Consider the following 138,649-nt stretch of genomic DNA (forward strand, 5'->3'; position numbering starts at 1 on the left):
TTCGCCTCACTTCTGCAACACTTAGTTTTAAAACTCCATGTGAGCAGCACCTCTCTTTCAATGAAATAATGAACAGAAATTCAAACTGTACGACATAACAGACGATTTTTCATTCCCTATCATTGATTTTACTTTTTTAGATGGCGATGTTCCTTTGGCTCCATCCCACGGTGTTTATATATCCCAACTCGTTCGGTGTGCCCTTCTGTGTAGTGATGTCATAGATTTTAACAAACATTATCAATGCATCGCTGGTAAATTATTAAGTCAGGGATTTCGTTACCATAAATTACTTTACACTTTTACTAAATTCTTTCATAGGCCGTACATTGACTTATAATGGTTTACTTTTTTAAAATTGTTATTTGGATCGAGAATTGTCTCATTGGCACTCACACCACATCTTCCTATATTTATAGAAAGATTTGATTTTAAATTTGTTGGTTGTACCTGTAGAATGCTGATTGAAAACAGTATTTCACATTCTACATTTTACGGTTATGTTGTACTAAAATCGCGGAAATCACTATTTGTTCCGTATAAAGTCATCGAACCTTTAAACAAACTTATTAGTAAGGGTTATCTTACTAATGTTGTAATTAGATCTTTGAATATATTTTACATTGGCACTAATATCGATTTTGTCATTAGGATATTTAATGATAACTGAATTTGTATCATTTATTAAAGGTATGTATAGACACACACACACACACACACACAAACACATGTTAATTTTTATCTAGAAAGAAGTAAACTAGTATACTCCTTCAGCTTGTCAATACGTATTTTCGAAGCATTGCACATGTTATGTCTTCTTTGACTGTCCATGACGTTAAAATGCTAAATCCCTGGGATGTGTTTTAGTTGATTTTAGCCTCTGATGATTATTTTTTTACAACTAATTGTTTTGGATTTTAACTAGTTGTCAGCGAGTACTCTCAAATCGTACTTGCTTGTTAATTTGATGTCATTTAATGTTAACAGGTCTTTATTCCAGTTTTGATTGTTCGGAATTAATACAAATTGTCTCTTCTCCGTACTATGAACATCAAAATTATATTATTTCTCCTTAAATACTTTTTCGGAACCTTTATATAAAGAACACGAAGTTTAATCGAGCACTCATTGTATAGTTTTATTCTTGATATTCATCCCACATGTACTAAGTTTTTAACTAGTTTTTTTGACATCCCAGAAATTACTAGGTATTCCTAAACGGAAGATTATGTAGACAGAAGAAGAAGTATACTTGACAACGAAACTCTTTTCATTTATCTGTGTATAATATAACGGGATTTTTTTCATAATTGATGTTTTTCTAAAATTGTTTAACATTTGACAGCGGTTTATACTCTACCTTAATCATCCCTTATTTTTATTAGCTATGTATTTATATTGTATCACAGATTATATTTATGTTTTCATTGTGTTTGAATTGATTAAATGATTGGGTTAAGTTATTCTAATTGATATTTTATAGTGTGTCTTTCTATGTTGTGATGATATTGTTGAAAAAGAAGGATTGCTTGGTTCCATTAAAACGTTTAATCCCGCTGCAATTGTTTGCATTTTTCTTAAGTCAGGCATCTGATGTTCAGTTGTTGTCGTCTGTTTGTGTGGTTCGTAAGAGTTTATCGTTTTCGTTTTTATAAATAAGACCGATGGGTTTCCCGTTTAAATGGTTTTAAACTAGTAATTTTTGGGGCCCTTTATAGCTTGCTGTTCGGTGTGAGCCAAAGCTCTGTGTCGAAAAAAAAGTAAAAACACAAAAATACTGAACCCAAAATCAAAAGGCAAAATCAAAAGTCCAAACACATCAAACGAATGGATAACAACTGTCATATTCCTGACTTGGTACAGGCATTTTCTAATGTAGAAAATGGTGGATTGAAGGCCGTACATTGACTTTTATAAATTGTTACTTGGATGGATAGTTGTATTAATGACACTTATACCACATCTTCCTATATCTATGTCGAATATCATACGAACTGAGGAAAAGATCCTCCATATACTGGCGCTGTGTGAATGTTGTTTTGTTTCATAAAATGTAAAGTTCATTGAGATGATTAAAGCTGTAAATGTTTTCTTTGATGATATTAATGTACGTTTCGGCAACAAGGTTCATCGACAGGTTGTATGAATTCCAAAGAACACAAATGCGCCATTTTTATAGTAGACTATATCTTCTATTGTTATGAATAACAGTATACAGTATACAGTAACGGACTCGTTTGATATTCTTGCTGAAAAAGTCAGTTTAATAAAACAAAAAAGTCATTATGCTATATATTATTAGGATCGTACTTGAAACTGTATATGTGTGTAATCCTGCTTGATTGTTATCTTTCTTTATGTCCAAAATAAACAAATTACAAACACAACTTAATTAGATTAAGATCATAGGGACACAAAGGAAAATAACTTGGGGAATCTATTTTATGCGTCATATTTAAGCATCGTTATTTTTTCTGGAAAAGAAACCATTGTAAATAAATGGGGTGGCGTTACGTATACTGCAATTGAGTAAGGGTAAAATAAATGCGATAATAGTTCTCATATGTATAAAGCTCGTCGTCAACATAATATGAAATTAGACCATTCATAAAATAGAAATAGCTTTAATCTAAAATCAATGCTGAAACGTTTTCTTTTTTCACGTGTATACGTAAGTTTGGTGTGATAATACAAATAATGTGATAATTGCGTTGTGGACAAATGATTTTATTATAATTTCACCAGATATCAACCAGTATAGACGTGCTTTTAAGGTACAGTTCTCTTTTTATTATTTATTATTTTGCTTTTATTGTAAACAATTTATATAGATATGTGGGGTAAACAATCAATTGATCGATTTGATTTTAAAAAAAAAGTGTTTAAAACACAGAAAGTCTCGAAATATGCGTAAAGAATATAAAAACAATTGAACAGATGACCCTAAATAAAAATTATAAACAAAATATCATATACATGGTTATAAACGTTTAAACTTTTTGTAATCGGAAGTGATATCAGATTCTCTACATGGTGAACATATCATGCTGAACATGTAACACTTATTGTTTTAGTCGTAAAATGCATATTTTATCTGCGAATGCAAAATGGGACAAAAGAACGGTCGCATTTAGAAATGTATAATGTCATTTCAAAAATTGTACCGAAACAAAATTTGAACAAAAATAAGAAGAAAAAGAAAAAGAAAGAAAAACAATGTGAGCTTTTAATTTTAATTTCAAATTATCAATAAAATATGATACCCATTTAAAAAATTAAGAAAATAACATTTGAAAAGGTAAATCATCACATGTTATCAAGATCGGGGTGTGAACGAACTTTGCTATCTTTTTTGAGATGTGAATGTGAGTATTCGCTTAGCTATAGAACCAGATTTAATCCACAATCATCTACATATGCACATGCGTAGACCAGGTAGGAATATGAAAGTTGTTTTCAATACGTTTGATATGTTTGGGTATTAGATGTTGGTATTTGTTTAAGGACTTTTTGTCTAGAATTTTTCTTGCAGTTTTGTAATTTCGTTATTTTTCTGTTTGACACTTTAACATATTGATACTAACCACTCGTTACATTTTTAGGTCATATCAACATATACAAATATGGATTTAGTAGTCCAACCGTATGAACGTTGCTACGGAATGTTTCATCAGTCAGCTGAGTCCAGCATCAAAACAAGCGAAGTTTATTGGCAACACAGAGCTAATCGTGAATTTGTACCAGCAGAGAAAAAAGATGACAAATACTGGTTCAAAAGGGTCAGAAATAATGCATCCGCCAGAAAGTCAAGAATGAAAAGGAAAGCTATGGACAATGTGATAGAGAGAAAACTACTAGCACTTCAGAATGAAAACATACAGCTCCGAAATGAATTGGCGACCATCAATATCATGTACCGTGGTTCAATTGCTAAACAGAGCATAAGACACCAAACCCATCAAGAGGCTGTCAATACGGATGGTGATGACAATGATGACGCCTCAGATAATGAAATAAAATATGAACAGAAAAATATTGATCATGAAGAAGAAAACAGTAATTTCTCTGGAAAATCTGAAATGAATGATGGCAGAAATGACACTGTTTCCTCTGATGATAATTTAAGTCCGTCCTTCCCAAGTTTTCACGGAATATTTCCACCTACTAACGCTGCTAATGAGTTGTCCGAAAGTTTTCGTTCGTCCTCCAGGTACCTGTCTTTGCCTCTAAGCTACCAAGCCATGATGACATTTCAGTCAGCCTTTGCCCCTCAAATCATGATGCAGCAAATGAACAATGCTACAGAAAAAACACAACCCGAATATTCAGAGAAAAATGTCTATGAACATGATCACAGTGTGCCACTCAAAATAAGAATGAAGGAAAGGCTTCATTCAGCTTTTCAAAATCAAAAACTTATGTAAATCGTCTACTATCTTCTGTTTAAAATAAATGGCATACATATCAAATCTTAAACAAAGTAAATTTCTTCATACATGTATCTTTTTTTACTATACACATAATTTGCAGCAAATTAGTAATGTATCCTGTACCACGTTCGTCTTTCCAGTCTTCCGAGTAATCATTTTTTACAACATATATCATTTCATTCTCGTTATTTGAAAGTAATATACTCGATTAATCATACTTTTCAAGAATTGACAGATATATTAGCAAGAAACATTGATTTTCATTTGTGAAAACAATCTACGATTTTCATTTCAAGATGCTTGATACTAAATTGTATGCTTGCAGTGATATCACATTATATCTATGAATGTAAAGGGGGACGAAAGATACCAAAGGGACAGTCAAACTCGTAAATCGAAAACAAACTGACAACGCCATGGCTAAAAATGAAAAAGACCAACAGAAAAACAATAGTACACATGACACAACATAGAAAACTAAAGAATAAACAACACGAACCCCACCAAAAACTAGGGGTGATCTCAGGTGCTCCGGAAGGGTAAGCAGATCCTGCTCCACATGCGGCACCCGTATGCCAGTTTATTATCTCCGATCATACAGTGATATCACATTATATCTATGAATTTAACTATATGCCATTTAATTATCTCTGATCATACTTTTTATCACATTCTCTCTATGAATGTTACCATTTCAGTTTATTATCCTCGATCACACTTTTTATAATATTCTTATTTAAATCTTCGTTCTATATCCTCTTTTTTTGGACAAGATATTGGCGGCTGAAACTTTTTCTAAAGGCAACAGTAGTATATCGCTGCTTTTAACATTTTGAATCAAACGCCAGATATACTTTTAAATGAATCATATAAAATGAGAATATAGTTGGTAATTTCTGTGTCAGTTGGTAAAGTGTGAAAATTTGAGTCATTGACAATCATACCACATCTTTTTTTATTTACTTTCCACTACAATGCAAATTCAAACTTTTTTTTTATCAGACATTTAGACATTGCTTTAATCCGCCATTTTCGACTTAAAGAATGCCTGTACCAAGTCAGGAATATGACAGCTGTTATCCATCCGTTTCATGTGTTTGAGCTTTTAATTTTGCAATTTAATTAGAAGACATTACTGTTTACTTATTTTCCTCGGAGTACAATACTTTCGTGATTTTACTTTTAAATAATTTCCATAATTTAGTTTTTTTATTTGAAAATATCCCTCACAAACGTATATAATCTTTTGTATATGCATCACAGTTAGTTAAGTATTCAAACATAAAGATATATAGTTTGATGACATTCTTCAGACGACTTGTTGGTATCCCTCTGGTTATTTTTGATCCAATAATCGTTGGTTTCATATCCATAAAGTAACAATGGTGACAAATGATAACAAAATCGTATGATTTCTTTATTGTGTTGTCTGATTGTGTACTATTGTTTTCTGTTTATTTCCGACACCTGAGTTAAAATATTCCTATGGTAAGTTTCGTCTCTCTGTTATGCGTTGAAAATTAAAAAAGTGTCATGCAAATGAGCTCGCATTAAAAAAAATCAAAAATCAGAAACAAATTGTTTCTAATTCATAAGCAAATCACAAACCAATTGTCGTGAAATCGTTAAAATTTATGTCAATAGTTGTCAACCGATGTTCAAAAGTCATAAATAGATTGAGAGAAAACAAATCCGGGTTACAAACAAAAAACCGAGGGAAATACATTAACTATAAGTGAAAAACAAAGAAAAAATAGGAACATCTTAAATTGTCCAACAAAAAACAAAACAGAAACATCAACAATAAATCCTTCAATGTTTAGTGTACAACACACCGAGACGCGCCGCACAGCAACTCAAATTCACATTTAGTATAACAGTCATATTTGAAAATATGGCAATAATGGTATTAAAAGGTAACAAACAATACGACATCAAGTCATTTACATTCACAGGTAAATCAAAAACAAATTGTTTTCAATTCTTAAGTAAATCACCGGAAAAAAAAGTCAAAAAATCGTTTTTTAGATATGAACAAAATTGGATAAGGCAAATATATATGTTAAAAAAGCAATACCAATTGATTTAAAAGCAATTCCTTGCACTGAAGATTATTCAAAACTGAAGTTAAAGTTATAAATGACTTGCAAATTATGCACAGGACAATTACTCCCTTATAGAGCACAAAAGAAGTCTATAAAATATTCACACTGAGAGATAGTTGTGATAAACCAAATGGCCCTCTTATGTGGGAAAAAATATTTGAAAAATATTTGAATTCTAAATTGAAAAATGCTTTTGTTTTTATTTTTCAATATCTAACTGATAATAAATTGAAAATATTTAGACGTAAACTTATTCACTACATCTTGCCAAGAAATGAAATTTTAAAATTACTGAAGACAACTTATGTAAGCATTGTAAAAAGAAAGGAAGGCTATGAACATGTTTTTGTCAATTGCTAATATAATAATGATTTTCTAAAAAAAAGTAATGAAATTAATGAAATCCCATGGTATTGGAAAGTACATTATATGCCTTGAAAATTTAGTAACAGTGTACAAAACTGAAGATTCAGCATACTTATTATTAACAATAACATTCTCCTCAATATACAAATCATATTGTTTTTCTCAGAAAAGAAGACCAAAAAAAATTAACATCTTTAACATTTTTCAGAAATAATTGAAATAAACAATTTTTACATACAATCAGATAATTCTAAAACCAAATAGATTCATTGCAAAGATTCAATAGAATCAGGACTAATCTTTGTACGAAGCACAACACATTGTGTACAAAGTCGTTTCTTGTGTTTCTTGTACACAAGTCAAATACAGTGATATTTATGATCAAGTTCAATTATGCATAATCAATTTTTGTAAGCATGTTCAGCCATGCATGAGTCACCACATATAAATTATACTGCTTTTTTTTAAATTTAAAAATGTGTATTTGCAAACGATAAACAGCATTGTTACGGTATAAATGTATCCTTACGTTTATTAATTAATGTTGAAAAATAATGAATCATTTCGGATGAGTGTTTCAACTTAAACATGTTAAACTTTAATTACTTGTGCATTACATATATATTTACATTTCGACAAAAATAATTCTAGTAGATACCTAAAGAAAACGTGAATACTTGCCATATTTAATCGTTAAATCTAGTGGATAATAATTATATTAGGACGACACACATCAAAACTATACCCGATAACTCACATGTGAAAAACAACACTGTGCCCAATATTAATGGAAACACAGACCATACCGATAACGGAGTTGATTCCGTAAAAAATAAGTACTATGAACAAGAGAAAAAGAAACAAAATATTATTTATGTGTAATCACAACAATTTATCAAATATATATTTTGTGAAATGATTTATTTCATGAATACCAATATTATAAAGATATACGATCTTGCCAAATAGTGCTTCCCTTAACTATTAGGTAAGCTCAAATGAGAGATTCTAAGTTTAAGCTGTAAACTTAGTAAGTTGTTACAGTAAATATGCAATATAAAGATATTGGAACGTAGAAAAAAAAGAGTTAAGGAATCGTTTTGTACCCAGTCAGGAATATGACAGTTGTAGTCCATTCGTTTGATGTATTTGAACTTTTGATTTTGCCATTTGATTTGGGACTTTCCTTTTTGATTTTCCTCGGAGTTCAGTATGTTTGTGTTTTTACTTTTTGAAATCTGAGGAAATCAGCGGTAATGTTTCCTTCAAACAAGTTTTAAACAAATTGCTTTCAAATTGTAAAGAAATTCTAAACAAACTGATATCAAATCTTTAGCAAATTAGAAGTAAATCATATTTTAACCTCAAGCGAAGAACAAACAAATCGTGAACAAATTCACATCAATTATTGATTCACAGATTAATTCATCTGATTAGTTACTTGGTTAGTCATCAAAGTTCGGTGAATTTGATATAAATTGTGAAACCTATTGAAATACTTTATAGAGAATTATTCCAAAAGACTTCCAAAATTTGATGCAATAATGATGGTGGGCATGAATCACATAAAAATGCTCCGTTGGTAGTTGGTCATGATACTATTTGGCCTTAATTTTCAAAACAGACTAATAAAGTATTAACACCACATATAACTGCTTTATCCAGGTTTTTATAATAAAAAGTGGTAAATTCAGAAAATGTTAATATTGTGGCCTTTGGCAGTACCGTTTTCCCTATTAGTTGATGTGTTTCCCTCTGTTTAAACTTGTTACCTGTATTTGTTTTCTCTTAATCAATTGATGACTTTTGAACAACGGCACACTACTGTTGCCTTTATGTATGCATAATTTATTTTGGGGATTAGTAGAAATTATCATTAGTATACATGTACTTATGCCCGTTAGCATTGTCTTTAGGTAATGTCATATCTGAAAATTTTTGCGAGGAAAGGCTCGTGAGGTTGAAAAAAGGAATACCCAAAATGGCATAAACCGGAACAGTGAGGAATTGAGGAATATTCACCGGCAGTGTTGAAAACAGACAAATTCGTTTGCAATCAAGAAAAAGGCTTGAATATGCGAAAAACTCCAGTTCATATTATACTAAGGTCGTATATTGTTCTGATGTTAAAATTATAATTAGGTCATGCATTCTTCTGTTGATTGTATTCTAATAAGGGTGTTAAGTGAGAAATAAAAGAATATGATTAAATGTTTAAATTGTGTTATAACCTTTAAGTATGTCCTTTTATCTAATTGAATATGTAAGGTAGCTGATAGATTATAAATGTTAGGAAAAAATATGGCAACGTTTTTCATTTTCACGTGCAGATATAAGTTGAAATGTGATTATTCTGGTAAAGTGATAATTGCCTTGTAGACAATCATTTTCCTATACTTTCAGCGAACATCAACCGTAATAGACGTCAATTTAAGGTACAGTGTTTTATTATATAGTTTACATTTTATTCACAAAATAATCATTTATAATAATAATAATAATAATAATAATAATAATAATAATAATAATAATAATAATAATAATAATGCTTTCTGATTATGGACTTTCCAATTAGATTTTCATCTAAGTTCAGTATTTTTGTTATTTTACTTTTTAAAACAAAAAGTTCACATAGGTATAATTTTTTTTTATCAAAATAAAAAGAAAGAATGTATATTTATAAATGACAAAACTCATTACATTTAAAATGTTCCTCAATCACTGAGTAATGCTACTTTGAATGTTTTTCTTTGTCTCGAATCACGACTCCTTGGCACAGAATTATCAGAAAAAAAGCACTTTTCTTTTGTGATTTAAATTTTACTAAATTCGTATACTAATCTTGAATTATAATTTTAGGTGCGACTTATATATATATATATATATATACAAATGGATTTAATTGTCCCTTCATATGAACAAGGTCATTCTTACTTGAAGTTTAATCCCTCATCTGAGTCCAATATGATAGAAAGCGATGTCAATTTACAGCACAGAGCATGCCGAGAATTTGTACCAGTGGAGAAAAAAGATGACAAATACTGGTTCAAAAGGGTAAGGAATAATGCATCGGCAAGAAAGTCTAGAATAAAAAGAAAAACCATGGACCAGGTCATAGAAAAACAGCTATTAGCCCTGCAGAAAGAAAATATTCAGCTTCGAAATGAATTGGCGGCAATCAATATCATGTACCGTCATGCAATTAACAGCGAAAGACTGCAAACAAACCGAAATGGTATCATCACAAACGATTATAAAAAAGAAGATGGCAACAAATCAGATAATGAAGGTAAAGTTGAGACGACAAGATTCCAGAATGTAAAATGTGGGGTAGCGGAATCTGCCGATAATTGCCGATTGATCACGGACGATGGTCAACACTTGGAAGTCGACGACAAATCAGACAATGATGGCCAATATGAACAGAGAGATGTTCATCGTGAGGAAGAAAGCAGCAATTTCTCTGGAAAGTCAGAAATGGATGATGGAAGAAATTATACTGTTTCCTCAGATGATAATGTTAGTCCGACATTCCCAAGTTTTCAAGGAATATTTCCCCCAATATACGACTCACAAACAATTTCAGAGAGTTTTCGTCCGTCGGCGGCCAGATATCAGTCTGCATATCTTCGAACTCCGGCCATGGTGACGTTGAAGTCAGAGGTGTCCTATTTGCCTTATATGATAGTGCCCAACACTGATGATGCTTCAGAAAATACATCGGGTGAACATTCTGAAAAAGATAACTATGATAAGGTACAACGCGTGCCACACAAAATAAGGATAAAGGAAAGGCTCCATTCAGCTTTCAAAATTAAAAAGTAAATTGAAGACACTCAAATGTACAAGACAAAACAATTTCAAACAGAATGACTTAGTACAAATAAAGTTTTTTCTCTTCATATTGCGTTTTGTTTAAGATTAAATAAGAAAAAAGATACATAGGTTTTAAACACTTTCAATATAAGTTGTTATGTTTACTAATGTTATTGATTTGATACATGTGTAGCTATAAGTGGGGTCCTCTTGTGCCACATTTAACATTTGATATGGATATAAATGAGTCAGTATAGCTTTGAGTGGGATCCTCTTGTGTCACATTTAACTTTTGATATGGACATAAATGAGTCAGTATAGCTTTGAGTGGGATCCTCTTGTGCCACAATTAACATTTGATATGGACATAAACGACTCAGTATAGCTTTGAGTGGGATCCTCTTGTGCCACATTTAACATTTGATATGGACCTAACCGAGTCAGAATAGCTATGAGTGGGGTCCTCTTGTGCCACATTTAACATTTGATATGGACATAAATGAGTCAGTATAGCTATGAGTGGGGTCATCTTGTACCACATTTAACATTTGATATGGACATAAATGAGTCAGTATAGGTTTGAGTGGGATCCTCTTGTGCCACATTTAACATTTGATATGGACATAAATGAGTCAGTATAGCTATGAGTGGGGTCCTCTTGTGCCACATTTAACATTTGATATTGACATAAATGAGTCAGTATAGCTATGAGTTGGGTCATCTTGTGCCACATTTAACATTTGATATGGACATAAATAAGTCAGTATAGCTTTGAGTGGGATCCTCTTGTGCTACATTTAACATTTGATATGGACATAAATGAACCAGTATAGCTTTGAGTGGGATCCTCTTGTGCCACATTTAACATTTGATATGGACATAAACGAATCAGAATAGCTATGAGACGGGTCCTCTTGTGCCACATTTAACATTTGATATGGACATAAATGAGGCAGTACAGCTTTGAGTGGGATCCTCTTGTGCCACATTTAACATTTGATATGGACATAAATGAGTCAGTATAGCTATGAGTGGGGTCCTCTTGTGCCACATTTAACATTTTATATGGACATAAATGAGTCAGTATAGCTATGAGTGGGGTCATCTTGTGCCACATTTAACATTTGATATGGACATAAATGAGTCAGTATAGCTATGAGTGGGGCCATCTTGTGCCACATTTAACATTTGATATGGACATAAATGAGTCAGTATAGCTATGAGTGGGGTCCTCTTGTGCCACATTTAACATTTGATATGGACATAAATGAGTCAGTATAGCTATGAGTAGGGTCCTCTTGTGCCACATTTAACATTTGATATGGACATAAATGAGTCAGTATAGCTATGAGTGGGGTCATTTTGTCCACATTTAACATTTGATATGGACATAAATGAGGCAGTACAGCTTTGACTGGGATCCTCTTGTGCCACATTTAACATTTGATATGGACATAAATGAGTCAGTATAGCTATGAGTATGGTCCTCTTGTGCCACATTTAACATTTGATATGGACATAAATGAGTCAGCATAGCTATGAGTGGGGTCATCTTGTCCACATTTAACATTTGATATGGACATAAATGAGTCAGTATAGCTATGAGTGGGGTCATCTTGTGCCACATTTAACATTTGATATGGACATAAATGAGTCAGTATAGCTATAAGTGGGGTCCTCTTGTGCCACATTTAACATTTGATATGGACATAAATGAGTCAGTATAGCTTTGAGTTGGATTCCTTTCAAACACTTTGATAATGGTCCTCAGTTAAATTTCTAAAGTTTAGTTTTCTAGGTAATATCCTGTGTAACATTCGTCATTGCATTTACTTATATTTTATTCATTAAAAATGTCGAAAACAAACTCATCAGTTTCGAGAGACAGTCATCCTCTGATGTTGATTACAAACTTATCAAATATCGAGTAAAACAGTTTGTATTATCAAATATCGAGTTAAACAGTTTGTTTTTGCCAAAGGCTATCTTTTGACCTATATACATATTCAACAACTCCTCTCTACATCAACCCAATTCACAATTAGCACGTTAAAGTGCTGTTAATGTTAAACTATTGATAAATTTTATATTTATATTAATATTGTTGTTATTTGTCTTGGTGCTAATTGATATTGTTTCCTTGGGTAAATATTTTGTGATTCCTAACAGTTCCTTAAACACATTGTTCTTTTATAAGTAGTAAAAGGTGAGGTAACAGATATATGTATATTATACAAGCGTGTATTATAGAGTTGTTATTTTGAAAGAATTTCATTTAAGGATGTTTAAGATATAGAGAGACGGATATTAGATTTTACGTAATATCTAGTAATACATTCTTTTCACATATATACATTATTTTTAACAAATATATTGTTTTTCAAACATAAGTGTTTACTTTATGATAAAAATATCTTACACGGTAGTTCTATATTTTGGGCAAAGAAATATATTTGACATGAAAATTTTTGCCACCAATCAATTTTATAATATAGCTTTAACATTTGTAAGAAGTCGAAAAAGTTAAATAAGTTTCACTTCAAATTTCACCTAATCATGTTCTTCAAAATATTAAACAAGACGTGATTTTGATTTAGTGATACAAAACTAGGTATATCGTTTCCGTATTTGTCAGGCGTCACGCATAGTATCAACTTGAATGACTTGAATAGAGTTAGCCGTCACAGCAAACCCAACAGTAAATGACAATTAAATTATATTGGTCTGTAACTAAACTGTATACCAAAAGAATATATATTTCACAACAATACTGAACTTCGAGGAAAATTAAAAAAAGAAAGTCACCAATCAAATGGCAATATCTAAAGCTCAAACACACCAAAAAAATGGATAACAATTTTCATATCCCTTACTTGGTACAGGCATTTTCTTTTCAGAAAATTGAAGATAAAACCTGGTTCTAATGCTAGCTAAACCTCTAACCTGTTTGAGTGTTGCATCAAATTCCATTATATTGACATCGATGTGTGAACAAAACCAACAGACACAATAGGTAAAAATGTCAAAAAAGGGGTATAACAGTCAACTTTAGGTTATAATCTTAATCACTATAGAAAACAAAACAATTATGAAACAAAGAAACATAAAATTTCATATAGACCAATCATACTAGTATTAGCAGAAATTGACGACATAACGTGACGGTACCCAGATTCTATCTATTTTGACAGTTTTTTTCACCTACGTTTTTTATGATAAAGACAAAAATGTCCATTTTGTTTTCATTTTGTAGCTGTTTCCTTCTTTATTATATTGGTTCACCAATTTGACTTTTAATTCATATGGAATCATACAAAAATTGGTCTACACTGACATCCAAACCATCAATGATTTTGAAATGAGGAGTACCCAAATTGCATTCATGCTTAAATTCGCATAGTCAAAAGTCCAATAAAAGAGCCTTTTTTTAATTTATTCAGATATTTTGAAAATTGGATATATGTCCATACTTACTCTTCATTTCGTTTTAAATGGATACTTGTAACATATTGTATTTGCTCATTTTAAAAAGATGACGTTTTGATGACGTCGCACAGCGCCGTTTCAGCACATTTTGCTATTTCAGTAAACACTTCATCTGTTGATAATACTCAAAACATTTTGTTCATATCTATGTTGAAAGATGTGCATAGTATCAAATCATAAAAATAGAAATTGTTTAGCTGCTATTTTTGCTAAGTATGTGCAAATTTGGTACCCAGTGTAATTTGGGTACCGTAACGTTAGACAAGATTACACAAATTTAACATAGTACAATAACACAATTACGGGATGTGTAGGTACATATATGTAAAAAAAAATCTAAATTGAGTGTATAATACCAAAGATTACCTCAAAGTCCGATAAAATTATTAACTCATTTATTGCTTCATCCTTTGATGAATTCAGCTCTTTCGCTCGGCCTTATATATTTAATATTGCAATAAAGCGCGATGTTTGGCTAGCCACAACACCAGGTTCATAACACCTTTGTTCTTTAAATGTCCTGTACCAAGTCAGAAATATGGCACATGTTTTTAATGGTTTGTTTCTACGTTTGTTGCATTGTCGTTTGTAACCCGGATTTGTTTTCTCCCATTCGCATGATGACTTTTGAACAGCGGTAAATCACTGTTGACCTTATTTGATAAGAAATCAAAAGGTGATATGTTTTAAAATATTCTAGCTATTGTAGAATTAATACAAATGTTCTTATCGATTTTTTAGTAACCCATTAAAAGTCAGTATGTTAAATGATATTGCTATTATGATATTCCAATGAAGATTCAGACAATATGCTAAAATACAAAAATGTTTTTGACAGGTTAGATGTTACATATAGAGTCAGTCAATATTTAATGATTTTGACAGGTTAGATGTTACATATAAAGAGTCAGTCAATATATTGAATGGTTTTGACTATTTAGATGTTAAATATAAAGAGTCAGTCAATATATTGAATGGTTTTGACTATTTAGATGTTAAATATAAAGAGTCAGTCAATATATTGAATGATTTTGACTATGTATATGTTACATAAAGAGTCAGTCAATATATTGAATGATTTTGACTATTTATATGTTACATATAAATGTATAAAGAGTCAGTCAACATATTAAATGGTTTTGACTATTTATATGTTACATATAAATGTATACAGAATCAGTCAATATATTGAATGATTTTGACTATTTATATTGTACATATAAAGAGTTAGTCAATAAATTAAATGGTTTGGACTATTTATATTGTACATATTTAAAATAGTCAGTCAATATATTAAATGGTTTTGACTATTTAGATAGTATTTAAAAAGAGTCAGTCGATATGTTAAACGTTCTACTTATTTTAGTATTGCAAATAATGAGTCAAAAGGTTTAATGTTCTTGCTATTGTAGTTTTTTCTAATGCAGAGTCATTATATTACATTTCTGTTGTAGTGTGACCAATGGAGAGTCGATATAAAATATCTTCCTGACCATTGTGGTTGTATTAATGTAGTGTGACCAATGGAGAGTCGATATAAAATATCTTCCTGCCCATTGTGGTTGTATTTATGTAGTGTGACCAATGGAGAGTCGATATATCTTCCTGACCATTGTGGTTGTATTTATGTAGTGTGACCAATAGAGAGTCGATATAAAATATCTTCCTGACCATTGTGGTTTTATTTATGTAGTGTGACCAATGGAGAGTCGATATATCTTCCTGACAATTGTGGGTTTATTTATGTAGTGTGACCAATGGAGAGTCGATATATCTTCCTGACCATTGTGGTTTTATTTATGTAGTGTGACCAATGGAGAGTCGATATATCTTCCTGACCATTGTGGTTTTATTTATGTAGTGTGACCAATGGAGAGTCGATATATCTTCCTGACCATTGTGGGTTTATTTATGTAGTGTGACCAATGGAGAGTCGATATATCTTCCTGGCCATTGTGGTTTTATTTATGTAGTGTGACCAATGGAGAGTCGATATATTTTCCTGACCATTGTGGTTTTATTTATGTAGTGTGACCAATGGAGAGTCGATATATCTTCCTGACCATTGTGGTTTTATTTATGTAGTGTGACCAATGAAGAGTCGATATATCTTCCTGACCATTGTGGTTGTATTAATGTAGTGTGACCAATGGAGAGTCGATATAAAATATCTTCCTGCCCATTGTGGTTGTATTTATGTAGTGTGACCAATGGAGAGTCGATATATCTTCCTGACCATTGTGGTTGTATTTATGTAGTGTGACCAATAGAGAGTCGATATAAAATATCTTCCTGACCATTGTGGTTTTATTTATGTAGTGTGACCAATGGAGAGTCGATATATCTTCCTGACAATTGTGGGTTTATTTATGTAGTGTGACCAATGGAGAGTCGATATATCTTCCTGACCATTGTGGTTTTATTTATGTAGTGTGACCAATGGAGAGTCGATATATCTTCCTGACCATTGTGGTTTTATTTATGTAGTGTGACCAATGGAGAGTCGATATATCTTCCTGACCATTGTGGGTTTATTTATGTAGTGTGACCAATGGAGAGTCGATATATCTTCCTGGCCATTGTGGTTTTATTTATGTAGTGTGACCAATGGAGAGTCGATATATCTTCCTGACCAGTGTGGTTTTATTTATGTAGTGTGACCAATGGAGAGTCGATATATCTTCCTGACCATTGTGGTTTTATTGATGTAGTGTGACCAATGGAGAGTCGATATAAAATATCTTCCTGACCATTGTGGTTTTATTTAGGTAGTGTGCCCAATGGAGAGTCGATATATCTTCCTGACCATTGTGGTTTTATTTATGTAGTGTGACCAATGGAGAGTCGATATAAAATATCTACCTGACCATTGTGGTTTTATTTATGTAGTGTGACCAATGGAGAGTCGATATATCTTCCTGACCATTGTGGTTTTATTTATGTAGTGTGACCAATGGAGAGTCGATATATCTTCCTGACCATTGTGGTTTTATTTATGTAGTGTGACCAATGGAGAGTCGATATATCTTCCTGACCATTGTGGTTTTATTTATGTAGTGTGACCAATGGAGAGTCGATATATCTTCCTGACCATTGTGGTTTTATTTATGGAGTGTGACCAATGGAGAGTCGATATATCTACCTGACCATTGTGGTTTTATTTATGTAGTGTGACCAATGGAGAGTCGATATATCTTCCTGACCATTGTGGTTTTATTTATGTAGTGTGACCAATGGAGAGTCGATATATCTTCCTGACCATTGTGGTTTTATTTATGTAGTGTGACCAATGGAGAGTCGATATATCTTCCTGACCATTGTGGTTTTATTTATGTAGTGTGACCAATGGAGAGTCGATATAAAATATCTACCTGACCATTGTGGTTTTATTTATGTAGTGTGACCAATGGAGAGTCGATATATCTTCCTGACCATTGTGGTTTTATTTATGTAGTGTGACCAATGGAGAGTCGATATATCTTCCTGACCATTGTGGTTTTATTTATGTAGTGTGACCAATGGAGAGTCGATATAAAATATCTTCCTGACCATTGTGGTTTTATTTATGTAGTGTGACCAATGGAGAGTCGATATAAAATATCTACCTGACCATTGTGGTTTTATTTATGTAGTGTGACCAATGGAGAGTCGATATATCTTCCTGACCATTGTGGTTTTATTTATGTAGTGTGACCAATGGAGAGTCGATATATCTTCCTGACCATTGTGGTTTTATTTATGTAGTGTGACCAATGGAGAGTCGATATATCTTCCTGACCATTGTGGTTTTATTTCTCGACATTTAGGGCGTACATTCGCTATTTTAATGTTAACAAAGAGCAATTAAATCCAAACACATCGTAGTCCTTTTGATACCTAGTAACTACTTCTTTTTCTAAACTGTGTGTATAATACTTTAAGATTTTCTTCTTTGCGTTAGTAGCATGCATTCTTGTGACGACTAAGTCATTACGTTTCCGATTTTGAAGCCAATGACTGACCGTGTTATTCCATGCCCCTAGTTTTCGTAACAATTTTTCGGTAAAATCGGGTAAGTTTTCCATGACACCAACAATCATATGTTTGTAATAATGTTGTGGTAGTCGAACTTGTGACTCCCAGTGTGGATCTTTACATGTTCTTGTTAACTCTATAAAATCTGAAAAAGACTTTACACTTCTGTTACATTTTTCCAATACAAATGAGTTATCGATTGCTTTATCTAAATAAGCTGACAATAACCGTTCTCGTGGCTCTCTGACGAAGGTGGCTTTAATCCAGGTCGGATCATTCATCATCTGTGATATAGTTATGTTACTATAATTATCTAAATACTTTAATCCGCTCCTTTCTGGTGTATGTATAAACTGGAATTGTTTCCGGGGAATTCCTTGTATATACTGGAAAACTCGCTTCCAGTAGGAGCAAGCTGACTTTTGATTCCAGAAAAATATTAGTTTATACCTTGGCACGACAATGGGAGGACCACGGTTTACCCTTTTTAAACGCTCCAAATCATTAGCAGATAAAAGCTGAAAATAAATGTCACCGGATGATTTAATTGTCTCTTTAATTTGCATAGTGTTTTTACTGTCGTTATCTTGAGTCAGACATTTGAGAATAATGACAAAAACAATTTTCAATGTTACAGCCTTGAATAATGTCCTGTATCTTCGACAACGGTCAAATCTAAATATAGTCATAGTCCGTAATAGTAAAAATCTGAAAATAATATAAAGATTTAAACAACCAGAACATAATATAAACGGCGTTGGTGGTATTGATGACAGACTCATTTTTTAATATTATTTCTTTAAAATGTAGTTCTAACTATTCAAAATTCGGGCGTTTTTGCCACTTATCTTTCATCATAGATATTATAAAACGGCATAAGAGCAGTTTGGGTTGTTGTTTTATTAACATACCCCCAAGATATACTTAAGTCAGAGGAGCCTATCTAAAAAAAAGACGAATTTATATATATATATATTTATTTTTTGGAGTATCTGTAGTCTGTTGATATAACCCATCTTCAATGTACAGATACACGCAGTGTAATCCGCATCCAACAAAAATTACACTCAATCAAAACGATCGCCTTTAACTAACAAATTGTGACTTGGATTGAGATTTGTCTCATTGGCACTCATGCCACATCTTCGTATATTTAATAATTATATACTTTACAACATAATTAACAAAGGATAATGAACAGTACCTGAGAGACAATATATATCCTTTACTGTAAAACCTGTGATGACATGAGAGACACGAGATATCATACACTGTAAAATCAGTAATGACATTATAGACAAGATATATGATCATATATCTTTCACTGTAAAACCTGTAATGACATGTGTTGTTTTAAACAACATGTGTCAAAATACAAGTTATGTTGTACAGGAGTTTGTGGATTTTATTGGTAATTAATTCACTTGGATAATGTGTTAATTAAGTAAAAAACGAAATGCACAAAAATAGTTATAAAAAAATGATAACGAATCTTACGAAATAGTGTGTAAGTCCAGAAATATACAATTGAAAGATATTTCTCCAAAAAATTGATTTGTCGGTAAACCAGTAATCGATGATATTGTCGGTAAAGTATAATTATCCCTAAATTTGTCAGTAAACCAGGATTCCCTGATATTGTTGGTAAATCAGCAATCCCAGATGGTATTGTCAGTAAACCAGCAATTCCAGATATTGTCCGTAAACCAGCAATCAAAGATATTGTCCGTAAACCAGCAACCCCAGATGATATTGTCAGTAAAACAGCAATCCCTGATATTGTCGGTAAACCAGCAATCCTTGAAATTTTCAGTAAAGCGGCAATCCCAGATATTACCCGTAAACCAGCAATTTCTGATATTGTCGGTAAACAAGGAAATTCAGATATTGTCGATTAACCAGCAATCACAGATCTTACCCGTAAACCAGCAATCCTAGATATTGTCGGTAAACCAGCAATCCCAGATCTTACCCGTAAACTGGCAATCCCAGAAATTGTCCGTAAACCACCAATCCCAGATCTTACCCGTAAACCAGCATTCCCAGATATTGTTGGTAAACCAGCAATCCAAGATTTTACCCATAAACCAGCAATTCCAGATATTTTCTGTAAACCATCAATTCCATTTATTGTTGGTAAACCATCAATCCCAGATATTGTCGGTAAACCATTAATTCCAGATATTGTCGATAAACATGGTAAACCAGCAATCTCAAAAACTGTCGATAAAACAGCATTCTTTGAAACTGTCAGTAAACCAGCAATCTCTGAAACTGTCGATACACCAGCTATCTCTGGAACTGTCGATAAAAAGCAATCTCTGAAACTGTCGATAAAACAGCAATCTCTGAAACTGCCGGGAAACCAGCAATCTCTGAAACTGTCGATAAACCAGCTATCTCTGAAACTGTCGATAAAATGCAATCTCTGAAACTGTCGATAAAACAGCAATCTCTGAAACTGTCGAGAAACCAGCAATCTCAAAAACTGTCGATATAACAGCAACCTCTGAAACTGTCGATAAAACAGCAATCTCTGAAACTGTCGATAAAATGCAATATCTGAAACTGTCGATAAAATGCAACCTCTGAAACTGTCGATAAAATAGCTATCTCTGAAACTGTCGAGAAACCAACAATCTCTGAAAATGCGTGATACATAGATTTATCTCGCTTTAATCTAATGCGTTATTACATACACAAGCGAATCGTACAATTTGAGATATAAAAACACCACAAGATGGTGACAAGGGAACGTCACCATCTAAAAATGGATAATTAACGATTGGAAATAAAAATTCATCTCTTTTATCATAAATCTTTGTATTAAGCTTCCCGTTAATGATATAGGTATCAAGATCGAGGAAGGGCAGTGGTCATTGTTACATGTAGTATTAGCTTTTTTAAAGTAAGATCAACAGGATACATTTCTTTAGTATATATGTCGGAGACCGGGAAGACCGCGTCTGATGCAATGGTCAGATAAACTATCATGGTGTTATCTACAAAGAGCCCAACTCTTGAGCGAATACCTTCTGGCATGTCATGTATGTACATCATAATGTAATGATTCATAACACAATTATCAAACTACATAATAATTATAAAACTAATAATACAATAAACGTGTATTAGAAAAATAATTGTATTGATTTAATCAAAAAACTTTTAACTTTAAATAGAAATGTCAGCATTAAAATAATGGATACTTGGCTAGATATAGACAAAGAGAGACAACTCAACTACATATTTCAGAATTAATGAATCAGTTCACAAATAAGTATTAGACCGTTGGTTTTCCCGTTTGAATGGTTTTACACTAGTAATTTTGGGGCCCTTCATAGCTTGTTGTTCGGTGTGATCCAAGGCTCCGTGTTGAAGGCCGTACTTTAACCTATAATGGTTTACTTTTTAAATTGTTATTTGGATGGAGAGTTGTCTCATTGGCACTCACACCACATCTTCCTATATCTATGTCATATAAGTTTAATAACGTAAATACATACATAAGTCATTAACATAAAAATGTATTCTCTCAAGAAATTGCTTAATGTAGTTCCAATTTCATATGTCCACTTGAATAATCAAACTCACATAGGTAAACGTGGATAAATATGTTTTAGATTACATCAAAAGTTCAATGATAAAAAACTTAATTCACATAGTTTTTTTACTGACCGGGCCCCCCCCCCCCCCCTTCTTAACTAAATTTGAGGAAAATTGGTTAACCCATAAGGACATATGTAAAAATCAATGTCAGATAACCAAATCTTGCAGCAGTTCAACACCCCACTCCAAAACTATTTGAATTAAGTTTTTATTTTTATTTTATCTTACATTGATTTTTTGATGTCGTCCGTTACATATATCATGCATATAATTATAATCATAAGAAATAGCACCACATAAAAGATGCTATTCTTATAATTATTAATTTTTTTTCAAATCAGTTCAGAGTTCTTTTAACCCCAAGTCGTTCATAGATTTCTGTAGCGTTTCCCTGTGTATAGGGTAAAATTGTTGTTGTCTATGATATAATAGAGGCAAATATACCATATGGACATTATAACTCATAAGTAAAAAAAAACTGACAACGTCATCGCCGAAAAGGTAAACAAAAATACAGACAGACAGACAGACAGACAGACAGACAGACAGACAGACAGACAGACAGACAGACAGACAGACAGACAGACAGACAGACAGACAGACAGACAGACAGACAGACAGACAGACAGACAGACAGACAACAGTACAAAGAAAAAAATAAAGACTGACCAACATGAACCCCGCCAAAAACTATCTAGGTAATTTCAGGTGCATCATAGTGAGAGGCAGTTTTTGCTCCACACGTGAAACCCATCGTGGTTTAAAAGTTTACGTGATTAGAAATTCTCTACCAAGGAAATCAAGATAGGAAATATAAGTTCTGGAATATCATATCAGTTGAGAGATTTATATTGTTGTATAATTTATAACAAGTTATATAAGAGTAGTTTGTATATTTCCATAGAGTTTTTGAAGTTTTCCTTATCTTGTTTTAAGTACTTGAGAGTCCTGCAAGTTGATGTTATAACATGTTTGTTACATCACATATATAATAACTAATTAGAAAAATACTCTCAAGATTTTTTTTCATAGTAGAAAATGTTTTAAAAACCTAAGCAAACGGTAACAGTAATATAACATTTCAATACAAAAAATCAGGTCCGCAATAAGTGGTGCACAGTTAGAACCCATTTGAATTCCGATAACTTGACGATATACGAAATCTCCAAAGCGAACCCAAATGTTATCTAATGAAAATTCAAAGGCAGTTATAGTACAAAAACATGTCATATTGACATAGTTCTTTTGTTTGTTGTTAAACAAAAATGACCTAACCAGTTTGAATAAATATTTTCGCATTCTGACTTTAGGCCACTTTTAAATGTCCATTCAATAAGATGTATGCTTTTTTCACTTAGTACGAATATGAGGAAAAGTGGTTTATAGGGTAGAAAAAAACCCACTTAGAACAGATTCAAAATCACCAATATAAGCATGCGATTTATCAAGTACTTCCAACAAATTTTTGACACTCCAAAAGTAATTAATTCCACTATTTTCAAGGGCCTTATTTGAACAATGTATTACCAGGTGTTGTATTGTACGACCTCCACTTATGATCACTTATGAAAAAGGAATATATACCGTTGAATATATGTCTTCCAACTCACTACACTTATGAACAAAAGTACCAACTTGCCCCACTTGTGAAAACGTTAGATATGCATCAGTTTTTTTTTGTTCTTTTCTTTTGGTTGAAATAAAAGATCATAAAGCAGACAGAAAGAAGTAAGCAAAAGCATTTCTGTTTTCCCCCTGGTAGAATACCTTTGCACATTTACAACTATATATATATATTGTTTTATTAAAGTGCAGCCTGATATAACATTATAATACAATTATGAAACAATATTTTATGTCAGCCAGCCTTCATAGGCTTATGATGCACTGTACCTATAAAATTCCCATAGTTATCTGTTTTCTTTTGGTTGAAATAAAAGATCATAAAGCAGACAGAAAGAAGTAAGCAAAAGCATTTCTGTTTTCCCCCTGGTAGAATACCTTTGCACATTTACAACTATATTTAAAGAAAGTGAAACATCATTTGATTACAATATAAAAAAGAAGCTGTGGTATGATTGCTACAATAATCTTTTAATTAATTTTCGTTTTTTTTTTGTATTCTGTGTAGATGAGTTTTCGTGAGATTTAACCCTTTTCACCAGTGGGGCGAGTTGATAAACCAGTTTGGGGCGATTTTGTTAAAAGGGGTGTGAGTTGATGAATAACTGAGGCGATTTGGTGTGGGGCGATTTGTCCTTCTTTCCGTATTTCATCGTAGTTGTTTCCGTCACATTTCGAGTGTTACTTTCCGTTTGGGAAGGGAGAAAACTGTGGAAAAATTACAAAGTGACAGACGATCGCAATTTCTTCAGTGAAATTGAAGTTGTCTTTATATACATGCATTTTTTGGAAAGCTAGCTTTATACCTCACGCTTTGAAGAACTGCCAATATGTCAGGTAAAAAAACAATTAGAATCTACAGTACCTAAAAAACCCTAGGCTATACGACTTGTGACAGTTGTGTCTAATTCCTATCTTTTTCCGGTAGAGTGTTTCATTCCCAGGTTGAATCTTGGGAAGAAGGAGTACCTATATTGGTCTTTCAGAGGGCGCTGTTTGTGTATGCAGTGGCTCCTCTGGTCCTTGAATATCCGGGTTTGTAATAGTTTGAGGGGGTCAATATCTACCATTGTGTCTACCAATCTATAATTTGTGCATTTTTGGATCTTGTAGGCCATGGTGAGTCTGTCTTTGCAGTAGTGATCTTTAAGAGGCTCCCATCTTAGTCCCTCCATTAAAGAGCTGTGGATCTCCTGAAGTTGGTGATAGCAATACTATAAAATTTGTACCAGTATTGTATTCCAGTATTGTACCAGTATTCATGGTATTATTAAAGAATCCGGGTCCGTTCGCGTCCATTCACGTTCACACCCACTCATGTTCCCCCCCTTTCACTTTCGCACCCTACATGTTTGCACCCAAAGTCCGTTCGCACCCTAGGTGTTCGCGCCCAACTTTAATTGGTTTTGTGTTTAATAACCATGATAACTTTGTAATCAAGTTTTGGCAAGTAGTATTCTTATAAGTATAATTGTTTTCATTGTCTCAATATAACTGAGGGAGACAGCATTTTTTTTGTGTTAAATAAATCTTAATCATGTTAATAGTATTGTTTAAAAAAATAAAATTTCTTTAAAGGCTTTCTAAATAAAGAGGGATTCTGACAACGTTTTTATTTTGTGTTGAATAACTCCTAATCATGTTATGGTTAGTGTATTGCTATAAACTTTGTTTAATTGACTTGTTTCAAAATTGTGTGAGATTCTGACTACGTTTTTTTTAGTGTGTTGAATAAATTTTATCATGTTTGACGTTTTGGTTATAATAGTGTATTGCTATATTTGAATTTTTCATTGTTTCAGATCAAAGGGACCAAGCTGTTAAATACAGTTATCTTTTGTGTTTTTCATTTAAAATCTTCAATCTTTTACTCATACCAAGCTATAAATACATTCATTATGTACACGTAACTAATTAAAAACAGCAATCATGATTTTCCAATTATTCAACTGGAATTTGAATTTAAATTGAGCGCATACGTGTAGAGTGCGAACGGACCTTGGGTGCGAGGTGCGAACGTGTAAGGTGCGGAGGGATATTGGGCGCGAATGGACCTGATACCATTATTAAACACCTGTATTGTCGATAGCCCATTTAAAGGCATTTTAGCGAAAATTTACCTGGTTGAATTATGCTGACCTTATTTTATCACCCAGCAATTTATGATTTCCTCAATACTAGGCCTAAATTAATATATTGTTTGTTTCCCCAATCCCGACCCTGCCAAGCAAGGTGTGGGTAGGTAGGTAGGGAAATAATTTTATTTTTTCCAAAAAGCCTGAATAGTATCATAGTATTGGATGATGCTGCAAGCCAAAAAATCTGAAATGAATAAATTATTTTCGACTTAGTTTTGACAATAAAATTTTATGAGTAGCACCGTTTTTGCAGGGTGGGTCGGGATTGGGGAAACAAACAATATTTTATTTTAGGCCCTATTGTAAAATTACAAACAACAAAATATATAAAGATACGAAGTATAGAGGAATGTGCACAACAATCAAGAAAAGATAAAGAGAAAGAGCAGTTCTTAATGCAATATTCTATGAACAGTATTGTCATGATTGTACAGAGGGTTATCTAGAACCAATTATGTACATTCTCTAGGTTACAAATTTCAGACTACAACATTTGATTTAACCTTTGAGAATTTTAATCGAAAAGTTTTATATTGTTTTATGTTGTGCTGTCTTGAGTCTATTAGTGCTGTATTTTAATGGACATGTTTTATATTGTTTTATGTCATGTATGTTGTGCTGTCTCGAGTCTATTAAACAATTTTTAATTTATTATATATTATTTATTTACTACAAAGGGTGAAAAAATATTTTGCTAAAACATTTGTAAAATGGGCTTTGACAATTTTAATTTTCGCTAAAATATGCTTAAATTCTGGCGCTCAAATGGGTTCTTCTTTGGCGCTCAAACCTCCTTTTTCTTTCGCTCAAATGTCTCCGCCAATTACAATATTCTTTTGTTTATTTGTACAAGTATAATACATTGTTTTTTTTTTTTAATTGGTTGGTAAATATGATTGATTTCACAATTATCCTCTATAATCATTTCGAGTTCATTTAATTTCCCTTTGATCTTCATTATCTAATTTTGCTTAAAATCATTTTTGCATTATACACCTAACTTTAAAGTATAGTCAGCAATACAACTACAACATGTACAATACTGGTATATCAGTAATGTACCAGTATTGTTGTTTTTTTTTTTTTTTAAAGTTACAATACTGCCACTGGTACAAAATTTTATACCAGTATTGTGTACAATACTTACAAGTATTGTGTACAATACTTACCAGTATTGTGTACAATACTGGTTACAGTGGTGGATTTACCGGGGGGGGCACAGGGGGCACGTGCCCCCCCAGTTCAAGTCACCAAATTTTTTTTCTAACATAATTTTATTGCTACTTAAACTTAAATCTAGTGCGGAAATTGTCACAGCTTAATTAGACTTCTTAAACTGGCCGTTAATTAATACCAGCGTCCCCATGCGTGATTTATGACAACTTATCGGTGGGTGTGTAAATATTGACACCTGTGTGTAATGTCTCTATGCAAAAGCTTTTATCTAAAATACATTTACATGTTGATTGGAATTGTACAAATTTGTATTGGTTTATAATACAATACCGGTAAAGATCGATTACCAGGTGAAACTTCTGATCTGTGTATTTGAAGAATAGGTTCAAACATTTCCTGTACTAAATGTATGTTTTTTCCAAAACTTTCTTTTTGTGAATTAATTCAACAACAAATTAAACTATTTTTTTTTGATAACTTAGAAAATATATGTTTTTTAAACGGAATGTCATATTTCATTCCCCTCTCATTTTCAAGGGAAATCAACAATTTGTTTTACTTCCCCTCCCCTTTCCTCTAATGCTTTCCCCCTGTCCAGGAAAAAATAAATTGACATTTCCTATTAAATAATCATTAATAAAATGCTATTTGATTTTCGTTAAAATTTAGTTTGTAACAGAATCTAGGACTTATACATTTCTCTAAAAGACGAGGCATGCGGTTATATTTGTTTTCTTGTTTCAATTACCACGTACACGTTTGGGGCTATAAGGTCACCATTTATGAAGATATGAAGGTGTTTTGCAGATATTAGAATAATGTGTAAAAAAGTAAGTCTGGAAGCGAGGCCAAAAAATATAGTTGAAAGCATATAGAGGTGATGAAATATAAAGAAAATATTGTTTGATTGTTGCATGTTTGTTAAACGTCCAGTAGCAAATATTTGATGCATGTTTAGGTCGAATATAATAAAGATCAATTGGCAGTAAAGTGAAAAAGTAAAAAACGTAAAACATATTGAAATATAGAAACAATGATATATATATTTGCGAAAGCAAATTTACAGATCTAACATTGTTGGGTTGACATGGTTGATGTTTAGACGAGTTATATATATATATATATATACATCAAAAAAAAAAATTGGTTCATGGTGCGCCCCCAGACATCGAGCTCCTGGATCCGCCCCTTGGTTAACCAGTATTGCGATCACCAACTACAGGAGATCCGAAAAAGATAACATGCACATGTTATTACAGACACTTTCATGAGTTGTCTACTCTTTTTTCCTTAATCTGTACATATAGTAAAACACAGTACACAAGGAGAGGATGTAATCTCATACTCCCAACACTGATTCTGGTGGTTAGGGTTAGGGTTCACACTGTGAAACACAGATTTCCCTCCCAAAACACCAAGTAATTACTCCCATCTGGGAGGGTTTTATGACTTGCTGATTGCAGGTAAAAGTAATAAAAATCAACAAAGTATGACTACATGGTCTGACAGTGACAGATAATTACATGTCAACTATTCTCTTTCTTCTTCCTATTTCAATCATTTCCTATTTAGTTTTATTTCTGAATGCTATAAAAAAAAAGGTTAATGAAATGATTTAAAAAAATTATATACAAAAAGTATTTTTTGATTGGAAAATGATTAAAATTCTTTCATTATCTCATAATTAAGAATGACAACTTGATATTTACAATAAGTTGTATTTATAGTCTGTTTAAACATATAGATATTAATATATATACAACTGTACATGGTTTAAAATATAATAGTAATGATACCAAAAAAATGAATATAATAGAATAATGTAAATAAATTTCATTCATATTGTATAAATTATATAATCTTCATAGTTATTAAAATTTATAAAAAAAATTCAATAAATTCAATTAAAATATATGTCTTTAATTTCTATTAATTACACTCCACTTACAGGTGATATTTTGTTTGTTTTAATTTTGTTTCTTAGGTATGAAAAACCAACACTGTCAGAACAAATGTTGAATATATTTTTGAAAATTAAAGTTGTGCAGGATATTTTAATAAAATCAGATTATAATTTATATCTTGATTAAATTTAACAAATCTTACACTTTTCTCACATCCTCTCTGTGTGTACTGTATGTTTGTTATCAGTTAAATATATTATAAATATTTTATCTTTTGTGGGCACTTGGGAATACTTGAAACTTCACTGTCATCTTTCTCAGTTTTGATGTTCCTTTTGAGCTCAAATACAAACTTAGAAAATTGAAATCAGACAAAACTTTTTTTTGTAGGCGTGAGCTTCCCTTCAAGGTCTGACACAAGAAGTCCTGAGGTCTAAAACTTTAATAAATTGTGTTAATCTGAAGACATATAGCTACCGGTCATGTTTATTATTGAAATACCCATTGGCAATGACAATTTCAGGTTGAAGGTCTTGTTAAAGTAAAAATTCTTAAGACTGGTGTATCCAGATTATTTTCACTCGTACCTAATAACTGTTGTGATAAATTTGTTCACTGGGGTCCAATTTACATGCAGACTACAGTTTGATGCACTTTTCCAGGGCTAGTAAAAGAATGAAAACGTTGAATTTGACGCTTTTTGCACATGAGGACTATCAGTATCTGTTGTACAATTAAATAAAAAAATCACCAAATAGCCAACTTATGGACTCATGATCATCTGACAGATAATTGATTGAAGTTTACAAAAAAATAATTTAAAAAAACAATTCTGTTGGTCATGTGGTATCCCTCACAAAGTTGTGAAAAAAAAGTACAATTCAAGTGGAAAAGAGGTAGTCATACATGTACATGATGTAGTAGTACAGACATTTAATGACCAAAATAGAATATATACTTATATATAGCAATGCATGTGCAAAGTCTTTTGGATACATACTATGTGCACACTTTATACGATTAAATTTTAAACCTGCCAGACACAGTGAAATATAGATGTTCAAACAGTCCAAAATTAATGGATTTGTTAAGAATTCTTGTCAAACATGTCAAAGTCAAATAAATTACACAAATGTGAGTAAAAGATGCATTAACATGATTAATTAAAACTGTGAACAGAATGAGTTTTTTTACAAAAGACTATTCTATTAATAATCAATAATAATATGGTATGGTTGGTACCCAGGCTAAGAATGTAACAAAAACAGAGTGAGGAGGAAGTGGGGGTGGTCAGGAATTTAGATTAAACTTGACTTTTAAAACATGCCTTTTAGCTGTCTAAATTGAAAGTAACGTAAAGTTACGTTATAGGAAATTATGTGTTTCACCCCTGGCAGTGAGGTTTCTGTTGCTGTTGTATAAAGATTTGTAATAAATTGTAATTTCAAGTTTGTTTGCATGCATCTGTTTAAGAAAAATGTTGATGAATTTCTTGTATATGATTTCAGTATGTTTTGGATGTGCATGTTTAAAGCCACGCTACAAACGACTTGTTGATAATATATTCCCACTGAACCCAGAGGTAAGGTATATTAGAGAGGTTTACTTTAGATATAGGTATAACATGTTTAAGATAAATCAGAGAGGTTTACTTTAGATATACATGATATGGGTATAAGAGAAAACAGAGAGGTTTACTTTAGAAAAAATGTTTAGATCTAGGTAATATCAAGTAAAAAAGAAATGTTTTGACTGATTGAAGAAATAACAATAACATGAACCTGATGAACACGATCGCTTTTAATTGTAAAAACCAACAACACAAACAAACATGTACTATTCTGTCAGCATGGTCAGTTTTGTTTGCATTAACTGAAATCAACATTGTGGTCTCTTTTACATTTAACTTCAGCTGCACTGAATCAGTATTGTATTAAAAAAGTTTATTCATGTTCACGATGCAAAATTATTAAACATGTATAAGCAGGATTAGGAGATCAAGTATGACACAACCCTACTGCATACATATATAAAAAAGAAGATGTGGTATGATTGCCAATGAGACAACTATCCACAAAAGACCAAAATGACACAAACATTAACAATAAGTAAGTAAGTAAGTAAATTTTATTTAGAGTCGGCATATATATACATTATAAGTTATAACAGAGAAAACATGAGCTCTGGTGAGCTCCTTAACCGACTAAATAGGTCACCGTACGGCCTTCAACAATGAGCAAAGACCATACTGCATATAGTCAGCTATAAAAGGCCCCAATAAGACAATGTAAAACAATTTAAGCGAGAAAACTAATGGCCTTATTTATGTAAAAAATGAACAAAAAACAAATATGTAACACATAAACAAACGACAAGCACTGAATTACGGGATATGCATGTATTGATGACCACATATATTTGTGATCCTTGATCATAGAAATTAACATTCACTTAATAAAAAACATAATGTTTTAGAACAAAAACAAACAAAAAATAATTGATATTTGTAAGAAATATGTCTAAATACTACAGAATATCCAGGTCATACAAATGTATCAGGGAATTTGTAATATTCTCTACTGAAGAATCAAAAGTCTGAAAAATAAAATTGAGAAAGGATATGGGGAATGTTTCAAAGGGACAACAACTTGACCATAGAGCAGACAACAGCTGAAGGCCACCAATGGGTCTTCAATGTAGAGAGAAACTCCCGCACCCGTAGGTGTCCTTCAGCTGGCCCCTTAAAACATATGTATACTAGTACAGTGATAATGGACGTCATACTTAACTTCCAATTATACACAAGAAACAAAAATTAAAAAATTAAAAAGTATATATTGCTTGATTTTCCTAAAGCATTAATTACTTAATTACTACTTCAGGATGGACTTGTTAAAAACAACATGGACAAACTGACATATTATGCCATGTCAAACTCAGAAAAACTTGATAGAATTGGAGCTTATCTGGAACAAAAACTAGGAAGAGATTTACAGCGCAGGAGGATAGGGTAAGGTTATACCTAAAATTCCTTATTTTAGTCATTAACTCAGCTAGGGGGAGGGGGTGGGTGTTAACTAAGAAGAGACTTACAGGGCAGGAGGATAGGGTAAGGTTATCTCTATAATTCCTTATTTTAGACATTAACACAGCTAGGGGGGAGGGGTGGTGGTTAACTAGACAGAGGCTTACAGCTCAAGAGGATATATAGGGTAAGGGTAAGGTTATCCTTATAACTCCTTTTTTTATTCATTAACACAGCTAGGGAGTATTTCATGAAGCAATATCGTGTTAACATTTTATTTTGTTTCAGAAATGTATTTATAAGTATGGATGCTTTAGACCAGCTATTAGTAGCCTGTCACTCTCATTCACTTAACTTGTTTGTGGAAAGTTTCCTGAAGATGGTACAGAAACTGCTAGAATCTGATGACCCTGACCTACAAGTATTAGCTACACAATCAGTAAGTAAAGATAGAGGCTAGGCTTTTTTCCTGATGTAATTTTTTTTTTTTTTTAAATTTATCATATTTTAATGAAATCTGTACATTTGTTAGTTTAAAACATCAAGTACCGGTACCTTATCCCGGCCTCGTTAACATTAGTAAATATCATATTTATACAGTTGTTAGTATTTGTTAGTAATATACATTCAATTTTCAATATTTGAAAGAAAAAAAAAAAAGAAAAATAAACAGAACAAAGTTTACTAATGAGATTTTCAAATACAATTATTTGTATAACAAATGCACAGGTTTTGAAAAATATATATACTGTTTTCTATATTAAATTTCTCTTTTCCTTATTTGCACATGAACATAATAGGTTACACACATTTGTATGCATAATAGTTATATACACTAAAAAATAGTTTGATACATTGCAGATAATGATTTTAAGACAGAGGCTGTTTGGATATGAAATATATACACTATATGTGAAGTCTATTTGGTTTTTGTTTTTTTTGTTTTTATGATAGTAAAGGAGTCCAGGGGTTCCAGCAGTTTTCTGCCCTACTGAGTAATTTATTTTTATAGAATATATTTTTTTCTATCAATAAGTTTTCCTTCAAATAATTTTTAAGTGCTATTATATTGGTTTGTTCCATAGCTAATTTGCTTCTATAGATGTAGAATTTTGTTAGCAGAAGTATTATGTTTCTTATATCATTTTTATCTGTTTTTGTTAAAATACCAAATAAAACCAAATCAATATTTAAAGTTAGTTCTATTTCTGTCTTCTCAAATATCCAGAAATTAAGGTCTTCCCATAATTTTGATATATATGGGCACGTCCAGAATATATGTTCTATTGTTTCGACCCCTCCGCACCCAAAACTGCAAATATTTGTATCTTTAATTTTAATTTTAAGGAGGAGTTCATTTGTGCCTAAGATTCGATGTATTATTCTGTATTGAAACCACTGTAATTTTGAATTTTTTGTTATATGAAAGGGCAGTACATGAATATTTTTCCAATTGAAGTTTGCATTGAGAATTAATGACCATTTTTGTTCACATTTTTGTTTAGGATTTGATTTGTTACCATTCAAAATGTTATACATATCTTTTGAACCTTTCTGGGATTTAAAAAAAACCTTTAACACTGAGGGCAAAACAGGACCGTTTTCTCTCTTTAAGTCATTTGGACATATTTGATATTCTTTTAAATACTTTTTGATTGACGAAATTAGGCCTTGATATGTGAGAAAATTAGTTTTAATATTGTATACCTTATTAAAGTGATCAAAAGTCATAAAATTTCCATCTTCCTGTAACAAGTCATTGATCAGCCAAACCCCTTTTTTTGTCCAATCTTTATATAGTACTGGATTGTTACCAATCTTTATTCTATCATTCTTCCATAAAGGGCATGTTTTAATTTGACAGTTATTTTGTACATTTTGTAGATCTTGCCAAGCGTCAAATACTTCTTTCCAAAATGGATTATTCAACTTTTTATAAGGACCAAGAAATTGCATTTCCAAAAAATTCAAATTTTCTGAAAAGAGGAATAGTTTTACTAGTTTTGAATTATTTCTATTAATTCTTCTTATCCAGGTTAATTTAAGACCTTTTATATAGTTTTCAATATTTATCATTTTTAGTCCTCCTAAACAGTGCGGTTTGGATAAGGTGTCTCTATTGACTTTATCTGGTTTGTTATCCCAAATAAAGGAAAATATTTTTTCAGTAAAATGTTTCAGCTTTGTGCTATTTGGACTAGGTATGGATAGGAATAGATGGTTTAATTTTGATATTATAAGTGTTTTTATCACTGTAATTTTTCCAATTGGTGAGAGTATTTGATTAGTCCAAGTTTTTATAATGTTTTCAATTTCTTTTAACCTTGGGTTATAGTTTAAATTTTCAATTTCACTAATATCCACTGAGAAATTTATCCCAAGAAGTGTAAATCTGCTGGAACCCCATTCCAATCCCCACTTGACACACATAGTTTCTTGGCTAAACCTTTTCTTCCCAATCCAAACAACCTTGGTCTTGTCTAAGTTTATATTGAGACCTGATAAATCTGCATATTTATCTAGAGTACGGAGAGATGCATCCAAAGATTCAGGTGATCCATCAAGTATAAGAGAGGTATCATCTGCATATTGTGATATGAGATATTCTGAGTCATCTATAGTGATTCCTTTAACCTTGTCATTATTTCGTATAAGTATACCCAGTATTTCTGCACATAGTAAAAATATATAAGGTGATAGGGGATCCCCTTGTCGGCAGCCCCTCTGAATCTCAAAAAAATCTGAGAGATGGCAATTTTGAGTTACTGCAGATTGAATCTTAGTATAAAAAGTAGTGATCCAATGTTTAATAGAAGGCCCAAAATTAAAAAAGTCTAATACACTTTCAATAAAACTCCAAGAAATTGAATCAAACGCCTTTTCAAAATCAATAAGGAGGAGAATACCAGGTATATCATGTTCTTCTGTATACAATAAAATATCATAAATTAGTCTAGTATTTTCACCAATATATCTACCAGGAATGAACCCTGTTTGATCATTATTTATGAGAAGTGATAAAATAGACTTCAAACGCTCTGCGATACAGCTAGACCCTAGTTTATATATTGTGTTTAAAAGACTTATTGGTCGCCAGTTTTTCATATATTGTCTTGGTTTATCTCCCTTTGGTATACAAGTAATTATCCCTCTTTTTTGGGATACTGACATTTCACCCATATTATACCCATAGTTGATTGATCTAAGAACAAATTTACCTAAATCTATCCAAAAGAATTTAAAAAACTCACTGGTGTATCCATCAGATCCTGGGCTTTTGTTACTTTTCATTCTTTTAATAGCAGATGTTAATTCTGAATAGGAGATTTTTCCCTCAAGGGTATCCCTTATTTCATTTGTTAACTTGGGAACGTCTAAAAATGGAATTTCCTTATTGAGATCAACACTATTTATTGTATCTTTCTTTGAATATAAATTTTTATAGAAGTTTTTAGCTTCCAATAAAATATGTTCTTGTTTGTTTATTAAACAGCCTTCATTATTGACTAGTTTTGGAATTGTTTTATTAACAAAGTTCTTAGTTTCTAAGTTGAGAAAATATTTTGAGGATCTTTCTCCTTCTTCTACCCATTGCATTTTTGAGCGAACATAGTGACCACGCATTTTTTCTTGTCTTAAAATTTGTAATTCAGATTTCTTTTGGTTGAGATCTCCAAGAGCTTCTGTGGTTTGTATATTTTCTTCTAATTTTTGAATTTCATGTATTAAAGCATTTTCCAATTTATTTTTTTCTTTCTTTTTATATGATGCAAAGGAAATTGTTTTACCCCTAATTTCTGTCATTAATGTTTCTAAGAACAGCTGATCATTTATTGTAAATTGAATATCTAAGCAATCAATCTGGTCCAGAGAGTCTCTATACTAAAGTTGCATATTGATCGTTTACTTGTTTTATTTTTTCTTTAACAGATTTAACATATTCCATATCGTACAATAAACTATTATTAAACTTCCACAAACCCTTCCCAATATTGAAATCACTTATTTTAAAGTGTAGAACTATAGGTGAATGGTCAGATCTATAGCTGTGTTGAATTTCTACTTCTTTTACATTTTGATAGAAACTTCGAGATATAAGAAAAAAGTCAAGCCTAGCTTGCTTCAGAGGATGAAATTTTTTCGATTAGCGGTAACTATTAGACTTCAAATTATTATTTCTCAAAATAAAATCTGTCAAAGTTATGTTTTATAAGAATAAAATTATAGGGAGTCACTGCATTTGTTAAATACATATTTTCAGTTTGTAAATTAAAGTTTGCCTCCCCATGCCCCCACCCTACTAACATGATTCATTGTAAAACCAGTTAGCTTGTAAGGTTAACCCCAAGCAATAGGATTTATTTGTATAACTAATTAGCTTGTAAGGTTAACCCCAAGCAATAGGATTTATTTGTATAAGTAATGATGTAAAGTTTAAATGGTTAAACCATGTTGAATCTATTTTTAATGAAACAGGATTATCTTTTGTGTGGTTATCTCAAACATGTATTAGTGACATTTGGCTAAAGAATACAATCAGAACATCACTCCAAGATCAGTTTCAACAAACATGGTTTTCAAATGTGCAAGCATGTTCGAAGACATTAAATTATCGAATTTTTAAGGATACTTTTGGGTTTGAGAACTATTTTGATATTTTAGAATTTCGTGATATTTATACTTTATGCAAATTTAGAACCATCAACCATAAATTACCCATTGAGATAGGGAGATGGACAAATATTCAGAGAGATAGACGAAATTGTAACTTATGTAACTCTAAAGATCTTGGAGATGAGTATCATTATATTATGATGTGCACAGAGATGTCAATAAAAAGAAAAGAATGTATTGATAAAAAATATTTAAATCGTCCAAATATAATTATGTTTAAAAAAATTATGAATTTAAATATAAAATCTAAATTGAGAAAGCTGTGTTCTTTCATTAGATTTATAAATTCACATGTGTGCCCTCCTGGCTAAATACTATCAGTATAATTGTAAATAGTGTACATATTTTGCTTTGTGTATTCATGTATTTATGTCTGTATTATTGATGTCATTTGGTGCCTGTATACCATTGTAACTGCAAAGGTTTGACAGAATAAAGATATATATATAACTAATTAGCTTGTAAGGTTAACCCCAAGCAATAGGATTTATTTGTATAACTAATTAGCTTGTAAGGTTAACCCCAAGCAATAGGATTTATTTGTATAACTAATTAGCTTGTAAGGTTAACCCCAAGCAATAGGATTTATTTGTATAACTAATTATATATAGATATAGGAAGATGTGGTGTGAGTGCCAATGAGACAACTCTCCATCCAAGTAAAAATTTAAAAAGTAAACCATTATAGGTTAAAGTAAGGCCTTCAACACGGAGCTTTGGCTCGGCATGTCTATTTTTAGTTTATAAAGTTTGTCCAGAACTCCCCCTCAATATAACTAATCATACATGTCTATTTTCAGTTTGTAAAGTTTGTCCAGAACCCCCCTCAATATAACTAATCATACATGTATATTTTCAGTTTGTAAAGTTTGTCCAGAACCCCCCTCAATATAACTAATCATACATGTCTATTTTCAGTTTATAAAGTTTGTCCAGAACTCCCCCTCAATATAACTAATCATACATGTATATTTTCAGTTTGTAAAGTTTGCCAATATAGAGGAAGATAACCCTTCATACCATAGACGATATGATTTCTTTGTATCAAAATTTAGTGCAATGTGCCATTGTGGCAAAGATAATGAAAACATTAAAACAAAGTAAGTACTTACTAGAATCTATGAAAACATTAAAACAAAGTAAGTACTTACTAGAATCTATGAAAACATTAAAACAAAGTAAGTACTTATTAGAATCTATAGATAACAATGGATAATACTGATTCTAACATGACGGCCTTCAAACGCTTTGAATACTCACCCGTGGTAAAATATGAATATATATTGCAAGTGCTGTTCCGATCGTACTCCCATGTCATATGCTTTTTAATGAATGAGATACCCGACGTCATAGAATGATGACGTTAGAACATATAAGCATTTCACAGGAAAATACACACCTGTAAATCGGAAAATCATCACAACATGGAAACGTAAACAAAGGATGCTAAAATGTGGTAAAAGCCCTTTTATATACATCATATAAGACATAAAAGTTAATTACCATCATCCAAAACTGTCTAAATACGTTATTGTATTTAGTTTAGGCAGGTCACTAATTCAGTTTGCTTCTTTCTTTTACGCCAGTTTATAAGTGCTTTTATTGTTTACCTAAAGCACTTCAATCCATAAGAATTGCGGAAATGTCCTATCATAATCGAAATAATTCATCGGGGCTTGAATATATCTAGATTTTACCATGGGTTGTCCTTTTATGCCCATATTTTACCCCTCGCTATCGCTCAGGGTAAAATATTTGTCACGATATATTCAAGCCCCCATGAATTATTTCTTAACTTGTGTAGAAAATAATGCATTAAATACAAAGTAAGTAGTTAGTCCAATCTATATACTTTATATTGAAAATCTTACTTACTTAAATAATTACGAATATGGAATAATATACAATAACTGTCTTTTGATGAGGCAAATATGAGGTTTTATTACTGACATTCACTATGGTCAAAGTGAATATCAGTTTTTTTAAAGTCGATTAAACCACATATTTACCCAAACAAAGACAATTATTATTTTATTCCATTTTCTGAAAGAAAACAATGTATTTGATCTCAAATATTTTGACCAAATGTGTATCAAACATTTTACCATAATGTTACATGTAAAAGCGAGTGACATTTAGGGTGGTCTATATATGTTCCTGACCATATGAGTATATGGACCATACCTGTATTTTTAATGAACGGTCATGCCATGTGAAGCATTTAAAAGTATTAAAAGTAAACTGTAACAGAGTGTTAATGAGTATATACCCATATGGTCGTGACCATACAGGCATGGTCCAAATACTCATATGGTCTGGAACATATATATAACTTTTCTCCAGGTGAATATGCTTTTTTATTCCAAATCCAATTCATAAAAAGAAAAATATTAAAATAATAACAATTTGGAATAATATACAGTCACGAGCTTTTGAAAAACTTATTTTTGCTGAGGCTGACATTTAAAGTGAATATCATGAATTGTAAAGTCAATTAAACATCATATTTACCAAAACAAAATACAGTAATTGTTTTCCATATTCCCAGAGAGTACAGAAAGAAATTTATGAATTGTCATTTATTTACCAAAACCCAATTACTTATTTTCACATAAATATACATGTTAAAGCATTCAAAGTTTTAAGATCAAGGAAAGGAAAACAGTCTTTTCAATCTCATTTGTGTATGTAATATGTTAGATGTATAAATAGTATTTGAAACTTAGAAATTTATTTTGAATTACATTTTGATCTTTTGATCAAATTGTCCTGTGTGTCATTTTAGATCTGGACAATTGACAATGAGTCTAAGGTAACATTAAAACTGATGTTGTTAGCATGTCTATATTGTTTCAGTGAGGATTGAGTGGGTGGGTGGGTTGGGGGTAATTAAGGATAGGAAGTTGTTAGCATGTTTCTATTGTCTCAGTGAGGGTGGGGTAGGATAAGTTAGGATAGGAGGTTTTTAGCATGTCTCTATTGTCTCAGTGAGGGTGGGTAGGGGGGAGACTAATTATAGGAAGTTGATAACATGTTTCTATTGTCTATGTGAGATTGGGGGGGGGGGGGGAATTAAGCTTAGGAAGTTAGTAGCATGTCTTTATTATCTCCATGAAGGTGGTGTGGGGGAAAGACAGAATAGTAAGTTTATTTCATCTCTATTATTTCTGTGTAGACAGGTAGAATTATAAAAATAAATAACATATTTCTATTGTCTCAGTATACATGTGATGAAATGTAAAAGGACATGATATTGATAGCATGTATCTGTTGTCTCATTAGCCAGAGGAAGGAAAAGTTGACAGAAAATATTTTAAGATGCAGGAGATACCAAGTGTGCATGTTTCTGTGAACTTTGTTATTTGGTTTAAAGTGCCACTTTATATTTTGGGTCACTGTATCTAAATTTCATTTTCATTTAGATATTGTTAATATTATATCTACATTGTGTACTCTTTAAACAATCTGAAAATTCAATGATACCCAACCACAAGGCCTCTTTATTCTAAAACTCACAAGAACGACTGTAAAATACCATAACCTCTAGTCTCATTACTCTGAACAAGAATTGGTGAGTTTAGATTGGACCCTTAACTCTAACCTCTTTACTCTGAAACTAACAAGAATTGGTGGACCCTAAACTCTAACCTCTTTACTCTTAAATTTTGAAGAATTAATGAGTGTAAATAATACTATTACTCAACCTCATGACTCTAACATTTATAAGAAATGGTGAGTTTATATAATACCATAACTTTTAACCTCTTTATAATTACTTTTAAGGAAAGGTGAGTGTAAACAAAATCCTTCTGTCTACCTTTGGACTCTTTGCACTTACACTGATTAGAAAAGAGAAACATAACACATGGCTTTATATCTTTGTTAACTCTTATTCTAACCCTAATTTATGACAAAACAATCAACAAAAATCAGATACATGATAAACTAACAGCAACAATTATATAACAGTGCTCTAACCTGGGGTGGTGGTGTAACAGCACAACAATTATATAACCCTGCTCTAACCTGGGGTGGTGGTGTAACAGCACAACAATTATACAGTAATGCTGGGTTAAGAGGTCTACAGGGTGTAATTAGGACAATGACAATTAGTTCCCTTTTCTTACAGAATACGTAATGCTGGGTTAAGAGGTCTACAGGGTGTAGTTAGGACAATGATAATTAGTTCCCTTTTCTTACAGAATACGTAATGCTGGGTTAAGAGGTCTACAGGTGTAATTAGGACAATGATAATTAGTTCCCTTTTCTTACAGAATATGTAATGCTGGGTTAAGAGGTCTACAGGGTGAAGTTAGGACAATGATAATTAGTTCCCTTTTCTTACAGAATACGTAATGCTGGGTTAAGAGGTCTACAGGTGTAATTAGGACAATGACAATTAGTTCCCTTTTCTTACAGAATACGTAATGCTGGGTTAACAGGTCTACAGGGTGTAATTAGGACAATGATAATTAGTTCCCTTTTCTTACAGAATACGTAATGCTGGGTTAAGAGGTCTAAAGGGTGTAATTAGGACAATGATAATTAGTTCCCTTTTCTTACAGAATACGTAATGCTGGGTAAAGAGGTCTACAGGGTGTAGTTAGGACAATGATAATTAGTTCCCTTTTCTTACAGAATACGTAATGCTGGGTTAAGAGGTCTACAGGGTGTAGTTAGGACAATAATAGTTAGTTCCCTTTTCTTACAGAATACATAATGCTGGGTTAAGAGGTCTACAGGTGTAATTAGGACAATGACAATTAGTTCCCTTTTCTTACAGAATACGTAATGCTGGGTTAAGAGGTCTACAGGGTGTAATTAGGACAATGATAATTAGTTCCCTTTTCTTTCAGAATACGTAATGCTGGGTTAAGAGGTCTAAAGGGTGTTATTAGGACAATGATAATTAGTTCCCTTTTCTTACAGAATACGTAATGCTGGGTTAAGAGGTCTACAGGGTGTAGTTAGGACAATGACAATTAGTTCCCTTTTCTTACAGAATACGTAATGCTGGGTTAAGAGGTCTACAGGGTGTAGTTAGGACAATAATAATTAGTTCCCTTTTCTTACAGAATATGTAATGCTGGGTTAAGAGGTCTACAGGTGTAGTTAGGACAATGAGAATTAGTTCCCTTTTCTTACAGAATACGTAATGCTAGGTTAAGAGGTCTACAGGGTGTAGTTAGGACAATGACAATTAGTTCCCTTTTCTTACAGAATACGTAATGCTGGGTTAAGAGGTCTACAGGGTGTAGTTAGGACAATAATAATTAGTTCCCTTTTCTTACAGAATATGTAATGCTGGGTTAAGAGGTCTACAGGTGTAGTTAGGACAATGAGAATTAGTTCCCTTTTCTTACAGAATACGTAATGCTGGGTTAAGAGGTCTACAGGGTGTAGTTAGGACAATGATAATGAGTTCCCTTTTCTTACAGAATACGTAATGCTGGGTTAAGAGATACAGGGTGTAGTTAGGACAATGATAATTAGTTCCCTTTTCTTACAGAATACGTGATGCTGGGTTAAGAGGTCTACAGGGTGTAGTTAGGACAATGATAATTAGTTCCCTTTTCTTACAGAATATGTAATGCTGGGTTAAGAGATACAGGGTGTAGTTAGGACAATGATAATTAGTTCCCTTTTCTTACAGAATACGTAATGCTGGGTTAAGAGGTCTACAGGGTGTAGTTAGGACAATGATAATTAGTTCCCTTTTCTTACAGAATACGTTATGCTGGGTTAAGAGGTCTACAGGGTGTAGTTAGGACAATGATAATTAGTTCCCTTTTCTTACAGAATACGTAATGCTGGGTTAAGAGGTCTACAGGGTGTAATTAGGACAATGGTAATTAGTTCCCTTTTCTTACAGAATACGTAATGCTGGGTTAAGAGGTCTACAGGGTGTAGTTAGGACAATGATAATTAGTTCCCTTTTCTTACAGAATACGTAATGCTAGGTTAAGAGGTCTACAGGGTGTAATTAGGACAATGATAATGAGTTCCCTTTTCTTACAGAATACGTAATGCTAGGTTAAGAGGTCTACAGGGTGTAATTAGGACAATGATAATGAGTTCCCTTTTCTTACAGAATACGTAATGCTGGGTTAAGAGATACAGGGTGTAGTTAGGACAATGATAATTAGTTCCCTTTTCTTACAGAATACGTAATGCTGGGTTAAGAGGTCTACAGGGTGTAGTTAGGACAATGATAATTAGTTCCCTTTTCTTACAGAATACGTTATGCTGGGTTAAGAAGTCTACAGGGTGTAGTTAGGACAATGATAATTAGTTCCCTTTTCTTACAGAATACGTAATGCTGGGTTAAGAGGTCTACAGGGTGTAATTAGGACAATGGTAATTAGTTCCCTTTTCTTACAGAATACGTAATGCTGGGTTAAGAGGTCTACAGGGTGTAGTTAGGACAATGATAATTAGTTCCCTTTTCTTACAGAATACGTAATGCTAGGTTAAGAGGTCTACAGGGTGTAATTAGGACAATGATAATGAGTTCCCTTTTCTTACAGAATACGTAATGCTAGGTTAAGAGGTCTACAGGGTGTAATTAGGACAATGATAATGAGTTCCCTTTTCTTACAGAATACGTAATGCTGGGTTAAGAGGTATACAGGGTGTAGTTAGGACAATGATAATTAATTCCCTTTTCTTACAGAATACGTAATGCTGGGTTAAGAGGTCTACAGGGTGTAGTAAGAAAGACTGTATCAGATGATTTACAAGTAAATATTTGGGAATCTATACACATGGATAAAATGGTTCCATCGCTGTTGTTTAACATGCATAACCCTAAGTAAGTATTTCTTAAAAGATTTTATTGGTTATTATTTTGATTATTATTGGAGATAAAGATGAACTGTAAACAGGAAAAATGTTCAGCAAAGTAAGATCTACAAAAAAATTATACATATAACCAAAATTGTCAATCAAGTATACATTTTGTATTTCTTTGTTAGTCAAGAAATATAGACACTTTGGCTAAAATGAAACATACATGGGTAAAAAGTAAAAATAATTATTGATGAAAGATTTAAGTAAAAAAAATAGCAGTTGAGTGATTCAGGCTTTTGAAAGCCTCTTGTTAACTAATACAACCATGACAACATGTTTAATATAACCATGACAACATGTTTAATATAACCATGACAACATGTTTAATATAACCATGACAACATGTTTAATATAACCATGACAACATGTTTAATATAACCATGACAACATGTTTAATATAACCATGACAACATGTTTAATATAACCATGACAACATGTTTAATATAACCATGATAACATGTTTAATATAACCATGACAACATGTTTAATATAACCATGACAACATGTTTAATATAACCATGACAACATGTTTAATATAACCATGACAACATGTTTAATATAACCATGACAACATGTTTAATATAACCATGCCAGCAGCACACATTCTTACACATTTTGTTAAATCTGAACTCCTACAAGTATCTGACTTAATATAACCATCAGAAAATTGACCAGTGTAAGCCATATAAGGACTTATAATATATTGTAATACATGTAGTTGACAATGTCATTTGGTCTCTTGCAGACAGTTGTCTAATTGGCAATCATAAATCTTTATATAAGGTCTTATACCTTTTAAATGTTTTACCAATTCAAACCATGACACCCATACACATTTAAGTATTTTATTATAGTTTTTATTTTATCACATGTGACAGCTGTGTTCATTCTGGAACTCTTCTTCGTGTATAATCATAATAATCCTGTTTTAGTTTTATGTCTGTGGATTTAGAAAGTCCTAAAGATGAAGAACATCCAGTATACTTATCAGAAGTTGTCTTCAGAGATCTGGTGTGCAGAGCTTCTTATGGAAATATCAAAAGTGTGTTAAAACCAGCATTAATGTAAGTACAGAAATAACATTTAGTTCAAGTATGAGTACATAAATTAAAAAACCAGCTCTAAATTGAGTACATAAATAGAAACCAGCATTAATGTAAGTACAGAAATAACATTCAGTTCAAATATGAGTACATAAATTAAAAAACCAGCTCCAAATTGAGTACATAAATAGAAACCAGGAGTAATGTAAGTACATAAATAACATTCAGTTCAAGTATGAGTACATAAATTAAAAAACCAGCTCTAAATTGAGTACATAAATAGAAACCAGGAGTAATGTAAGTACATAAATAACATTCAGTTCAAGTATGAGTACATAAATTAAAAAAAAAACAGCTCTAAATTGAGTACATAAATAGAAACCAGGAGTAATGTAAGTACATAAATAACATTCAGTTCAAGTATGAGTACATAAATTAAAAAAAACAGCTCTAAATTGAGTACATAAATAGAAACCAGGAGTAATGTAAGTACATAAATAACATTCAGTTCAAATATGAGTACATATAGACAATAAAAAAACCAGCTCTAAGTTGAGTACGTAAATAAAAACTAGCATTACAAACACATTGAATATACATGAATAAAACCGGGCACTTATGCAAGTACATTGTTAAAAATCCAGTGCTAATGTTAGTACATGAATAAAAACAAGTTCTTTTGTTAGTACTTGAATAAAAACCAGTAATTATGTTAGTACATGAATAAAATCCAGTAATTATGTTAGTACATGAATACAAACCAGTAATTATGTGAGTTCATGAATAAAAACCAGTAATTATGTTAGTACATGAATAAAATCCAGTAATTATGTTAGTACATGAATACAAACCAGTAATTATGTTAGTACATGAATAAAAACCAGTAATTATGTTAGTACATGAATAAAATCCAGTAATTATGTTAGTACATGAATAAAAACCAGTAATTATGTTAGTACATAAATAAAAAACTAACTTATGTGAACATGTACATGAATAGAACCAGTACTCATGTAAATACATGATTAAAAACCAGTACTCATGTGAGTACACGATAAAAAACAAGGACTTATGTGAGTAAAAAGATTATAAAGCATAAGGATTTGAATACATAGATATCAACATGATATCACCCTGCACACACTTCAGTCTTGTACAGGCTTCAATCACACCAACAGCTCTCACCATCCATCCATTAATTTATTTGTATATAAGATTGAAATGTACCTAGATACACAAATTAATACCAGATTAGAAACTAGTAATATAACCACTACTTCAATTGTCAATTGTTTTAAGATTATGTGTATAAGTTCAGACTATCAGAAGTTATTTAGACTTGTACTTCTGATGTTCTGAGAACTGTAAATTCAGAAATTATTTTGAGTTTTTTTTATTGCGGAAAATGCAATAATTAAACTCGTATTTTGAAATATTTTATATGAATTCAACAGAATTTTTCTTAAAATTGTATAATTTAAAATGGCATTTAATTCTAAAATGACAAATTTGCAATAATAAATGCTTTAATAATTTGTAATTTGTTTGTAATTATATAATTGATATTTTGCAGACATTATGACAACCACAAGTTATGGGTTCCAAGTGATTTTGTTGTGAAATGTTTTAAGATTATCATGTATTCTGTACAGGTAAGTCATATTTCTTGATTCACATATCATGTATATTGCAAACAAATGTTTGTAGGGTAGACAGATAGATACTAAAAACGTGAAACCTTCTTAGCTCACCTGGCCCACAGGAACAAGCATCCCTCATCTGTTAGATTTTACTCATGTTATGATTCCATGATTCCTCAAGGGCATATCATATAGAAAAGATCTTTATAAGAAACGAAGGGAATTTTCACATGCACTATTAAAATAGTAAAAAATATATACCTTCAGCACATACTTAATAAGGATTCAATTTTGGCATGTCTGAGATTAAAATATAGACTTTATATCTCATTTCTTTGCCCCAAAATAGCAAAACTGTAAAACAAAAATACTTTATCACCCATGTTTTTGTAAAGTTTTCCTTTAATTTATAGTCTTTTCAGGTAGTTTTCAAGTTGAATAAGATTAATTGTTGTAAAAATTGTGCTATTAAAAGTCATTTCTGTTGTTGTCTGTTCTATGGTTGGGTTGTTGTCTCTTTGACACATTCCCCATTTCCATTCTCAATTTTATTTAGTTCAGTATGTCTGTTATACTGATGATGAAGGTTTAAAAAAGAAATGGACTGCTCATGAGATCTCAATAAACTACCTGCCAGATGAATTATAATTCTATTTCAGCAACAGTATGGTTATATTGTTATACAGACTTTAATGGAACATTTAGATAAACACACCCGAAGTGAGCCCCAGATAAAGAACAGTATTATAGATGTATTATATGAGTCTGTATTAATAGCTGCTGGTGGATCTATTGGACCTTCTGTGTTAGATGTTATCAACACTTTACTCAGACATCTCAGACTTTCTATAGAAACTAATGATGAAACAAAAGAACAGTTTGAGGATAATATCATTAATACTATAGGTACTATTACAATATATACTTAGTGTTGATAGAAAAGCAACACTTTACATACTATAGTATAGGTACTATTACAATATATACTTAGTGTTGATAGAAAAGCAACACTTTACATACAATAGTATAGGTAATATTACAATATATACTTAGTGTTGATAGAAAAGCAACACTTTACATACTATAGTATAGGTACTGTTACAATATATAATTAGTTCTTATAGAAAAGCAACACTTTACATACTATAGTATAGGTACTATGACAATATATACTTAGTGTTGATAGAAAAGCAACACTTTACATACTATAGAATAGGTAATATGACAATATATACTTAGTGTTGATAGAAAAGCAACACTTTACATATTATAGGTAATATTACAATATATACTTAGTGTTGATAGAAAAGCAACACTTTACATACTATAGTATAGGTACTATGACAATATATACTTAGTGTTGATAGAAAAGCAACACTTTACATACTATAGTATAGGTACTATTACAATATATACTTAGTGTTGATAGAAAAGCAACACTTTACATACTATAGTATAGGTACTATGACAATATATACTTAGTGTTGATAGAAAAGCAACACTTTACATACTATAGTATAGGTAATATGACAATATATACTTAGTGTTGATAGAAAAGCAACACTTTACATATTATAGGTAATATTACAATATATACTTAGTGTTGATAGAAAAGCAACACTTTACATACTATAGTATAGGTAATATTACAATATATACTTAGTGTTGATAGAAAAGCAACACTTTACATACTATAGGTAATATTACAATATATACTTAGTGTTGATAGAAAAGCAACACTTTACATACTATAGTATAGGTACTATTACAATATATACTTAGTGTTGATAGAAAAGCAACACTTTACATACTATAGTATAGGTAATATGACAATATATACTTAGTGTTGATAGAAAAGCAACACTTTACATACTATAGTATAGGTACTATTACAATATATACTTAGTGTTGATAGAAAAGCAACACTTTACATACTATAGTATAGGTAATATTACAATATATACTTAGTGTTGATAGAAAAGCAACACTTTACATACTATAGTATAGGTAATATGACAATATATACTTAGTGTTGATAGAAAAGCAACACTTTACATACTATAGTATAGGTACTATTACAATATATACTTAGTTTAGAAAAGCAACACTTTACATACTATAGTATAGGTACTATTACAATATATACTTAGTGTTGATAGAAAAGCAACACTTTACATACTATAGTATAGGTAATATTACAATATATACTTAGTGTTGATAGAAAAGCAACACTTTACATACTATAGGTACTATTACAATATATACTTAGTGTTGATAGAAAAGCAACACTTTACATACTATAGTATAGGTAGTATTACAATATATACTTAGTGTTGATAGAAAAGCAACACTTTACATAATATAGGTACTATATATGTTTAGACTATTTTTTCAAATTGCAAGGGTTAAACTATTGGACTGGTCAATAGTTTCCAACTATTACACTTGGATGAGAAACTATTTGACCACAAGTGCCATTACATTTCACTGAATTTCCAATGCTACTTCAAGATTGGAGGATTTTAAATATACTGCAGGAGTAATAATGTTGTGTTTAATCTATTGTATCTAGGGTTTAAGTCAGTGCAAGTCATAGCCTTAGCATTTCAGAATATTTATAAAGTAAATGTTATGATTGGGTTTCTGCTCTTTATATTACGATATATAAAAAAGAAGATATGGTATGATTGCCAATGAGACATTTATCCACAAAAGACTGAAATGACACAGACATTTACAATTATAGGTCACCGTACGGCCTTCAACAATAAGCAATGATCTGTTGTCTTTTTTTGATATAATAAAACACTTACTGACTTGATATTCATTGAATAGTAAGATTATTGTCCCATCAGATAGAACTATTTCCCTTGGCTACGTCTTAGGGCAATAGTTGCACCTCCGGAGTTAATAAATTTACCATTCCACTCATACCCAGTCAATAAATATACAATATACTCAGTGCTGATAGAAAGCAACACCTACCAAACTATAGGTACTATGACAATATATACTGAGAGCTGATAAAAAAGCATATCTATATGGAGTTACTGCTCCTGAAATATATATTTCATTCATTTGTTTGCTGCTAACGTGACAACTATTGGACTTGGGTTAAAAAACGCCATATGTAATATGATTAATTAAGATAACATATTCTCTTTTTTACAGGGGAATTTGCCAAGAATCTGCCTGACTACCAGAAGATAGAAATTATGATGTTTATAATGGGAAAGTTTCCACAGTTTTCCTCAGAAGAATTAGGGTAAATATAAAAAAGAAGATACCTGTCAACCTGTGACGATGAAAATGCAGGTCATGACCTGCATTGAAGAATCAAATCTCAGGTCATAATGCGTAAGAACCTTTTCGAGCTGAATTTCAGTACATTTTTCTTATAATTTAAATCAAAGTTACCAAAACATCAATGCATGTTTACTTGGTTAACTAATCTTGTTAATTATTATATCATCGTATGTACTTATTGTGATGATGAAATTGAAACTCAAACATAAAATACCAGGATATATTTTTTGAAAGTAATTTAGAATTGTTAAAATTCAAACATAAAATACCAGGATATATTTTCTGAAAGTAATTTAAAATTGTTAAAATTGCACTCATGCTGGTCAGACAGTTTTCATTTGGCCTTGACCTCATTTCATGGATCAGTGAAAAAGGTAAAGTTTTGGTGGTCAATTCCATATCTTAGATACTATTATGCAATAGGTCTTGTATATTCAGTGTATGGAAGGACTGTAAGGTGTACATGTCCAACTGGCAGGTGTCATCTGACCTTGACCTCATTTTCATGGTTCAGTGGTTATAGTTCAGTTTTTGTGTTTTGGTCTGTTTTTCTTATACCATATGCAATAGGTCTACTACATTTGGTGTATGGAATGATTGTATGGTGTTCATGTCTAACTGACAGGTGTCATCTGACCTTGACTTAATTTTCATGGTTTAGTGGTCAAAGTTAAGTTTTTGAGTTTTGGTCTATTTTTAGGCAGTTAAGCTGCCTTATGTGAACACCCTGGATTTGTGTGCTACCCAATAAATGCTGAAATACGTGCCATTGTTATCATCTAGCTGACTACTATATTATTTATAACTTATTGGACAGTTTTTTCATACTTTTCATTCTAGATTACAAAAAATATGACCAGAAAAAACTTAAATGATCGTCGATTTTCCCAAAAGTTTTGAAGTTGCACATAGGAAGTAGAGAACATTAGGAATCCTTAGGTAGTTTATTATCTCCTAAGCTTTTGGCTAAGATGTCAAAGAACAAATGTATGAAATATTTCATCGCCAAAAATCTTTAAAGACAAGTAGTTAAGATTTTCCAAATTACAAATCTCGTAGGAATATTGTTTGTTGTCAACACTTAGTCAACCACGTATATATACGTCAGTAGTCTATCAATATAAGTCCAACTGATCAAGCTGTTGGCTGCAATTTTGAATTAGAAGACGAAGTTTTCGTATCTTTTTAATTTGGACGCAGGGGTTCAAATTAGCGGTGGTCCGAGGTCTGTAACCTTCCACTTTTGCAGGCGGACTTTCTACTTAATTACTAGCTACGCCAGACGGACCTTGAAAGAAAATAAAAAAATTAACTTTGCAAACATTTTTACCAAAGTTTTCTAAAAAAGATCTCAAACTTATTTTCATTTACTATTCATGACAGCGATGTTCAATTTGTTCAACCGCTAGCTTTACACAGAAAATCGTCGATAAATAATGTGTAAATCCTTGTAAAATCGTATCTCACTCTCTGTCAAAAACAACATTGTAAACAAAATGGCTGCCGCAAGATTACAATATCGGATCTGATTCCAGAAGTGGATAAGGGTAATCCTGGGTTTTGGGGTTATCAACTAAAAAAATCCGACAGGTGAAAAATTACAGCTATGCATGGTAAGTAAATATAAACACTAGAATTGAAAACCAAAATTATGTAAAAGAAAGAAAAAGCAGAAAATATTTTGTACACCAATTTTTATGTCAAAATCCAATACAAGTGACAGCTGGGAACAGTTTAGCTAACAATATATATGTTCCTGGTAACAGTATAATTTTTTTTTAATCAGTGATAAATGTTGGTAATGCATGTTAAATGCTTTTCAAGTCAACATATTACTGCAATTTCAAGGGGTATTTTTTTCTTCTCAATTTTGATAGGTCAGTTAAAATAGCTGGAAGTTTCTTATAAAAAAAAAAGATGTATGATTGCCAATGAGATAACTATCCACAAGAAACCAAAGTAACCAAAACTTCGTAACAGTCAAGATCCCCGCCCCTAAACAATATATATTCCTGTATGGGACAATATAACAAATCATATGAAATATAGGTGGAGTTCTTGGGGCCACTCTACCCCTTTCTGTTTGAGAATTTATAACGGTTGAGATCCACAATCTTAAACAATATATATTTATGTATGGGACAATATTACAAATCAAATAAATTATAAGGGGTTCTGTATGGTCACTGTACACCATCATGTTTTAGAACTTGGAAAAATTTGAGATCATTACCCCTTAACCATATATACTCATGTATAAGACTATATAACAAATCGAATGAAATATAGGGGAAGTCCCTGTGGTCACCCTACCCCTCATGTTAAAGAACTTTGAAACAGTTGGGATCCCAACCTTTAAATTAAACCATATATATTCATGTATGAGAACTAATCAAATGAAATATAGGGAGAGTCCTTAGGGTCACCCTACTCACTCCTGTTTGATACTTAGAAAGAGATGAGATCCTCAGCCCTCAACCATATATATTCATGTTTTGGACAATATAACAAATCAAATGAAATATAGGGGAAGTCACTGGGGCCCCCATCCCTTCTGTTTGAAAACTTGATAACGGTCGAGATCCCCACTCATAAACCATATATATATTCATGTATGGGACAATATAAAAAATCAAATGAAAAATAGGGGTAGTCCCTAGGGTCATCCCACACCCTCTTGTGTGTGCTTTGAGAACTTGTAAAAGATTTAGATACCAACTCCTAAACCATATTCATTCCTGTTTTTCATTTCAAAAAGATTGAATGACATACAAGGTCAATCTCATAGGCGACACATATGCATATCACTTGCTAGACCCTAACACCTGTCATTTTATTTCAAACTTAGACATCATGGACTTGGGGTGAAGGTGGGAGTCATTTACATGTTTACTATGGACAGGTCAGTAAGACCTCACCATTGATCCCTGTAGTAAAACACAAGCTCAGTTTTCTTTCCAGGGAAGGAAGTCCATTCATACTTTTACAAGATCGTACTAAAGTCAACTTGAAAAGTCAACTTGAACTACTAACAGTCAACTAATACGAACAATTACGCCCAACTAGAAGAACTGCAATCATTGCAAATTTGTACCACTGCTGCCTCATGAAAGACAAATGACCATTCGTGGTCATGTGCGTTGCTATTGAAAACCTTGATAAAATATGAATTATTTGCCTTAATGTGTAATTCATTAAATGAACATAAATGCACAATTATATATGAATGTTTATTGTTTGTTCTTTTAAATCTTTAAAAAAAAGTTGAAGTAACATTGACACAGTTTTCATAATTATGTTTGCCTTGGTTTTTGTTTAACTGCCTACAGTGCTTACAGCGCTTTGATTCTAATACTTTATTCATTAGGTTAACTATATTTGGTGTATAGAAATATTTTTTGATCTATATGTCTGTTACGCAGGTTTTATATGACCTTGACCTCATTTTCACGGTCCATTGCTAAGTGCTTTAAAGTGTTTGTGTTTTGGTCTCTTTTTCTTAATTTATAAGCAATAAGTCAACTATAGTTGTTGTATTGAAGAATTGTTAGCTCTACATGTCTGCCTGGCATGGTTCATCTGACCTTGACCTCATTTTCATGGTCCATTGATCAATGTTTTGTTTTCTTGTTTAATGTTGAGTTTATGTGAAAGTTGTAATAAATCTTTATATTTCAGTCTATCAACATAATATCAATGATTTGTAAATAAGGTGAGACATTTCAGTGTGTGCACTCTTGTTAAGATATAGGACTGTAGGATGTATATTTAATATTAATGTTTACTTCCAGAGAAGCAGTTGATACTAGAATGCAAACCATGCTCCTGAAAACATTACTTAAAGTAAGTTAACCATGCTTCTGAAAACATTACTTAAAGTAAGTTAACCATGCTCCTGAAAACATAACTTAAAGTAAGTTAACCATGCTCCTGAAAACATAACTTAAAGTAAGTTAACCATGCTCCTGAAAACATTACTTAAGGTAAGTTAACCATGCTCCTGAAAACATTACTTAAGGTAAGTTAACCATGCTCCTGAAAACATTACTTAAGGTAAGTTAACCATGCTCCTGAAAACACTACTTAAAGTAAGTTAACCATGCTCCTGAAAACACTACTTAAAGTAAGTTAACCATGCTCCTGAAAACATTACTCAAAGTAAGTTAACCATGCTCCTGAAAACATTACTCAAGGTAAGTTAACCATGCTCCTGAAAACATTACTCAAGGTAAGTTAACCATGCTCCTGAAAACATTACTCAAAGTAAGTTAACCATGCTCCTGAAAACATTACTTAAGGTAAGTTAACCATGCTCCTGAAAACATTACTCAAAGTAAGTTAACCATGCTCCTGAAAACATTACTTAAGGTAAGTTAACCATGCTCCTGAAAACATTACTTAAAGTAAGTTAACCATGCTCCTGAAAACACTACTTAAAGTAAGTTAACCATGCCCCTGAAAACATTACTTAAAGTAGGTTAACCATGCTCCTGAAAACATTACTTAAAGTAGGTTAACCATGCTCCTGAAAACATTACTTAAAGTAAGTTAACCATGCTCCTGAAAACATTACTTAAAGTAAGTTAACCATGCTCCTGAAAACATTACTTAAAGTAAGTTAACCATGCTCCTGAAAACATTACTTAAAGTAGGTTAACCATGCTCCTGAAAACATTACTTAAAGTAAGTTAACCATGCTCCTGAAAACACTACTTAAAGTAAGTTAACCATGCTCCTGAAAACACTACTTAAGGTAAGTTAACCATGCTCCTGAAAACACTACTTAAAGTAAGTTAACCATGCTCCTGAAAACATTACTCAAAGTAAGTTAACCATGCTCCTGAAAACACTACTTAAAGTAAGTTAACCATGCTCCTGAAAACACTACTTAAAGTAAGTTAACCATGCTCCTGAAAACATTACTTAACGTAAGTTAACCATGCTCCTGAAAACATTACTTAAAGTAAGTTAATCATGCTTCTGAAAACATTACTTAACGTAAGTTAACCATGCTCCTGAAAACATTACTTAACGTAAGTTAACCATGCTCCTGAAACTCTACTTAAAGTAAGTTAACCATGCTCCTGAAAACATTACTTAAAGTAAGTTAACCATGCTCCTGAAAACATTACTTAAAGTAAGTTAACCATGCTCCTTAAACTCTACTTAAAGTAAGTTAACCATGCTCCTGAAAACTCTACTTAAAGTAAGTTAACCATGCTCCTGTAAACATTACTTAAAGTAAGTTAGCCATGCTCCTGAAAACATTACTTAAAGTAATTCAACCATGCTCCTGAAAACATTACTTAAAGTAAGTTAACCATGCTCCTGAAAACATTACTTAAAGTAAGTTAACCATGCTCCTGAAAAGTAAGTTAACCATGCTCCTGAAAACATTACTTAACGTAAGTTAACCATGCTCCTAAAAACATTACTTAAAGTAAGTTTTTATGCCCCATTTATTATGCCCAATTTATGGGCATTATGTTTTCTGGGTTGTGCTTCAATTTGTTTGTCCGTCCGTCTGTTAGTCCATTTGTCTGTCCCACTTCAGGTTAAAGTTTTTAGTCAAGGTAGTTTTTTTAATGAAGTTGAAGTCCAATCAACTTGAAACTTAGTACACATGTTTCCTATGAAATGATCTTTCTGATTTTAATGCCAAATTAGAGATTTCCCCCATTTCACGGTCCATTGAACATAGAAAAGGATAATGTGAATGGGGCATCCGTGTACTAGGGACACATTCTTGTTATCAATGTCTTACATAGTTTAATTGTTTAAATATCGCTTTTTAGATTTAAAATTTGCATTGTACCTTCAAATTACAACAACAAAAAGACTAGATACACTTACCAGAAATGTTAAGATATGATTGAAGATTAAATTTTCTCCTGGGCAACATGTATTTACCTTTCTGTGATAAAGTGTATTGACTGGTAGTAGATATTCCTATGTGCACCAACTGTGCCCCTTTAATAGCAGATTTATTCCTGTATTGCTATGAATCTTAGTTTATGACCAGACTCACTTAAGACAGGTCATTGTTGCATTTGGTTGACATATTCAACAAAACCACATGTTATCTTGGCAATATTTCTGCTTCAAATAATCCAGAGTTCTCTAAAAATACTACTGAAATCATCCACAGGAACTTACTTTAGATAAATCTAACATAAACAGCATCAGTTATCTTCTTTTCTAGATTTAGACATTTCAGTTTCTAACGGGAAACTCAATACTAAAATTTAAGACAAAAGAGAAGATTTTTCATTCCATTAGTTATTGTACATTTTCCTTTTTAAGACGATGATGTTCCTTTGTCTCAATCATATGGTGTTTTATATATCCGAACCTTTTTTTTTTATGTCTGTGTGAAATGATGTCATAAATTTTAACAATGCATCACTGTAATCTATTAAGTCAGGGATTTAGTTACCATAAATTACTTTAAACCTTTACCAAATTCTTTCATAGATACAAAGATTTGATTAGTTAAGTTGGCTGTAACATTTATTAAAAATGGGATTTCACATCTTAAATTTTATGGTAATATTGTACTTTAAACAAGCTCATTAGTATTTTAGGTTATCTTATCAATGTTGTAATAGGATGCATAGATTTTAAATATTGTTTTCCTTTCACAATTTGATTTGTATTGACAAAAATTATCAATTTTATATTTTTATGCCCCACCTATGATAGTAGAGGGGCATTATGTTTTCTGGTCTGTGTGTCCATTTTTCGGTTTATTTATCCTTCTGTTTGTTTGTCTGTCCCCCTTCACATTTAAGCTTTTGGTCAAAGTAGTTTTTGATGAAGTTGAAGTCCGAACAACTTGAAATTTTGTACACATGTTACATGTTCTCTATGATATATTATTTCTAATTTCATGCCAAATATTTTTTTTTCTCAATTTCACAGTCCTTTGAACATGCGAGTGGGAAATCAGTGTACTATGGACACATTCTTGTTGGGATCTATTATTACAAATCCAGGTTTACATTATTCTCATTGAAATATACCACAGATTATTAAGGATTATTTACTATCAAAACACATACTAAATCAGGTGTTGCCATACATTCTCATAGGAAAGACTGCAGATATTGAATGTTAATTTCACAACATATATCTTGACATTGCAGGTTGCCACTAAATATAAAACAGTTGAAATGCAGAAAACTTTCCCTGTTGAATTCCTAATACCATTGCTGAGAATATCACTATTACCAGATTCTACAATGAGAGCTACCGTTCAGGATATATTACACAAGCTTATAGATCGTCATGACAATACGGAAAAACTTAAACATATAACGTAAGTCAACTGTCATAGTACAGGATATACTACACAAGCTTATAGATCGTCATGACAATACAGAAAAACTTAGACATATAACGTAAGTTAATTGTCATAGTACAGGATATACTACACAAGCTTATAGATCGTCATGACAATACGGAAAAACTTAGACATATAACGTAAGTCAATTGTCATAGTACAGGATATACTACACAAGCTTATAGATCGTCATGACAATACGGAAAAACTTAGACATATAACGTAAGTCAATTGTCATAGTACAGGATATACTACACAAGCTTATAGATCGTCATGACAATACAGAAAAACTTAAACATATAACGTAAGTCAATTGTCATAGTACAGGATATACTACACAAGCTTATAGATCGTCATGACAATACGGAAAAACTTAGACATATAACGTAAGTCAATTGTCATAGTACAGGATATACTACACAAGCTTATAGATCGTCATGACAATACAGAAAAACTTAAACATATAACGTAAGTTAATCATCATAGTACAGGATATACTACACAAGCTTATAGATCGTCATGACAATACAGAAAAACTTAAACATATAACGTAAGTTAATTGTCATAGTACAGGATATACTACACAAGCTTATAGATCGTCATGACAATACAGAAAAACTTAAACATATAACGTAAGTCAATTGTCATAGTACAGGATATACTACACAAGCTTATAGATCGTCATGACAATACAGAAAAACTTAAACATATAACGTAAGTTAATTGTCATAGTTCAGGATATACTACACAAGCTTATAGATCGTCATGACAATACAGAAAAACTTAAACATATAACGTAAGTCAATTGTCATAGTACAGGATATACTACACAAGCTTATAGATCGTCATGACAATACAGAAAAACTTAAACATATAACGTAAGTCAATTGTCATAGTACAGGATATACTACACAAGCTTATAGATCGTCATGACAATACAGAAAAACTTAAACATATAACATAAGTTAATTGTCATAGTACAGGATATACTACACAAGCTTATAGATCGTCATGACAATACAGAAAAACTTAAACATATAACGTAAGTCAATTGTCATAGTACAGGATATACTACACAAGCTTATAGATCGTCATGACAATACAGAAAAACTAAAACATATAACGTAAGTCAATTGTCATAGTTCAGGATATACTACACAAGCTTATAGATCGTCATGACAATACAGAAAAACTTAGACATATAACGTAAGTCAATTGTCATAGTACAGGATATACTACACAAGCTTATAGAGCGTCATGACAATACAGAAAAACTTAAACATATAACGTAAGTTAATTGTCATAGTTCAGTCATTAAAACATAATTAAGATGATTTATACTGCAACTAATTGTGTTTTTTTTTCTTCGTAATATAGTAACACAGCTATATTTTGGTTATGTCAATTCATCATGGAGCACTTTCTCCACAGTCAGGGGTTCATTAAGAGGGATGGAAATGAATTTAACATTGGGTTAAAATTAAAAAAAAACTTTCACTGTATTAATTTAAGTTGCAGTATAAAAACAATATTAGGTCAATGTCAGAAAAAATATAAACTTTTTTGTACTCTGCACAAAACTGGGGAAGGGGGAGGTTCTACTTGGCCCTTTCCCAGTTTCTCAGCCTCATACAAAAAAGTTTATATTTTCCTGAAAATGCCATTGACCTAATATTGTAAATATATATTAAAAGATTATACCAAAACAATCAAATATATTGATATATATTCAGCATGTTAATTAAAAGTTTAATTTCAGAATACCTAAAGATGTTGGTGATTTAGATCTAGTTGTAGAAAAGAATTCTCGACATGACAGCCTGTTTATGAAGAAGGTTTGTTTACATAAGGATAACAATTATTATATAGAGATTGCATTTAAATGTTATTGCTCCAAAGACTAGTTTGGAATTTTACTGAATTTTTATGTTTTATGCATTAAGTTTTATCTTTGTTTGTCTGTAAGTTCCAAAATTGGTTTCCATTCTCTTTATTTAGTTAGCCTCAACCAATTGTTATGAATCTCATAAACAATACTTATTTCCACAAAAACATAGATTAAATTAGATTTTTTTCCTTTCTAGATTTATGCCACTTTACAAATGGAAAAATTGCTGAACTTTTTGTTTTCTTTCTCTAACTTAAGGTTGTCTCAACCAAGTATTATGAAAAAATTTGACCACTTTTCAGGACTTTAAGTGTCTACTTTAAAAGATTCAATTAATTTATGTAAATTAAAGACTCTCATATTCAAGCTCAAATGTTACATGTGTTATGAATCAATTAAATATACCATAATATGTTGGGTTTTTTTTGCTGTTTTTTTTTTATCAAAAATGAAAGTGTGGCATCTGTGTCCATCCTCCATCTATATATATGTTATGTTATGTATTATCATTGAATACAACTTACATTTAAATATTCAGAATGAACATAAATGCAGCCACATGCATTTAAGACAAAACCATGTCTAAAAATTAACTCAAATGCTAAAATTATGAAAATTTCATTAATTTAGCACGACTAAATGATGCTAGTCCCCAATACATATGCCTTGTATTGTCATAAACAGCCCAGATGTCTATAATAAAATATTCTTCTATCCTTAGAATAGCTAAAAGTTTACATTTTTCAATTTGTTAAACTGATATTTTTTGGGGGCCAAAAAGGAGTCTTACTGAATCTTCTCCTTTTGGTAGTGTCATTTTAAGCAGTTTAGCTGCATTATGCAAGACCCTAGATTTGTGTTCTACCCAATAAATGCTGAAATACTTGCCATTGTTATTATCTAGCTGGCTACTATGTTATATATAACTAATTGAACACTTTTTTAATACTTTTTATTCTGGATTACAAAAAATATGACCAGAAAAACCTTAAATGATCATCAAATCATGTGTAGATTATTATGACCTGTGTTTTTGTCTAAGATGTCCAAGAACAATTGTATGAAATATTTAATCACAGATAATCTCTTAAGAAAAGTAGTTTAAATTTCCCAAATGGCAAAATTCATAGGTATATTGTTTGTACGTCAGTAGTCTATTTTATAATAAGTTGGCAGCAATTTCAAATTAGAAGAAGAAATTTTTGTATCTTTTCAATTAGGTGGCTAGGGTGCAAATAAGAGGTGGTCCGAGGTCCGTGACCTTCAACTTTTGCAAGCGGAATTTCGACTTGGTTTCTAGCTACGCCCGACGTAGTCATCTGCCACTTGAAATGGGCGTGAACAGACCCTGATTTGAAAGAAAATAAGAAACAACTTTGCAAACCTTTTCACCAAAGTCTCATAAAAACAATCTAAAAAATTATTTTTATCATTAATATTCATGACAGTCATCTTCATTTTGTTCAACCTCTAGCTGTATACTGAAAATGGCAAAGATTGACAAAAACAACATTGTAAAAACAATAACAATGGCTGCTGTGAAGAAAAAATTTTACAATATCAGATCTGATTCCAGAAGCAGATAAGGGTAAATCTGGGTTTTGGGGATCAACTACAAAAAAATCCAAGCAGTTGAAAAGTACATCTATGCATGGTAAATCCATTTTGAAGGGTCAATTACAGTAATTGAAGTTTCTTACTTTATTTACATCTATGCATGGTAAATCCATTTTGAAGGGTCAATTACAGTAATTGAAGTTTCTTACTTTATTTACATCTATGAATGGTAAATCCATTTTGAAGGGTCAGTTACAGTAATTGAAGTTTCTTACTTTATTTACATCTATGCATGGTAAATCCATTTTGAAGGGTCAATTACAGTAGTTGAAGGTTCTTACTTTATTTACATCTATGCATGGTAAATCCATTTTGATGGGTCAATTACAGTAATTGAAGTTTCTTACTTTATTTACATCTATGCATGGTAAATCCATTTTGAAGGGTCAATTACAGTAATTGAAGTTTCTTACTTTATTTACATCTATGCATGGTAAATCCATTTTGAAGGGTCAATTACAGTAATTGAAGTTTCTTACTTTATTTACATCTATGCATGGTAAATCCATTTTGAAGGGTCAATTACAGTAATTGAAGTTTCTTACTTTATTTACATCTATGCATGGTAAATCCATTTTGAAGGGTCAATTACAGTAATTGAAGGTTCTTACTTTATTTACATCTATGCATGGTAAATCCATTTTGAAGGGTCAATTACAGTAATTGAAGGTTCTTACTTTATTTACATCTATGCATGGTAAATCCATTTTGAAGGGTCAATTACAGTAATTGAAGTTTCTTACTTTATTTACATCTATGCATGGTAAATCCATTTTGAAGGGTCAGTTACAATAATTGAAGTTTCTTACTTTATTTACATCTATGCATGGTAAATCCATTTTGAAGGGTCAGTTACAGTAATTGAAGTTTCTTACTTTATTTACATCTATGCATGGTAAATCCATTTTGAAGGGTCAATTCCAGTAATTGAAGTTTCTTACTTTATTTACATCTATGAATGGTAAATCCATTTTGAAGGGTCAATTACAGTAATTGAAGTTTCTTACTTTATTTACATCTATGCATGGTAAATCCATTTTGAAGGGTCAATTACAGTAATTGAAGGTTCTTACTTTATTTACATCTATGCATGGTAAATCCATTTTGAAGGGTCAATTACAGTAATTGAAGGTTCTTACTTTATTTACATCTATGCATGGTAAATCCATTTTGAAGGGTCAATTACAGTAATTGAAGGTTCTTACTTTATTTACATCTATGCATGGTAAATCCATTTTGAAGGGTCAATTACAGTAATTGAAGTTTCTTACTTTATTTACATCTATGAATGGTAAATCCATTTTGAAGGGTCAATTACAGTAATTGAAGTTTCTTACTTTATTTACATCTATGCATGGTAAATCCATTTTGAAGGGTCAATTACAGTAATTGAAGTTTCTTACTTTATTTACATCTATGCATGGTAAATCCATTTTGAAGGGTCAATTACAGTAATTGAAGTTTCTTACTTTATTTACATCTATGCATGGTAAATCCATTTTGAAGGGTCAATTACAGTAATTGAAGTTTCTTACTTTATTTACATCTATGCATGGTAAATCCATTTTGAAGGGTCAATTACAGTAATTGAAGGTTCTTACTTTATTTACATCTATGAATGGTAAATCCATTTTGAAGGGTCAATTACAGTAATTGAAGGTTCTTACTTTATTTACATCTATGCATGGTAAATCCATTTTGAAGGGTCAATTACAGTAATTGAAGTTTCTTACTTTATTTACATCTATGCATGGTAAATCCATTTTGAAGGGTCAATTACAGTAATTGAAGTTTCTTACTTTATTTACATCTATGCATGGTAAATCCATTTTGAAGGGTCATTTACAGTAATTGAAGTTTCTTACTTTATTTACATCTATGCATGGTAAATCCATTTTGAAGGGTCAATTACAGTAATTGAAGTTTCTTACTTTATTTACATCTATGCATGGTAAATCCATTTAAGGGTCAATTACAGTAATTGAAGTTTCTTACTTTATTTACATCTATGCATGGTAAATCCATTTTGAAGGGTCAATTACAGTAATTGAAGTTTCTTACTTTATTTACATCTATGCATGGTAAATCCATTTTAAAGGGTCAATTACAGTAATTGAAGTTTCTTACTTTATTTACATCTATGCATGGTAAATCCATTTTGAAGGGTCAATTACAGTAATTGAAGTTTCTTACTTAATTTACATCTATGCATGGTAAATCCATTTTGAAGGGTCAATTACAGTAATTGAAGGTTCTTACTTTATTTACATCTATGCATGGTAAATCCATTTTGAAGGGTCAATTACAGTAATTGAAGTTTCTTACTTTATTTACATCTATGAATGGTAAATCCATTTTGAAGGGTCAATTACAGTAATTGAAGGTTCTTACTTTATTTACATCTATGCATGATAAATCCATTTTGAAGGGTCAATTACAGTAATTGAAGTTTCTTACTTTATTTACATCTATGCATGGTAAATCCATTTTGAAGGGTCAATTACAGTAATTGAAGTTTCTTTCTTTCTTTACATCTATGCATGGTTAATCCATTTTGAAGGGTCAATTACAGTAATTGAAGTTTCTAACTTTATTTACATCTATGCATGGTAAATCCATTTTGAAGGGTCAATTACAGTAATTGAAGTTTCTTACTTTATTTACATCTATGCATGGTAAATCCATTTTGAAGGGTCAATTACAGTAATTGAAGTTTCTTACTTTATTTACATCTATGCATGGTAAATCCATTTTGAAGGGTCAATTACAGTAATTGAAGTTTCTTACTTTATTTACATCTATGCATGGTAAATCCATTTTGAAGGGTCAATTACAGTAATTGAAGTTTCTTACTTTATTTACATCTATGAATGGTAAATCCATTTTGAAGGGTCAATTACAGTAATTGAAGTTTCTTACTTTATTTACATCTATGCATGGTAAATCCATTTTGAAGGGTCAATTACAGTAATTAAAATTTCTTACTTTATTTACATCTATGAATAGTAAATCCATTTTGAAGGGTCAATTACAGTAATTGAAGTTTCTTACTTTATTTACATCTATGAATGGTAAATCCATTTTGAAGGGTCAATTACAGTAATTGAAGTTTCTTACTTTATTTACATCTATGCATGGTAAATCCATTTTGAAGGGTCAATTACAGTAATTTAAGTTTCTTACTTTATTTACATCTATGCATGGTAAATCCATTTTGAAGGGTCAATTACAGTAATTGAAGTTTCTTACTTTATTTACATCTATGCATGGTAAATCCATTTTGAAGGGTCAATTACAGTAATTGAAGTTTCTTACTTTATTTACATCTATGCATGGTAAATCCATTTTGAAGGGTCAATTACAGTAGTTGAAGGTTCTTACTTTATTTACATCTATGAATGGTAAATCCATTTTGAAGGGTCAATTACAGTAATTGAAGTTTCTTACTTTATTTACATCTATGCATGGTAAATCCATTTTGAAGGGTCAATTACAGTAATTTAAGTTTCTTACTTTATTTACATCTATGCATGGTAAATCCATTTTGAAGGGTCAATTACAGTAATTGAAGTTTCTTACTTTATTTACATCTATGCATGGTAAATCCATTTTGAAGGGTCAGTTACAGTAATTGAAGTTTCTTACTTTATTTACATCTATGCATGGTAAATCCATTTTGAAGGGTCAATTACAGTAGTTGAAGGTTCTTACTTTATTTACATCTATGCATGGTAAATCCATTTTGAAGGGTCAATTACAGTAATTGAAGTTTCTTACTTTATTTACATCTATGCATGGTAAATCCATTTTGAAGGGTCAATTACAGTAATTGAAGGTTCTTACTTTATTTACAACTATGAATGGTAAATCCATTTTGAAGGGTCAATTACAGTAATTGAAGTTTCTTACTTTATTTACATCTATGCATGGTAAATCCATTTTGAAGGGTCAGTTACAGTAATTGAAGTTTCTTACTTTATTTACATCTATGAATGGTAAATCCATTTTGAAGGGTCAATTACAGTAATTGAAGTTTCTTACTTTATTTACATCTATGAATGGTAAATCCATTTTGAAGGGTCAATTACAGTAATTGAAGTTTCTTACTTTATTTACATCTATGCATAGTAAATCCATTTTGAACGGTCAATTACAGTAATTGAAGTTTCTTACTTTATTTACATCTATGCATGGTAAATCCATTTTGAAGGGTCAATTACAGTAATTGAAGTTTCTTACTTTATTTACATCTATGCATGGTAAATCCATTTTGAAGGGTCAATTACAGTAATTGAAGTTTCTTACTTTATTTACATCTATGCATGGTAAATCCATTTTGAAGGGTCAATTACAGTAATTGAAGGTTCTTACTTTATTTACATCTATGCATGGTAAATCCATTTTGAAGGGTCAATTACAGTAATTGAAGGTTCTTACTTTATTTACATCTATGCATGGTAAATCCATTTTGAAGGGTCATTTACAGTAATTGAAGTTTCTTACTTTATTTACATCTATGCATGGTAAATCCATTTTGAAGGGTCAATTACAGTAATTGAAGTTTCTTACTTTATTTACATCTATGCATGGTAAATCCATTTTGAAGGGTCAATTACAGTAATTGAAGTTTCTTACTTTATTTACATCTATGAATGGTAAATCCATTTTGAAGGGTCAATTACAGTAATTGAAGTTTCTTACTTTATTTACATCTATGAATGGTAAATCCATTTTGAAGGGTCATTTACAGTAATTGAAGTTTCTAACTTTATTTACATCTATGAATGGTAAATCCATTTTGAAGGGTCAATTACAGTAGTTGAAGGTTCTTACTTTATTTACATCTATGCATGGTAAATCCATTTTGAAGGGTCAATTACAGTAATTGAAGTTTCTTACTTTATTTACATCTATGCATGGTAAATCCATTTTGAAGGGTCAATTACAGTAATTGAAGGTTCTTACTTTATTTACATCTATGCATGGTAAATCCATTTTGAAGGGTCAATTACAGTAATTGAAGTTTCTTACTTTATTTACATCTATGCATGGTAAATCCATTTTGAAGGGTCAATTACAGTAATTGAAGTTTCTTACTTTATTTTCTCAAATAATGCAACTGTATTATATAATACTTGAATGTAAGCAAATCATATGATATATAGGTGGCGTCCTTTTGACCACTCTACCCCTTCCTTTTTAAAAACTTGGAAACCATGGAGATCCCCACCCCTAAACCATATTTTCAAGTATAGGACAATATAACAAATCAAATAAAATATAGGAGAAGTTCCTGGAGTCACCCCACCCCCTCCTGTTTGACAACTTGGAAACGGTAGAGAACACCACCCCTTAACCATATATATTCATGTTTGTGACAATATGAAAAATCAAATGAAATATGGGGAGAGTCCCTTGGGTCACCCTTTCCTATTTGACAACTTGGAAACCAATGAGATCCCCACCCTTTAACCATTTATATTCATGTATGGGACAAAATAACAAATCATTTACATTTACTATGGGCAGGTCAGTAAATAAGAATTTGGGATGGAACATTTTTTACTAATTTCAGCTTTCAGGAAATATAAAGAAAATTTCTTTAAATAATTGTTTTTGAGGGAGGTGAAAGTTCAACAGCATAGTGTATTACTCAAAAGAAAATAAATGGGGTATTTTTTGGTTTTTGTGTGTGTGTTTAAAAGGGGGGGGGGGGTGTAATACACCTTAATGCTATTTGTCCGCCATTGCTGGAGATCACACAGGTTCCTGTAAAATTCTTACGTCATAAAGCAAAATGTCTGACGCCACAATCGAAAAGTGATTGTTGTATGCATCAAAAGGTCAAGCGGCCGGGTCGACTGGCCAAGTAGGCTAATAGCGATAAGGTGTATTATTAACAGCATAGTGTATTGCACAAAAGCAAAACATTGTAAATTAATTCAAATCATATAACCAATTATAATTTTTTGTAGTACAATTATTCTGTGTTAGAAACCTATTATGCGTCAAATATTTAATTACAATCCAAATTCAGACCTGTATCAAGCGAGAATATTGTGTCCATTTTGGCTCCAACTTTTCAGTGTTGGACATCTGCATTCATATCCAGCAGAAATCAGTGAAGCAATTTATTTGCTAAAATTGGGGTGTGTAGTAACCATGGTAACCAGAAGATTAATTTTACATGGCTTAATCTTGGATCTGTATTTATTTTTCAGAATGGCCTGCAGTTTTATTGGCATATATTGGAAAATGTTCAGATGACTACCAACAAAGTGAACAACTTTGAATCCCTCTATTGTACAATGTGTTTATTATGTGTGGAGATAGGATGTGATGAAATGGTTATAGAATTACTAAGACTTGGTTTAGATTTACAGGTGGGTACCTCCTACAAAATTAAAATAGACAACGGTTCTATGCTGTATCAAATACCAGGTATTCAATCACAATTCAAATTCAGAGCTGTTTTGAGCTAATATGTGTCCACACTTGCTCAACTGTTCAGGGTACAGAAATGTACCATTGTTGGTTGTTGTAATTTGATAGCAAATTCAAATGGCTGCATGAGAAAAATGTTTCATATACCACATGACTCATAAATAAAGTATAACATCATATTTTTTACAACTTGTTTTATGTTTAACAATTAATATTGATCTTTATTTTCTAGCAATTGGCCATGACTAATTCATCTTTACCCCTAACACATAAATGTGCTGTCCATGGTATGGTAGCTGCTTACCTCAACCTAGCCAGTCAACTGTTATGTGAGCAACCAGTCTGTCAGTATATCTCTGAAGTAAGTATTGTTAACAGCTAACCCTACCCTAGCCAGTCAACTGTTATGTGAGCAACCAGTCTGTCAGTATATCTCAGAAGTAAGTATTGTTAACAGCTAACCCTACCCTAGCCAGTCAACTGTTATGTGAGCAACCAGACTGTCAGTATATCTCTGAAGTAAGTATTGTTTACAGCTAACCCTAGCCTAGCCAGTCAACTGTTATGTGAGCAACCAGTCTGTCAGTATATCTCTGAAGTAAGTATTGTTAACAGCTAACCCTAGCCTAGCCAGTCAACTGTTATGTGAGCAACCAGACTGTCAGTATATCTCTGAAGTAAGTATTGTTAACAGCTAACCCTAGCCTAGCCAGTCAACTGTTATGTGAGCAACCAGTCTGTCAGTATATCTCTGAAGTAAGTATTGTTAACAGCTAACCCTAGCCTAGCCAGTCAACTGTTATGTGAGCAACCAGTCTGTCAGTATATCTCTGAAGTAAGTATTGTTTACAGCTAACCCTAGCCTAGCCAGTCAACTGTTATGTGAGCAACCAGACTGTCAGTATATATCAGAAGTAAGTATTGTTAACAGCTAACCCTACCCTAGCCAGTCAACTGTTATGGGAACAACCAGACTGTCAGTATATATCAAAAGTAAGTATTGTTAACAGCTAACCCTACCCTAGCCAGTCAACTGTTATGTGAGCAACCAGTCTGTCAGTATATCTCAGAAGTAAGTATTGTTAACAGCTAACCCTACCCTAGCCAGTCAACTGTTATGTGAGCAACCAGTCTGTCAGTATATCTCAGAAGTAAGTATTGTTAACAGCTAACCCTACCCTAGCCAGTCAACTGTTATGGGAACAACCAGTCTGTCAGTATATATCAGAAGTAAGTATTATTAACAGCTAACCCTACCCTAGCCAGTCAACTGTTATGTTAGCAACCAGTCTGTCAGTGTATCTCAGAAGTAAGTATTGTTAACAGCTAACCCTACCCTAGCCAGTCAACTGTTATGGGAACAACCAGTCTGTCAGTATATCTCAGAAGTAAGTATTGTTAACAGCTAACCCTACCCTAGCCAGTCAACTGTTATGTGAGCAACCAGTCTGTCAGTATATCTCAGAAGTAAGTATTGTTAACAGCTAACCCTAGCCTAGCCAGTCAACTGTTATGTGAGCAACCAGTCTGTCAGTATATCTCAGAAGTAAGTATGGTTAACAGCTAACCCTAGCCTAGCCAGTCAACTGTTATGTGAGCAACCAGTCCGTCAGTATATCTCAGAAGTAAGTATTGTTTACAGCTATCCCTAGCCTAGCCAGTCAACTGTTATGTGAGCAACCAGTCTGTCAGTATATCTCAGAAGTAAGTATTGTTAACAGCTAACCCTAGCCTAGCCAGTCAACTGTTATGTGAGCAACCAGTCTGTCAGTATATCTCAGAAGTAAGTATTGTTAACAGCTAACCCTAGCCTAGCTAGTCAACTGTTATGTGAGCAACCAGTCTGTCAGTATATCTCAGAAGTAAGTATTGTTAACAGCTAGCCATAGCCAACTAGTCAACTGTTATGTGAGCAACCAGTCTGTCAGTATATCTCAGAAGTAAGTATTGTTAACAGCTCACCCTAGCCTAGCCAGTCAACTGTTATGTGAGCAACCAGTCTGTCAGTATATCTCAGAAGTAAGTATTGTTAACAGCTAACCCTAGTCTAGCCAGTCAACTGTTATGTGAGCAACCAGTCTGTCAGTATATCTCAGAAGTAAGTATTGTTAACAGCTAACCCTAGTCTAGCCAGTCATTTTTTATGTAAACAACCAGTCTGTCAGTATATCTCAGAAGTAAGTATTGTTAACAGCTAACCCTACCCTAGACAGTCAACTGTTATGTGAGCAACCAGTCCCTCAGTATATCTCAGAAGTAAGTATTGTTTACAGCTAACCCTAGCCTAGCCAGTCATTTGTTATGTAAACAACCAGTCTGTCAGTATATCTCAGAAGTAAGTATTGTTAACAGCTTACCTCAACCTAGCCAGTCAACTGTTATGTGAGCAACCAGTCTGTCAGTATATCTCAGAAGTAAGTATTGTTAACAGCTAACCCTAGTCTAGCCAGTCATTTTTTATGTAAACAACCAGTCTGTCAGTATATCTCAGAAGTAAGTATTGTTAACAGCTAACCCTACCCTAGCCAGTCAACTGTTATGTGAGCAACCAGTCTGCCAGTATATCTCAGAAGTAAGTATTGTTAACAGCTAACCCTACCCTAGCCAGTCAACTGTTATGTGAGCAACCAGTCTGTCAGTATATATCAGAAGTAAGTATTGTTAACAGCTAACCTTAACTTAGCCAGTCAACTGTTATGTGAGCAACCAGTCTGTCAGTATATCTCAGAAGTAAGTATTGTTAACAGCTAACCGTACCCTAGCCAGTCAACTGTTATGGGAACAACCAGTCTGTCAGTATATATCAGAAGTAAGTATTATTAACAGCTAACCCTACCCTAGCCAGTCAACTGTTATGTGAGCAACCAGTCTGTCAGTGTATCTCAGAAGTAAGTATTGTTAACAGCTAATCCTACCCTAGCCAGTCAACTGTTATGGGAACAACCAGTCTGTCAGTATATCTCAGAAGTAAGTATTGTTAACAGCTAACCCTACCCTAGCCAGTCAACTGTTATGTGAGCAACCAGTCTGTCAGTATATCTCAGAAGTAAGTATTGTTAACAGCTAACCATAGCCTAGCCAGTCAACTGTAATGTGAGCAACCAGTCTGTCAGTATATCTCAGAAGTAAGTATGGTTAATAGCTAACCCTAGCCTAGCCAGTCAACTGTTATGTGAGCAACCAGTCTGTCAGTATATCTCAGAAGTAAGTATTGTTTACAGCTAATCCTACCCTAGCCAGTCAACTGTTATGGGAACAACCAGTCTGTCAGTATATCTCAGAAGTAAGTATTGTTAACAGCTAACCCTACCTTAGCCAGTCAACTGTTATGTGAGCAACCAGTCTGTCAGTATATCTCAGAAGAAAGTATTGTTAACAGCTAACCATAGTCTAGCCAGTCAACTGTAATGTGAGCAACCAGTCTGTCAGTATATCTCAGAAGTAAGTATGGTTAATAGCTAACCCTAGCCTAGGCAGTCAACTGTTATGTGAGCAACCAGTCTGTCAGTATATCTCAGAAGTAAGTATTGTTTACAGCTAACCCTAGCCTAGCCAGTCAACTGTTATGTGAGCAACCAGTCTGTCAGTATATCTCAGAAGTAAGTATTGTTAACAGCTAACCCTAGCCTAGCTAGTCAACTGTTATGTGAGGAACCAGTCCCTCAGTATATCTCAGAAGTATGTATTGTTAACAGCTAGCCATAGCCAACTAGTCAACTGTTATGTGAGCAACCAGTCTGTCAGTATATCTCAGAAGTAAGTATTGTGAACAGCTCACCCTAGCCTAGCCAGTCAACTGTTATGTGCGCAACCAGTCTGTCAGTATATCTCAGAAGTAAGTATTGTTAACAGCTAACCCTAGCCTAGCCAGTCAACTGTTATCTGAGCAACCAGTCTGTCAGTATATCTCAGAAGTAAGTATTGTTAACAGCTAACCCTAGTCTAGCCAGTCATTTTTTATTTAAACAACCAGTCTGTCAGTATATCTCAGAAGTAAGTTTTGTTAACAGCTAACCCTACCCTAGACAGTCAACTGTTATGTGAGCAACCAGTCCGTCAGTATATCTCAGAAGTAAGTATTGTTTACAGCTAACCCTAGCCTAGCCAGTCATTTGTTATGTAAACAACCAGTCTGTCAGTATATCACAGAAGTAAGTATTGTTAACAGCTTACCTCAACCTAGCCAGTCAACTGTTATGTGAGCAACCAGTCTGTCAGTATATCTCAGAAGTAAGTTTTGTTAACAGCTAACCCTAGCCTAGCCAGTCATTTGTTATGTAAACAACCAGTCTGTCAGTATATATCAGAAGTAAGTATTGTTAACAGCTTACCTTAACCTAGCCAGTCATTTTTTATGTAAACAACCAGTCTGTCAGTACGTCTCTGAAGTAAGTATTGTTAACAGCTAACCCTAGTCTAGCCAGTCATTTTTTATGTAAACAACCAGTCTGTCAGTATATCTCTGAAGTAAGTATTGTTAACAGCTAACCCTAGTCTAGCCAGTCATTTTTTATGTAAACAACCAGTCTGTCAGTATATCTCAGAAGTAAGTATTGTTAACAGCTAACCCTAGCCTAGCAAGTCAGTAGTTATGTAAACAATCAGTCTGTCAGAATATCTCAGAAGTAAGTATTGTTAACAGCTTATCTTAACCTAGCCAGTCAGTTTTTAGGTGAACAACCAGTCTGTCAGTATGTCTCTGAAGTAAGTATTGTTAACAGCTAACCCTAGCCTAGCCAGTCAGTTTTTATGTAAACAACCAGTCTGTCAGTATATCTCTGAAGTAAGTATTGTGAACAGCTAACCCTAGCCTAGCCAGTCATTTGTTATGTAAACAACCAGTCTGTCAGTATATCTGAAGTAAGTATTGTTAACAGCTAATCCTAGCCTAGCAAGTCAGTAGTTATGTAAACAATCATTCTGTCAGTATATCTCAGAAGTAAGTATTGTTAACAGCTAACCTGAACTTAGCCAGTCAACTGTTATATAAGCAACCAGTCTGTCAGTATATATCAGAAGTAAGTATTGTTAACAGCTTACCTTAACTTAGCCAGTCAGTTTTTATGTAAACAACCAGTCTGTCAGTATATCTCAGAAGTAAGTATTGATAATAGCTAACCTTAACCTAGCCAGTCAGTTTTTATGTAAACAACCAATCTGTCAGTATATCTCAGAAGTAAGTATTGATAATAGCTAACCTTAACTTAGCCAGTCAACTGTTATGTGAGCAACCAGTCTGTCAGTATATCTCAGAAGTAAGTATTGTTAACAGCTAACCCTACCCTAGCCAGTCAACTGTTATGTAAACAACCAGTCTGTCAGTATATCTCAGAAGTAAGTATTGTTAACAGCTTACCTCAACCTAGCCAGTCAACTGTTATGTGAGCAACCAGTCTGTCAGTATATCTCAGAAGTAAGTATTGTTAACAGCTTACCTCAACTTAGCCAGTCAACTGTTATGTAAACAATCAGTCTGTCAGTATATCTCAGAAGTAAGTATTGTTAACAGCTTACCTCAACCTAGCCAGTCAACTGTTATGTGAGCAACCAGTCTGTCAGTATATCTCAGAAGTAAGTATTGTTAACAGCTAACCCTAGCCTAGCCAGTCAGTAGTTATGTAAACAATCAGTCTGTCAGTATATCTCAGAAGTAAGTATTGTTAACAGCTTACCTCAACCTAGCCAGTCAACTGTTATGTGAGCAACCAGTCTGTCAGTATATCTCAGAAGTAAGTATTGTTAACAGCTAACCCTAGCCTAGCCAGTCAGTAGTTATGTAAACAATCAGTCTGTCAGTATATATCTGAAGTAAGTATTGTTAACAGCTAACCCTAGCCTAGCCAGTCAGTAGTTATGTAAACAACCAGTCTGTCAGTATATCTCAGAAGTAAGTATTGTTAACAGCTAACCCTAGCCTAGCAAGTCAGTAGTTATGTAAACAACCAGTCTGTCAGTATATCTCAGAAGTAAGTATTGTTAATAGCTAACCCTAGCCTAGCCAGTCAGTAGTTATGTAAACAACCAGTCTGTCAGTATATCTCAGAAATAAGTATTGTTAACAGCTAACCCTAGCCTAGCCAGTCAGTAGTTATGTAAACAATCAGTCTGTCAGTATATCTCAGAAGTAAGTATTGTTAACAGCTAACCCTAGCCTAGCCAGTCAGTAGTTATGTAAACAACCAGTCTGTCAGTATATCTCAGAAGTAAGTATTGTTAACAGCTTACCTCAACCTAGCCAGTCAACTGTTATGTGAGCAACCAGTCTGTCAGTATATCTCAGAAGTAAGTATTGTTAACAGCTAACCCTAGCCTAGCCAGTCAGTAGTTATGTAAACAACCAGTCTGTCAGTATATCTCAGAAGTAAGTATTGTTAACAGCTTACCTCAACCTAGCCAGTCAACTGTTATGTGAGCAACCAGTCTGTCAGTATATCTCAGAAGTAAGTATTGTTAACAGCTAACCCTAGCCTAGCCAGTCAGTAGTTATGTAAACAATCAGTCTGTCAGTATATATCTGAAGTAAGTATTGTTAACAGCTAACCCTAGCCTAGCCAGTCAGTAGTTATGTAAACAACCAGTCTGTCGGTATATCTCAGAAGTAAGTATTGTTAACAGCTAACCCTAGCCTAGCAAGTCAGTAGTTATGTAAACAACCAGTCTGTCAGTATATCTCAGAAGTAAGTATTGTTAATAGCTAACCCTAGCCTAGCCAGTCAGTAGTTATGTAAACAACCATTCTGTCAGTATATCTCAGAAATAAGTATTGTTAACAGCTAACCCTAGCCTAGCCAGTCAGTAGTTATGTAAACAATCAGTCTGTCAGTATATCTCAGAAGTAAGTATTGTTAACAGCTAACCCTAGCCTAGCAAGTCAGTAGTTATGTAAACAACCAGTCTGTCAGTATATCTCAGAAGTAAGTATTGTTAATAGCTAACCCTAGCCTAGCCAGTCAGTAGTTATGTAAACAACCAGTCTGTCAGTATATCTCAGAAGTAAGTATTGTTAACAGCTAACCCTAGCCTAGCCAGTCAGTAGTTATGTAAACAATCAGTCTGTCAGTATATATCTGAAGTAAAGGATAGTAAATACACTGTTATTATCTGGCTGTTTCTGTTATGGTCTAGGGTAAGATGTATGGAACCTGAGACTTGAAGAGTTGAGGGCCAATACAGAAACAGCCAGCTAAGAATAGTTTTACTGATTGACAGTTTCATTTACAAAACAGTTACAATAGTTGTTTATCTATCAATATCCTGAATATCTACTTGCTTGAGATTTATTTCTTACATGTGACTATCATGAGTTCAAGTAACAATGACTTTCATTTACAATTACATCTACATTTACACTTGCATATGCTATTGATTGAAGGTCATAAATTGTCTTCATCTTTTATTCATGATAATTTTATTTTCTCATTTTAATTCTTACTTTAAAAAGAGTGAAAAATAAAACTGCTGTGAAATTTTCACTGTTTACATTATCAAATTATTTTTGCACCCCAACACTTTAGTCAAGGTACTCTCCCTGTTATCGTTTTTATGTATTTTTAGATTATAGAGATGAGAAGAAAAGAAGCCCCACACTACCTTCCAGAGTTTGCTTTCAACAGAGCCAACAGACCAAACAGGTAAGCAGTCCAGATAATTATCATACCAATCTCGTATGACAAATCTTAGAAATAATTAAGATGAAGTGCCAGCTATATTTAGTAAGCAGTTATTGAAAAAACGGAAAAACACTTATTTTAAAGTCAGCTATTAAAGAATCCAACATGAAAAAATACAAATATGACAGACTTGAACCAACAAAAACCACTGTACTACTGGCTCCTGACTTGGGACAAGTACATAAAGAATGTGTTTCCTGACTTGGGACAGGTACATATAGAATGTGTCTCCCACAGACTTGGGACAGGTACATACAGAATGTGTCTCCTGACTTGGGACAGGTACATACAGAATGTGTCTCCTGACTTGGGACAAGTACATAAAGAATGTATCTCCTGACTTGGGACAGGTACATAAAGAATGTGTCTCCTGACTTGGGACAGGTACATAAAGAATGTGTCTCCTGACTTGGGACAAGTACATGAAGAATGTATCTCCTGACTTGGGACAGGTACATAAAGAATGTGTCTCCTGACTTGGGACAGGTACATAAAGAATGTATCTCCTGACTTGGGACAGGTACATAAAGAATGTATCTCCTGACTTGGGACAAGTACATAAAGAATGTATCTCCTGACTTGGGACAGGTACATAAAGAATGTGTCTCCTGACTTGGGACAAGTACATAAAGAATGTGTCTCCTGACTTGGGACAGGTACATAAAGAATGTGTCTCCTGACTTGGGACAAGTACATAAAGAATGTATCTCCTGACTTGGGACAGGTACATAAAGAATGTGTCTCCGACAGACTTGGGACAGGTACATAAAGAATGTGTGTCCTGACTTGGGACAGGTACATAAAGAATGTGTCTCCTGACTTGGGACAGGTGCATATAGAATGTGTCTCCTGACTTGGGACAGGTACATATAGAATGTGTCTCCTGACTTGGGACAAGTACATGAAGAATGTGTCTCCTGACTTGGGACAGGTACATAAAGAATGTGTCTCTGACAGACTTGGGACAAGTACATACAGAATGTGTCTCCGACAGACTTGGGACAGGTACATAAAGAATGTGTGTCCTGACTTGGGACAGGTACATAAAGAATGTATCTCCTGACTTGGGACAGGTACATAAAGAATGTGTCTCCTGACTTGGGACAGGTACATACAGAATGTGTCTCCTGACTTGGGACAGGTACATATAGAATGTGTCTCCTGACTTGGGACAAGTACATGAAGAATGTGTCTCCTGACTTGGGACAGGTACATAAAGAATGTGTCTCCGACAGACTTGGGACAATAACATATAGAATGTGTCTCCTGACTTGGGACAGGTACATAAAGAATGTGTCTCTGACAGACTTGGGACAATTACATATAGAATGTGTCTCCTGACTTGGGACAGGTACATAAAGAATGTGTCTCCTGACTTGGGACAGGTACATACAGAATGTGTCTCCTGACTTGGGACAGGTACATATAGAATGTGTCTCCTGACTTGGGACAAGTACATGAAGAATGTGTCTCCTGACTTGGGACAGGTACATAAAGAATGTGTCTCCGACAGACTTGGGACAAGTACATATAGAATGTGTGTCCTGACTTGGGACAGGTACATAAAGAATGTGTGTCCTGACTTGGGACAGGTACATAAAGAATGTGTGTCCTGACTTGGGACAGGTACATAAAGAATGTGTCTCCAACAGACTTGGGACAGGTACATATAGAATGTGTCTCCTGACTTGGGACAAGTACATACAGAATGTGTCTCCGACAGACTTGGGACAGGTACATACAGAATGTGTCTCCGACAGACTTGGGACAGGTACATACAGAATGTGTCTCCTGACTTTGGACAGGTACATAAAGAATGTGTCTCCTGACTTGGGACAGGTACATAAAGAATGTGTTTCCGACAGACTTGGGTTGGTACATATAGAATGTGTCTCCTGACTTGGGACAAGTACATACAGAATGTGTCTCCGACAGACTTGGGACAGGTACATAAAGAATGTGTCTCCTGACTTGGGACAGGTACATATAGAATGTGTCTCCTGACTTGGGACAAGTACATGAAGAATGTGTCTCCTGACTTGGGACAGGTACATAAAGAATGTGTCTCCGACAGACTTGGGACAAGTACATACAGAATGTGTCTCCGACAGACTTGGGACAGGTACATAAAGAATGTGTGTCCTGACTTGGGACAGGTACATAAAGAATGTGTCTCCTGACTTGGAACAGGTACATAAAGAATGTATCTCCTGACTTGGGACAGGTACATAAAGAATGTGTCTCCTGACTTGGGACAGGTACATAAAGAATGTGTCTCCTGACTTGGGACAGGTACATACAGAATGTGTCTCCTGACTTGGGACAGGTACATATAGAATGTGTCTCCTGACTTGGGACAGGTACATACAGAATGTGTCTCCTGACTTGGGACAGGTACATAAAGAATGTGTCTCCGACAGACTTGGGACAAGTACATACAGAATATGTGTCCTGACTTGGGACAGGTACATAAAGAATGTGTCTCCTGACTTGGGACAGGTACATAAAGAATGTGTCTCCGACAGACTTGGGACAAGTACATATAGAATGTGTCTCCTGACTTGGGACAGGTACATATAGAATGTGTCTCCTGACTTGGGACAAGTACATACAGAATGTGTGTCCTGACTTGGGACAGGTACATAAAGAATGTGTCTCCGACAGACTTGGGACAAGTACATACAGAATGTGTGTCCTGACTTGGGACAGGTACATAAAGAATGTGTCCTGACTTGGGACAGGTACATAAAGAATGTGTCTCCTGACTTGGGACAGGTACATACAGAATGTGTCTCCTGACTTGGGACAGGTACATATAGAATGTGTCTCCTGACTTGGGACAAGTACATACAGAATGTGTGTCCTGACTTGGGACAGGAACATAAAGAATGTGTCTCCGACAGACTTGGGACAAGTACATACAGAATGTGTGTCCTGACTTGGGACAGGTACATAAGGAATGTGTCCTGACTTGGGACAGGTACATAAAGAATGTGTCTCCTGACTTGGGACAGGTACATAAAGAATTTGTCTCCTGACTTGGGACAGGTACATATAGAATGTGTCTCCGACAGACTTGGGACAGGTACATAAAGAATGTGTCTCCTGACTTGGGACAAGTACATAAAGAATGTGTCTCCTGACTTGGGACAGGTACATAAAGAATGTATCTCCTGACTTGGGACAGGTACATAAAGAATGTGTCTCCTGACTTGGGACAGGTACATATAGAATGTGTCTCCGACAGACTTGGGACAGGTACATAAAGAATGTGTGTCCTGACTTGGGACAGGTACATACAGAATGTGTGTCCTGACTTGGGACAGGTACATAAAGAATGTATCTCCTGACTTGGGACAGGTACATAAAGAATGTGTCTCCTGACTTGGGACAGGTACATAAAGAATGTGTGTCCTGACTTGGGACAGGTACATACAGAATATGTCTCCTGACTTGGGACAGGTACATAAAGAATGTATCTCCTGACTTGGGACAAGTTCATAAAGAATGTGTCTCCTGACTTTGGACAGGTACATAAAGAATGTGTCTCCTGACTTGGGACAGGTACATACAGAATGTGTCTCCTGACTTGGGACAGGTACATACAGAATATGTCTCCGACAGACTAGGGACAGGTACATACAGAATGTGTCTCCGACAGACTTGGGACAGGTACATACAGAATGTGTCTCCGACAGACTTGGGACAGGTACATACAGAATGTGTGTCCTGACTTGGGACAGGTACATATAGAATGTGTCTCCTGACTTGGGACAGGTACATACAGAATGTGTGTCCTGACTTGGGACAAGTACATACAGAATATGTCTCCTGTCTTGGGACAGGTACATAAAGAATGTGTGTCCTGACTTGGGACAAGTACATAAAAAATGTGTCTCCTGACTTGGGACAGGTACATAAAGAATGTATCAGGGTTCTTCTTGTTGTTTTGTTCCTTCTCTACTGATAATTATTAAGTACATTGTTTTATCTAATTTTGTTGCTAAAATTCAGTTCTGAGATGTAAGTATAGATTTAATACATTGACTATAATTGATATTTATTACATATATTATCTTGACATCCCAGTGTACACTTATATATATGTATATTCTGTTGACAATTCTCAGTATGTGTATATATTTAAATGTAAACACAACTCGTCTAAACATCAACCCAACAATGTAAGATCTGTAAATTTGCTTTCGCAAATTTTTGGTTTTTCCCTCGCCGGGATTCGAACCCATGCTACTGTGATATCGTGACACCAAATCGCCTGCACTGCAGCCGTCCCGCAAGACCACACCACCACCTGGGCTTCACAAAAGTAAAGTTTTCGGTGGGCATGTGTTCCCTTTCCACGTCAGTTTTAATCTAGCGGTGTACTACAGTACATGATATATAAGGCATGTAGATGTTATTGTTACAGATCAGCTAAATAATCTATAGTAAAGGATCCTACAAATTCATGTAAGATACAGTCACAGAAAATAATTATATTCATAAGTAGGTCTGAGTCAGTGACAACTCTACAACAGATGTAAATGTAAACATACATCCTATTTATATTATGAGATATTATTTGTTATACTAATTAATATATAGATGCCTTATTGTCTAAAGTATCCCATGTTGCAAATGTCAGTTTTCCTTAAGGATGTACTTAGGTGAGGTTTTGGAATTTGTGTCAAATGTTCAGACTCCTTGGTGTTTTTCCATACAATACAATGTAAAATTTTTTGCCCCATAACACCCATTTATTTTTTCATACAAGACTTAATAGCTCATGAAAGGTCATTTACCAAAATTTTAGAAGATTCTTAATTTTGTTTCTTTTGTTTTGAGGTCTAATAATACCAATAAAAATACAAGGTAAAAGTCTGAGTCAGCCTTTTCCCGCCATATTTTAAATCTAAAAAATCTCTAAAAGGAGGTCCATGACCTATCAATATTTTTAGCTTATTGTTATCCTTAATTGATGCTCTACCAGCTTATAGTATCAATTTTAACTTCTTAATTTATTAATTTACACCTAACCTCACCTAAGTACACCCTTAACCTCATTTTCTCAGCTCAGTTAACAACATATACAATTGTACTTTTATAACACTCTTAATGTTCCCCTGAGTAACACGTTGCAGGGGACATAGAAATACTTGGAATCTGTCCATCCTCTGTGCATCTGTCGGTCCAGTCTGGTTTGCACTCTCATGTGTACAGTTAGTGTCAGATTATTATGAAACTTTTATCATAGGTTTTTATACGCCCGTCGTCTTTTAGACGGGACGTATTATGGTATACCATTGTCTGTCCCTCCGTCCGTCTGTCTGTCTGTCGTCCACACTTCGGACAACAACTCAAAAACACTTTCACCAATTTCCATGAAACTTGAGTGAATTGTTTGTATCTATTGACATAAGCTCCCTTTGGTTTTTTTTTAATTTCAGATTTTAAGTTTTGGATTTATGGGGCTTTATTCATAAAAAAGGGGAGATTTTCAACACTTCGGACAATAACTCAAAAAGGCTTTCACCAATGTCCATGAAACTTTGGTGAATTGTAAATATCTTTTGATGTAAGCTCCCTTTCAATTTTTATAAATTTCAGATTTTAAGTTTTGGATTTATGGGGCTTTATTCATAAAAAAGGGGGATTTTTAGCACTTCGGACAATAACTTAAAGAGGCTTTCACCAATGTCCATGAAACTTTGGTGAATTGTAAATATCTTTTGATGTAAGCTCCCTTTCAATTTTTATAAATTTCAGATTTTAAGTTTTGGATTTATGGGGCTTTATTCATAAAAAAGGGGGATTTTTAGCACTTCGGACAATAACTTAAAAAGGCTTTCACCAATGTCCATGAAACTTTGGTGAATTGTTTATATCTATTGATGTAAGGTCCCTTTCAATTTTTATAAATTTCAGATTTTACATTTTCGTGTTATGAATTTTTATGCTTAAAAAAGGGGGTATTTTTCAATTTTGGGACAATAACTATCACTTTCACAAAATTTTATGCAACTTTGATAAATTGTTTATCTATTGACATATAGGCTATCTTTATTATCAGCATAAAATGGTTTGTGATTCTGTAATATTTAGAATAACTTACTAAGTCTATTTTATCTCATCTATAACTTTTATATAATGTATATCCTTAATAAATATAAAAGGTACTTGGTACTCAGAAAGTGTGTTGTGAACAAGATAGAATGTATGGATGAAAAATTAAGACAACAAACTCAGTTAAATTTGAGGTAGCCTTAAAAGTGCCAATATTTTTGTGCATTTTTATTTATTATTGGGGGGGGGGGGGGGGTATTTGACAGGGCTCACACTATTTCTAGTTGATCATATAAATTCATTTAAAGCATAAAAGACAAGTTAAAAGATCAACTGGCGTATCATGCGCTAAAGCGCAGCCCTTTATTAATAGAGAACACACAAGTTTGATTTTAAGATATGCACATGAGCATTTGTAAGATTATTCACATGTGCTATATTAAGTTAAAATGAACATTCTTCAGAGTAATGTATTGGAATAAATTTAATGGACAGATAAGCATTGAATATATTCTTGCCAAATGTAACTTTCTAAGATTCTCATGTTTTGATGTCTTCTTACCAGTAACACAATGCGTTGTTTTTGTAAAAGCTACCCACCCAGTAACACAATTTTTTGTTATTTGTTACAGCTACCCATCCAGCGACACAATGAGGGATGAATGGTTGTTTGATCAGGTCATGTTACAGGAGTTATTGGTTGAATGTGGACAAGATGCTTCACGTCTTAATGTCTCCTTGGCACAGAAACCATACAGTGCAATGGGTAGGTATTATGATGTAGTTTTCTGATCATGGATAGTAAATGTCTCCTTGGCACAGAAGCCATACAGTGCGATGGGTAGGTATTATGATGTAGTTTTCTGATCATGGATAGTAAATGTCTCCTTGGCACAGAAGCCATACAGTGCGATGGGTAGGTATTATGATGTAGTTTTCTGATCATGGATAGTAATAGGCACAGAAACCATACAGTGCGATGGGTAGGTATTATGATGTAGTTTTCTGATCATGGATAGTAATAGGCACAGAAACCATACAGTGCGATGGGTAGGTATTATGATGTAGTTTTCTGATCATGGATAGTAAATGTCTCCTTGGCACAGAAACCATACAGTGCGATGGGTAGGTATTATGATGTAGTTTTCTGATCATGGATAGTAAATGTCTCCTTGGCACAGAAACCATACAGTGTGATGGGTATGTATTATGATGTAGTTTTCTGATCATGGATAGTAATAGGCACAGAAACCATACAGTGCAATGGGTAGGTATTATGATGTAGTTTTCTGATCATGGATAGTAAATGTCTCCTTGGCACAGAAACCATACAGTGCGATGGGTAGGTATTATGATGTAGTTTTCTGATCATGGATAGTAAATGTCTCCTTGGCACAGAAACCATACAGTGCGATGGGTAGGTATTATGATGTAGTTTTCTGATCATGGATAGTAAATGTCTCCTTGGCACAGAAACCATTCAGTGTGATGGGTAGGTATTATGATGTAGTTTTCTGATCATGGATAGTAAATGTCTCCTTGGCACAGAAACCATACAGTGCGATGGGTAGGTATTATGATGTAGTTTTCTGATCATGGATAGTAAATGTCTCCTTGGCACAGAAACCATACAGTGCGATGGGTAAGTATTTTGATGTAGTTTTCTGATCATGGATAGTAATAGGCACAGAAACCATACAGTGCAATGGGTAGGTATTATGATGTAGTTTTCTGATCATGGATAGTAATAGGCACAGAAACCATACAGTGCAATGGGTAGGTATTTTGATGTAGTTTTCTGATCATGGATAGTAATAGGCACAGAAACCATACAGTGCAATGGGTAGGTATTTTGATGTAGTTTTCTGATCATGGATAGTAATAGGCACAGAAACCATACAGTGCGATGGGTAGGTATTTTGATGTAGTTTTCTGATCATGGATAGTAAATGTCTCCTTGGCACAGAAACCATACAGTGTGATGGGTAGGTATTATGATGTAGTTTTCTGATCATGGATAGTAAATGTCTCCTTGGCACAGAAACCATACAGTGTGATGGGTAGGTATTATGATGTAGTTTTCTGATCATGGATAGTAAATGTCTCCTTGGCACAGAAACCATTCAGTGTGATGGGTAGGTATTATGATGTAGTTTTCTGATCATGGATAGTAAATGTCTCCTTGGCACAGAAACCATACAGTGCGATGGGTAGGTATTATGATGTAGTTTTCTGATCATGGATAGTAAATGTCTCCTTGGCACAGAAACCATACAGTGTGATGGGTAGGTATTATGATGTAGTTTTCTGATCATGGATAGTAAATGTCTCCTTGGCACAGAAACCATTCAGTGCAATGAGTAGGTATTATGATGTAATTTTCTGATCATGGATAGTAAATGTCTCCTTGGCACAGAAACCATACAGTGCAATGGGTAGGTATTTTGATGTAATTTTCTGATCATGGATAGTAATACTTTGGTACTTTAGGTAGATGCTTAGAAATTTTATTGATTTTGAAGATGATGATGCTTTAATATACTAAAAGAAATAATTGTTTATCTGGTAAATTTGGTTTTACATTCAAATAGATAAAGCTACAAATTTAACAATTTCAAGTTATTTAAGGGACTTTCATTTATCTTGTTCAACACATTGCTGGGAAAAAAATAGGCATAACATACTAGGAAGGATTCATTGAAAAAAGGAAAACTCTTGTATTTTTATGTATATAGAAACAAATATATAATATACAATATCCATGGTCAATAGCAAGTAAACTATAAATAATATTGTGTATGTCGGTGCATGCTCATTGGAGGTGGAGGTCTCACTGATTTTACTGTTTTATAACAGCATGATTGTTGTGTTTTATTAGAAGTTGTAATTGAACTACATTTAACTGCTATGACAACCATGTAGTGTTAATAAGTTAGATTGATACTTTGTTTTAGGCGAGGAAGGTAAATCATTCTATTTGTTTTGCTTTTCTATCTTAACAAACTTAACAAACTTCACTTACATGACTGAGTTTTTGTAGTTAGAAATGGTTTGAATTCCCTTATCCACAAACAAATCCACTAGCCAAAAAACAAAGAATAAAGCACTATAACTTTTATATAATAGATAAAGGTCCATGTGTGAACTTTTAGATGGTATAGATAAAGATCCATGTGTGAACTTTTGGATGATAGATAAAGATCCATGTGTGAACTTTTAAATGGTAGATAAAGATCCATGTGTGAACTTTTGGATGATAGATAAAGATCCATGTGTCAACTTTTAGATGGTAGATAAAAATCCATGTGTGAACTTTAAGATGATAGATAAAGATCCATGTGTGAACTTTTAGATGATAGATAAAGATCTATGTTGGGACTTTTATATGATAGATAAAGATCCATGTGTGAACTTTTAGATGGTAGATAAAGATCCATGTGGGAACTTTTAGATGGTAGATAAAGATCCATGTGGGAACTTTTAAATGGTAGATAAAGATCTATGTGTGAACTTTTAGATGGTAGATAAAGATTCAAGTGGGAACTTTTAGATGGTAGATAAAAATCCATGTGTGAACTTTAAGATGGTAGATAAAGATCCATGTGGGGACTTTTAGAAGGTAGATAAAGATCTATGTTGGGACTTTTAGATGGTAGATAAAGATCTATGTGGGAACTTTTAGATGATAGATAAAAATCCATGTGTGAACTTTTAAATGATAGATAAAGATCTATGTGTGAACTTTTAGATGGTAGATAAAGATCCATGTGTGAACTTTTAGAGGATGGATAAAGAACCATGTGTTAACTTTTAGAGGATGGATAAATAGCCATGTGTGAACTTTTAGAGGATGGATAAATAGCCATGTGTGAACTTTTAGAGGATGGATAAAGATCCATGTGTGAACTTTTATATGATAGCTAAAGATCTCTGTGTGAAGTTTTAGAGGATGGATAAATATCCATGTGTGAACTTTTAGATGGTAGATAAAGATCTATGTGTGAACTTTTACATGATAGATAAAGAGCCATGTGTGAACTTTTAGATGATGAATAAAGATCCTTGTGTGAACTTTTAGAGGATGGATAATATCCATGTGTGAACTCTCAGTCGATAGATAAAGATCCCTGTGGGAACTTTTAGATGGTAGAAAATAAAGATCCATGTATGAACTTTTAGATGATTAATAAATATCCATGTGTGAACTTTTAGATGGTAGATAAAGATCTATGTGTCAACTTTTAGAGTATGGATAAATATCCATGTGTGAACTTTTGGAGGATGGATAAAGATCCATGTGTGAACTTTTAGATGATAGATAAAGATTCATGTGTGAACTTTTAGATGATAGATAAAGATCCATGTGTGAACTTTTAGAGGATGAAAAAAGATCTTAAACTTTCAGATGATGAATAAAGATCCATGCGTAAACTTTTAGAGGATTGATAAATATCCATGTGTGAACTTTCAGATTATAGATAAAGATCCATGTGTGAACTTTCAGATGGTAGATAAAGATCCATGTGTTAACTTTTAGATGGTAGATAAAGATCCATGTGTGAACTTTTAGCGGATGAAAAAAGATCCACATGTAAACTTTCAGATGATGGATAAAGATCCATGCACAAACTTTTAGAGGATGGATAAATATCCGTGTGTGAACTTTTAGAGAATAGATAAAGATCCATGTGTGAACTTTTAAATGATTGACAAAGATCCATGTGTGAAATTTTAGATGATAGATAAAGATTTATGTGTGAACTTTTAGAGGATGGATAAATAGCCATGTGTGAACTTTTAGAGGATGGATAAATAGCCATGTGTGAACTTTTAGAGGATGGATAAAGAACCATGTGTTAACTTTTAGAGGATGGATAAATAGCCATGTGTGAACTTTTAGAGGATGGATAAATAGCCATGTGTGAACTTTTAGAGGATGGATAAAGATCCATGTGTGAACTTTTATATGATAGCTAAAGATCTCTGTGTGAAGTTTTAGAGGATGGATAAATATCCATGTGTGAACTTTTAGATGGTAGATAAAGATCTATGTGTGAACTTTTACATGATAGATAAAGAGCCATGTGTGAACTTTTAGATGATGAATAAAGATCCTTGTGTGAACTTTTAGAGGATGGATAATATCCATGTGTGAACTCTCAGTCGATAGATAAAGATCCCTGTGGGAACTTTTAGATGGTAGAAAATAAAGATCCATGTATGAACTTTTAGATGATTAATAAATATCCATGTGTGAACTTTTAGATGGTAGATAAAGATCTATGTGTCAACTTTTAGAGTATGGATAAATATCCATGTGTGAACTTTTGGAGGATGGATAAAGATCCATGTGTGAACTTTTAGATGATAGATAAAGATTCATGTGTGAACTTTTAGATGATAGATAAAGATCCATGTGTGAACTTTTAGAGGATGAAAAAAGATCTTAAACTTTCAGATGATGAATAAAGATCCATGCGTAAACTTTTAGAGGATTGATAAATATCCATGTGTGAACTTTCAGATTATAGATAAAGATCCATGTGTGAACTTTCAGATGGTAGATAAAGATCCATGTGTTAACTTTTAGATGGTAGATAAAGATCCATGTGTGAACTTTTAGCGGATGAAAAAAGATCCACATGTAAACTTTCAGATGATGGATAAAGATCCATGCACAAACTTTTAGAGGATGGATAAATATCCGTGTGTGAACTTTTAGAGAATAGATAAAGATCCATGTGTGAACTTTTAAATGATTGACAAAGATCCATGTGTGAAATTTTAGATGATAGATAAAGATTTATGTGTGAACTTTTAGAACATGGATAAATATCCATGTGTGAACTTTTAGAGGATGGATCCATGTGTGAACTTTTAGAGGATGAATTAAGATCCATGTGCGAACTTTTAGATGATAGATAAAGATCCATGTGTGAACTTTTAGATGATGGATAAAGATCCATGTGTGAACTTCCAGATGAATGATAAAGATCCATGTGTGACCTTTTTGAGGATGAATAAAGATCCATGTGTTAACTTTTAGATGATTGATAAATATCCATGTGTGAATTTTTTGATGGTAGATAAACATCTATGTGAGAACTTTTAGAGTATGGATAAATATCCATGTGTGAACCTTTTTGATGGTAGATAAATATCCATGTGTGAACTTATTAGAGGATCGGATGGATAAAGATTCATGTATGAACTTTTAGATGATAGATAAAGATCCATGTGTCAAATTTTAGAGGATGAAAAAACATCCATGTGTGAACTTTTTGATGGTAGATAAATATCGATGTGTGAACTTTAAGAGGATGGATAAAGATCCATGTTTGAACTTTTAGATGATAGATAAAGAGCCGTTTTAATTTTAAAGCCAAATTAGACTTTTGACCCAATTTCATGGTCCACTGAACATAGAAAATTAAAGAGCGAGTTTCAGGTTAAAGTTTTTGGTCAAGTATAATTGTCAATTTTAATATAATTTAAACAGACCATTACAGAATTTGGAGACATAAAATATGGTTAGCTTTACAATGTCATTGTCGAGCCTGCAACTTTTGTTGCAGAAAGCTCGACATAGGGATAGTGATCCGGCGGCTACGGCAGTGTTAGCTCACTTCTTAAAAGCTATATATTTTAGAAGGTAGAAGACATAGATGCTTCATACTTTGTATATAGATGCCTCATTTTTTGAACTTTCCGTCAGTCACATGTCCAATGTCCTTGACCTCATTTTCATGGTTCAGTGACTACTTGAAAAAAAAGTTAAGATTTTTTGTAATGATAAATTTTCTCTTATTATTAGTAATTGGATAACTATATTTAGTGTGTGCGTACCTTGCAAGGTCCTCATGCCTGTCAGACAGTTTTCACTTGACCTTGACCTCATTTCATGGATCAGTGAACAAGGTTAAGTTTTGGTGGTCAAGTCAATATCTCAGATACTATAAGCAATAGGTCTAGTATTTTCGGTGTATGGAAGGACTGTAAGGTGTACATGACCAACTGACAGGTGTCATCTTACCTTGACCTCATTTTCATGGTTCAGTGGTTATAGTTAAGTTTTTGTGTTTTGATCCGTTTTTCTTATACTATATGCAAAAGGTCTACTATATTTGGTGTATGGAATGACTGTAAGGTGTACATGTCTAGCTGACCTCATTTTCACGGTTCAGTGGTCAAAGTTAAGTTTTTGAGTTTTGGTCTATTTTTCTAATATTTTATGCATTAGGTCAACTATATTTGGTGTATGGAAATATTTTTTGATCTGTATGTCTGTTACGCAGGTTTTATTTGACCTTGACCTCATTTTCATGGTCCATTGCTAAGTGTTAAGTGTTTTTGTTTTGGTCTGTTTTTCTTAATTTATAAGTAATAAGTCAACTATATTGGTTGTATTGAAGAATTGTTACCGGTACATGTCTGTCTAGCACGGTTCATCTGACTTTGACCTCATTTTCATGGTTCATTGTTTAATTCTTCGTTTTCTTTGTTCATAATGAGTTAATGTGACAGTTGAAATAAAGCTTTATATTTAGGTCTATCAACATAATATCAATGATTAGTAAAGAAGGCGAGACATTTCAGTGTGTGCACTCTTGTTTTGATTTAGCTATTACTTTTATGCCCCACTTACACAAAATGACTTAGGGGCATTGTGTTTTTTGGTCTGTGCCTCCAATCATTTAGATATAGGAAGATGTGGTGTGAGTGTGAATGAGACAACTCTCCATCCAAATAACAATTTGAAAAAAAAAGGTAAACCATTCATTTGTCTATATGTCCGTCATTTTTGAGCAGGTGTTCATCCATCTGTCTTACTCAGGTTAAAGTGTTTGGTCACAGAAGTCTGTGATGAGGTTGAAGTCCAATCAACTTGAAACTCTGTACACATGTTCCCTATATGATCTTTTTAATTATACTCCCGCTTTAAAAAAGGGGGGGTACACTGTTCTACCTCTGTCTGTCCTTCCGTAAGTCTGTCAGTCAGTCCGTCCGTCCCATGAATATTTTTCGTTGTATTTTTCTCAGGAACTACAATACAAGGATTTCTGAAATTTTGTTTCAGGTTTATCTAAGTCAGCTATACCCTGTGATGTGTTTTCAGATTGATCACATGACAACTTCCTGTTTACCGAACACTTGTATGATTTTACACATGATAGCCAAGTTGAAAATTTTCGCCACATTTTTCTCAGGAACAACAATACAAGGATTTCTGAAATTTGGTTTCAGGGTTTATCTAAGTCATCTATACCGTGTGATGCATTTTCAGATTGATCACTTGACAACTTCCTGTTTACCGAACACTTGCATATTTTTACACTATTTATATTATCCACTTGCTGCAGGGGTATCATCAGTGAGCAGTAGCTCGCAGTTTCACTTGTTTTAGTGCTAAATTTAAGTTGTTTCCGCCATCCACTTATCATAGAAAATGATAGTGCTAGTGGGGCATCCATGTGCCATGAACGCGTTCTTGTTTTTATTGAAAACTCAATATTATCCAAATGAATGCAGAACATTTGAAATAAAAGATTACTCTGTCCTTTCTAAACATTTACCTAATATTCCTTTAATTACTTTATTTTCCTGGGTATCAATTTTTCCTGCATGGATATTTTATTTCGTGGTTTTGTAAATCTCTGCATACAAAGCCTATAAAAAATTTATAGTTTGTTGAACGCTTAAATTTGTTGTTCACCTGTACCTGGTATCCAACAAATAATAATGAAACCACAGTAACTTGCATTAATCACTGTTATATCAGCATGCCTATACCCTGTACAATTGGTGGACACAAATATATAGCATGTATCATCTCATGTATATACACTGTTATATGTAAAAAAAATTTAACCAGGTGGTAGTTAAAATAGTTATTCACATTTACTTAGCTATTAAAGTACATTTTGTAGGCATTATTGATCAAAGAATTCAAAACTTCCCACTTTTTCAATCACGTAAACTGTCTCAGATTATTATTTCAGAAAATATGGAATAAACAAAGGACTTTTTATAGTTTTCTTATTGTTGTTTTTTTATCTTGTCTGAAAAGCTGATTATTTTACAGTTCTTGCATGAGCTAGATCAACAGGCCAAAACATATTATTCCAGGGCTTCTGCTAATAGATGAGAAAGGATATAAAGGGAAATTATTCCAATAATCTTAAACAATCACTTTTTATGAACTTTAAAAGGAGTTTTAGATGTTTTAAAATAATATGATAGTGTGTGCTAGTTTCTATTTTGCTTTATTATAGATGTTGGAACTAGTGGCAGTGCAAGTGACATAGGATCTATACAGCTTGAGGTAGAGAGTACTGAAACTTCACCAATGATGTCTAGGGTAAGTGTAACATAGGATCTATACAGCTTGAGGTAGAGAGAACTGAAACTTCACCAATGATGTCTAGGGTAAGTGTAACATGGGATCTATACAGTTTGAGGTAGAGAGTACTGAAACTTCACCAATGATGTCTAGGGTAAGTGTAACATGGGATCTATACAGCTTGAGGTAGAGAGTGATGAAACTTCACCAATGATGTCTAGGGTAAGTGTAACAGGATCTATACAGCTTGAGGTAGAGAGTACTGACACTTCACTGATGATGTCTAGGGTAAGTGTAACATAGGATCTATACAGCTTGAGGTAGAGAGTACTGAAACTTCACCAATGATGTCTAGGGTAAGTGTAACATAGGATGTATACAGCTTGAGGTAGAGAGTGATGACACTTCACCAATGATGTCTAGGGTAAGTGTAACATAGGATCTATACAGCTTGAGGTAGAGAGTACTGAAACTTCACCAATGATGTCTAGGGTAAGTGTAACATAGGATGTATACAGCTTGAGGTAGAGAGTGCTGAAACTTCACCAATGATGTCTAGGGTAAGTGTAACATAGGATGTACAGCTTGAGGTAGAGAGTGCTGACACTTCACCAATGATGTCTGGGGTAAGTGTAACATAGGATATATACAGCTTGAGGTAGAGAGAGCTGAAACTTCACCAATGATCGATGTCTAGGGTAAGTGTAACATAAGATCTATACAGCTTGAGGTAGAGAGTTCTGACACTTCACCAATGATGTCTAGGGTAAGTGTAACATAGGATCTATACAGCTTGAGGTAGAGAGTGCTGACACTTCACCAATGATGTCTAGGGTAAGTGTAACATAGGATGTACAGCATGAGGTAGAGAGTGATGACACTTCACCAATGATGTCTAGGGTAAGTGTAACATAGGATCTATACAGCTTGAGGTAGAGAGTACTGACACTTCACCAATGATGTCTAGGGTAAGTGTAACATAGGATCTATACAGCTTGAGGTAGAGAGTACTGACACTTCACCAATGATGTCTAGGGTAAGTGTAACATAGGATCTATACAGCTTGAGGTAGAGAGTACTGAAACTTCACCAATGATGTCTAGGGTAAGTGTAACATAGGATCTATACAGCTTGAGGTGGAGAGTGATGAAACTTCACCAATGATGTCTAGGGTAAGTGTAACATAGGATGTATACAGCTTGAGGTAGAGAGTGATGAAACTTTACCAATGATGTCTAGGGTAAGTGCAACATAGGATCTAGACAGCTTGAGGTAGAGAGTGCTGACAATTCACCAATGATGTCTAGGGTAAGTGTAACATAGGATCTATACAGCTTGAGGTAGAGAGTGCTGACACTTCACCAATGATGTCTAGGGTAAGTGTTACATAGGATCTATACAGCTTGAGGTAGAGAGTGCTGACACTTCACCAATGATGTCTAGGGTAAGTGTAACATAGAAATCTATACAGCTTGAGGTAGAGAGTGCTGACACTTCACCAATGATGTCTAGGGTAAGTGTAACATAGGATCTATACAGCTTGAGGTAGAGAGTACTGAAACTTCACCAATGATGTCTAGGGTAAGTGTAACATAGGATCTATACAGCTTGAGGTAGAGAGTGATGACACTTCACCAATGATGTCTAGGGTAAGTGTTACATAGGATCTATACAGCTTGGGGTAGAGAGTACTGAAACTTCACCAATGATGTCTAGGGTAAGTGTAACATAGGATCTATACAGCTTGAGGTAGAGAGAGCTGAAACTTCACCAATGATGTCTAGGGTAAGTGTAACATAGGATGTACAGCTTAATTAAAAGAGTGCTGAAACTTCACCAATGATGTCTACGGTAAGTGTAACATAGGATCTATACAGCTTGAGGTAGAGAGTGCTGACACTTCACCAATGATGTCTAGGGTAAGTGTAACATGGGATCTATACAGCTTGAGGTAGAGAGTGCTGACACTTCACCAATGATGTCTAGTGTAAGTGTAACATAGGATCTATACAGCTTGAGGTAGAGAGTGCTGACACTTCACCAATGATGTCTAGGGTAAGTGTAACATAGGATCTATACAGCTTGAGGTAGAGAGTACTGAAACTTCACCAATGATGTCTAGGGTAAGTGTAACATGGGATCTATACAGCTTGAGGTAGAGAGTGCTGACACTTCACCAATGATGTCTAGGGTAAGTGTAGCATAGGATCTATACAGATTGAGGTAGAGAGTACTGACACTTCACCAATGATGTCTAGAGAAAGTGTAACATAGGATCTAGACAGCTTGAGGTAGAGAGTGATGAAACTTCACCAATGATGTCTAGGGTAAGTGTTACATAGGATCTATATAGCTTGGGGTAGAGAGTACTGAAACTTCACCAATGATGTCTAGGGTAAGTGTAACATAGGATCTATACAGCTTGAGGTAGAGAGTACTGACACTTCACCAATGATGTCTAGGGTAAGTGTAACATAGGATGTATACAGCTTGAGGTAGAGAGTGCTGAAACTTCACCAATGATGTCTAGGGTAAGTGTAACATAGGATGTACAGCTTGAGGTAGAGAGTGCTGACACTTCACCAATGATGTCTGGGGTAAGTGTAACATAGGATATATACAGCTTGAGGTAGAGAGAGCTGAAACTTCACCAATGATGTCTAGGGTAAGTGTAACATAGGATCTATACAGCTTGAGGTAGAGAGTGCTGACACTTCACCAATGATGTCTAGGGTAAGTGTAACATAGGATCTATACAGCTTGAGGTAGAGAGTGCTGACACTTCACCAATGATGTCTAGGGTAAGTGTAACATAGGATCTAGACAGCTTGAGGTATGGAGTACTGACACTTCACCAATGATGTCTAGGGTAAGTAACATAGGATCTATACAGCTTGGGGTAGAGAGTACTGAAACTTCACCAATGATGTCTAGGGTAAGTGTTACATAGGATCTATACAGCTTGAGGTAGAGAGTGCTGAAACTTTACCAATGATGTCTAGGGTAAGTGTAACATAGAATCTATACAGCTTGAGGTAGAGAGAACTGAAACTTCACCAATGATGTCTAGGGTAAGTGTAACATAGGATCTATACAGCTTGAGGTAGAGAGTGCTGAAACTTCACCAATGATGTCTAGGGTAAGTGTAACATAGGATCTATACAGTTTGAGGTAGAGAGTACTGACACTTCACCAATGATGTCTAGGGTAAGTGTAACATAGGATCTATACAGCTTGGGGTAGAGAGTACTGAAACTTCACCAATGATGTCTAGGGTAAGTGTAACATAGGATCTATACAGCTTGAGGTAGAGAGTGCTTAAACTTCACCAATGATGTCTAGGGTAAGTGTAACATAGGATCTATACAGCTTGAGATAGAGAGTGATGACACTTCACCAATGATGTCTAGGGTAAGTGTTACATAGGATCTATACAGCTTGAGGTAGAGAGTGCTGAAACTTCACCAATGATGTCTAGGGTAAGTGTAACATAGGATCTAGACAGTTTGAGGTAGAGAGTGCTGAAACTTCACCAATGATGTCTAGGGTAAGTGTAACATAGGATCTATACAGCTTGAGGTAGAGAGTGCTGACACTTCACCAATGATGTCTATGGTAAGTGTAACATAGGATTTATACAGCTTGAGGTAGAGAGTGCTGACACTTCACCAATGATGTCTAGGGTAAGTGTAACATAGGATCTTTACAGCTTGAGATAGAGATAGCTGAAACTTCACCAATGATGTCTAGGGTAAGTGTAACATAGGATCTATACAGCTTGAGGTAGAGAGTACTGACACTTCACCAATGATGTCTAGGGTAAGTGTAACATATGATCTATACAGCTTGAAGTAGAGAGAGCTGACACTTCACCAATGATGTCTAGGATAAGTGTAACATAGGATCTATACAGCTTGAGGTAGTGAGTGCTGACACTTCACCAATGATGTCTAGGGTAAGTGTAACATAGGATCTATACAGCTTGAGGTAGAGAGAGCTGAAACTTCACCAATGATGTCTAGGGTAAGTGTAACATAGGATCTATACAGCTTGAGGTAGGGAGTACTAACACTTCACCAATGATGTCTAGGGTACGTGTAACATAGGATCTATAAAGCTTGAGGTAGAGAGTGCTGAAACTTCACCAATGATGTCTAGGGTAAGTGTAACATAGGATCTATACAGCTTGAGGTAGAGAGTACTGAAACTTCACCAATGATGTCTAGGGTAAGTGTAACATAGGATGTACAGCTTAATTAAAAGAGTGCTGAAACTTCACCAATGATGTCTAGGGTAAGTTTAGCATAGGATCTATACAGCTTGAGGTAGAGAGTGCTGAAACTTCACCAATGATGTCTAGGGTAAGTGTAACATAGGATGTACAGCTTGAGGTAGAGAGTGCTGACACTTCACCAATGATGTCTAGGGTAAGTGTAACATAGGATCTATACAGCTTGAGGTAGAGAGAACTGAAACTTCACCAATGATGTCTAGGGTAAGTGTAACATAGGATCTATACAGCTTGAGGTAGAGAGTGCTGACACTTCACCAATGATGTCTATGGTAAGTGTAACATAGGATTTATACAGCTTGAGGTAGAGAGTGCTGACACTTCACCAATGATGTCTAGGGTAAGTGTAACATAGGATCTTTACAGCTTAAGGTAGAGAGAGCTGAAACTTCACCAATGATGTCTAGGGTAAGTGTAACATAGGATCTATACAGCTTGAGGTAGAGAGTACTGACACTTCACCAATGATGTCTAGGGTAAGTGTAACATATGATCTATACAGCTTGAGGTAGAGAGAGCTGAAACGTCACCAATGATGTCTAGGTTAAGTGTAACATAGGATCTATACAGCTTGAGGTAGAGAGTACTGACACTTCACCAATGATGTCTAGGGTAAGTAACATAGGATCTATACAGCTTGGGGTAGAGAGTACTGAAACTTTACCAATGATGTCTAGAGTAAGTGTAACATAGGATCTATACAGCTTGAGGTAGAGAGAGCTGAAACTTCACCAATAATGTCTAGGGTAAGTGTAACATAGGATCTATACAGCTTGAGGTAGAGAGTAGTGAAACTTCACCAATGATGTCTAGGGTAAGTGTAACATAGGATCTATACAGCTTGAGGTAGAGAGTGATGAAACTTCACCAATGATGTCTAGGGTAAGTGTAACATAGGATCTATACAGCTTGAGGTAGAGAGAACTGAAACTTCACCAATGATGTCTAGGGTAAGTGTAACATAGGATCTATACAGCTTGAGGTAGAGAGTGCTGACACTTCACCAATGATGTCTAGGATAAGTTTAACATAGGATCTATACAGCTTGAGGTAGTGAGTGCTGACACTTCACCAATGATGTCTAGGGTAAGTGTAACATAGGATCTATACAGCTTGAGGTAGAGAGAGCTGAAACTTCACCAATGATGTCTAGGGTAAGTGTAACATAGGATCTATACAGCTTGAGGTAGGGAGTACTAACACTTCACCAATGATGTCTAGGGTACGTGTAACATAGGATCTATAAAGCTTGAGGTAGAGAGTGCTGAAACTTCACCAATGATGTCTAGGGTAAGTGTAACATAGGATCTATACAGCTTGAGGTAGAGAGTACTGAAACTTCACCAATGATGTCTAGGGTAAGTGTAACATAGGATGTACAGCTTAATTAAAAGAGTGCTGAAACTTCACCAATGATGTCTAGGGTAAGTGTAACATAGGATCTATACAGCTTGGGGTAGAGAGTACTGAAACTTCACCAATGATGTCTAGGGTAAGTGTAACATAGGATCTATACAGCTTGAGGTAGAGAGTGCTTAAACTTCACCAATGATGTCTAGGGTAAGTGTAACATAGGATCTATACAGCTTGAAGTAGAGAGTGATGACACTTCACCAATGATGTCTAGGGTAAGTGTTACATAGGATCTATACAGCTTGAGGTAGAGAGTGCTGAAACTTCACCAATGATGTCTAGGGTAAGTGTAACATAGGATCTAGACAGCTTGAGGTATAGAGTACTGACACTTCACCAATGATGTCTAGGGTAAGTAACATAGGATCTATACAGCTTGGGGTAGAGAGTGCTGACACTTCACCAATGATGTCTAGGGTAAGTGTAACATATGATCTATACAGCTTGAGGTAGAGAGAGCTGAAACTTTACCAATGATGTCTAGGGTAAGTGTAACATAGGATCTATACAGCTTGAGGTAGAGAGAGCTGACACTTCACCAATGATGTCTAGGGTAAGTGTAACATAGGATGTACAGCTTGAGGTAGAGAGTGATGACACTTCACCAATGATGTCTAGGGTAAGTGTAACATAGGATCTATACAGCTTGAGGTAGAGAGTGCTGACATTTCACCAATGATGTCTAGGGTAAGTGTAACATAGGATCTATACAGCTTGAGGTAGAGAGAGCTGACACTTCACCAATGATGTCTAGGGTAAGTGTAACATAGGATGTACAGCTTGAGGTAGAGAGTGATGACACTTCACCAATGATGTCTAGGGTAAGTGTAACATAGGATCTATACAGCTTGAGGTAGAGAGTGCTGACACTTCACCAATGATGTCTAGGGTAAGTGTAACATAGGATCTATACAGCTTGAGGTAGAGAGAGCTGACACTTCACCAATGATGTCTAGGGTAAGTGTAACATAGGATGTACAGCTTGAGGTAGAGAGAGCTGACACTTCACCAATGATGTCTAGGGTAAGTGTAACATAGGATGTACAGCTTGAGGTAGAGAGTGATGACACTTCACCAATGATGTCCAGGGTAAGTGTAACATAGGATCTATACAGCTTGAGGTAGAGAGTGCTGAAACTTCACCAATGATGTCTAGGGTAAGTGTAACATAGGATCTATACAGCTTGAGGTAGAGAGAGCTGAAACCTCACCAATGATGTCTAGGGTAAGTGTAACATAGGATCTATACAGCTTGAGGTAGAGAGTGCTGAAACTTCACCAATGATGTCTAGGGTAAGTGTAACATAGGATCTATACAGCTTGAGGTAGAGAGTGCTGAAACTTCACCAATGATGTCTAGGGTAAGTGTAACATAGGATCTATACAGCTTGAGGTAGAGAGTGCTGAAACTTCACCAATGATGTCTAGGGTAAGTGTAACATAGGATCTATACAGCTTGAGGTAGAGAGTGCTGAAACTTCACCAATGATGTCTAGGGTAAGTGTTACATAGGATCTATACAGCTTGAGGTAGAGAGTGCTGAAACTTCACCAATGATGTCTAGGGTAAGTGTAACATAGGATCTATACAGCTTGAGGTAGAGAGTGCTGACACTTCACCAATGATGTCTAGGGTAAGTGTAACATAGGATCTATACAGCTTGAGGTAGAGAGAGCTGAAACTTCACCAATGATTTCTAGGGTAAGTGTAATATAGGATCTATACAGTTTGAGGTAGAGAGTGCTGAAACTTTACCAATGATGTTTCGGGTAAGTGTAACATAGAATCTATACAGCTTGAGGTAGAGAGTGCTGAAACTTTACCAATGATGTTTCGGGTAAGTGTAACATAGAATCTATACAGCTTGAGGTAGAGAGAACTGAAACTTCACCAATGATGTCTAGGGTAAGTGTAACATAGGATCTATACAGCTTGAGGTAGAGAGTGCTGAAACTTCACCAATGATGTCTAGGGTAAGTGTTACATAGGATCTATACAGCTTGAGTTAGAGAGTGCTGAAACTTCACCAATGATGTCTAGGGTAAGTGTAACATAGGATCTAGACAGCTTGAGGTATAGAGTACTGACACTTCACCAATGATGTCTAGGGTAAGTGTAACATAGGATCTATACAGCTTGAGGTAGAGAGTGCTTAAACTTCACCAATGATGTCTAGGGTAAGTGTTACATAGGATCTATACAGCTTGAGGTAGAGAGTGCTGATACTTCACCAATGATGTCTAGGGTAAGTGTAACATAGGATCTATACAGCTTGAGGTAGAGAGTGCTTAAACTTCACCAATGATGTCTAGGGTAAGTGTAACATAGGATCTATACAGCTTGAGGTAGAGAGTGATGACACTTCACCAATGATGTCTAGGGTAAGTGTAACATAGGATCTATACAGCTTGAGGTAGAGAGTGATGACACTTCACCAATGATGTCTAGGGTAAGTGTTACATAGGATCTATACAGCTTGAGGTAGAGAGTGCTGAAACTTAATCAATGATGTCTAGGGTAAGTGTAACATAGGATCTATACAGCTTGAGGTAGAGAGTGCTTAAACTTCACCAATGATGTCTAGGGTAAGTGTAACATAGGATCTATACAGCTTGAGGTAGCTAGAGAGTGATGACACTTCACCAATGATGTCTAGGGTAAGTGTTACATAGGATCTATACAGCTTGAGGTAGAGAGTGCTGAAACTTCACCAATGATGTCTAGGGTAAGTGTAACATAGGATCTAGACAGCTTGAGGTATAGAGTACTGACACTTCACCAATGATGTCTAGGGAAAGTGTAACATAGGATCTATACAGCTTGAGGTAGAGAGTGCTTAAACTTCACCAATGATGTCTAGGGTAAGTGTAACATAGGATCTATACAGCTTGAGGTAGAGAGTGCTGAAACTTCACCAATGATGTCTAGGGTAAGTGTAACATAGGATCTATACAGCTTGAGGTAGAGAGTGATGACACTTCACCAATGATGTCTAGGGTAAGTGTTACATAGGATCTATACAGCTTGAGGTAGAGAGTGCTGAAACTTAATCAATGATGTCTAGGGTAAGTGTAACATAGGATCTATACAGCTTGAGGTAGAGAGTGCTTAAACTTCACCAATGATGTCTAGGGTAAGTGTAACATAGGATCTATACAGCTTGAGGTAGCTAGAGAGTGATGACACTTCACCAATGATGTCTAGGGTAAGTGTTACATAGGATCTATACAGCTTGAGGTAGAGAGTGCTGAAACTTCACCAATGATGTCTAGGGTAAGTGTAACATAGGATCTAGACAGCTTGAGGTATAGAGTACTGACACTTCACCAATGATGTCTAGGGAAAGTGTAACATAGGATCTATACAGCTTGAGGTAGAGAGTGCTTAAACTTCACCAATGATGTCTAGGGTAAGTGTTACATAGGATCTATACAGCTTGAGGTAGAGAGTGCTGAAACTTCACCAATGATGTCTAGGGTAAGTGTAACATAGGATCTAGACAGCTTGAGGTATAGAGTACTGACACTTCACCAATGATGTCTAGGGTAAGTAACATAGGATCTATACAGCTTGGGGTAGAGAGTACTGAAACTTCACCAATGATGTCTAGGGTAAGTGTAACATATGATCTATACAGCTTGAGGTAGAGAGAGTACTGAAACTTCAACAATGATGTCTAGGGTAAGTGTTACATAGAATATATACAGCTTGAGGTAGAGAGTGCTGAAAATTTACCAATGATGTCTAGGGTAAGTGTAACATAGAATCTATACAGCTTGAGGTAGAGAGAACTGAAACTTCACCAATGATGTCTAGGGTAAGTGTAACATAGGATCTATACAGCTTGAGGTAGAGAGTGCTGAAACTTCACCAATGATGTCTAGGGTAAGTGTAACATAGGATCTATACAGGTTGAGGTAGAGAGTACTGACACTTCCCCAATGATGTCTAGGGTAAGTGTAACATAGGATCTATACAGCTTGGGGTAGAGAGTACTGAAGCTTCACCAATGATGTCTAGGGTAAGTGTAACATAGGATCTATACAGCTTGAGGTAGAGAGTTCTTAAACTTCACCAATGATGTCTAGGGTAAGTGTAACATAGGATCTATACAGCTTGAGGTAGAGAGTGATGAAACTTCACCAATGATGTCTAGGGTAAGTGTTACATAGGATCTATACAGCTTGGGGTAGAGAGTACTGAAACTTCAACAATGATGTCTAGGGTAAGTGTTACATAGAATCTATACAGCTTGAGGTAGAGAGTGCTGAAACTTTACCAATGATGTTTCGGGTAAGTGTAACATAGAATCTATACAGCTTGAGGTAGAGAGAACTGAAACTTCACCAATGATGTCTAGGGTAAGTGTAACATAGGATCTATACAGCTTGAGGTAGAGAGTGCTGAAACTTCACCAATGATGTCTAGGGTAAGTGTAACATAGGATCTATACAGTTTGAGGTAGAGAGTACTGACACTTCACCAATGATGTCTAGGGTAAGTGTAACATATAGGATATATACAGCTTGAGGTAGAGAGTGATGAAACTTCACCAATGATGTCTAGGGTAAGTGTTACATAGGATCTATACAGCTTGGGGTAGAGAGTACTGAAACTTCAACAATGATGTCTAGGGTAAGTGTTACATAGAATATATACAGCTTGATGTAGAGAGTGCTGAAACTTTACCAATGATGTTTCGGGTAAGTGTAACATAGAATCTATACAGCTTGAGGTAGAGAGAACTGAATCTTCACCAATGATGTCTAGGGTAAGTGTAACATAGAATCTATACAGCTTGAGGTAGAGAGAACTGAAACTTCACCAATGATGTCTAGGGTAAGTGTAACATAGGATCTATACAGCTTGAGGTAGAGAGTGCTGAAACGTCACCAATGATGTCTAGGGTAAGTGTAACATAGGATCTATACAGTTTGAGGTAGAGAGTACTGACACTTCACCAATGATGTCTAGGGTAAGTGTAACATATAGGATATATACAGCTTGAGGTAGAAAGTGATGAAACTTCACCAATGATGTCTAGGGTAAGTGTTACATAGGATCTATACAGCTTGGGGTAGAGAGTACTGAAACTTCAACAATGATGTCTAGGGTAAGTGTTACATAGAATCTATACAGCTTGAGGTAGAGAGTGCTGAAACTTTACCAATGATGTTTCGGGTAAGTGTAACATAGAATCTATACAGCTTGAGGTAGAGAGAACTGAAACTTCACCAATGATGTTTAGGGTAAGTGTAACATAGGATCTATACAGCTTGAGGTAGAGAGAGCTGAAACTTTACCAATGATGTCTAGGGTAAGTGTAACATATGATCTAAACAGCTTGAGGTAGAGAGAGCTGACACTTCACCAATGATGTCTAGGGTAAGTGTAACATAGGATCTATACAGCTTGAGGTAGAGATTGCTGACACTTCACCAATGATGTCTAGGGTAAGTGTAACATAGGATCTATACAGCTTGAGGAAGAGAGTGCTTAAACTTCACCAATGATGTCTAGGGTAAGTGTAACATAGAATCTATACAGCTTGAGGTAGAGAGTGATGACACTTCACCAATGATGTCTAGGGTAAGTGTTACATAGGATCTATACAGCTTGAGGTAGAGAGTGCTGAAACTTCACCAATGATGTCTAGGGTAAGTGTAACATAGGATCTAGACAGCTTGAGGTATAGAGTACTGACACTTCACCAATGATGTCTAAGGTAAGTAACATAGGATCTATACAGCTTGGGGTAGAGAGTACTGAAACTTCACCAATGATGTCTAGGGTAAGTGTAACATATGATCTATACAGCTTGAGGTAGAGAGAGTACTGAAACTTCAACAATGATGTCTAGGGTAAGTGTTACATAGAATCTATACAGCTTGAGGTAGAGAGTGCTGAAACTTTACCAATGATGTCTAGGGTAAGTGTAACATAGAATCTATACAGCTTGAGGTAGAGAGAACTGAAACTTCACCAATGATGTCTAGGGTAAGTGTAACATAGGATCTATACAGTTTGAGGTAGAGAGTGCTGAAAATTTACCAATGATGTCTAGGGTAAGTGTAACATAGGATCTATACAGTTTGAGGTAGAGAGTACTGACACTTCACCAATGATGTCTAGGGTAAGTGTAACATAGGATCTATACAGCTTGGGGTAGAGAGTACTGAAACTTCACCAATGATGTCTAGGGTAAGTGTAACATAGGATCTATACAGCTTGAGGTAGAGAGTGCTTAAACTTCACCAATGATGTCTAGGGTAAGTGTAACATAGGATCTATACAGCTTGAGGTAGAGAGTGATGAAACTTCACCAATGATGTCTAGGGTAAGTGTTACATAGGATCTATACAGCTTGGGGTAGAGAGTACTGAAACTTCAACAATGATGTCTAGGGTAAGTGTTACATAGAAGCTATACAGCTTGAGGTAGAGAGTGCTGAAACTTTACCAATGATGTTTCGGGTAAGTGTAACATAGAATCTATACAGCTTGAGGTAGAGAGAACTGAAACTTCACCAATGATGTCTAGGGTAAGTGTAACATAGGATCTATACAGCTTGAGGTAGAGAGTGCTGAAACTTCACCAATGATGTCTAGGGTAAGTGTAACATAGGATCTATACAGTTTGAGGTAGAGAGTACTGACACTTCACCAATGATGTCTAGGGTAAGTGTAACATATAGGATATATACAGCTTGAGGTAGAAAGTGATGAAACTTCACCAATGATGTCTAGGGTAAGTGTTACATAGGATCTATACAGCTTGGGGTAGAGAGTACTGAAACTTCAACAATGATGTCTAGGGTATGTGTTACATAGAATCTATACAGCTTGAGGTAGAGAGTGCTGAAACTTTACCAATGATGTTTCGGGTAAGTGTAACATAGAATCTATACAGCTTGAGGTAGAGAGAACTGAAACTTCACCAATGATGTTTAGGGTAAGTGTAACATAGGATCTATACAGCTTGAGGTAGAGAGAGCTGAAACTTTACCAATGATGTCTAGGGTAAGTGTAACATATGATCTAAACAGCTTGAGGTAGAGAGAGCTGACACTTCACCAATGATGTCTAGGGTAAGTGTAACATAGGATCTATACAGCTTGAGGTAGAGATTGCTGACACTTCACCAATGATGTCTAGGGTAAGTGTAACATAGGATCTATACAGCTTGAGGAAGAGAGTGCTTAAACTTCACCAATGATGTCTAGGGTAAGTGTAACATAGGATCTATACAGCTTGAGGTAGAGAGTGATGACACTTCACCAATGATGTCTAGGGTAAGTGTTACATAGGATCTATACAGCTTGAGGTAGAGAGTGCTGAAACTTCACCAATGATGTCTAGGGTAAGTGTAACATAGGATCTAGACAGCTTGAGGTATAGAGTACTGACACTTCACCAATGATGTCTAGGGTAAGTAACATAGGATCTATACAGCTTGGGGTAGAGAGTACTGAAACTTCACCAATGATGTCTAGGGTAAGTGTAACATATGATCTATACAGCTTGAGGTAGAGAGAGTACTGAAACTTCAACAATGATGTCTAGGGTAAGTGTTACATAGAATCTATACAGCTTGAGGTAGAGAGTGCTGAAACTTTACCAATGATGTCTAGGGTAAGTGTAACATAGAATCTATACAGCTTGAGGTAGAGAGAACTGAAACTTCACCAATGATGTCTAGGGTAAGTGTAACATAGGATCTATACAGTTTGAGGTAGAGAGTGCTGAAACTTCACCAATGATGTCTAGGGTAAGTGTAACATAGGATCTATACAGTTTGAGGTAGAGAGTACTGACACTTCACCAATGATGTCTAGGGTAAGTGTAACATAGGATCTATACAGCTTGGGGTAGAGAGTACTGAAACTTCACCAATGATGTCTAGGGTAAGTGTAACATAGGATCTATACAGCTTGAGGTAGAGAGTGCTTAAACTTCACCAATGATGTCTAGGGTAAGTGTAACATAGGATCTATACAGCTTGAGGTAGAGAGTGATGAAACTTCACCAATGATGTCTAGGGTAAGTGTTACATAGGATCTATACAGCTTGGGGTAGAGAGTACTGAAACTTCAACAATGATGTCTAGGGTAAGTGTTACATAGAAGCTATACAGCTTGAGGTAGAGAGTGCTGAAACTTTACCAATGATGTTTCGGGTAAGTGTAACATAGAATCTATACAGCCTGAGGTAGAGAGAACTGAAACTTCACCAATGATGTCTAGGGTAAGTGTAACATAGGATCTATACAGCTTGAGGTAGAGAGTGCTGAAACTTCACCAATGATGTCTAGGGTAAGTGTAACATAGGATCTATACAGTTTGAGGTAGAGAGTACTGACACTTCACCAATGATGTCTAGGGTAAGTGTAACATATAGGATATATACAGCTTGAGGTAGAGAGAGCTGACACTTCACCAATGACGTCTAGGGTAAGTAACATAGGATCTATACAGCTTGGGGTAGAGAGTACTGAAACTTCACCAATGATGTCTAGGGTAAGTGTTACATAGGATCTATACAGCTTGAGGTAGAGAGTGCTTAAACTTCACCAATGATGTCTAGGGTAAGTGTAACAAAGGATCTATACAGCTTGAGGTAGAGAGTACTGACACTTCACCAATGATGTCTAGGGTAAGTGTAACATACGATATATACAGCTTGGGGTGGAGAGTACTGAAACTTCACCAATGATGTCTAGGGTAAGTGTAACATAGGATCTATACAGCTTGAGGTAGAGAGAGCTGACACTTCACCAATGATGTCTAGGGTAAGTGTAACATAGGATCTATACAGCTTGAGGTAGAGAGTGCTGATACTTTATCAATGGTGTCTAGGGTAAGTGTTACATACGATATATACAGCTTGAGGTAGAGAGAGCTGAAACTTCACCAATGATGTCTAGGGTAAGTGTAACATAGGATCAAAACAGCTTGAGGTAGAGAGAACTGAAACTTCACCAATGATGTCTAGGGTAAGTGTAACATAGGATCTATACAGCTTGAGGTAGAGAGAGCTGAAACTTCACCAATGATGTCTAAGGTAAGTCACACTGGGTTGATGCCACTGGTGGTGGACGTTTTGTTCAGAGGGTATCATTAGCCAAGTACCTTGGTGTTGACATGAATATCAATTATATGGTAATTTTAATAAATTTTCTGTTGACAAAATTATCCCAGGAAGAGATTACCTTAGCCGTATTTGGCACAATTTGTTGGAATGTTGGGTCCTCAATGCTCTTCAACTTTATTCTTGTTTGGCTTTATAACTATTTTGATCTGAGTGCCACTGATGAGTCTTATGTAGACGAAACTCACGTCAGGCATATTAAATTATGATCCTGCTACCTTTTATAATATTTTTTGCAGTTTTTTGTTTATTATGCCCCACCTACGATAGTAGTTTTTTTTTTTATTTTCTGGTCTGCGCATTCCTCCATCTGTCTGTCTGTCTGTTTGTTCATTTGTTAGTCTGTTGGTCCTTCTGTCTGTCCCGCTTCAGGTTAAAGTTTTTGGTCAAGGTAGTTTTTGATTAAACTGAAGTCCAATCCACTTGAAACTTAGTACACTGTTCCTTATGATATGATCATTTTAATTTTAATGCCAAATAACATTTTTTACTCAATTTCACAGTTTATTGAACATGGCAAATGATAGTGCGAGTGGGGCATCGGTGTACTTTGGACACATTCTTGTTATTTATATTTTGAAAATTTAAATAAATTAGTAAACAGGAAAATGGTAACAATAAAAGATCTATTTTTGACAGTTTTGTGCTATTCAGTTCTTGGAAGCCTTTTATTTTTGATAGAAAATAGGATAATCTTATAACTATGTATAATCTATGTACTTTATTGTTATTTTTGCAGAAATCTGTGAAAGAGGAAATTACAGTTGAGTCATTAAAGAAAATGTTGGGTAAGTTAACTTGTAGGTAGCTTCTAACTGTCTCTCTCTGTATAACATATACATGCTGTAACCTTTAGTAATTTAATTTCCTTAATGCTCCTCATCTTTGCACTTTTTTTGACTCTTGAGTATTTTTATTCCATCTATACACTGATCAATCATCTGTAAACGAAATTTGCATCTGGCATTAACATTTTTAAGCCTGGTTGAAAATGACTGCAGTTTTTGATGATATACTGTGAAAGTACTTTTTATTCGTGGGGTACCAATTTTAACGGTTTTCCTGGATTACTTAATCCACGAATTTAAGTGTCCAACGAAATAAAACAACCATTGTCCAAATTAAAACATGGAAAGATATCCATGAAGGTTTGACTACTGATATGAAAGTCTAGAGAATATATTGTATAACCTCGAATCTAAGAATACTTTAATAGCAGGAACAAAACTACAACTGCATGCAGGATTATACCAATTTAATCTTTGATAACCTAAGCTGTACAACTTTTGCTAATAAAAAAAATGTTTTTTTCGATGAAAGTCAAGATTTCCGGTATTGATTTGAAAGTATGATAAAGTGTTCATTTCATATCCTCATAGTTCTCGTACATATAGGAAATAATAATTTCATGTTGGGCTTGATTTTGATAAGAATTATTTGACAATTATAGATACGCTTACAGCACTTGTTTATTATACTGATTTCTTTAGGTGACATGTTTATTGCCTAATTAACACCTTTGATGGTCTTTAATCTGTTGATCACTTTATCATGGGTTAATTAGTGTTGTCACTTCGATCTACAGGATCAATGTTTACTTTGCCATTTCCTTCAATTCAGACTATTTGTAACCTTCATTTCTAAAGGCTTTAATTTTTCTATTTTAAAAAAAAAAATCCACAAATTTAAAAACCCACAGACATGTAAAAATTGGTCAAACCACGAAAATTGATACCCATGAATTAAAGTACTTTCACAGTAGGAGGATTTAACCTGCAGCATATTAAGAGGAGACACTAAGGTTTGTCTGGTATACAGCATATTAAGAGGAGACAACTAAGGTTTGTCTGGTATACAGCATATTAAGAGGAGACAACTAAGGTTTGTCTGGTATACAGCATATTAAAAGGAGACAACTAAGGTTTGTCTGGTATACAGCATATTAAGAGGAGACAACTAAGGTTTGTCTGGTGTACAGCATATTAAGCGGAGACAACTAAGGTTTGTCTGGTATACAGCATATTAAGAGGAGACAACTAAGGTTTGTCTGGTGTACAGCATATTGAGAGGAGACAACTAAGGTGTGTCTGGTATACAGCATATTAAGAGGAGACAACTAAGGTTTGTCTGGTATACAGCATATTAAGAGGAGACAACTAAGGTTTGTCTGGTATACAGCATATTAAGAGGAGACAACTAAGGTTTGTCTGGTGTACAGCATATTAACAGGAGACAACTAAGGTTTGTCTGGTGTACAGCATATTAAGAGGAGACAACTAAGGTTTGTCTGGTATACAGCATATTAAGAGGAGACAACTAAGGTTTGTCTGGTGTACAGCATATTGAGAGGAGACAACTAAGGTTTGTCTGGTATACAGCAAATTAAGAGGAGACAACTAAGGTTTGTCTGGTATACAGCAAATTAAGAGAAGACAACTAAGGTTTGTCTGGTATACAGCATATTAAGAGGAGACAACTAAGGTTTGTCTGGTGTACAGCATATTAAGAGAAGACAACTAAGGTGTTTGTCTTGTATACAGCATATTAAGAGGAGACAACTAAGGTTTGTCTGGTGTACAGCATATTAAGAGGAGACAACTAAGGTTTGTCTGGTGTACAGCATATTAAGAGGAGACAACTAAGGTTTGTCTGGTATACAGCATATTAAGAGGAGACAACTAAGGTTTGTCTGGTATACAGCATATTAAGAGGAGACAACTAAGGTTTGTCTGGTGTACAGCATATCAAGAGAAGACAACTAAGGTGTTTGTCTTGTATACAGCATATTAAGAGGAGACAACTAAGGTTTGTCTGGTATACAGCATATTAAGAGGAGACAACTAAGGTTTGTCTGGTGTACAGCATATTAAGAGGAGACAACTAAGGTTTGTCTGGTATACAGCAAATTAAAAGGAGACAACTAAGGTTTGTCTGGTGTACAGCATATTAACAGGAGACAACTAAGGTTTGTCTGGTATACAGCATATTAAGAGGAGACAACTAAGGTTTGTCTGGTATACAGCAAATTAAGAGAAGACAACTAAGGTGTTTGTCTTGTATACAGCATATTAAGAGGAGACAACTAAGGTTTGTCTGGTATACAGCATATTAAGAGGAGACAACTAAGGTTTGTCTGGTGTACAGCATATTAAGAGGAGACAACTAAGGTTTGTCTGGTGTACAGCATATTAAGAGGAGACAACTAAGGTTTGTCTGGTATACAGCATATTAAGAGGAGACAACTAAGGTTTGTCTGGTGTACAGCATATTAAGAGGAGACAACTAAGGTTTGTCTGGTATACAGCATATTAAGAGGAGACAACTAAGGTTTGTCTGGTATACAGCATATTAAGAGGAGACAACTAAGGTTTGTCTGGTGTACAGCATATTAAGAGGAGACAACTAAGGTTTGTCTGGTGTACAGCATATTAAGAGGAGACAACTAAGGTTTGTCTGGTGTACAACATATTAAGAGGAGACAACTAAGGTTTGTCTGGTATACAGCATATTAAGAGGAGACAACTAAGGTTTGTCTGGTATACAGCATATTAACAGGAGACAACTAAGGTTTGTCTGGTGTACAGCATATTAAGAGGAGACAACTAAGGTTTGTCTGGTATACAGCATATTAAGAGGAGACAACTAAGGTTTGTCTGGTGTACAGCATATTGAGAGGAGACAACTAAGGTGTGTCTGGTATACAGCATATTAAGAGGAGACAACTAAGGTTTGTCTGGTATACAGCATATTAAGAGGAGACAACTAAGGTTTGTCTGGTATACAGCATATTAAGAGGAGACAACTAAGGTTTGTCTGGTGGACAGCATATTAACAGGAGACAACTAAGGTTTGTCTGGTGTACAGCATATTAACAGGAGACAACTAAGGTTTGTCTGGTATACAGCATATTAAGAGGAGACAACTAAGGTTTGTCTGGTATACAGCATATTAAGAGGAGACAACTAAGGTTTGTCTGGTATACAGCATATTAAGAGGAGACAACTAAGGTTTGTCTGGTGCACAGCATATTAAGAGGTGACAACTAAGGTGTTTGTCTGGTATACAGCATATTAAGAGGAGACAACTAAGGTTTGTCTGGTGTACAGCATATTAAGAGGAGACAACTAAGGTTTGTCTGGTGTACAGCATATTAAGAGGAGACAACTAAGGTTTGTCTGGTATACAGCATATTAAGAGGAGACAACTAAGGTTTTTCTGGTGTACAGCATATTAAGAGGAGACAACTAAGGTTTGTCTGGTATACAGCATATTAAGAGGAGACAACTAAGGTTTGTCTGGTATACAGCATATTAAGAGGAGACAACTAAGGTTTGTCTGGTGTACAGCATATTAAGAGGAGACAACTAAGGTTTGTCTGGTGTACAGCTTTTAAGAGGAGACAACTAAGGTTTGTCTGGTGTACAGCATATTAAGAGGAGACAACTAAGGTTTGTCTGGTATACAGCATATTAAGAGGAGACAACTAAGGTTTGTCTGGTGTACAGCATATTAAGAGGAGACAACTAAGGTTTGTCTGGTGTACAGCATATTAAGAGGAGACAACTAAGGTTTGTCTGGTGTACAGCATATTAAGAGGAGACAACTAAGGTTTGTCTGGTATACAGCATATTAAGAGGAGACAACTAAGGTTTGTCTGGTGTACAGCATATTAAGAGGAGACAACTAAGGTTTGTCTGTTATACAGCATATTAAGAGGAGACAACTAAGGTTTGTCTGGTGTACAGCATATTAAGAGGAGACAACTAAGGTTTGTCTGGTGTACAGAAATTAAGAGGAGACAACTAAGGTTTGTCTGGTATACAGCATATTAAGAGGAGACAACTAAGGTTTGTCTGGTATACAGCATATTAAGGTTTGTCTGGTATACAGCATATTAAGAGGAGACAACTAAGGTTTTTCTGGTATACAGCATATTAAGAGGAGACAACTAAGGTTTGTCTGGTATACAGCATATTAAGAGGAGACAACTAAGGTTTGTCTGGTGTACAGCATATTAAGAGGAGACAACTAAGGTTTTTCTGGTGTACATCATATTAAGAGGAGACAACTAAGGTTTGTCTGGTATACAGCATATTAAGAAGAGACAACTAAGGTTTGTCTGGTATACAGCATATTAAGAGGAGACAACTAAGGTTTGTCTGGTATACAGCATATTAAGAGGAGACAACTAAGGTTTGTCTGGTTTACAGCATATTAACAGGAGACAACTAAGGTTTGTCTGGTATACAGCATATTAAGAGGAGACAACTAAGGTTTGTCTGGTGTACAGCATATTAAGAGGAGACAACTAAGGTTTGTCTGGTATACAGCATATTAAGAGGAGACAGCTAAGGTTTGTCTGGTGTACAGCATATTGATAGGAGACAACTAAGGTTTGTCTGGTATACAGCATATTAAGAGGAGACAACTTAGGTTTGTCTGGTATACAGCATATTAAGAGGAGACAACTAAGGTTTGTCTGGTATACAGCATATTAAGAAGAGACAACTGAGGTTTGTCTGGTATACAAAATTTGAAGACTGGTATCTATGATGAGTTTGTAATGCTATTGTTTGAGGATGCTAATCTAGCCAATGTTAATTATGTGTATAAGAATTTATTCCCAACAATGATTTTTTCTGACTGAAATATAGTCTGTATTGCTAAATTTTCTGACTGATGTATTGTCTGTAATGCTAGGTTATTCTAACTGATATATTGTTTATGATCATGATAACCCAACTGAAAGGTAACAATGCACATTTTAGACAAGGACATGTATGCAAATATTTTGGTCCAGGAATCATTAAAATTTTTGCAATGTTAAACTGTTAGTGTGTTGTGTTTATATTAAAGAAATAAGGAATATTGTGAACATTAACTTGGACTGTGGAAAAGTATTTATATCAAAAGTGCTAATGCTATACATTTATGGATCACATTTTTATGTAGTATATATTTGTTTGGTGATGGCATGTTTATTATTTTGACATTGTAAGGTCTGTCTAGGCCGTGTGTAAAATGTTTTTTTTCTAATTTATAAAGCTGAAGACAGTAGAGAGAAGAAGGAAGAAGAAGAGAAGAGACGACTTGAGATTGTACATACATTTAGGACAGCACCATTTGAAGAAATAGTAGCTCGTTCTGAGGCCAAGGTAAACAAATCTTACAATAGTAGCTCATTCTGAGGCCAAGGTAATCAAATCTTACAATAGTAGCTCGTTCTGAGGCCAAGGTAATCAAATCTTACAATAGTAGCTCGTTCTGAGGCCAAGGTAAACAAATCTTACAATAGTAGGTCATTCTGAGGCCAAGGTAAACAAATCTTACAACAGTAGCTCATTCTGAGGCCAAGGTAAACAAATCTTACAATAGTAGGTCATTCTGAGGCCAAGGTTAACAAATCTTACAATAGTAGCTCCTTCTGAGGCCAAGGTAAACAAATCTTACAATAGTAGCTCATTCTGAGGCCAAGGTTAACAAATCTTACAATAGTAGCTCGTTCTGAGGACAAGGTAATCAAATCTTACAATAGTAGCAGGTTCTGAGGCCAAGGTAATCAAATCTTACAATAGTAGCTCGTTCTGAGGCCAAGGTAAACAAATCTTACAATAGTAGGTCATTCTGAGGCCAAGGTAAACAAATCTTACAACAGTAGCTCATTCTGAGGCCAAGGTAAACAAATCTTACAATAGTAGGTCATTCTGAGGCCAAGGTTAACAAATCTTACAATAGTAGCTCGTTCTGAGGCCAAGGTAAACAAATCTTACAACAGTAGCTCATTCTGAGGCCAAGGTAAACAAATCTTACAATAGTAGGTCATTCTGAGGCCAAGGTTAACAAATCTTACAATAGTAGCTCGTTCTGAGGCCAAGGTAAACAAATCTTACAATAGTAGCTCATTCTGAGGCCAAGGTTAACAAATCTTACAATAGTAGGTCGTTCGGAGGCCAAGGTAAACAAATCTTATAATAGTATCTCATTTTGAGGCCAAGGTTACAAATCTTACAATAGTAGCTCGTTCTGAGGCCAAGGTAAACAAATCTTACAATAGTAGCTCGTTCTGAGGCCAAGGTAAACAAATCTTACAATAGTAGGTCGTTCTGAGGCCAAGATAAACAAATTTTACAATAGAAGCTCATTCTGAGGCCAAGGTAAACAAATCTTACAATAGTAGGTCATTCTGAGGCCAAGGTAAACAAATCTTTCAATAGAAGGTCGTTCTGAGGCCAAGGTTATCAAATCTTACAATAGTAGCTTATTCTTAGGCCAAGGTAAACAAATCTTACAATAGTAGCTCGTTCTGAGGCCAAGGTAAACAAATCTTATAATAGTATCTCTTTCTGAGGCCAAGGTAAACAAATCTTTCGATAGTAGGTCATTCTGAGGCCAAGGTAAACAAATCTTTCAATTTTAGGTCATTCTGAGGCCAAGGTAAACAAATCTTACAATAGTAGCTCGTTCTGAGGCCAAGGTAAACAAATCTTATAATAGTATCTCTTTCTGAGGCCAAGGTAAACAAATCTTACAATAGTAGGTCATTCTGAGGCCAAGGTAAACAAATCTTACAATAGTAGCTCGTTCTGAGGCCATGGTAAACAAATCTTATAATAGTAGCTCATTCTGAGGCCAAGGTAAACAAATCTTACAATAGTAGCTCGTTCTGAGGCCAAGGTAAACAAATCTTTCAATAGAAGGTCGTTCTGAGGCCAAAGTTAACAAATCTTACAATAGTCGCTCATTCTGAGGCCAAGGTAAACAAATCTTACAAAAGAAGGTCATTCTGAGGCCAAGGTAAACAAATCTTACAATAGTAGGTCGTTCTGAGGCCAAGGTAAACACATCTTACAAAAGTAGGTCGTTCTGAGGCCAAGGTAAACAAATCTTACAATAGTAGGTCATTCTGAGGCCAAGGTAAACAAATTATAATAGAAGCTTGTTCTGAGGCCAAGGTAAACAAATCTTACAACAGTAGCTTCTTCTGAGACCAAGGTAAACAAATCTTACAATAGTAGGTCGTTCTGAGGCCAAGGTTATCAAATCTAACATTGTAGCTCATTCTGAGGCCAAGGTAAACACATTTAACAGAGATATTAAGATTATTATTCATTAGGAACTAAGTACTGGTTTACATTTGTCTGTCTGTATGATGGTTCTCTGGCTTTTTTACAGCCATTTCTACACAGGCACTTGTCTCAGAAAAAACAATCCTATATACATTTATATAACACAAGGTACTTAACTTGCAATTTAGAAAAATGTCAGGCAACCTCTTCTGGTTATATAATGAATAAAATTCATGAGCAACGCTTGATAGTACACAATTTTTTGGGAAAGACGGCTTCAAGCCGTCAATCCCCTATGTGGTTGACCAGAGTGACACTCCCTCACATCATTCATTTTGTTTTTATACTTGTTATAGTGTGGAAAACCCCCCACCAAATCTTACTTAGATTGAAGAGAAGGAGACCCAGGAATGAATAGTTTGACTTACACATTTCCCTTCTGTTTCTCATGAAATTATCGTATCTTGAACTCTCCTTTACACTATATACGTTTATTTTACAATCCGGAAAAATTAGTATGACGAGATATTCTAAATATATCCAACCTACATTGTATTTTATAGTGACGTCATTCTTGGAAGAAGCAGGGATATCCTTCACCAGTTCACTGGTTATTTAAATCATTCTTAGAGATCGTGCACTAATTACAAATTTGTATTAGTTAAATCTAAACATAATATTGTTTACTGTAGATGATTTAAACATCAACATACGATACTATAATTTGTAGGTCAACAACTTTCAAAATAAACAAAGATCGTGGGGTTACATGAGACAGGGGAAAGAAACGATTTTATAACTTTTTTCGGGTCTCACTAATTAGAGACAAAAAGCGTCAAAAAGCGACAAGAAGCGTCGAGAAGACTATTTAGCGACAAGAAAAAAATATTCTTCTTATCGCTTCTTGTCGCTAAAATTCTTCTTGTCGCTAATTAGTGAGACCACTTTTTTCTGTAAAAATTCTGAGAATCTTCCTCCAATTCAGGAGCACCTCAATTGATGACTAATTATCCACTAAAATAAAAGTTAATGTATTTAAACACTTCAAATGTGACATTTCATTTTATTAGTAGTCTTCTATTAAAACTAAATTTTTGTGTACCTACATAATCATTGTAAAGGTTGAAAAAAAATGCATTTTGTAGTTTAAACATATTTATTGTTTACAAATATTTCAAAATTAAGATTTGGAAACAAGCTTCACACAGTTTACATCACTCATATTGTTTTTTTTTTTATTTGTACCTGTTTCCCTGTGATGAGTGTTGTAACTCGGAACTTTAACAATGGAAATTAAAAACTGAAAAGATTTTTCAGTCCACACTTTCTAAAGAAAGAAAATCCAAGAGTACTGTCACAAAAAATAGAAAATGGCCCTAGCCTGCAGTTCAGTGGTACACAATCAAGATATAAAAAAAATTGTAGTTGTTGTGAAATGACAGAATTCATTTGAGTTTTAGATAATTAGCTATCAACTTTAATCAAATGTTTAGATTTAGAAGATGCAGATCTCTTCCATTGGTCCAAATTGAATCCTAAACTAAGGAAATGAAATTACATAAACAACAATTGATTTCAATATTGTCAACCTTTCTACATGTTCTAGCTGTTCTCTTTTTCATTCTTCATATGAAAACTATCAAAAGATACCCCCCTTTCCAAAAACATAATTAAATAGAAACAAGGGCCGTCTTTCCCCTCAGAGCTATTCAGCTCTTTGATTAAGACTGGAGCTAAGTAAAAAATATTTGATTTAATTTCTGTGTTTTATTTAAAGATAGTCTATTTACTGCAGTCTCCAGTTAAAAAAAATAGACAGAAATTCTTCTTTGAATGCTACTGAACTTAGACAAACACATTCATTGCATCTGAAGAAAAAATAATCTGAAAAGGTTTCCTTATATTACTAGTAAGAGGACTTTGTAAGGATTCTGTTTAGATAATACTAAAACAATGTTAAGACAAGTTTACATAGTTAAGTATCTGATTTGAGTGTGTGTTAACATTTATAACGTTACTGTTTCAGTCCAATCATTTCCGTAACAAACTAAGTGAGATTTTAGACATGGTGTCCAAACCTCCAGAGAGTCCAGAGAGGAATAGGAAAGCATTCAGTGACAATGTGGTACCAGTGTATGATATGCAGTTTCCTGAATTATTTGTTTATTGATGGAACTCTGTTTACTATCCGATTACAGATGTCAAATGTCTATGTTGACTGTTTAAAGTGAGATTATAAAATGATTTTGTAAGATAACATGTTGTCAAGAATAATTATTAATATGCATTATATAAGTTAGTTTATCAGATACATGGTGATGGTAAAATGTATTGATTAACAAACACAGAGTGGATTAAATACATATTTATTGTAAGACAGAGGGGATTAGATAATTATCTATTTCATCCTCCTGTACAAAGTTGATGTTAACACCACTTATTATATGAACAGAACAATCTAAAGATGAAAAAGATTTTGGTATAACAAAAAGTCCTCAGAGTTTACATGTCTTGCATTTCTATCTTAATTATCAGATGACTTCTTATAGAAGCATTTACCCTTTTATAACAATATTTGACCAATTGAAATATTTTTCCTGAACTGTTAACAAACCAAACAGTGAAGTAAAATCTTAGATGAAAGTGCCAATAATACTGAAACCATAAATTGACATCTTATAGGAGTAATGGATCTTTGATAAATATAATTGGTAAATGGAAGTCGTTTTGTATTTTAGTTGAAATGCAGTATAGACAGATAGACTATTTAAGCCAACATGATCATCAAGGCTTTTCCTATGTTACCTGAACTGTCAGTTGACTGTTTATTTGAAATGTTCCACTTAAATAACTTTGTGTACTCATTAATTATTTAAATTTGTTTGATAATATTTAAAATGAATATTCCTCTGTTTGTGTGATTTTATTGACATATTGTTGTTTATGTCGATTTCAATGAATGATGTTAAGGTAGATTATAAGTATATGTTTCCCAAGATAGAATTTTCTTATACTAGTACTTTGACAAAATGAAGATTTAATTATGTGCTTTTCAAAAATATAATAAAAAAGATGGGTCACTATTCTTTTTTTTTTAGCTATGAGTCATTGAAAATTGCCTAAATTTGCTCAGAATGATCATGAAAAAAACACATTTTGTGCATAAAAAGAAAACTGTGAGATAGAATTTTGAAATGAAATGTTAGAAGATGTGTTTCATAGTATGTTTAAAGAAAAGAAAAAATGGTGTCATTGAACTTGTTTTTTGTACTTGAAGAGTTATCTCCCCTTAAATGACTTAGTTGAAAAAAATGATTTCTAAACACAATTGTTTGGTATTTGTTTTTCTAGTATAATGCAATAAATCAGCAAGTTTTCCTCATACAAATTAACAGTCTTGAGGATCATTCATTTCAATTACACCAAGGACCATTCATAAAAATCTTTACACACTAAATATCATTCATTAAAGTGTTCCCCTTAAAATGATATGGAATGATATATCTAATAAAATTGCACATCTGTCTGCACATTTGCAGATTTACAATCCAAGATGGCTCTATACCATGACTCTACCATAAGTATGTATTGATTTTAATGAATGATCCTCAGTGTGTGAGTTTTAGTGATCGATTCTTGGTGTGTAAATTTGATGAAGGATATTTAGAATGCGTAGATTTAAGTGAATGATATTTAGTGTGTAAAAGATTTTAATGAATGGTCCTTGGTGAAATACACCTTATCGCTATTTGTCGGCCATTACTGGATATCACACAGGTTCCCGTAAAATTTTGACGTCACAAAACAAAATATCTGACACCACAATGGAAAAGTGATTGTTGTATGCGTCAAAAGTTCAAGCGGCCGGGTCAGCCGGGACTAGCGATAAGGTATATTGAAATGAATAATCCTCAGTGTGAATACATGATATTTAGTATGTGTAGATGGAAATGAGAGGACAGCTGTTATTATTTCATACTTTATTCCTGACAAACATTTTCAACTTAACATATATATTAACCAACACCAGAGAATGTGTCATAATGTATGCATCCTAGTTCAAAGGTCAGTCCGTTGGTCTGTCCATCCGTTCGTTGTTCTTAACAAATTGTGTCCGCTCTACCTCTCGAGAACCGTTAATATTTCATTCTTTATACTTGGTGGGTCATAATATTGAAGGCATAATTCTAAAAATATGTGACAAATATCAATTGGGCAGCACCTTTAAACATATTGTTCAAACATCAATCCATATATCGAGAAGTCACCTTAGAGTAGTCAACAATGAGTTCACATCATGCAGTCATATCACTATTATACTATGAAAGTAAGTTGAGAATATTTTACAGTTTTAACTAAAAATCTTAGATTAAAATCACACGTGAGACTATGTAATAACTTCAAATAATGCTTCATATCAGATTATCCATACAACTTATTTACCTTACGTTATTGACAGCGGGGCCCACAGAGATAGCTCCCATCTCAATGATATCTAGTTAAATATGTGTTTAATGTATTTATTATATAGGTGTTTAATGTATTTATTATATATGTGTTTAATGTACTTATTATATATGTGTTTAATGTATTTATTATATATGTATTTAATGAATTAATGGTAACTGTGTTAAATGTTTTAATAATATCTGTGTTTAGTGGTATCTACTATAATGTATTGCAATCATGATGTTGTAATATTGAACTTAAATCTAATGTCAATAAAAGTTTAAAATTTTAAAGTTCACTTTACTTTTTTATCAATTTGAGTGATAATTGTGATACCCTCTATGTCTAAATTAGATGTGTTTGAATCAACATTTCTAAAAACTTCAAAATGTTTCAACATTATCTAGCTATTGTCTCATGATGAGGTTTAGCTAGCTGTTAAGACATGTTTGATGAGGTTAAGCTAGTTATAAAGACATGTTTGATGAGGTTTAGCTAGCTATTAAGACAGGTTTGATGAGGTTTTGCTAGCTATAAAGACAGGTTTGATGAGGTTTAGCTAGCTATAAAGACAGTTTTGATGAGGCTAAGCTAGCTATAAAGACAAATTTGATGGGGTTTAGCTAGCTATAAAGACAGGTTTGATGAGGTTTAGCTAACTATAGAAACAGGTTTGATGAGGTTTAGCTAGCTATAGAGACAGGTTTGATGAGGTTTAGCTAGTTATAAAGACAGGTTTGATGAGGTTTAGCTAGCTTTAAAGACAGGTTTGATGAGGTTAAGCTAGCTATAAAGACAGTTTTGATGAGGTTTGGCTAGCTTCACAGACAGGTTTGATGAGGTTTAGCTACCTATAAAGGCAGGTTTGATGAGGTTTAGCTAGCTATAGAGACAGGTTTGATGAGGTTTAGCTAGCTATAGAGACAGGTTGGATGATGTTTAGCTAGCTATAAAGACAGGTTTGATGAGTTTTAGCTAGCTATAAAGACAGGTTTGATGAGGTTTAGCTAGCTATAAAAACGGGTTTGATAAGGTTTACTTAGCTATAGAGCCCAGTTTAATGATGTTAAGCTAGCTTTAAAGACAGGTTTGATGAAATGTAGCTAATTTTAAAGACACGTTTGAGTCTATGACATACAAGACAATTTTAATTTTGAAATTATAAATTTTCCCCACCTTAGTAGCAATATACCAACTTCACCTGCATATGGGATATATATTTCAAAACTTATTCGATATTCAAGAGCTTGCAGATCCTACTCAGACTTTGTAAATCGTCATCAGTGTCTGAGTAGAAAGTTGATGAACCAGGGGTATGTTAAAGAACGTCTCGTCCTTTTTTTAGCTCACCTGACCCAAAGGGCCATGTGAGCTTATGCCATCACTTGGCGTCCGTCGTCTGCCATCTGTCGTCGTCGTAAACTACTTCAAATCTTCTCCTCTGAAAAAACTAGGCCAAATACTTCCAATTTTTAACTGAATGTTCCTTAGGGTATCTAGTTTTTAAATTGTATCCGAAGTTTTGATCTATCAACAAACATGGTCGCCATTGCTGAAAATAGAACATAGGTGTCAAATGCAGTTTTTGGCTTTTATCTCAGTAACGAAAGCATTTAGAGCAAATCTGACATGGAGTAAAAATGCTCATTAGGTCAAGATCTATCAGCCCTGAAATTTCAAGATGAATTAAACAACCCATTGTTGGGTTGCTGCCACTTAATTGGTAATTTTAAGGAAATTTTGCAGTTTTTGGTCATTATCTTGAATATTATTATAAATAAAGATAAACTGTAAACAGCAAAAATGATCAGCAAAGTAAGATTTACAAATAAGTTAAGATGAAAAAAAATTGTCAATTGACCCCTTAAGGGGTTATTGTCCTTTAATGACAATTTTTCACAATTTGTTCATCATATTTGCTAACTTTAAAAAATCTTCTCCTCTAAAACTACTCAACCAAATTCAACCAAACTTCAAGTGAATGATCAGTAGGGTGTATAAAATAAAGTTTGTGTTTTATTTTCTATTTCGTCATAAAACATGGCCGTCATGGCTAAAAATAGAACACAGGGTAAAATGCAGGTTTTGGCCTTTATCTCAAAAACTCCAGCATTTAGAGCAAATAAGACAAGACGTTAAAGTATTTATTAGGTCAAGGTCTACCTGTCCTGAAATTTTCAGCCGAATTGGGTAACTGGTTTTTCAGGTATAATGCCCCTGAATTGATGATTTTAAAGAATTTTTTCAGTTTTTGGTTATTATCTTGAATAATATTATAGATACAGATAAACTGTTTATAGCAAAAATGTTAAGCAAAGTAAGATCTACAAATAAGTCAATATGACCAAAATTGTCAATTGACTCCTTAAGGAGTTATTGCCCTTTAAAGACTTTCATCACAATTTGTTCATCATGTTGACTTACTTTAAAAAATCTTCTCCTTTGAAACTGCTGTATCAATTTCAGCCAAATTTAGGCTAAATGAGTTTCAGAGTATCTAGTATAAATTTTATATTTTATATTTTTGTATGTCAAGAAACATAGCTCCTAAGGCTAAAATTGAACATAGGAAAAAATGATATTTTTTTTTGCTTTTGAAGAAAATAGGACGATTCAAAGAACATTTAAATAAATTGAAAAGCCAAAATAATCATTGATGAGAGATTTAACCAAAAAAATTAAGGTTAGCAATTCATGATATTGAGTCTCTTGTTTAAAAAGTTCATCGGAAGGTACCAAGACCTTGTTGATAAATATTCCGTATAAACTTCTCAAATAATACACGATGGTCTTGATGTATATGTACTGCGTACTGATATTGTTTATCATTTTAACAACGTGTTCTATAGTTCTTTCATTAGTCTTTGTTCTATTATTAATATTACTTTTACTGTTGAATGCTTTAGTGTGATATCCGTTTGACGTGGCTCGGTACTTATACATTTCGTCAATGTGTTTGTATTGGCTTTCATTTTTTTGGTGGTTTGTTTTGTACATGCGACTTTTTGTATTTCTTTTGTTCTTATAACGTGACTCTGTACTTTAAAAGATCCCGTCAGTTGATATTGTTCTATTATATGTCATTATGATATATTTCTATTATGAATTACAATATACGTTAAAACACAAACGTCGAAACCATTCAATCGTGTAGTGGATTCCTATAAATTCTATACATAACTTTTGGACTAGTTTAAATCTCGGTCTATTATTGAAATTTTTCTTACATACTTTTGATTTTTTAACCCTGTATGCTAACATTGCCTATGTGAATTGAAATATTTTTTGTATGCACATTGAACGACAAATTTATGTGACATATAAAATTTTCTGACATCAGACACTCAAATCAATGAATGTGTTCGTAGATAGTAGATGTTTTTGTGTTCAGTTAAATTGTTCCTTTTAAAATTGTTATATGATGATGACTGATGTATCAATATTTTGATTATTTTATTTATTGTGTCTGTTTATTTAACGCATCAATGTAAATATAACGGAATTTGATGAGACTGTCATTAAAGTGAGAGGGTTAGCGCTATAAAACCAGGTTTAATCCACCATTTTCTACATTCGAAAATGCCGGTATCAAGTCAGGAATATGACCGTTCTTGTCCATTCGTTTTTGATGCGTTTTGTTATTTGATTTTGCCATGTGATTATGGACTTTCCGAATTGATTTTCCTCTAAGTTGAGTATTTTTTTAATTTAACTTTTTGATTAGGTTTAGCTTGCTACAATAACACGTTTGATGATGTTTAGCTAGCTATAAAGACATGTTTTATGAGGTTTAGCTAGCTATAAACACAGGTTTTTTATGAGGTTTAGCTAGCTATAAAGACAGGTTTTATGAGGTTTAGCTAGCTATAAAGACAGGTTTGATGAGTTAAGCTAGCTACAATAACAGGTTTGATGAGGTTTAGCTAGCTATAAAGACAGGTTTTATCGTCTGTTTTCTACATTAGGAAATGCATGTAAAAGTCAGGAAATGACAATTGTTTTCCTTACGTTTGATGTGTTTCAGCTTTTGATATCGCCATTTGATAAGGGTCTTTTCTATTGAATTTTCTTTGATGTAAAGAATTTGTTATTACCTGTATTTAACTTTTTAGACGAAATGTACTAGCATCACATTGAAGCAATTTTTTTATTGTTGACATCAAGAACTTTGTTACATGATCTGTACTGACAATTAAAAAAAAAGAAAATGTGGTATTATCTCCAAAAGAGCCATAATGACACAGAAATTAACAACTATAGGTCACTATACGGCTTTCAAAAACGAGCAAAGCCCATACCGCATAGTCAGCTATAAAAGGCCCCGAAATGACAAATGTAAAATAATTCAAACGAGAAAACCAACAGCCTAATTTATAGACAAAAATGAACGAAAAACAAATATGTAACGCATCAACAAATAACAATCACTGAACCCATGCATAAGAGCTACGCCGTATTTGGCACGGCCTTTTTCAACTTTTTATCTTCAGTGCAGTGCGGCTTTGTACTTTTTTTCACTTTCGATCTTTTGTGTCTGGGCGTCGCTGGTGAGTCTTGTGTTGACGGGGCGCGTTTTTTGGCGTGTCTGATGTGTTCTCCTGTTTGTTTGTGTTGTGGTCCTGTTATGTTGTGTTGTCATTTCGATGTTATATTTAACTTTGCCATTAAGGTGTGAGGTTTGGCATGCCACAAAACCAGGTTCAACCCACCATATTTATTCCCATTTAAAAATGTCCTGTACCAAGTCAGGAAGATGGCCATTGTTATATTATTGTTCGTTTCTGTGTGTGTTGCATTTTAATGTTGTGTCGTTTGTTTTCTCTTATTTTTGAGATATTAAGATAAGACGTGGCACGGTACTTGTTTATCCCAAATTCATGTATTTGGTTTAGATGTTATATGTGTTTTTCGGTGTTGTGTCGTTGTTCTCCTCTTATATTTAATGCGTTTCCTCTGTTTTAGTTTGTTACCCCGATTTTGTTTTTTGTCCATGGATTTATGAGTTTTGAACAGCGGTATACTACTGTTGCCTTTATTTACAGGTTCCTGACTTGGGACAAGCACATAAACGACAGTATGATTCAATGTCACAATGAATCATTATCTTTATTATTGTTATACAGAACTTTGTTTACTGGTACATTGATCATATTGAAACATCTTTTTCAATATTGTCATGCAGACAATTTGTTTACAGGTGAAACGAAAGTATGTACTAAGATCAATTTGGAGCACCACTTTTATTGTTGTTATGCAGAACTTTAATTTTGGCTCAAAATTTGAACAAAATTCAGTTGATTTTTTTTTTATATTTGCTATTATCCATTTTCAACATGTTGTAGGCCAAATTCACATATGTCATCCTAAATTGCATACTTTTAAAAAAAAACAACATTTTAACTGAACATAATTTTTATACCAGACCATCTTTCTCTGTGCCAGTCACATGCTCAGAAATGATATACAAAGTTTAATAGATATAGGAAGATGTGGTGTGAGTGCCAATGAGACAACTCTCCATCCAAATAACAATTTAAAAAGAAAACCTTTATAGGTTAAAGTACGGTCTTCAACACGGAGCCTTGGCTCACACAGAAGAAAAGAGATAATTTAGGGACCCTCAATTACAGAAGGTTTTGATCAAAACAGGCCTAGGTAAGGAAGTATTTATATAAAGGTATTTGATGTAATCAATATAAAAAAGAAGATGTGGTATGATTGCCAATGAAAGTACACTGTACGGCCTTCAACAATGAGCAAAACTCATACCTCATAGTCAGCTATAAAAAAAAAAATTCACACGAGAACACTAACGGCCTCATTTATTTACAAAAAATGAACGAAAACCAATATGTAACACGACAACAACTGAATATATAAATAATATTAAGTGTGGTTTTAGTTAACTGAGAACAAAATCCATATTAACACCATTAAAACAATAATCAATTATATAATAACAGTGTTGAATTGGTCACCTTTTAGAATAGGTTTGATTGATCGATAAGATTACCAGGATCTTTTCTAAATTTCCGGGCACGATAAACAATATTTTCCGTAAAAAATAATGGTGTGCTCTCCCATTTGAAATAACTTTTCTACATACAACCAAATTTCAAAACCAAATATTTATATCTATGGAAGAATTTTATAAAGGTTTAAATTGATTGATGGTAGCGAAAATCCCTGGCTTAATAATTTTCCAGTAAAACATATAAATACATTCGTTAAAATTGAAACGTCATTATAGACAGTGGCATAACGATAGAATTGTGAAATATAACACTTACTATAGGGGACGAACATTCGTCCCTTTTTTCGTAAATTTTAGTGTGGAGTTTCCCGTGTAAACCGAAATATTTAAATCTAGGAAAGGACAACTTTAGTCGTTTAATTTGATTTATTTAAAGTAAGTTCCTTGGGTAAATTCGACAGTTTAGTTGGAAAGTCCTTGATTATTTCACGAAAATTATCATCAAGATAACAATAAGTGTTGTTGAATTTATAAATAAATTGCAATTAAGACTAAATTTGAGTTTGAGTTGGTCATAAACAGTGATCCATAACAATTTCAAAACAAGTCTGCTATAAGGCTATTGGTTCATAGATCTGTACATCCATCATTCAGTCTTTCGACATAGAAACAAGGTGGTGTGATCGATGTGGTCTGAATGCTACTATCCTCCAGAGTTCAAATGAAGCGGATGGAAGATTTTATCCATTTTGGTTTCCAGAATAATTGCATTCATAGACAATGATATCTTGTGAATAAACTCATAGATACCTGGATTGAAATCGTTAATGCCAGATGCTCGTTTGGACTACAACAAATTTCTCAGAGACGCTAGAATTAAAAAGTTCAACAGGCAAAATAAAGTACGAAGTTGAGGAGCATTGCGAACCCCAAATTCCCAAACATTTTGTCATATGACCATAACGTAACTTTCGAAAAATTCCTTTGGTTTTGTTAACAGCTAATTTATAACTATATCAATGATAATTCATGTCAAAACGGAAGTCATATTACAGCATTCGAATTACATTCCATTATATTGACAATGATGTGTGAACAAAACAAAAAGACATAACCAGTCAACTGTCAAAGATCGGGGTACAGCAGTCAAATTTTTTGTTATATATCAAAACACTGGAAAAACAAATTGACACTCGAAAATGAACTGATAACACCATGGCAAAAAAATGGAAAAGATCTAAAGAAAAACCACGGTACACTAAACATAATATGCCAAACTTAAGATGAGAAGCACGAAACCCACCCAAAACTGGGCACATTCATCTACTCTGTTGATAATATAGGTATTTTAGATTGTACTAAGAACAAGTTATTTATTGATAAACATTTACATATATTATATGTTACAAATACCCGATAAATTGAAGTTATGTTACCTGATATGAATTAAATACAAAACAAGAAAACTGATCTCCGAGGAAAATTCCAAATCAAAAAATATAATTAGTAACTTCTAGATAATGGCTGTTGTTGTACGATATGTAAACATGACACATGTAAACAGTTGACAGTGTAGAATTATTTATAATTTTGCGACTGATTCAACACCGTCATTGAAAATGTATATGACTAATAACAGCGTATAGCGTACTAAATTATAATCCTGGTACCTTTGATAACTATTAGCAACTATGCTTGATAGGAATGAATAGAATAGAAGGATGCTGCTTGGGTGTTACTATGTGTACCAAAAAAACGGACAATTTTAGACAGGAATTTTATAAATCATGTCAGGACCGAAGTACTGACTTCTGAGCTGATGTCGTAGAATCGAGCCTCATGAGAATAAAGGATCCAGACGAGGATATGAGCACAGATGGTTCCCATGTGAATGCCAATGATTTGCTAGAAAAAAACACAAGGATCTTGAAGCAGTGTCAGAGATTATTTTTTAATCAGAATTATGTTTTCATACAATGTACGATTTATCTCTCCCTTGAAAAAAATATTTGACTTTATAGCCTACGAAGAAAGAACAATTTTATTACTTTTTTCTGAAATGGGGAACGTTACTGTCAAAGGTATATTTCCATCGTTTTAGGGACAGGTTGTATGTGCTCTATTGAATCTTTGAAATGTGTTAATTTCCAGTCTAATTTGCACCGTCCGACGATGAATTAATTTGCTGATGTCTGCAAAATAGGTCACATGCTAGGAAAGTGGCATTAAATAGTTCATAAAGCCTTTTCTTGAGATGTTACAAGATAATAATTGTTTTGCTATTTCACATATAGCGCACGGTCATGAATGTAGATATAAGTGTTTTTAAAATGTCCTTGAAAAAATTTAATGCCAACCCACTAACATGTTGTTGGTTGCTTTGTGGTAATTTTAACTGCAAAAGGAATGAATTCAAGTTATTACAAGTTTGTTTTTAATTCTTGAAATATACATATTAGTTAAATTATCAATTTCTTAAAATTTTCAATTGTGACATGCAAAAATTCTTTCGTTCATATAGTGATCAATGGCATTTTTGTCAAATTACATCGGTTCACACAATACATTACAATAGATTATCTATAACTTTCTATCAAATGTTTTCTAGACGGTCTATCTTTTGGTATTTTTTCGATCTCATGTTGCCATTGCATTGTCGCTAATCAATTTGAAGATCCCAACGCTTTCTTTAGCCTCTCTTTCATATCACATGACTACATTTTAGAAGTGGTCCAGTTTTGTTCAATTTTATTACAGATAACTATCTCCGGAGAGGTAGTAACACTGAAAGTAAAACAACAATCAAGCAAATCCTTATAACGAATGACCTCAAATTCTAACAGACAAAGTAATAAACAGGAATATCGAACTCCAAGGAAATGTCCTTCATCAAATTGCAAACGGAATGTCCTTCATCAAATTGCAAACGGAATGTCCTTCATCAAATTGCAAACGGAATGTCTTTCATCAAATTGCAAACGGAATGTCCTTCATCAAATTGAAAACGGAATGTCCTTCATCAAATTGCAAAATCAAAAGCTCACAAACATGAAATGAATAAAAAAAAAACAAGTGTCCTTTTCCAGACTTCCAAATGCAACAGTAATGATACGTATGCAAATGTATCTGTTGTACAAATATATTAAATCAAAAACATGTTTTGGTCATGATACTTCACAAAGTTTGAAAGAACTAAAAATAGCAAAATTCATCATTAATATCAACAATTGTTTGATAAAAACAGCTTCAAGACTATTTGGTTTATCTATTGACTATCTGTATTTCCTAATTATAAATATATTGAACTATTGTACTGTTTATTTATATGAACAATATCAAAAACACAACACAAACATATATGCCTAACAAAATCTTAATGTTATCTCAATCACGAAGAAAAATTACATATATTGAGAAATATATACATTTTCATTTCTCTTCGCATCCAAAGTTTAGACAAAGAATTATCATAAGTTTAGATAAAATTTGGCTCGGAACGTATTCATCTCGCAATCGTATTGTTGTGATGCTGTCATTTTTTGTATTTTTGTCTTTCATGCGTTTCCCTCAGTTTTTGTTGGTAACCCGGATTTGTTTTTTTTTTCTCGATCGATTTAGGAATTTCGAACAGCGGTATACTACTATTGCCTTTTTTAGCTCATGATTTTGTTTATATTCCATTGTCGTTTTTTTTTAACCTTTTAAGTTTGATTTTATAGAATTATGACACAACGTTGATTTCTGTATTTCTATTTTGTCTGTTAGTTTTGATCACACATTATGGTCAGTATACTAGAATTTAAGCAACTGTAAAAGTGAGAGGGTTAGGACGGTATAAAACCAGGTTAGATCCACTAATTTCTACATAAGGAAATGCTTGTGTCATTTCAATTTTATGACAATTGTTTTCCTTTCGTTTGATGAGTTCGAGCTTTTTGCTATTTGATAAGGATCATTCCAATTGGAGTTTTCCTTAGAATTCGGTTTTTTATCATTTAACTTTGTGAAGACCTAATAAAGTTCAACTGTATAATCTGCTATGTAGCACATCAAGAAGCTTCACACATCAGCATGTAGGGCTTGCATGGTTTGCAAACACATAAAGTAACGACTCTACAATATCTTCATCATCCTTATTAACGAGATTAACGGAATCGTTTACGTCAATTATATCAAATGTCTTGTATAACATTTCTGTCAAAATTTGTAAAATAGATGTATGTAGGATAATATGCAATCTAAGTTTATCCGTATTGCCTAAATTACACAATGAACATTTGCCTCTTTTAATTACGATGTTGCTCCTAACGTCACAATATAAATATTGAATTTAAGGATGAATAGAGTACCGTGAGTCGTAAATAACGATACTCCATTAAACGTATGCTTATAGTTTAAGTTTTGGTCGGCGTTAAACTGAGTGCTTCCGTGTGCTTTTCCTTTTTTTCAACTTTAAATATTTCATTTCACTACTGGTTGTGAACAATTTCCCTTAGAGCTACAACAATGACGCTGAGGTTCCTCCCTGTGTTGTTAATTTGCTAATGAAACCAGGGGATTTGATCAGCAAAATATATCTTATATTTATATCTTGTGTTAGTTGCATTTTACAAAGTATTTATACGAGCACACAATACATATATATTATTCAGTGATCCTATATATATAAACAATCATATAAGAAAGTAATAAAAAGAAGAACACCAAATAACCGGCCCGTCATTTGTTTTGATTCTATAAAACTAGTTTAACCGAAAGTAGAATGATCAAGCATGGTTGACCTCATGGCCCTCATGGCTTGACAAAAAATTTCATGAAATGGTGAGTAATTTATTACAGTCGTCAAGTTACTTATCAAATGTGTAAATTTCTAAACTTATTATGATCGAATATTTCAGGTAAGTAAGAATGAAGTATATCGAAGAGATCAAAGAAGGAGCTATTGACCCCTGATCTTGATTGATTGAGTTTTTTGTTATCTAATTACTGTAGTATTTATATAAGGTCTAATTCACATAAAAAATAAAAATATAAAAGTTTTGATATTTTCCATGAAATTTTCTCAAAAATTGACTATCTGGATGATATGACATTTGTGTTTCAATTTCATTTTTGAGAACTAACAGCATGTTCACAAATTTAGTTCTCTTTTCTGATAAATAAAAACATTTATAAATCACAAAACAAATCATTGTTATGACATGATTAAGTGGATTATATTCAATATCTTCAATTTTATATCCAAGTACAAGATTTTTAAGAACGAAGAAATGTTGGTCTATATTAAAATACATAAATATTTCATAAATTATTGACCAATAATTTTTTACCCATTTACATTCAAAGAAAAAATGATTATAGTTATCACATTTGGAACAAATCACACAATTTGGATAATCAGATATTTTCCAACGAAGCAAATTATGATTAATTGCTGTAATATTATGCAGTAATTTCCATCTAAACATTCATTCTATTATCTTTTAAAAAATGGAATGTAAAAGTAAGGTTCTTCTTTATAAAATAAATAACGTTATCAAAAGTGAAATGATTTTTCCATACAGAGAATCCGACTGGGAGCTCTTTATTCGATTTAATTAAAATATTATATATTTCTTTGAATGAAATTTTGTCCAGATTGTAATACAATCCATGGCTATTTATCCTTATATCTTGTTTAAAATTAATTTTAGTATTTGTAGATATTTTACTCTTTAATTTTTCTTTCCATGATTTGGGTATAGCTTTACGTAAAAATCATGTTTCTGCTATCCAATTTTGTTTCCTTTTATGTTTGTCTAAAACAATTTGAGAAATTTCTACTTTATCGTCGATTATGTCATTAATAAAAAATTATATCTTCTTCTATCCAATGTTTAAAATACAAACTTTTGCCTTGATTCTTAATATATTGATTTCCCCATATAACTTGTTTCCTGATATCTAAAAAGTTCTCAGGGTTTTTTGTCTTCCCGCCACCATTTTTAATCCAGCATTTTAAGATTTCTAAGTAAAAAGTAGGCAGGTTTTTTTATGTTTTCTAATGATTTGTGAGAAACCAGATTCATTATAATTGTGAGGTTTTTACCCCAAAACTCACTGAGATAGTAGGTTGGAATAATTTTCCAGTTTGCCCAAGTTTCATCTGTAAGTCTTTTAACCTAATTTATTTTCATTGCTTCTATGTAAGAATCTAGATCTGTCCGTGTGCTTTTCTCGTAGATGTCTATATAGATATAAGAAGATGTGGTATGAGTTCAAATGAGTCAACTCTCATTCCAAGTTAGAATTTGTAAAAAGTAATTCTTTATGGGTCAAAGTATGTCATTCAATAGTTATCAACGGTACCAGGATTATAATTCAATACCTCATACGCACGTTTCGTCTATATATCAGTGACGCCAAGATCTAAATAGTTATAAAGCCAAACAAATACAAAGTTGAGGAGCATTTGAGGACCAAAGTCCAAAATTTTGCCCCAAATACGGCTAAGGTAATCTATTCCTGGAATAAGAAAATCCTTAGTTTTTTTAAAAGTTTAAAAGTTTTGTCAACAGGAAATTTATTAGAATGACCATATTATTGATATTCGTGTCAACACCAAAGGGCTGACTACTGGGATGGAGATACCCTAGACGACGAGGTGGTAAAAATAGTTAAAGTCAAAGGTACCAGGATTATAATTTAATACCCATTCCACATGGAGCATTGGCGCACACCGAACATCAAGCCATGACAATGTATAAACATGGAGCATTGGCGCACACCGAACATCAAGCCATGACAATGTATAAACATCCCCGAAATTACCACTGTAAAGAAGTTCAAAAGTAAATTCAAAGGTCTAATATATATGTTTAAAAAACGAGAAATGGGAAACACTTATGTACTTCAACAAACGACAACCCCTGAACAACTGTCCGTTTCACAATTTTGCTCCACAGTCGTTCGTCTAGAGAAAGAATATTCAGGCAGATTATTTCCAACAAAACATTAAGTTTCATTTTATTATATAGATCCTTCTTACAGACCATAAACCAACATTGTTAATGGTAGAGCCAGACGGACTTTATTTAATTATTATTAGTATAAATCTGACAAAACATCTTTGAGTAACTATCAATCTCAATTAAGAAAATTCAAGTGTAATTAAATGTACAGTATCTTTCGAGTACAACATGACCTAGGTTGAAACATGTTGTTAATCTGCATCAAAGCCTAAGGAAAATCTGCTGAAGAATTTACAAATCTAGTTCTTACAAAGATTTCTGTAGATTTGTTTGTTTTAATGGTACAAGAAAGACAGGAGATAACACATGGATATTCAAACTCATAAGTCGGAGACAAACTGACAAGAACCATTGCTCAATTGACTAAACAATTGTTATACGTTTCTAAAAAAAACACGACCTGTATAATCTATAACAAAATCATACTTTATCTATATACCTAATCTATATTTTAAGATAACATTAACGTGCATGAATAAGTCCTATTTTGATGATACTTCTGGTATTTTAAACTTAACTAAGAACCCGTGATTTATTGATAAACATTTCTATTTATGTAATATATACTAGATGGATTGATGCACCGATACCTAATATAAACGAAAATTTATGTTTCAACTTCTAGATAATGACTGTTTTCTTCCTTGTATACAATTTGTAAACATGATACTGATACTCAATTGTCAGTATTGAATTATTTATTCTCTTGCGACTGGATGCTCACTCGCCCTTGAAAATAGATATCCCACATAATAGTGTTAGGTAACTATGTTTGAAAAGAACAGAATGATTTGATTTTGTGATCATCAGTTATTTTAGGATTTGAATTTTCTGATCATCTTGCCTCGAAATTGCTTTTTGACAAAAACTTAAGCTCACCTGGCAAAACCTTCATTTCCGTTGCATAACCAGGATGCTGCATGGATGTTACTATTTGCACTCAAAACTATCGCATTGTTTTACAATCAGACACAAACAAACGAATTCGTTTGAATAGAAGATTTATTATTAAAATTTCCTAAATGGATGGAGTTGTCTCATTGGCACTCATACCACATCTTTCTACTTCTACTAACTTTTCAAGACTCAAGACAAATACATGAAGACTTGAAAAAAAATTCGAAGAGATAACTTCAACATAACTCCTTGAACCTCCTGGTTTAATAGCTGAATATTAAACTAGGAGCTGATATGCCTTATGCATGCACTGTTGGTGTGTTGCTACATAGAAATGGCAATTTCACAATTGTGAAGCAAAAATCATCTCTTTTATCATAAAGTTTTATCTCAAACTATCCTTATTGTCAAATACTAAATGTGTTTCAAGATATGAGGTAGAATTAACTGTATTTGTTGTATTCCTCATTTCAACGTTTTGATTTTTTTTTTAGAGGACATTATTTCTATCGCTAAAGTTAAAAGAAAACGCTCGCTTCTTTATTCTCGCTAAAAAGCGTGCGTGTATTCAGATTCACACGATTAAGGAACACATTGATCAGAAGAGAAATTAAGTAAGTTCTCATGGGAATGACAATAGTTGCAAAACACGTCCTCCAATTGAATGAAATATGTTATTAATCAAGGGATTAAAATATGTTTGTTTAAATCAGACTGATATAAAAGAAAGTACGATTTTCCCTCCCTAAAACAAGATACTTGTATCTACATTGGCATTTTTTTGTATCCAACAAAGAATGACAAATTCTGGAAATCAATGCTTTATTTTGAAATAGGGAATATTTATGTAAAGGATAGAATAGTCAAATGTGTTACCGCTAATACTATTGCAAGAGGAAACAGGCTCAGATTAGATATACTCAAACATATCTTTCGAAATATTATGTATCCTCTCTTTAAATGACCTGACAACATTCTAGAAAGTGGTCCAGTTTGGTTAGATTTTATTGTATATCGACCCGCGGAATTTTGAACCCATATATAGGTCAGTACTTACATCTCATATATCCGTGGGTCGATGCCTCTGCTGGTGGACGTTTCGTCCCCGAGGGTATCACCAGCCCAGTAGTCAGCACTTCGGTGTTGACATGAATATCAATTATGTGGTCAATTTTATAAATTTCCTGTTTACAAAACTTTGAATTTTTCGAAAAACTAAGGATTTTCTTATCCCAGGCAAAGTTTACCTTAGCCGTATTTGGCTAACTTTTTGGAATTTTGGATCCTCAATGCTCTTCAACTTTGTATTTGTTTGGTTTAGTACTATTTTGATATGAGCGTCACTGATGAGTCTTATGCAGACGAAACGCGCGTCTGGCGTACTAAATTATAATTCTGGTACTTTTGATAACTATTTACACCACTGGGTCGATGCCTCTGCTGGTGGACGTTTCGTCCCCGAGGGTATCACCAGCCCAGTAGTCAGCACTTCGGTGTTGACATGAATATCAATTATGTGGTCAATTTTATAAATTTCCTGTTTACAAAACTTTGAATTTTTCCAAAATCTAAGGATTTTCTTATCCCAGGCAAAGTTTACCATAGCCGTATTTGGCTAACTTTTTGGAATTTTGGATCCTCAATGCTCTTCAACTTTGTATTTGTTTGGTTTAGTACTATTTTGATATGAGCGTCACTGATGAGTCTTATGTAGACGAAACGCGCGTCTGGCGTACTAAATTATAATCCTGGTACTTTTGATAACTATTTACACCACTGGATCGATGCCTCTGCTGGTGGACGTTTCGTCCCCGAGTGTATCACCAGCCCAGTAGTCAGCACTTCGGTGTTGACATGAATATCAACTATGTGGTCAATTTTATAAATTTCCTGTTTACAAAACTTTGAATTTTTCGAAAAACTAAGGATTTTCTTATCCCAGGCAAAGTTTACCTTAGCCGTATTTGGCTAACTTTTTGGAATTTTGGATCCTCAACGCTCTTCAACTTTGTATTTGTTTGGTTTAGTACTATTTTGATATGAGCGTCACTGATGAGTCTTATGTAGACGAAACGCGCGTCTGGCGTACTAAATTATAATCCTGGTACTTTTGATAACTATTTACACCACTGGGTCCTCTGCTGGTGGACGTTTCGTCCCCTAGGGTATCACCAGCACAGTAGTCAGCACTTCGGTGTTGACATGAATATCAATTATGTGGTCAATTTTATAAATTTCCTGTTTACAAAACTTTGATTTTTTCCAAAAACTAAGGATTTTCTTATCCCAGGCAAAGATTACCTTAGCCGTATTTGGTACAACTTTTTGGAATTTTGGATCCTCAATGCTCTTCAACTTTGTATTTGTGTATTTGTTTGGTTTAGTACTATTTTGATATGAGCGTCACTGGTGAGTCTTATGTAGACGAAACGCGCGTCTGGCGTACTAAATTATACTCTTGGTACTCTTGATAACTATATATATCCCAGTGAACTTGAAATTAAGGATACTACTGATACAAGAACGATTGCTCATTATTTGATGCGACCATCATACAAGTGAGAGGTTTAGTGCTATGAAACCATGTTCAATCCACCATTTTCTACATTTGAAAACATCTGTACCAAAACAGCTGTTGTCCATTCGTTTGATGTGTTTTATCTTTCGATTTTGCCATTTGATTAGGGACTTTGCGTTTTGAATTTACCTCGGAGTTTTACTTTTGATTATTTCCTCAATTATAACACATAGATGGACGACTTTAAAATAAAATCTATGATTAACGGGATGATTTTAACTTCTCAATTCCCATTTCTCAACTGTAACATACCCTCTGCTCCATTGTATCTGTTTACATATCCCAACTGATACATTATGCTTGTGCATGTCCACACTATACGAGCTGTTTTACATGAAACTCCGAGGAAAATTCTAAGCAGAATGTCCCCAATCAATTGGTAAAATCAAATGATAAAGCACATTAAACAAATGGACAACAACTGTTCCTGAATTGGTACATGCATATTCAAACGTAGAAAACGGTTGATTGAACCTGGTTTTATAGCGATAAACTTCTCACTTGCATAACAGTCGCAGGATTGTGCTTTTTACGCAGAAACTGCTCCGACAAAGTTATGAGGAGGAAAGATTAAAACATGACACTCCGTAAATACACATTATAATGAATACCAGGATTGAATTGTATATTTGCTGTTGTTAATGGAAGATGTACGTTATTATTTGTAACGACTTGTATATCCTTCATTTATGCGTTTCCCCGTGATTATAAAGTGTTCTTGTGTTTGTTTTTGTCTGTATTCCTACTACTTATAGTATTTAATGAACTGACATTACCATGAACAATTTACCTTAACCAATACGTCAAGGTCAATTAAAGCCTGCAAGACAGACAGATAAACTGTCGGCATCCCAATGGGAACAAACTGTGCCCCTCTACTTGCTGACTTGTTTCTTTATTATTATGAGGCTGACTTCATGCAGGAACTTCTTAGGAAGAAAGATAAGAAGTTAGCAATATCCTTTAACTCTACTTTCCGCTATATAGATGACGTTCTTTCACTAAACAATTCAAAATTTGGTGACTATGTGGATCGCATCTATCCCATTGAATTGGAGATAAAGGATACTACAGATACAGTTAAGTCGGCTTCATATCTTGACTTACATCTAGAAATTGACAATGAGGGTCGGTTGAAGACGAAACTTTACGACAAAAGAGATGATTTCAGCTTTCCAATTGTGAATTTTCCATTTCTAAGTAGTAACATTCCAGCAGCACCTGCATACGGGGTATATATCTCCCAATTGATACGATATCCCCGTGCTTGCATTTCCTATCATGATTTTCTTGATAGAGGGTTACTGCTCACAAGGAAGCTATTAAACCAAGAGTTCCAAATGGTGAAGTTGAAATCATCCCTTCGTAAATTGTACGGACGCCATCACGAGTTGGTTGACCGTTATGGAATAACCGTTTCACAAATGATATCGGATATGTTCCTTACGTCGTAACTACAATCCTCTTCCCTTTCATGAATTTGACCTACCGAATTAGACTATTTACCGAATTTGTAATCACATAAGCAACACGACGGGTGCCGCATGTGGAACAGGATCTGCTTACCCTTCCGGAGCACCTGAGATCACCCCTAGTTTTTGTTGCGGTTCGTGTTGTTTATTCTTTAGTTTTCTATGTTGTGTCATGTGTACTATTGTTTTCTGTTTGTCTTTTTCATTTTTAGCCATGGCGTTGTCAGTTTGTTTTAGACTTACGAGTTTGACTGTCCCTTTGGTATCTTTCGTCCCTCTTTTAAACTTTACAAATAATGCCATATACCAATCTTATATAAATAGCTTATACCTTATAGTAACTGAGAAATTAATAAAACACAAAACTAAAAATTGTTCAATGAACCATGAAATAAGGGTCAAGGTCAGATACAACATGGTAGTCGAATATGTATAACTTACAATCGTGCCAAACGCCAAATATAGTCGACATATTGCTTATAGTATTTGAGAAACGGACTTGACCACGCAACTTCACTTAACCTTCATCATATGTTCCATGAAATAATGTCGAAGTAAAGTGAAGGACATTTATACGTTGAGGAGAACCCATATACCATGCACACATATGTACATTATTACTCATAATAAGTGATAAAACAAAATATATTTCGTTCAGGTAGTCAATGAACAATGAAAATTAGTTCAAATACAATGGACATAGATCATAAGACAGACGGAAACTTCGTAACACTATGTACAAGGTATGAATCATCTAGGATCCAGGTGTTCTACCTTCTGATATAGGTTCGTAACACTATGTACAAGGTATGAATCATCCGAGATCCAGGTGTTCTACCTTCTGATATAGGTTCGTAACACTATGTACAAGGTATGAATCATCCAGGATCCAGGTGTTCTATCTTCTGATATAGGTTCGTAACACTATGTACAAGGTATGAATCATCCAGAATCTAGGTGTTATACCTTCTGATATAGGTTCGTAACACTATATACAAGGTATGAATCATCCAGGATCCAGGTGTTCTACCTTCTGATATAGGTTCGCAACACTCTGTACAAGGTATCAATCATCCAGGATAGAGGTGTTCTTCTTTCTGATATAGGTTCGTAACACTATGTACAAGGTATGAATCATCCAGGATCCAGGTGTTCTACCTTCTGATATAGGTTCGTAACACTATATACAAGGTATTAATCATCCAGGATCCAGGTGTTCTACCTTCTGATATAGGATCGTAACACTATATACAAGGTATAAAATATCCAGGAACCAGGTGTTATACCTTCTGATATAGGTTCGTAACACTATATACAAGGTATTAATCATCCAGGATCCAGGTGTTCTACCTTCTGATATAGGTTCGCAACACTATATACAAGGTATGAATCATCCAGGATCCAGGTGTTCTACCTTCTGATATAGGATCGTAACACTTTGTACAAGGTATCAATCAGCCAGGATCCAGGTGTTCTACCTTCTGATATAGGTTCGTAACACTATGTACAAGGTATCAATCAGCCAGGATCCAGGTGTTCTACCTTCTGATATAGGTTCGTAACACTATATACAAGGTATTAATCATCCAGGATCCAGGTGTTCTACCTTCTGATATAGCTTCGTAACACTATGTACAAGGTATCAATCATCCAGGAACCAGGTGTTCTACCTTCTGATATAGCTTCGTAACACTATGTACAAGGTATCAATCATCCAGGAACCAGGTGTTCTACCTTCTGATATAGCTTCGTAACACTATGTACAAGGTATCAATCAGCCAGGATCCAGGTGTTCTACCTTCTGATATAGCTTCGTAACACTATGTACAAGGTATCAATCATCCAGGAACCAGGTGTTCTACCTTCTGATATAGGTTCGTAACACTATATACAAGGTATTAATCATCCAGGATCCAGGTGTTCTACCTTCTGATATAGCTTCGTAACACTATGTACAAGGTATCAATCAGCCAGGATCCAGGTGTTCTACCTTTTGATATAGGTTCCGTCGCATTACAATCTATATGTCTCACATTCTAGTCGCAGGCGAGACAGTTACACATTATATTGTTACGCCTAAAAAAGTTCTTTTTATTTAATTGTATTTTGATCTGAGGAGCATCAGAAGCTTAAAACTTTAGGTGTTCACATTTGAAGCTGAGGGCATTCATATAAATCACACTGTTTAGTTGACAAATACCTTAAACAATATTTTATTGTCGCAAAACGAGCGTTACTGCTTGTAAGGCCGTAATCCTATAAATCATGAAATTTTTGGAAAAGTAGTCCATCAGAAGTAAATGTTTGCGCCTGTCCCTAGTCAGGAGCCTCTGCCCTTTGTTAGTCTTGAATTATTTTAATTTCAGTTTTAGTGTACAATTTGGAAATTAGTATGGCGTTCATAACCACTGAACTAGTATATATTTGTTTAGGGGCCATCTGAAGGACGCCTCCGGGTGCGGGAATTTCTCGCTACATTGAAGACCTGTTGGTGGTCTTCTGCTGTTGTTTTTTCTATGGTCGGGCTGTTGTCTCTTTGACACATTCCCCATTTCCATTCTCAATTTTATTCACTACGTGCTTTGGAAAGCAACTATCAGTTGACATCCTCGCAAGCATATTCTAATTCGCAAAGCGAAGAGGCAATTTTATTATGGTAAGCTTCAAAACAATGGTAAATTATTCTTACTACGTATAAACTATACCTTTGGTCTCAGTGGAGTATACAATTCTCACTACGTATAAACCATACCTTTGGTCTCAGTGGAGTATACAATTGTAAAGTATTCTCCCTACGTATAAACCATACCTTTGGTCTCAGTGGAGTATACAATTGTAAAGTATTCTCACTACGTATAAACCATACCTTTGGTCTCAGTGGAGTATACAATTGTAAAGTATTCTCCCTACGTATAAACCATACCTTTGGTCTCAGTGGAGTATACAATTGTAAAGTATTCTCACTACGTATAAACCATACCTTTGGTCTCAGTGGAGTATACAATTGTAAAGTATTCTCCCTACGTATAAACCATACCTTTGGTCTCAGTGGAGTATACAATTGTAAAGTATTCTCACTACGTATAAACCATACCTTTGGTCTCAGTGGAGTATACAATTGTAAAGTATTCTCCCTACATATAAACCATACCTTTGGTCTCAGTGGAGTATACAATTGTAAAGTATTCTTACTACGTATAAACCATACCTTTGGTCTCAGTGGAGTATACAATTGTAAAGTATTCTCACTACGTATAAACCATACCTTTGGTCTCAGTGGAGTATACAATTGTAAAGTATTCTCCCTACGTATAAACCATACCTTTGGTCTCAGTGGAGTATACAATTGTAAAGTATTCTCACTACGTATAAACCATACCTTTGGTCTCAGTGGAGTATACAATTGTAAAGTATTTTCACTACGTATAAACCATACCTTTGGTCTCGGTGGAGTATACAATTGTAAAGTATTCTCACTACGTATAAACCATACCTTTGGTCTCAGTGGAGTATACAATTGTAAAGTATTCTCCCTACGTATAAACCATACCTTTGGTCTCAGTGGAGTATACAATTGTAAAGTATTCTCCCTACGTATAAACCATACCTTCGGTCTCAGTGGAGTATACAATTGTAAAGTATTCTCCCTACGTATAAACCATACCTTTGGTCTCAGTGGAGTATACAATTGTAAAGTATTCTCCCTACGTATAAACCATACCTTTGGTCTCAGTGGAGTATACAATTGTAAAGTATTCTCACTACGTATAAACCATACCTTCGGT

At 33.9% G+C, this 138,649-nt stretch overlaps 5 protein-coding genes across 7 annotated transcripts; 4 read left to right on the forward strand and 1 right to left on the reverse strand.

The window, feature by feature from the left end:
- Positions 1 to 2,741: 2,741 nt before the first annotated feature.
- On the forward strand, positions 2,742 to 4,444 carry LOC134711834 (nuclear factor interleukin-3-regulated protein-like). The gene is made up of 2 exons (XM_063572765.1): positions 2,742 to 2,774; positions 3,603 to 4,444. Exon 2 carries the CDS (start codon positions 3,624 to 3,626, stop codon positions 4,422 to 4,424), a length of 801 nt encoding a protein of 266 aa, XP_063428835.1. The 5' UTR covers positions 2,742 to 2,774; positions 3,603 to 3,623; the 3' UTR covers positions 4,425 to 4,444.
- A 5,349-nt stretch (positions 4,445 to 9,793) lies between these two features.
- LOC134706112 (nuclear factor interleukin-3-regulated protein-like) lies at positions 9,794 to 10,726 on the forward strand. Its single transcript, XM_063564824.1, has one exon. The coding sequence runs from the start codon at positions 9,794 to 9,796 to the stop codon at positions 10,724 to 10,726; it is 933 nt and encodes a 310-aa protein (XP_063420894.1).
- A 7,295-nt stretch (positions 10,727 to 18,021) lies between these two features.
- On the reverse strand, positions 18,022 to 18,906 carry LOC134706124 (carbohydrate sulfotransferase 9-like). The gene has a single exon (XM_063564834.1). The coding sequence runs from the start codon at positions 18,904 to 18,906 to the stop codon at positions 18,022 to 18,024; it is 885 nt and encodes a 294-aa protein (XP_063420904.1).
- A 558-nt stretch (positions 18,907 to 19,464) lies between these two features.
- LOC134706134 (uncharacterized) lies at positions 19,465 to 20,649 on the forward strand. Its single transcript, XM_063564844.1, has 3 exons — positions 19,465 to 19,490; positions 19,836 to 20,083; positions 20,120 to 20,649. Exons 1-3 carry the CDS (start codon positions 19,465 to 19,467, stop codon positions 20,647 to 20,649), a joined length of 804 nt encoding a protein of 267 aa, XP_063420914.1.
- A 3,478-nt stretch (positions 20,650 to 24,127) lies between these two features.
- LOC134698421 (protein EFR3 homolog B-like) lies at positions 24,128 to 117,226 on the forward strand. Of its 3 annotated transcripts, XM_063560492.1 has the most exons (21): positions 24,128 to 24,286; positions 30,176 to 30,249; positions 31,550 to 31,677; positions 31,981 to 32,131; positions 37,345 to 37,466; positions 43,040 to 43,177; positions 44,148 to 44,279; positions 45,832 to 45,910; positions 46,558 to 46,804; positions 49,070 to 49,163; positions 52,996 to 53,047; positions 56,350 to 56,522; positions 58,306 to 58,381; positions 66,273 to 66,434; positions 66,728 to 66,856; positions 74,050 to 74,126; positions 80,861 to 80,994; positions 89,501 to 89,586; positions 105,158 to 105,206; positions 110,464 to 110,573; positions 114,511 to 117,226. In XM_063560492.1, exons 1-21 carry the CDS (start codon positions 24,280 to 24,282, stop codon positions 114,652 to 114,654), a joined length of 2,364 nt encoding a protein of 787 aa, XP_063416562.1. In that variant the 5' UTR covers positions 24,128 to 24,279; the 3' UTR covers positions 114,655 to 117,226. The 3 variants fall into 3 exon arrangements, 2 of the variants coding, with proteins under 2 accessions (XP_063416562.1, XP_063416561.1); XM_063560491.1 differs by lacking the exon at positions 24,128 to 24,286 and having other exon boundaries at positions 30,166 to 30,249; XR_010103404.1 differs by lacking the exons at positions 24,128 to 24,286; positions 89,501 to 89,586 and having other exon boundaries at positions 30,166 to 30,249; positions 114,511 to 114,629.
- The last annotated feature ends 21,423 nt before the right edge of the window (positions 117,227 to 138,649 follow it).

This window comes from Mytilus trossulus, chromosome 1 (genome assembly GCF_036588685.1).
Source record: "Mytilus trossulus isolate FHL-02 chromosome 1, PNRI_Mtr1.1.1.hap1, whole genome shotgun sequence".
In the NCBI taxonomy this organism is placed as follows: Eukaryota; Metazoa; Mollusca; class Bivalvia; order Mytilida; family Mytilidae; genus Mytilus; species Mytilus trossulus.

What these genes read in the sequence shown, in the direction of transcription:
- LOC134711834 (XM_063572765.1), top strand. Translation starts at nt 3,624, where the DNA reads ATGGATTTAGTAGTCCAACCGTATGAACGTTGCTACGGAATGTTTCAT.
- LOC134706112 (XM_063564824.1), top strand. Translation starts at nt 9,794, where the DNA reads ATGGATTTAATTGTCCCTTCATATGAACAAGGTCATTCTTACTTGAAG.
- LOC134706124 (XM_063564834.1), bottom strand. Translation starts at nt 18,906, where the DNA reads ATGACTATATTTAGATTTGACCGTTGTCGAAGATACAGGACATTATTC.
- LOC134706134 (XM_063564844.1), top strand. Translation starts at nt 19,465, where the DNA reads ATGAGAGACACGAGATATCATACACT. An exon ending in GACACGAGATATCATACACT is followed by an intron (nt 19,491 to 19,835) that starts GTAAAATCAGTA and finishes TAAATTTGTCAG; the next exon opens with TAAACCAGGATTCCCTGATA. An exon ending in AGCAATTTCTGATATTGTCG is followed by an intron (nt 20,084 to 20,119) that starts GTAAACAAGGAA and finishes TCGATTAACCAG; the next exon opens with CAATCACAGATCTTACCCGT.
- LOC134698421 (XM_063560491.1), top strand. Translation starts at nt 30,166, where the DNA reads ATGATTTCAGTATGTTTTGGATGTGCATGTTTAAAGCCACGCTACAAA. An exon ending in TAATATCATTAATACTATAG is followed by an intron (nt 46,805 to 49,069) that starts GTACTATTACAA and finishes TCTTTTTTACAG; the next exon opens with GGGAATTTGCCAAGAATCTG. An exon ending in TAGCTCGTTCTGAGGCCAAG is followed by an intron (nt 110,574 to 114,510) that starts GTAAACAAATCT and finishes TTACTGTTTCAG; the next exon opens with TCCAATCATTTCCGTAACAA.